This window comes from Macaca thibetana, chromosome 5 (genome assembly GCF_024542745.1).
Source record: "Macaca thibetana thibetana isolate TM-01 chromosome 5, ASM2454274v1, whole genome shotgun sequence".
Classification (NCBI taxonomy): Eukaryota; Metazoa; Chordata; class Mammalia; order Primates; family Cercopithecidae; genus Macaca; species Macaca thibetana.
The window spans coordinates 9,852,091-9,996,269 of record NC_065582.1 but is presented as its reverse complement, the minus strand read 5'-3'; the positions used below and the strand labels follow the sequence as shown (position 1 = coordinate 9,996,269).

General features: G+C 34.8%; 1 long non-coding RNA gene across 1 annotated transcript; it reads left to right on the top strand.

The window, feature by feature from the left end:
* The first annotated feature begins 28,311 nt into the window (after window positions 1–28,311).
* On the top strand, window positions 28,312–118,122 carry LOC126954529 (uncharacterized). Its single transcript, XR_007725631.1, has 3 exons — window positions 28,312–28,358; window positions 116,441–116,560; window positions 117,339–118,122. It is a non-coding gene; the product is annotated as an uncharacterized LOC126954529 (long non-coding RNA).
* Window positions 118,123–144,179: the final 26,057 nt, after the last annotated feature.

Genomic DNA, 144,179 nt, shown 5'->3' with positions numbered 1-144,179 from the left:
CACAAATCATCTGTGCAAGTACATCAAATGTAAAGGCAAGGAGAGCCAAAAATGTTCTTGAAATATCCTCAAAGGAAGACACAGGAGGGACTGCTCAGTTATTACCTTCCCATACTAAGATATTATAATGATCACATACGCAGGTCTTCATACAAATTGACACCCCGCATGACAACAATGTATTGCATCTGTATAAGGGAAATAGATCTTGAGGGAACAATTTCCAATTCCTTAAAATCTGTGGCATAATGGTGATGTGAGAACCCTCCTGTAAATTGAAGGGTATGGCATCGATATGCACAAATAAATATTTTTTGACATGTATTTCTTTCCTCTCCCAACAGACTGGGATGCAGTTTCCTCAGTAAACACAGTGGTCATTGGAAACAGTGATTAGAGAATGCTATTTGCTATTGTAAGCAGGAGGTTCCTGATACCAGAATGTCAGAAAAAAAGTAGCTGGCAAAGATACAGATACTACAGAGAAACATCAGAGTAAGTCACATTACACAGGTGGTCCAAAGCTAATGGGTCAATTACTTATGTTTGTTTTCTTTTAGTTGAGACAGATTCTTACTCTGCCACCCATACTGGAGTGCAGTGGTGTGATCATTTCTCACTACATCTCTACCTCCCAGGCTCAAATGATCCACCCATCTCAGCCTCCCTAGTAGCTGGGACCACAGGTACGTGTCCAACACAACTGGCTAATATTTTTTTTCTTTATAGAGATGAGGTCTCCTCTGTGTTTCTGGGACTAGTCTCAAACTCCTAGACTCAACAGATCCACCTGCCTCAGCCTCCCAAAGTGCTGGGATTACAGTTGTGAGCCATGACACCTGACCGTGGGTCAATTATTGAACATTCTACAGCAAAAGTCAACAAGTAGAAAATAGAAGAATGAAATGCAGACTAAGAAGAAAGTAAAGGGCAAGGGTCCAGGAGAAAGATTGTAAAGACTGAGTTCAGAATTTGTAATTAGGCAAAGATGGTATCAAAGCAGAAAGAGTATGGAAATAAAGGATGTCCAAAATTATCAAGGAATCTAGTATTTTGTTAGTTCACATTAGAGGAGTGTAAGTGCATGTTACCTGAGTACGTCAAGTATATATATTATATATTATATTATTATATATATATTGCATATATTATGTATTATATAAAAATATATATTACATATATTATGTATTATATAAAAATATATATATTACATATATTATATATTATATATAAAAATGTATTGCATATATTACTTATATATAAAAATATATATTACATATATTACATATATTATATAAATATATATAATATTACATATATTATATATAATATAAATATATAATACATAGATGTATTTGAAGTGTTCAGGTAACATGCCTGTTATTAATATGTGTGTGCATTTATATATGTGTATATATGTATATATGTGTATATGTAAATTCCATATGTGTATACATATACATGTACACACATATGAATATTAATATCACTTCATCATATTTATACTTTCAATGTATTATAAAGTATGCATTTCAGTGGCTTTTATTATATTCCCAGGATTGTGCAATCATCAGCATGATCTATTTTTAAAATATTTTTGTTATACCAAAAGGAAGTTCTAATAGGTAAATGATTACCTATTAGTAATCATTTCACATTCCCACCTTTCCATAGCCCCCAGTAACTACTAATTGAGTTTTCATCACCATGAATTTGACTATTGTGGACATTTTATACAAATGTAGTCATATAATACGGGGTCTTCCTTGACTGGCTTCTTTTGCTAAGAATAATACTTTAAAAGTTAATCCATGACACATAGCATGTATAAATATTTAATTCCTTTTTATTGCCAGGTAACATCCAATTGCATAAAAATTGGTTTTATATTATGCATACTTTTATTGTTTGAGAATTATTCATATATAAATACAAGTTCCTTATCAAAAATATGATTTTAAAGTATTTTACACAAACTTTTGGATTATCTTTTGTCTTATTCTGTTTTGTGCTGCTATCACAGACTATTGAGACTGGGTAATTTACAATGAACAGAAATGAATTGGTTTATGGTTCTAGGGGCTGGAATGTTCAAGATTGAAAAGATGGCATCTGGTGAGAGCCTTCTTGCTGTGTCATCCCATGGAGGAAGGGCAATGATGGGTCAGGGTAGGGGTATGTGTGTGTGAGAGACAGAGAGTGAATTCACATTTCTGCTGCCTTTTTTGTTTTATCTGAGTCTCGAGCTGATTGGATGGTTCCTGCTGACATTCAGGGTAGATCTTTCCTCCTCAGTCCAGTGACATGCCAATCAACTCCAAAAACCCTCACAGACCCACCCAGCAATAACTCTTTGCAAGTCTCCAGGTATTTCTTAATGCAGTCAAGTTGACACCTAAATTAATGACTAAATATTTTCACTTTTTTGATGATGTCCTTTGAATTACAAAATCTTTTAACTTAATGATGTCCAATTTGTCCGCTGTTTTCTTTTGTAACTTATACATGTGTCAAATATGTGAAACAATTGCCTAACCTAAGGTCATGGTAACATATTCCTATGATTTCCTTTAAATTTTTTTAGTTTTATTTGTTATATTTAAACCTATGATTAATTCTTATACAAGGTGATGCATATAATTCTTTATGCCCCACATAAAAAAGAGAACGAAAAGAGGCCATACTTCATATATATAAACAGAGACTTGAACTGGCAGTGTCCAAAGTTGAAAAGTCAAAACCGAGCACATACACTACAATGAATCTTTTGTCATGTGACCACTTGTATTGTATTGTGTCTGGCCAACAGTAAAAAAGCTGGGAAGCAAAGAGTTCTCTCCATTTGACTCTAACTTCATCATGAGTCTCATTTATTTTTCTACCAATTAACATTCAAATATAAACTATTCCGGGACAGATATGGTAGGTTCACTCTTAGCCCCGATTCTCACCTTATCTAATGTATTATGAGGGCTGGAAAGCTGAAAGAGCTCTGGGAAGCTAGGATTCTGCATGTGACATAGGTTTCTCAGCACAGATATATCTGCGTTGTTCTCAGACGTAGAAGTGGTCAACATGACACGGGAGCTTCTTCCACAGAGCAACCAGCATCACAGAGGCATCCAGGGATTCAAGGTAACTGATTTTTTTTTTTTTTCTTTTTAGCTTCCAGTCACTAGCATCAGAAGTTCTGAGCATGGACACTGATACTAGAGATGTCATTATCTGTATGTTTTTCCTGAGTTGTTCCTGCCTGTATGTTTCTTAGTTATACAGGATCTAACTATAGTTCTCTGGTTCTTCACTAAATCCTTTTCTGTTCAAGTTAACCCAAGTAAGTTCTATTATTTGCATCTGAGAACCATTTTTTTTTTTTTTTTTTTTTTGAGAGGGAGTCTCGCTCTGTAGCCCAGGCTGGAGTGCAGTGGCCGGATCTCAGCTCACTACAAGCTCCGCCTCCCGGGTTCCCGCCATTCTCCTGCCTCAGCCTCCCGAGTAGCTGGGACTACAGGCGCCGCCACCACGCCCGGCTAGTTTTTTGTATTTTTTTTTTTTGTAGAGACGGGGTTTCACCGTGTTAGCCAGGATGGTCTCGATCTCCTGACCTCGTGATCCGCCCGTCTCGGCCTCCCAAAGTGCTGGGATTACAGGCTTGAGCCACCGCGCCCGGCCTGAGAACCATTATTAACACACTTCCACACTGTCTCCACCCACCCACGCTCACAGCCTAGGCTGGCAGCCTGTTCTTTAATACACTGTCATTGTACAATGCTCCTTAGCCTCCTGGGTTCTGACCTTCATATCTATTTCTACCTCCCTCTACACCAGTTTCTTCTGCTGGACTATGAGTGAATTCCTCTATGCCCTTAATTCCAGGGCCTAACATTGTTTTATTTCCCAAGTCACTAATTTATGTATCATGTTCTCTGTCCTTCTACCTCACTTGACCAAACTAATTCCACTTAATGTTTTAACCATCTTGATACTTTTTCCTTCTTATTTTTCTATTTTGTCTTCACTTTTATCCCGGAGTTCAATTATATGGTCCATTATTTAATAATTTTCTCTTGTTCTTCTGACTTTTTTTGCCTTCTGGGCAGCTGAACATAGCTAGAAAAAGTCATCTAAATTAACAAATTAGCACTACTATGAATCAAATATCCCACACCGTAACTAGACCTCCCATATGACTTGCACATTGTTCAATATTTATTTGATACAATTGCACTACAAAGATTCCATACATTCCTACTTAACCAACATCAAACACCCTTGCTACCCTTATCACTGTTAGCAGGTGATCTCCAACTTGTTTTTCACAGGTCATGAAGAAACCCTTCAATAGGAAATATCACAGCATGTTGATTTATATCGGCAAGTCAACTGGAATTTGATTCCATGCAGTTCTCCTCTCTGTATTCTTATAAAATTTTGTATTTCTGCCTCTATGTACCTTGCGCAAACAATATTTCAGGGAGGAAAAGAGGGAGGGAGGGAGGGAGGAAAGAAGGACAGAAGGGAGGGAGGGAAGGAAGAAAAGCTTCCACACATCTCTCCTGGCATATATTATAAGATATTCCTAAAAGAGCTCTCCAGGATTTTTGGTGTCCATCTCAAGCAGAGAGCACAAATTAAGTAATTCACTCTACTCTGGCAAGATCGGGGAACTGTTAGTTGCTGTTATTTATTCTTTCCAAGGATTTAATTAGGTAAATGATTTAAGCTTGAACAAGTGTGATCCTGTTTGCTAAAATTCTCAAGGAATTGTGGGATAATCTAGCACTTTGGCTAGCAGAGTGGCAAAATACAATGAATCATGTTCCCTCAACTGCCCTCCCATATTGCAGGTGCAGACAGCACACACAGCTGAAGAGGAGAGTTTGTAATAAAAAGAAATCCTCTGTTCATTCTTAGCTATGACAGCAGAAATTCCTACTGTGAGTACTTTGTCCCAGTAAGCTTCATAGACAAGCTTCTGTGAAGAACATTGTCACTTCATAGACAATCTCCTCTCCCAAATATGAGATACCACGAAAATCCCAATTCCCTGATAGAGGTAGAACCTTCCTGGCATGTATTTGCTTTATGAGTATTCATCTATCCTTCATAATCTTTGTGTTTCCAAGACTTTTTTAAGTACTCAGACTTTCAAGATTCTAGGGTGTTTTACTCACAGGACATCATTTCAGCAAACACCTTTCCAAGATATTAGAAAACAATTCTATTACCAACAGGCATATCTTGTATTAGGCTATCATAAAGGAATTACTACCTTAGAAACCCAGATTATGTTTTACATCAAACTTTTCGATTTCTTCTATTCAGTTCTCAGGAAGTAGATTTTCAAAAACTCAGTCAGGCTTATAGGAATGTCTAAATATTAGAAATCCAGATACAATATGTATTACAGGTTCTTAGAGGAAGCTGTCTGGCAAACTGGAAGAGCAAGATTCTATTTCTTGGATGGCTCTGGAAGATCCCCTCATTTGACCCGACTTCAGGTCATTTATTATTGTAGGTCCATGAAACCATCTTAGTTACGGCAGTCATTCTGATAATAGTCTAGTGTTAGATGCTTGACTAAAGTGAACAACTTGTCCTAGTTTGCCCAGGGTTTTTCCGGTTTTAAAACAGGGAAGTCCCATTTCCTGGAGACAATCCTGGTTTATGCTGGATGCTCTTCATCCCTGAACACCTTGGTTCTATTTTTTTCCAGCTGTTTCACTGTGTAGATTATTCAGTATCATTATTTCATTTCAGGTATCCCAGGTATCACAATTCATGTCAATTCCTTTAGGTTCTTAATTAAGATACTTCTATCCTAATGAGCCTGTATATTACAAGACACTTAAGATGTGTTGCCAGAGAAGTGTGTGAACAATTTGGTGGAAGGGTAGGTAAGTCTGGTAATGATAAGTAAGTAATAATAAGTAAGGTGCTAACCTCCCAACCTGTTGAATTGCTATACTACTCACCAAAAGAAGAATGTTCCTATAGCATCTTTACTCAAAGTCTTCACTCCAAACCAAAAATACCACACTGGCCTTGTCTATTCTCATCATCCACCCAAGAGAAATTTGAGAGACAGACAGCTTTATAATGAATCATCCAAGTCTCTGTTTCAGAAAGTCTGAGTTCCAGCCCCTCTCCTTACCCTAACCTCTTTAGCAGCAGATCTACAGCTGGGTGTTTATCTCATAAGTATAAACTCCTCTCAGTCTTATTTCCTGCTATGGGACACCTGCACACCAAATAAACCAAGATTTGGTCCAGATGTAAGTTGAGAGATAAGGGAGTACAGATAAGTCAAACTTGATAACACCTTTAAGGTCTCTGGAAATAAGCGTCCTGGTACAGAAAAGGAACAATTCATGGGTCATAAAATTGCTTTGGAATTACTCATAATAGGCTTCTTCTTTGCTTTCCCATGTCTTCTCTTCTGGCAATCCTCATTCATTTTCTTATTTTACTTCTCTATTGACCCTATAGCTTGTTGGATCAGTTGAGTAAACATCTGCCTTTCAGACATTAAGTCCAAAATCAGGTCTTGCCTCCCTCTCTGCTTCATAGGCAGCCCTTACCAGAAAATTCTTAGCAACAATCAGGTAATGAGATTTTCAAAGACTATTAAGGCATCAATTATTCATTAGCAACACTATTACATGTACCTGTTAGCCATATTTTACATCACAATTTATAAGGACAATCACGAGAGTCAAGAGAGAAATTTCCATGGCAAAAGAATTTTAAAATAATTCTATGTGAACATAAAAAGGACCACAAATTATGGTTTCCACACCCCATCCCTGAATTTATTTGATTCTACAAAACAATTTCTGTGCTATACTAATACTTTAAGATCATTCATTTATCAGTATAGCATTTGTGAAAACTGTGATGCTAAGTTCATCACGAAAAACTGAAAAATTACTCCGAATTAAAGCATATTTTTAGCATTAATATTCTCCATCTCAAAAGGCAGACATAATAGAAATATCACAACTTATTTACAAAAGTTACACCCCAGTGATATACCTTGATAAGATGCGATGTGAGTATTCAGAGGTGTTTTGCCAGCCAAAGATGAAAGATGTAAGTATGCCTGTAATATAGCATACTTTCATTGCACTTTACAGATACTGCGTTTTTCAAAAATGGAAGGTTTGTGGCAACTTTCCCTTGAACAAATGTATCAGCACCATTTTCCCAATAACATGTGCTCACTTTTGGTTTCTTTGTTACATTTTGGTAATTCTTACAATATTTAAAATGTTTTTATTATTATTATATCTGTTGTGATGACCTGTGATCAATGATCTTTGATGTTACTATTGTAATTCTTTTAGGGTACCAAGAAATGTCACCATATAAGACAGTGAACTCAACAGATAAATTTTGTGTGTGTTCCTACTGCTCCAACGACTGGCTGTTCCCTGGCTCTCCCTCTCCTCAGGTCTGCTTATTCCTTGAAATACAACAGTTTTGAAATTAGGCCAATAAATAACCCTAAAATGGACTGTAAGTGTTGAAGTGAAAGGAAGAGTCACACATCTCTCACTTTAAATGAAAAGCTAGAAATGATTAAGCTTAGTGAGTAAGGCATGTTGAAAGCTGAGACAGGGCAAAAGCTAGGCTTCTTGCGCCACTTAGCCAAGATGTGAACGCAAAGAAAAACTTCTTGAAGGAAATTAAAAGTGCTATTTTGATGAACACGTGAGTGACAGGAAAGTGAAACAGCCTTATTGCTGATATGGAGAAAGTTTTAAAAATCTGAATTGAAGATCTAACCAGCCACAACATTCCCTTAAGCCAAAGCCTGATCCAGAGCAAGGTCTTAACACTCTTCAATTTTATGAAGGCTGAGAGAGGTGAGGAGGCTGCAGAACAAAATTGGAAGTCAGCAGAGGTTGGTTCATGGGGTTTAAAGATAGAAGCTATCTCTATAACATAAAAGGGCAAGGTAAAGCAGTAAGTGCTGAGGTAGAAACTGCAGCAAATTATCCAGAAAATCATAGGTAAGATCATTGTGAATGTGACTACACTAAACAACAGATTTTCAGTGTAGATCAAACAGCCTTCTATTGGAAGAAGAGAGCACCTAGAAATCTCATAGCTAGAGATCAAGGCCTGGCTTAAAACTTTCAAAAGACAGGCTGACTCTCTTGTTAGAGGCTAAGATAGCTGGTGACTTTAAGTTGAAGCCAATGCTCACTTACAATTCTAAAAATCCTAGGGCACTAAAGAATCATGGTAAATCTATTCTGCCTATGCTCAGTAAATGGAAGAACAAGGCCTGGATGACAGCACGTCTGTTAATAGCACGGTTTACTGGATATTTTAAGACCACTTTCAGGACCTACTGCTCAGAATTATAAGCTCTTTTCAAAATATTACTGCTTATTGACAATGAACCTAGTCACCCAAGAGCTCTGATGGAGAGGTAAAAAGGTCAGCGTTGTTTTCATGCCTGCTAGCACAACAACCATTCTGCAGCTCATGGATAAAAGAGTAATTTCAAGTTGCAATTCTTACTATTTAAGAAATACATTTCAGAAGACTATAGATAGTGATTCATCTGATGGATCTGGGAGAAGTCAGTTGAAAACCAGGAAAGGATTCACCAGTCTAGATGCCCTTAAGAGCATAAGTGATTTATGAGAGGAGATCAAAATATTACCATTAACTGGAGAATGAAAGAAGTTTATTCTAGTGCTCATAGATGACTTTCTGGGGTTCATGACGTCAGTGCAGGCATTAATTTCAGATTTGGCCAAAATAGCAAGATAACTAGAATTACAAGTGAAGCCTGAAGGTGTGACTGAATTGCTGCAATTTCATGATAAAACTTGAAGAGAATGAGGTGTTTTTCCTTATGGAAGAGCAAAGAAAGTGGCTTCTTTGAGATAGAATCCACCAGTGGTGAAGACGCTGTGAACACTGTTGAAATGACAGCAGAGGATTTAGAATAATACATACACTCAGTTGATAAAGCAGTGTCAGGGTTTGAGATAATTGACTTCAATTTTGAAAGTTCTACTTTGGGTAAAATGCTATCAAATGGCATCAGATGCTACAGAGAAATCTTTCATGAAAGGAAGTCAATCAATGTGGCAAATCTCATTGTTGTCTTGTTTTAAGAAATTGCCAGACACCCCAACCGTGAGGAACCATAGCTACCCTAATCAATCAGCAGCCATCCACATTGAGGTAAGACCCTCCACCAGCATAAGGATTATAATTTGCTACAGGCTCAGAAGATACTTCACATTTTTCAGCAATAAAACATATTTTAATTAAGGTATGTAAATTTTTAGGCATAATGCTATTGAATTAATAGACTACAGTACAGTGTAAAAATAACTTTCATGTGCACTGAGAAAGAAACAAGATATATTTGTGTAACTCACTTTATTGCCTTATTGGCTTTATTTCAGTGGCCTGGAACCCAATCTGCAATATATCCCAGCATATGCCTGTATGTGTAACTTGCCCATAGAAGGAAAATTCCTTGTTAATATGGCTTCCTTCTTGAAGGTTAAAAGGGCAGCCAACTTTAGCAAGTGGAGAGGAAATGATGAGACACTGTATGTAGTAGTGCCAGTAGTATTACCAGGCACTGTTACAAATGCTTTATGTGGTTGGCCTTTCGTATACGTTTGTTCCACACCTGTAGATTCAACCAACGTCAGATTTTAAATATTAGAAAACAAACAATAAAAAGTAACTATACTATAATAATTAATACAAATAAAAAATACATATGACAACAAGTTACACAGCATTTACATTGAATTCGGTATTATAAGTAATCAAGATATTTTTTAAAGTACACGGGAGAATGTATGTAGGTTATAAGTAAAAACTGTGCCATTTTGCGTAGGGGATTTGAGCATCCATGGATTTTATATCTGCAGGAGGATCCTGGAACAAATCCCCCATACGTATCAAAGGATGACTAGGTATTAGTTTATTTCACCCTTTCAACAATCCTATGGAGTCCACATACTATTGTTATTCCCCATTTAAAGATGAGAGCAGGGAGACAGGTGTTCAACATTTGCTCAAGTACACAGAACTAGGATGTGGAGAAACCCGGCCTCATTAGCAGGCAGTCTGGCTCCAGCGTTCTTACACTGAACCTCTGTGCTATATGCAGCACCTCTGTGTTGCTCAGAAAGGGGTGGACAACTTGTGCTTCCAGAATCTAAAAGAAGTAGCCATCATGTGTCCTGAAGTAGAGCAAGGGAAATTGAATGACACTCTGAATTTGCGATGCTGTAAATGCATGAGCAAATTCTGACCCTGCATGTGGGATCTGTTCTCCTCCTGGGAGGTGACAGAATAGGGACAGAGAAAATGAATTTTAGACAAGGGCTGCAGTGCCTATGCTGGTGCTCGCCTTTGTGCTGAGGGCAGAAAAAAAAACATTTTAATTCCCCTGATCCAAAGGTAAGTGTGGGGCTCCTTAATTGTGGGGTGGTTGTGCGTGTATAATTTTGCCTGGCTCAGAGACTAAGCTCTAATGGGCTTGGGGGAAGAATCAGACAACATCAGTTTCTAGAGTGCTTTTGGCAGATGAACTTCTTTCAGAAAATAGGATATTGTTGTTATAATTGACAAGATATTTATTACCATTAAAAATGTTCTCAAGTATATCCCTTAAGTTGTTGGGGTTCAGAATCGCTATGAAAAAGAATTCATATTCAATCCATATGATAATTTGGAAATTAACAAACCGCTCTATATGGTAGAGGTTCCACAGTGGACTCTGGATTGGAGGAGATAATGTGGACCCCCAAAAACAAATAACCACTAGTGAGGAAGAATTGGGAGTAATCCAGAGCAGTAGTCACTAACTTTTTTGGCACCAGGGACCAGTTTCATGGAAGACAATTTTTCCATGGACGGATAGGGGTGGGATGGTGGTGGGATGGGAGTGGGATGGTGGTGGGATGGGGGTGGGGTGGGGGGTGGGCACAGTTTCAGGACGAAACTTTTCCACCTCATATCACCAGGCACTACATTCTCATAAGGAGCACGCAGCCTAGATCCCTCACATGTGCAGTTCACAGTAAGGTTTGTGCTCATCTAATGCCGCTGCTGATCCGACAGAAGGCGGAGCGCAGGCAGTAATGCTCGCTTGCCCACTGCTCACCTCCTGCTATGCGGCCCAGTTCCTAACAGGCCACGGACCAGGACCAGTCCATGGCCTGGGACTTGGGAGCCCCTGATCCGAGCTGGCTGTGACCTCTCAGCACAGTCACACCTGCAAGGCTTGTGTGTCTGGGAGAGCCAAAGATGAGACATAGGTGAAAAGTGCTATTACTAACCCAATAGCACTGAAAATTTTATTTTAAAGTGGCACTGCTCAATAATAATAGCCACAGGCCACATTTTTGCTACTTAAATTTAAATAAAGAAAGCTTGAATAGAATTTTAAAAGTCAGTTTCTCAGTGTCACTAGCCACATTTCAACTGCTCAAGAGCTCCATGTGGCTAGTCACCACCACACTGCCAGCTCAGGTAAACATTCCCATTATTGCAGAATATCCTATTGTACAATATTACTTAAATAATAATAACTTGTTCACTACATAAAAGAGAACAGGCCTGGGGTTACTGGGGAGGTCAGTACTAGTAGAGCAACTGCATTCAATGAAACCAAAGAAAGCATCACAAACCTAGAAGCAGAAGATTGCACAGCAGCACCATTTATCCTATGTGGCCCAGTATCTGGTAATCAAGTGGGTAATGGCTTCAAGGTCTGTCCTGGAAAATTGCTGTGATATGACCTGTTTACCCTCATCAACAAGCAAAGCCTGGAATGTATCAGAGATAGACAGAAAGACAGCTAGATAGTTGTAGATATGGAATTACCAATGCATGAAGCTCTCCAATGTGACAAATAATAGAAGTAGGCTATTACAATGATTAACTTATTCTGAGTCATACAAATTTACACATTACACATGGATTACACGTTTTCTTTTTTAAATAAAAATGTTTCCTTGTTTCTTTCTGATTATATAAATAATTCATGCTTTTTATAAATACTTCAAACAATATAGCAAAATGTAAGAGGAAAGTCAAAATCACTTGAAATTTTCAATTACTAGAGATAACCAGCAATAACCTTTTCACAAGAGAGAAATAAATATATGCATATATACACATATATTGTTCTTTATTTTATCTTTAACAAGTTTGCTTTTTGTCTTGACATTTTTAATATAGTTTTTTTTTTTAATCATCTCCTTTTTTTGTGGTGTCTCCTTGCTCTTTCCATTAAACCAAATTCTCTGTTCATACACTCAAGTGAAAATTTTTACATGGGAATTTCCCTTATCTGTATATTAAATTGAGCTAATATTATATACACATTACTGCAATTTGATTTTCTCACTTAGAATTATATTATAAAATCTTCTGAAGACAATTCATACACATTTAACTCATCCTTGCAAAGACTTCACATTTCCGTGCAATGAGTGTTCCATAATTTTGTCAACACCTTCCCTGCTTACTAGTGTTTTAGCTCATTTCTAGATTTATCCTCATAAAATTGTATTTTAGCATTAGGGTTAATGACCCCTGTCCTAGATTTTTACCTTACCATCAAATAAATGCAAGTAAACCTGTAGATTTCTTGGAATCTTCTTATTGTGTTACATAAGTGTTTGTTTTTTATATAAACAGGCATTGCCATATTATATTCCAGAAAAGCTCTACAAAATCACCTTTCACCAGTTAAGCACATGTGTGTGTTCACCCTTTGTCCCTACTGGTGCCAGTGCTGATTATTATTTTATTTTTTATAACCTGTACACAGTTACCCTGTTATTCTTTTAATACAATGTAAAGAATGTCTACTAATGAGTCTCACAATATTTTTGTGTTTAGTGTGTATTTGGCTGTCTCTTCCATATGTGATCTGTTAAAGACCCTCTGCAAACTTTTCTATAAGGCCTTCTTTCTCATATGAACATGTAGGAACTCTTTGCAATAGGGTTGTGGTAGTGAACAACTCTTGTGAGCCTAACCCTTCTTCTATTCACATTACAGTCTCTAGGGGTTACATAAACCACAATGTAATTTATATACACTGAGATTATGAAATAAGGTAGCACTAATGAATATTAGAGATAATATAAATATTGTAAATATATCAAGTACGTGCATTGTAAATACTTTCCCAAACTACAGTTTTCCTTTGACTATACTTACAATGTTTCTTGCCTATAACTTTATGTTTAATAGAACAAATATTTTGATAGTTTCATGATAGTCAATAATTTTCCTAAGTTTTCTTTTTTATGGGGGGGGGTGGACAGAGCCTTGCTCTGGCACCAGACTGGAGTGCAGTGACATGATCTCAGCTCACCGCAAGCTCCGCCTCCTGAGTTCACACCGTTTTTCTGCCTCAGCCTCCCGAGTAGCTGGGATTACAGGCATCCGCCGCCCTGCCCAGCTAATTTTTTGTATTTTTAGTAGAGACGGGGTTTCACCATGTTAGCCAGGATGGTCTCGATATCCTGACCTCGTAATCTGCCTGCCTCGGCCTCCCAAAGTGCTAGGATTACAGGAGTGAGCCACTGCACCAGGCCTTCCTAACATGTTTTAAGAGATTTCCTAATCTCTAGTTTATTTGTTTAGTCTCCTAAAATTTCCCAAAATTTCTATGGTTTTACTTCATATTGAAATGCTTAATTTATCCACAATATGTTTTTATATGGTATAGAGTAGGCTTCTATATAAATTTCTTTCAAACAAATAGTCATTTGTGCCAGCCACAAGTATTAAATTAGCCAATATTTTCCTGCCTAATTGCAATACCTTCTTTTTCACATAATGAAATTTATTTATTCTGAAATCTATTTCTGAACTGTGTTCTTTCCACTCACCTTTGGCTAAGTCTATGCCAACAGCATACTGACTTGATTACTAGGGTTTGTTATTTTTTTCATATGTGGTAAGGCATATCTCTGCTCAACAGTCTTCTATTTGCATAAATTGCATTGTTAATACTAGATATTTACTCTTCAATACAAACTCAACAGCTTACTTTGTCAATTTGATACAGACTATTTAGAATATAATTAGAATTTAAAGTGTGTATTAATTTTTCTTGGGTTTTTATTTTATTTATATTGAGACCTTGATATTTCTTAGGCTTTTTTCCCTTTTACATTTATTCAATTTTAATTCAGTTATACCTTATTTACGCAATTTACTTATTTTATACATCTTAAGTTTAAGGTGAAAAAATGTAATATGATAAACAGAGCTTTCTTAATATTAAGAATCACTATATATTGAAAAAAATTTAAAAGAGTTACAAGAATAAGTTGAAGACTGTATTTCAATACATGATTTTTTTTTTTTTTTTTTTTTTGAGACAGAGTCTCTCACTGTCACCCAGGCTGAAGTGCAGTGGTGTGATCTCAGCTCACTGCAACCTCCGCCTCCTGGGTTCAAGAGATTCTCCTGCCTCAGCCTCCCGAGTACCTGGGACTACAAGTGCATGCCACCACGCCCAGCTAATTTTTGTATTTTTAATAGAGACAGGGTTTCACAATGTTGGCCAGGATGGTCTCGATCTCTTGACCTTGTGATCCGCCTGCCTCGGCCTCCCAAAGTGCTGGGATTACAGGCGTGAGTCACTGGCACCCAGCCTTCAACACATAATTGTTTAAAAGATTAATGTACAAAAAATATAAAACTAAAAAAAGAAAAAGTCATCCAAATTTACAAAAGAAAAAAAAAAAAAAAAACAAAGTGGACAAATTCAAATACAAAATAAAGACATAAAAATGCTTCCAGTACCCCTGAATGTTCCCTGTGCTTGCTATCAATCAATACCCTGAAAGACATCACACTTCTACTTCTATAAACATAGATTAGTTCTACCTATTTTTGAACATTACATAGGCAGAATCATCAATTTGTTCTCTTTTTGTCTCCGTATTCTTTCTTTCAGCAGTAGGTTTCTGATGGGTGCATAGTCACTTATAACCACTAAAGGGACTATTGAGAATGCTTAGTTCTCTTTGTTCTCCTGTAGTCCTCTTTGTCTCTTTTCTTTGAGTGCTTTCGAAATTTACTGTTTACTTTTGGTGTATGTAGCTGTTAATATATATGTGTGTCGGAAGGTGGGGTATTTATCTTGAGTATTATGAATCTGTGATTTGACACCTTTCATTGCTTTCCAAAATTTTTCATCTATTTTCTCTTTGAATATTTCTTCTGTCTCATTCTCTCTTTCTACATCTTCTGGAACTATTCTCAAGGTATATTAGACCATTGATATTGTCCTCCAGCTCTTGGCTGTTCAGGTCATTTTTTCACCTTCTTTTATCATCTTTCTTTGTTAGTTTGAATGATTGCTATTAACTATTTTTAACATCACTGATATTTCATTGAAGGAATTCTTTATTTCTGATATTATTATTTTTATTTCTTGCCTTTTCCATTTGACAATTGCTTATAGTTTCCATTTTCTGTTTATAATCATTGTTTCAATATATGTGATTTTCTTTCCTTCCAAATATTCGACTTAGTTGTTTAATGAAAAAAAGTCTACATGTGTGTTAGTGTGTGTGTGTGTACACATTTTACTGCTCCTGTGTTTCCTCAGTTACTCCTATTTTTATTGAAGTTTTCGCCTTATTCCTCTATGAGCTGTATTTCAGTGGGATATGTTTTGCATCTTGTGACTGAACTTCCTTTGTTGTCCTATCTATGGTAGGTTGAATAATGTCCCCCAAAGATGTCTACACCCTAATCCCAGGAATCTGTGAATATGTTGCCTTACATGGCAAAAGAGACTTTGCATATATGATTAAGTTCAAGATCCTGGATCATCTGAGTATGCCTGACGATTATTGAAGTTCCTTATACGAAGGATGCAGGAGGAGTTAGTCAGGGATGGTGATGTGACAATAGAAGCAGAGGGAGAGAAGGTGGTGTGAGGACAGAAGCAAAGGGATTGGGGTGGAGGGGAGAGAGGGAGAGACAGAAAAACAAAGAGAGACTAGTGGGTGCTCCATGGCTGGTTTTGAAAATGGAGGAGGGTGCCATGAGTCAAAAAACGCAGGTGGCATCAAGAAGTTGGAAAGAGCAAGGAAACAGATTCTACCCTAGAGGCTCTGGAAGTGTAGCTCTGCTCTCCTCTTGGTTTTAGCCCTCTAAGAGCTATTTCAGACTTCTAAGTTTTAGAACTGTATAAGGATAACACTGGGTTGTTTTATCATATAGTTCGTGGTCATTTTTCCAGAAGCCAGAGGAAACTGATACACAGCCTTTTAAATGTGCAGCAATTTTCTTTTTTTCTCAAGGCATTGGGGCTTAGGTGTGGATTTGTGTTTACAGTGAGGTTGAGCAGTCACAAAGGTAATAAAGAGTGATGTGAAGTAGGTAAGACATCAATCCATGTTTGGGACAACTGAAGAAAGCGGCTCTGCATGTGCCCTCTGTACATCTTCAGTCTCATCTGATACAGTAATCTGCCCATGGTTCCACTATTTTTTTATTCTCTTGATAATAGGAGAAGCTCAACATGCTAACCTGGGGCCAATTCTGATCTTCCCTGTGGGTTTTTGAAAGTCTTTGCTGTATAAACCCTGCCAAGAATCTGCAGATCACTAGGTGTTGACCTTGATCTTTGATTCAATTCTTTACATGTTCGCCCAACTGTCAGGAGAAGCTGCCTCCAGCCGGTTTTCTTTTGGGATCCCCATAATATTCCGGACCTCATTTCAGAGGGTTATGCATTACTTGTAGCAGCTCAGAAAAAGCAAATGTCTTGGAATTGGGATGAGAAGAGAAGCAATATTTGTTTTTGTAGTATAGCAAATTTTAATGTTGATATAATGATAAAATAATAATTAAATTAGGAAATAATAGGATGTGAATAGAAAGTCAAATCAATTTAACCAACTAGAAATCCAGAAGCAGGCAAATTCATAAGAGAATTTAAGGGACACTTCAAACCAATGGGAAAATACTAGGGGGAAAAAATAAGTTTGATCCACAACGCCACCTTGTACCATAAAAACTAAATATTTGAATATAAAAGAAATGAATCTTACAAAAGGTGACAAGAATTTTGGGGAAATTATATAAAATGTTAGAGCAAAGAAAGGTTCTCTTTGTGTAATTCAATACTCGAAGGCCAGAAAAGGAAACAACTATAAGTTTAACTAGTTTTTTAATAACAAATATGTAAGGCAAAGAAGTCGCCATAATCCAAGTCTAATACATAAAGAGCTTCCACATATTACTAGGAAGAAACTAACAGTATAACGAAAAAATGAGCAATGGATATGAAATGACAGCTCACAATATGAGCACCACAAGTGAACTTTAATTGATGAAAAATGAACAAGCTAATGCTAATAAAATACATTAATATTAAATTATAATAAATATCCTTTTTACCTATTAGATTGTCAATGATGTTTTAAAAGTCGGTAATGCCTGTTTTGCTATTGTATGTAGCACAGCCATTCTCAACATCTCTGATGGGTTCTAAATGTGTGATGCCAATAGTTAGGAAGTTAAGATTTATTCATCTTCGTATTTACAATGTTCAAAGCATTTCATAACACAGTACAAGCACAATTTATGCTTAAATAATGCACAAAGTCGACTAGAAATCACCTTGCTAAGAATGTTTTCTATCCTTTATTTACTAAGGGTGAAACTATTATACACTTACAGAAATTTAATGAACAATTGAAACAACAGCTATGCCAATTAACTCTTAATCAAAAATTTAATTAATTATACACAGCTACTCTGGAGAATTCTAGCTAATCCAGACACTACTGTAACTACCCTTTTGTTTTGGAGAAATATCACATGAAATTACTTCAATGCAAAATGTAATTTTTGTAATTATTCATTATTCTGGCAAAGTGATTTTGTTTTCTTCAATGTACACATTTTTTCTGCTAGCCATGCATCTTCAGAATTGCATAGTCACACTCACCATCAGCAAGGCATAGCAACTAACATAGATTGCAAACAATACAGTGTAGACAGCATACCTCAAATCTATTGGAAACAGTAATTATTTATTTACTTGAAGAAAGTCTTCTCTTTTCATGATCACTGTTGAAATTCCAGTAAATTATACCAGTAAATAATATCTGAAATTCCCAAGTATTTAAAAAGTCAATATATTGACATGTCTGTAGAACAGAATTTCAATCAATATTACAGTACATTAATACATATAATTAAGTGTTATCAAAAGCTAATTTTTCACGAGATGAGCATATAAAAATAAGTAAAAACTTCAATTCTTGCACTAACAAGTAGATGAATTTAATAAAAAACTTTTAGGAATATTTTACTTTTCAAATGTTTTTTCTTCACTGTGAACATTAGTTTCAATTAAAATTCTGAAAATATATTATAAAAACACAATAAGTGAAGATTGTGAATTTCTACAATTTTAATATACTTGTTAAAATATCATTCCAATGTAAAGTCCAATGTTCAATGTTTTATATATATATATATACACACACACACACACACACACATATATATATATATATCCATATTAATGGAAAAATCCTGGACATTCAGATGTAATTAAAATTAGTTGAAGGAATTATGGACTATTTTGTTTCTAATTCACTGAAAGTAAAAATAACAATAGTGATATGAAGGCATTTATTTATTGTGTATGGTAGATATGCTGTTATGAAAAACAGTGAGAGAATATATATTAAGATTTCTTTCTAAATATTATAATAGTAATAACAGAAAATGAATAAATGAGTCTTTTGTCTTAATGAATCCATTTGATAGGCAAACACCTGCATTAAATGCAAAGCACTTCTGTTATTGATATGCTTATCATTTTCTCCTGAATGACCTTGAAGCTTAATGAAATTCACATGAAAGATTTTACTATGCGTGTTTAAAGAAAGCAGTTAAAAAGGTTCAGATAGCTTTAAAAAACTGAATTTCATTTTATTTAAAAAAAAATCCTCTGTTCTCATTTATCAAAAAAGTAAACTGCTTCAATTCAAAAGCAGTTTACAAGCAACTTTCATGGTGCATCTTTGTTGTCACATGGCAATGTCCCCTAGATTGACAAGTGGTGCAATGGTCTTTGAGGACTGATTTCTTTTTTTTTTTTTTTTTTTTTGAGACGGAGTCTTGCTCTGTCACCCAGGCTGGAGTGCAGTGGCCAGATATCGGCTCACTGCAAGCTCCGCCTCCCGGGTTCCCGCCATTCTCCTGCCTCAGCCTCCCAAGTAGCTGGGACTACAGGCACCCGCCACCTCGCCCGGCTAGTTTTTTTTTTTGTAATTTTTAGTAGAGACGGGGTTTCACCGTGTTAGCCAGGATGGTCTCGATCTCCTGACCTCGTGATCCGCCCGACTCGGCCTCCCAAAGTGCTGGGATTACAGGCTTGAGCCACCGCGCCCGGCCTGAGGACTGATTTCTAAGGATGTTAAGAGCATGAACTTCATTATTTTTAAATACTTTCTTAAATACATGCTTCAAAACAAAGTCAACCATTGAACCAACTATTTAATAAAGAAGGTCTCAGTGCTGACAATAGGAAACACTACAAAGAACATTAATCTAGCTTCCTGTTTTCTTTTGACAAAAGTAGAGGTACACAGTTGTAGAATCATGTGAAATGCCTGGGCTCTGTTCAGCAAGGTAAATCTACATAAAGTCACTGGTGATTAAGATGAAAGGAATCTTTAGAGTACCATATGCTGACATTTGGAAAATTTAAATGACATGTGTTAAATCTATTAATATTAGAAACTTTCTATGAGCTTTTAGAACATTTACAGACTTCTTGATTTGTGATTTCCCTATATAACATAAAAACATGATTTCTCTGGGTTAGTAAAAGCTTTAGGCACCACAATACACAGAAGATAGGTTTTCACTGACTTTGCAGTTTATCTGCCCCCACCCTCAGCAACTCTCCTGGGGCACCATTTCCAGTTATCATTCTCATCAAGAGATGAGACCATTTTCTTTCTAACAAGAATAATCACATTTATTCAGAAAAGCAAGCTGCAAGTGTAGACCTGAATTTTGCTCTTTATCCTCTCCTGAAAATACAGAAAATGCAAACAAAGAGAATTGTGAACTTACATTAATCAAGTGCTATTTATTGCACAATACAGAACATCTCTAGAATCTTTTTATGTGATTTATCTACTTGTGATACTAGAAGTGTTAGAATCCACAGGACTTCTTATGTTTCATGATGCATAGTGTAGAAAATCCACACAGCATTGCTGTGCTTAGCCAGATTGGAGCCTGAGGCAAAAGACAAAATCAGTAATACTGGTCTATCTATATTTAAAATGTGGATGTTTTGTTCATCACGGTTTTTGAATTAATTCTTGCTTTCAAAAATGTATTGCATTAAAAATAGATAAATTGCATGACATCAAAATAAAAACTTTTGTCCATCAAAGAACACTAATAATAAAGTGAAACAGCAACCATGAAATGGGAGACAATCTTTGAAAATCATATAGCTGATAAAGGGTTAATATCCAGAATATATTTTAAAACTCCTCCATCTCAAAAACAAACAAACAAAAAAACCAAACAACCCAATTAAAATATGGGGTAATAAATTGAATAGACATTTCTCCAAAGAGGATATCCAAATGGCCAATAAGGGCATGAAAGGATGCTCAACAGTACTATTATTAGGGAAATACAAATTAAAATCACAATGAGATGCCACTTCATACCCATTAGAATGGTTAAAATCAAACAGAAAATAACAAACGACACTGAGAATGTAGAGAAACTGGAACTCTTGTGCCCTGCTAATGGCAAAGTAAAGTGGTGAAGCCGCTATAGAACACAGTAGGGTGCTTCCTCAAAAATTAAACAGAATTACCATATGATTCAGCAACTCCACTTTGAGTTTATACCCAAAAAAACTGAAAGCAGGGACCTGAAAAAATACTTGTACACTCAAGTTCATAGCAGCATTATTCACAATAGCCAATATGTACAATCCATCCAAGTGTCCATCAATGGGTAAATGGATAAACAAAATGTGGTATATACATCCAAGGAAACATTATTCAGCCTTAGGCAAAAAAAAAAAAAAAGGAAATTCTAATGTATGCTACAGTATGGACGAACCTTGAAGACATTTTGCTACGTGAAAACAAGCTAGTCACAAAATGACAAATACCATATGATTATAGTTATGAGTTTTCTAGGGTAGTTAAATTTATAAATACAGTGGAATAGTGGGTGTTGGGGTCTAGAAGAAGGAATGAATGGGGGCAAATTGTTTAAACTATGCAGAGTTTGTTTCAGTTTGGGAAGATGAAAATGTCTAGAGATGGATGGTGGATGTAATAGTTGCACAATAATATGAATTACTTAATGCTACTGAACTGCAGACTTAAAAATGGATAAAATAGTAACATGTATGTGAAGAATATTTTGACACAATTTAGAAAATATTGCACGTAAATATTACCAAACTCAATTATTGGTGCTACCTCTCCTTCAACTCACTTAAAGTTTCTGCCTGAGAGTGCTTTACTAACTTCACCCTTGCCCTGGCCCTGGAAAATTTCCGTGTTTATTTGGCTCATAGATGCTATGATCTGAATGTTTGTGTTCCCCGACCCCCAAATTCATTATGTTGAAACCTAATCCCCAATGCAGAGCCTTGAGATGATTAGGTCATGAGGGCAGAGTCCTCCTAAAAGGGATTAGTGCCATTATAAAAGGGGGCTGAGGGAGCTTGTTTTCTCACTCCACCCTGTCAGGACGAAGTAAAAAGGCACTGTCTAGGAGGAATGGGTCCTCACTGGATACGGAATCTGCTGGTGTCTTGATCTTGGACTTTTCAGCCTCTAGAATAGCAAGAAATAATGTTCTTACACAATCTAGAGCATGTTGTTATAACATCTGTCTGAGTGGACTAAGACAATAGAATACAGCATAAAATAACATGCTATTTTCTTTCTTTCCCCTTCTCCCCACCCTCAAACTCCTGTTGTTTGTTCTTTTGTAAGACAGATTAAGACGTACTTCAATTACAAGTTGAGAACCCTGTGTTGGGTTCTGGGTAACAGGGATCCACTTGTAAGATTTCAATTCTTTATCGAGTTTGATTTCTCTATTCACCTCTCCTTCATTGCTTTCAAAATCTTAGTCTTAAAATTATTTTAATAGAAATAAATATTTAAAGTAATTTTCTGAAAGGTTATCTCAAAAGCTCTGAGAAATTTCACCTTTTACAAAGACATTGGTTAGCTCTTGGCATGATTAATGTTAGCATGTTTGATCCCTCTATCAACGAAGGAGAACATTTTGAAATTGGCTTTATTTTTTGCTAAATAAAATAAAATATCAGCACATATAAGGGAGAAATAATGTTTAAAAAAATTTTGATAAATATATTACTTAAAATGCATGTGAAGAACTCCATATCAAAAAGAGAAAATAAAAATTAATGTTTCAAAGTATATAGATCCTTCATTTTATGTTTGAATATTCATGGATTTATCAGTGTGTAAACTGCATTTGAGAGTATAGGACTTTTGCAGTGTCCTCGGTGAAAATGATACCCCTAACTCCCTGAATTGTAAAATCAAGGCTATCTCAAATGATTTAAACTTAAGGTTTTCATCCCTGTTTAATGCCAAATTATTCTCAACTATAACATTCACACTAATCCAATTTTTACATGCAGCTATCAAAAAACAAGTTGCAATTTACAGAGCACAAAGTCTCTCTTCTTACTTTGACAGTATCTGCATAGACCATAGATCTTTGAAAAACACCAAGGGTTTTCATAATAATGGTGAAGAAAGAATGAACTTGGGTAAAATTAAGTAGTTTGTCTTTTTTTTACCCTACCATATCCCAATTGTCTAGCATTCCACTGCCCAGAATACGGCCTGCCTGAAATGTATTGATTTTTCTTTCCTATATTCATTTTTACAAGTATGTACTTTTGACAACTACTGTGTGTCAGGCACTGCCCTGAATGCTGAAGATACAGTTAAAAAAAAAAAAAAAAAAAACTTCATGGAAATATTCCAGTGCCAGAGAAAATACACCGTTAAACACAATATCTCAGACCTATGGAACTGCAAGTAGTCTGGTATAATCTATTGGAAAACTGTAAGTGTCATGAAAACGAATATGGGGCCCCAGAACCAATCACTGAAGTGTTTGTTATCTTAGCTTATGCCTTTACCTGGAGCTTAGAGATGAATAAGAGTTACCTTAGGTGAATGGTGGAGGAAGTTGGTGCGGTCTAAGCACAGGGAACAGGATTTGCAAGGATCCTGCATTGGAAGGAAGAAAATAAGAAAAAATCAAATGAGGCCTCTTTGTGGGATAGGAAGGAAGAGATTGGTGACAGTGAAGCTAGAGCACCCAGACACATTGATCTGTAAGAATGACTGTGTTCAAGAGCTCATATCCACGGGCTTAAGGACAGTCACACTTGGCACACAGATTCTATTTGTCTTCACACAGATAAAGGGAAATGGTGCTGTCCCTCTGGCAAATTAACTTTTACATTGCCCAGAATTTCTATAACCTTAAATTCCCTAATAGCTAATCTACTGCCCTTCTTTCTCCCTGACTTGAGATATAACTGAAGAGCCTGTCCAAAGGCTTCCTGTCTTTGTTCCAATGTCCTGAATGTACATATTGAATATGTCAGATATAGGGGAAAAAAAGAAAAGCTGAGAAGGGGGTGGTGATGAAGGGTATATGGGGAAGAGGAACCTTTATCTTCAACTCTAACAAGCAAATTAAACGTAGGAGAGTTAGAAAATCTATGTTCTATCAAGTGCAAATATGTATCAAAAATGAGTATATTATGTAAGTAAGTTTTTTTAGATTAGCCATAAATGCTGAAGAATTTGGAGAAGCAAGAGATGAAACATGTTACAGATCAAGAACGCCTTTTTTGTTTTTTTTGTTTGTTTCTGAGATGGAGTCTTGCTCTGTCGCCCAGACTGGAGTGCAGTGGCGTGATTTCGGCTCACTGCAACCTCTGCTTCCTCGGTTCATGCCATTCTCCTGCCTCAGCCTCCTGAGTAACTGGGACTACAAGTGCTGGCCACCAGACCTGGCTAATTTTTTATATTTTTAGTAGACATGGGGTTTCACCGTGTTAGCCAGAATGGTCTCGATCTCCTGACCTTGAGATCCACTCGCCTAGGCTTCCCAAAGTGCTGAGATTACAGGCTTGAGCCATTGTGCCCGGCCAAGAACACCTTTTTAAGTGATTTTTTTTTTGGTAGTCATTTTCTAACATGCAAATGGTTTAGTATCAACCCTAGGTATTCAAAATTGCAACGCTTACATATATTTTTACCAGCAGGGACAAATAATAACGATTTTTTTTTTTTTAATGAGCTTCAGTTTCCATATGTGTAACCTAGATGATTACACACGGCAGTGCCTTTGGTTAGATGTTGATATGTCTGCACACACATACATATGTACACGCACACACAAATAAATAGATCACGGGTTGCAAATTACCAGTAGGGACTCTGGACAAGATGGAGTTATGTGACTTGCCAATGCGCATTCATAAATTTTAAAAAATTGAACTAAAATTGTTGTACCATATAAATTCATGACTCAGTGTACCTCTTATGAAAAAGTGGGAAAAGTGAAGTTCTTGATTGTGGAAGCAAGAATTATTGGTTTGGTTTCACTCTCTTGTATGATGTAGTTCTATCACTGGTAACACAAGCAACTCAAACATTCAGGCAAATTTTCACAAATCAGGATATTAAGCAGGGTTTAAGAGGGATTTTCTGATGACTGTTGATGTTCTCGGCCAGAAATTAAGGGATTCTCATACTTTTCTTTCTCTCCATGTTTCTCGTCTTCTTATCATGCCCCTTCTCTACCACCACTGCAGCTTCCTTCCCTTACAGTCACAACTTTCATCCCTCTGTCCCCTTTAGAACCTTTCTATGTCCTTTTATTTTCTATCCCTTTAGTAAGAGATTAAATAATATTTTTAAATAAACTTAATCAATTCAATGCAGTTATACATTTTTATATTCTACATAAAGATAGTAGATTTTTGGTATTTATAACAATAACCTCTGAAAACATTATCCTTTACTATCTATGTTTAATATCATTTTCCTTCTGATTTAGTGACCTTCAACAAAGTAATAGGCTATCCACCCTCCTTATGTATTCATAATTTTAATTCAACCAACACATATTTTTAAATTTCTATGAATCAGGCCTTAGGCTGTGGGTACAAACATAAACACAATCATTGAAACAGATGATGTTTACATACAATATTCACTTCTTTACTGTGATGATGAAATCTATTCCTGGTTTCATCTTTTCTCCATCTAATATCTGTGACAATGATGTTTGCTGCATCTAGAGTCAATATCATTCCCAGCATCAAATGTGTGTTTCTCTAGTAAGAGTGAATACAGCTATCATAATATGGATTGCAAAATTCAGTGAACACTGCTACCTCTGGGCACTGGAGAAGAGAAGCATATTGGGTGCAACTGTGTGGGGAAATGGGGAGGAGGGACAAGGAGAACAGTTGCATTCTCTCAGAGAAAATTAGAAGAAGTATACCATTTTAAGAGTTGTTCAAACTACGGTGATGGGGTGAGGAATACGTGTGTGTGTGTGTGTATATATACGTATGTATATATGTGTTAGATACATACATATATGTGTGCGTGTATATTTACGTGTATATGTGTTAGATACATATGTATATGTGTATATGTATGTATATATGTGTGTTAGATACATATGTGTATATGTGTGCATGTATATATGTGTGTTAGATACATATGTATATATGTGTGTGTGAGTGTGTGTGTGTATATACAGAAAAAGTTGTATGTAAAACACAATCGAAGCTATCAATATCAGATAGGCATTTCCCTATGTTAGAGGCTGGCTACTTCTGGAGCAGTGGACAATAATTCTGGAGAAATACATGTGCTTCCAAAGCTCTGGCTTTAAAAGTGCACATGGTTCTTTCAGATTTTGAGTGAAACTCTTACTACCTCACTGGCATAGATGTCATCAGAGACGGGCACATCTTCATGTCCGCCACTCAGCTGACTAGTAAGGCACTTTACTGCCTTTTGGAGATTATCTCTAGATTCCTCCATTCAAGAAGGGTCTTAAATTGAATTATGAGTGGCCGTTTTTCTCAGTGATAAGCCGGTGTTTCATGAGTACGGGAGTACTAAAGGTCCAGAAACGGGCATTTCCTGTTTCCCTTCTTTGAAAATGGCAAATGCACATGATTATGCTGGGGCAAGAGAACTAGAACATGCTGAAAAGATAAACATTTTTTTTCCACCTTCTCCCATTTTCTGACCTCACCTGTTCCCCGTCTGACCTCTGGGGGGCTTACTCGGGATGTCAAGGAAAATGTAAAGTATGTAAAACCGGCTCTTTAAGTAGTATGTGTACCCTTAACAGTGAATTTCTGAGAAAAGATGGAGAAGACTGAGGAATGCATATCTAATGAATACATTTCAGGGAAATTGGAAGGTTTGGATAGAAAGGAAAGCACAGTTTACATACATATGCATACTGTGACGGATCAGGGCAAGCACTCCAGTGTCACCATGTTCTTGTATCTGAACACCTTGTACAATGCAGTCCAAGGCTGTGAGGACTTCGGAGGGCAAAATGCTGAGGAAACCAACCTGCCTCCAAATCCAATGCGTGAGATTTACATTGCAGCCTTTGCGATGCTACTTAGTTAACTGGCTGTGTGTATTTAGGGAGATCTATTGTAGAATTACTTCCTTTTAATTTTCCCCCTTTTGTGACTGAAATCATGAATTCCTAAAAATAAATAAACAGCAAACCAAAGGAAAAAAAAAAAAAAAAAAAAAAACAGCCAAAACAGGTTTACCTAACGGGAAGCCTGGAAGGGCTGGCGTTGGAGAAGCCGCTCGGAAGCGGGGCAGGCAGCAGCGCGCTGCCGACCGGTCTTCGGGTCTCTGCCCCGGGCTCTTTTCGGCATGGCCTTTGGGTGACTGGGGTGGGGGAGGGCGGCCGGCTTTCAGGTCGCGTCTCCCGCAGGTTTGGGAGCCCGGTAGGCCGTTACTGAAAGGCGGTGGCAGCAGCGGTCAATTGCCCTTTCAGAGCTCATTTTGGGGGCGAATGGTAGCAGCAGAGCCACTGCCGCCCTGGCTCTTGTAGGTGGGTCTGGAGTGTCACGTAGGCACCCCAACTCGCGCCGGGGGCCGTGGTCCGCAGACTCCCACTTCATTGCCCGGGAGGGCTGAGCCCGCCTCGCCCGCCGGTGGCTGCACCTTTCCAGAGAGTCGGGGCAGCGGCGGCTGGAGAGCGGAGGCAGCCTAACCGCGTAGCGCTGAAACCACCATTCACAAATGCAAACCCCTGGCTTCCGTGGATAAACCGTGGCGGCGCGCGTCCGAGCGTCCCCGAGGGGCTGTGGGGAGCCCCGGGGCCAGCAGGAAAGGAAGCGGGGTGGCGGTGGCAAGGAGGCACTGAGCGTTCTCGCCCGACCGGCGGAAGAGGCAGCCGGGTCCGGGCGCGCCGAGCCAGCCGCCCCTCGCGCAGTTCCTCGGCCGCGGCGCGGGGTTCGCCCAGCTTCTCTGGGTGCCCCCGGCACAGCACAGTGCGGCAGGCGGCAGCGTCCTCCCCTCGCCTCCCCACATTCCCTCACCTCAGCCAAGGCGGCAGCCCCGGCGTCCCCGCCCGCCCGGCCCCTCGTCCCCGCCCGGAGCGCCCCCGCCCGGAGCGCCCCCACCCGGTGCGCCCCCGCCGGGTCCCGCCGCGCAGCCCCGCTACGCTGCAGCTGGAGCGACCGCCACGGCCAGTCCCGCAGACCGGGGAGGAGGAGGAGGAGGGGAAGCCGGGGAGGGAGGCGCAGAGAGGAGGGTTGGAGCCGGGAGGAGGAAATAAATAAATAAAACAATAACCTCCGCGCCAATAAGAGCGAGGGAGAGAGCAAGACGCGACCAGAAAGCCACCGGGGCCCGCTCGCGCGCCTCTGAGAGGCTGTCCGCGCGCGCGCGTGTGTGCGTGAGTGTGGATTTGCCGGGACTGGAGCTGGAAAGTTCAAACTAAACGTGTTGCTCTCGCCGGGTGCCGAGGCCGCGGCGGAGGCTGCCCAACTTCCCCGGGCCAAGTGAGTGGCGTTGCCCAGCGCCTTTGGCGAGGCGGCGGCCGCTCGGCCCTGCGCCCGGGCGAGGCGGCGGCGACGGCGGCTCCGCTCGCCCCGGGAGGGAGCCCGCGGCCAGGGCTGGACGCTCGCCCCTCCACCTCCACCGACTCTCTCTCTCCTCAGCCTCTGCGCCTGGCACCGCAGCAAGGTACGTGGCGCTTCCCGGCGCGGCTTTTCCCCTAGCACACCCCGCGCGGATTTTTGGCTGCCTAGATTTTTCCCCTTCCCAGAGTGGTCATCATTTGTCAAACTTTACCTCCACCTCGCACATGCCGGCGGCCGCTGCAGCCGCTCTCCGTGGCAGCGTGGGCTCCGCTCGCTGGTGGGAACCGAGTCGGGGGTGGGGTGGGGGGGGGGGCAGGATCTGCTGGCAGCGGTGGTTCCCATCTGGATTAAGATCGTATTTCGGAATAACTCGCAGGTCTTACCTTCCGGGGGTGTCCTTCTTTATGACGTTCCCTGTGATGCTGGTAATGGTTTTCCTTGCTCCTTCTGCACGGAAGGACGTACAAGTTTACAAGAGACGGTACATGAAAAGCAGGTGAAGTTTGCGGCCACTTGACTCCAAGAGAGGAGTAACCCTTTCTTTGCAGTAGCAGCTATGGTTTTGAAGCAGCGGTGGCGCCGGCAGCGGCAGCGGTGACAGCGATGACAGCGGTGACAGCGGCCTGGCCGGTGGCGGCAGCTGCACGTTGTCCCGTCTGTGACTGGGAGAAGGAGGAAAAGTGGGGCTGCCTCGTCGGAGAGCGCAACTCGGGAGCTGCCCGCAAAGACGCTGCGGGGGAAAATGCTAAGGGCTCCCTGATCCTTGGTAAATCGTGTTTGGAGAGGCATGATTTCCTTTTGTGATATTTATGTGCTTAATAACAGGCATGCTTAAAAATCTCTTTAAAACTTTTATGCATACGATTTCCATTTCTAGATTAGGTGAACGACTCTAAAACCTCTCAGATCAATGCCAAAATCAGTTAAGATCGGAGCCGTGTGCAAACCTGCAATGAATTGCCCAGTGCCTTGTTGTTTGTAATGTATCACCTACTGGGAAACGTATCCTCCGTGCCATACTATTTTAGTAATGGTTATAGGTTCATTATTATTATTTTTTCTTACAGTGAAGTAGGAAGTTTTTAGTGAAACAAAAATTTACAAGTCATAGTAAGTTTTCAAGCAACGGGCTTGAGCCTTTTGAAGCCACCTGCTGAATTAGTTCATGTTACTTTTCAGAGGTTAGCACTTTGGTGCAGGAGATGTAGACATATCCAGCAGATGGAGCAGTGGAAAACTATATGAGAACCTGCATAACACTCATTTATCTCCATGTAATCACAATGAGGCCAAATAAATGTGTATGGAGCTCACTTTAGGGGAGACACTGGTTTTACTGTCATATTTGGAAAAAATTTTGTGTCATCTGAAATATGATTGGATTATATCTGTGGAAACTTCAATTCTTTAAGCTTTTTTTATTCATTAAGCATTTGAAAATAGTTTTTGTGCATATTAGAGTATGATTCATTCATGTCAGAAATGTCAACTGGTCCTTTGGTTAAATATTGTGGTGACTCACAAAGCCATGAAAAACAATGCATTCTGCCATAAGAAAAGTCTAATTATTGTGTTATAGTTTAAAAAACTATAAAAACTTGCATTTGAAAGTAAGCAAACATCATTTTGAATACTTGTTAGTATCCTGAATGCACCTGAATTTATGTTTTGCAAAGTTAAGACAGCTAAATATACTTATTTCTTCAAATAATTTACTGCAGCTTAAATTTAAGGAAAAAAAGCTAATACAACTTTTTGGTCATTCTTGTGAATTGATATTTCTTCTTCAAAATTTCATGAAATTTACATCTGGTGTGATCTGGTCACATTCACTTTGCCTTTAGAAACAGAGGCAAAATTCTTCAAAAGTCACTTTTAAAAATTCTTACATTGATATATTATGGTAACAATAATAACATGATGAGAGAATCTGCCTTCCTCTAAAATTTTTAAAACTTTGCAATCAGTCATTCATCTGAAAAAATAGCTTTAAAGTGGACAGAGACAAATGGGCTGCCCATTTCACAGACAGAAGGGCAAAGACATAGGCTTGTGTATTGTTGCACTGTTTCAGGAAAGAACTGCTTCTTGAATCTAATCTGTTCATCTCCCATCTCTTGCTTCTTTCATTGTGTTTTATCATAGATTTTACCATGGCAGAGAACTGAGCTTAACTAGTCTGAAAAAAATCCTATTAGGTCTTACTTTAATGTCATTATTTAGCAATTTAAAAGTTACAGCCATACAGCAAACATTTTAAGGAATTTAGAGAGAGACATGATGCATTGAAAAATGTAGCACTAGCAATCATTTGAATTCAACATGCTTTACACTGAGGGCACATGTTTATAAAATATATGTGACTGTTTTCTAAATCTTCAGATAACGTCTGTAGCAAAGTACTTACTTTTGCATTGTGAAACTATATTTCTTTCATATTCGCATAATATCCAAGAAGGCATGGAACTGCCAGTGTTATAAAATAGTATAACTACCTTTCTGAAGGAACTAATTTTATCCCGCCTGTTGCCACACAGATTAAGTGATTATAGATTTTTCTAAATTCATTCCATTCTAAATGTATGCCCCTTTACACAGGCAAGAACAAAAGGGTTTCAGTGTAAGATGCTGAAAGTTTTATGCCATTTTTAAATGTTTAAAAATATGAAAACCAGACATTTACTATTTTATCATCCCTATTAAATGTGTTAAATTCCTCCACTGTAACTCTTATTGACAGTTTAAAAATCAGCTAAAGCAATGTTAATGTGGTAAAATAGGTTAGAAGTAGTCATTGCTCGTGTGATATATATCTTCAGAGAAAACTGGGTGCCTTGTAACTTTTTCTGTAAACTCAATATAAATGAAATGTTGATAAGATTGACATAATTTTGACATAACTTTGACGTATATATTTCTACATGTTTTGAGACTTGAAAAATATAATCACTAAATACTCTTTGTACAATACTGAGCTTCTTCAGTTAAGTTTATTGGACTGATACAATCATGTAATACGCTACTGAAGTTGAGTTCAAGTTTATGGAGGGAAATATTGTATACATAGATATATACGTATATACATACACACAAGGGTAATCAGTTTTCGCTGGGAATCTTGGTAATGGGAGTGGCAATGTGCATACTGAAGAATTTTGGAAAATAGTCTAATCATCAACTTTGAATTCTCATTTTAAAAATGTAATCAAAAATAGATACCTGTTAAATAGAGGATCTGTATTTAACCTAAGCCTCATGATAATAGTTGAAGCTTGGCATTCACCAAGGGTTTGCACTTGTTATTACAGTAATTTTAATGCACTTTCTGCATTATTTGTATTTTCATTCCATCTCCTTAGGACGTTGTTCTAATAGAGCTATGATATAGCTCTATTAGGTAGTTTTCTTCCAGCACCATGAGATATAGCCACTGGGTTTAGACTTAAATATAAAACCGCAATTACATTTGCACCAACCTAATATTTCAACTGAATTAAGCTTTTGAAACTCATATAGAGGGATTGAGAGATTATGCAGAAGCAGAGATTTTGTTTTTTTCTCCATTAAGTTATCTTCTAGGAGTTAACATGGGTTTATCAGTCAGTGAAGATCAAGCAAAAGATGAAACCTTTTATTCTTTAGTTTCTGTCTTGTCACCTGCCTGTTTGGTTTCTCTTATAGTGTAAAGTATGACTGAGCATGACTTTCACTTATAATTTATAAAAAAGGGATATATATTTGAAACTTGGGTGTTTTATTGGGAGGCACCATTTGTTTTTAATAAGAAGAAAAAGTTTTTAGCACTATATATAAGGAAAAAATCATACTATACTATAAAAAATTTATTCTAGATGAGTAAAAGAGTGAAAAATGTATCTTGGGATATAAATTTTAGCAGAAATTATGAGGATGCAAGATTTATCCCAAATAATATTTCCAACTTTGAGTATTACTGTAATTTAATTTTTATATGTTAATGCTGTATTGGATACAAACACCTTTACCTTTAACTCTCTTTAATTACCACTTCTTTGTATAAAAGTCTACAAAGAATATAGCTTAATTATATATGTATAATATGATTGTTTTATGGCATATGGTATCTGATACATATCTCATGAAACATATTTTTAACATGAGTACAGTTTTGCTCATACAATATTCAGGGATAGATTTTATTTCACTGAACATCCCGAATTTCTTCTGAAGCCCCAGAGTCCTCAAATAATTTTCTGTATGTTACTGTATAGGACAGTTCTGCTATGTAGCTTTAGAGATATTTAGTCATAGAAATATAATTGCATAAGCTGCCCTACTATTCACCTAATTACCATGAAACTTGTGATAACCTCTAAATATAATATGTTATATAAACTGTTTATGTTGTTACCAAGGGATTAAAACCATGGGACAAGACCAATATAGTCATTCTTTATAGTGGTCAAAAACTATCTTTCATGTTTTAAAGGGCCTATGTTTAGAACTTACTATGGGAAAATGTGGATGGATCAAAAGTGGATATCAAGTGAATGAAAAATTATTTACGAGAATCACACTTACTAATTATTATAATAAGCATACCTTTCTAATTATTGTTTTCCAAAGGTAGGAGATCGGAGAGGCATAATTAAAGGTACCTAATATTATTAGAATAAGACAGTTGTCTAACTAGTATTTTCATTCTGATAGGAATATGTTTCATGATTTTGATTATTTCACAGCACCCCTAACACATAGATTTATTCTGTGTTTTCCAATATGAGTATCTTAAAGTTTTTGAAATGTATGATTAATTACAATTATCAGAACTCTGTGCCTAACCTAAGGGTGACTAGCGATAGAATACTGTTGGCAAATTGAGAGGTTGAATAATGGTGTTGCAAAAGTTTAAATTGATGTTATTTCCTATATACCCCCAAATCAGTGTTATTAATACTTTGCTAGTACTTTTATTATGAATATAAATTATATTAGATTCTTACTCAACTTTCCATGCTTAAATTACAGTATGTTCAAGAACTTGCTTTAGTAATAAATATCGATAATTATTGTATGACAGGGATCTTTGCTGGTAACATTAGATTTAGAACATTATTATGCAAAACAGACAATAAAACAATCTCTGCTGTGGATCTATAGAATTTACTAAATGAGTGCCCATGGGCATGTGAGAACAAAAAGTGTCCATACGTCAGCCTCAATTATGTGACAGAGGGAGGAAAGTGAGGAGATACCTTTCCATGAATGTCTTCCCTCCAGTTTATACCACCAGTTTTCTAAATCAACTTTATTTTAACATTTTTTTAAACCTGGACACTTTTAATGAGAACTAGTCATAGTCACAAATATCAGTGTATTAATGGATTGCATCAGTACTTAATATTTTTTCATCTTATAGCTCAATCCATCATTCATTAAGCAGAAAGATTTATTCACATTACCTTTTTTAAAATACTTAAGCAGCTATATGGTAGGCTGATTTTTAATAGTTGTCTATTAAAAATAAAATTAAACAAAATAAGAAAGAAACCAAGAATAAGCTGTTGATGTAGGTTTTAGAATTTAATTTTGTTATTTAGAAGATAAGTATTTATAGGTTTGTTTTGATTGTATATAAAATTAACAGCAGCAAAAATAAATAATCCCGTATTTCAACCAACATGTCAACTGGAAATGATAAATTGGCTTTCTTGTGTATATGTGTGTGTGTTTGAATTTTCTGTGTTAATTAATATGTACTATCAGTAGAATAGAATATTCTGAGAAGATAATGGTGTCTTGTTGAACATAGATTTAAAGGTTAAGCAGTTATTATTGAAAAATAAACATGCCAATTTACTTTCCACCTCTAAGCTTTTTTCCTGAAGTATATTTACCTAAATTTGAACAGCATCTATAATATTGATAAAATTTTTTTAAACATAAATGTCAAATTAAGTGCTCAATAAATATTAAGATCTATCTTTGATCTCTTCTTATGGAATAAAAATCAGTACACTGATCTCTTTCTTTTAATAACAAATAGGTGCAAGATAGTCTAAGAGGTTAACAACCAAAAATATTTGTTTTGTGATGGGATGTTCATAATTTCTTTTCCTCATTGTCTTACATATTTATTTAATTTCATGTAGCATATAACAATTCCTTATGAAAAATAATTTTTTGATAAAATTAAATACATTAAAGTGTCTTCAGTTCTTAAGTGTGTTGCCTATAGATTTGAGTTTCAAAAGTATTAAATTTATATTTTGCATGTGTCATTATTTATATTGTAGGTTTTTTCCGAAATACAGGTCCCCTTGTATTATCATTGTGAAGTTTTTTATTCATACTTTTCACATTAATACTTTTCCATACACCTTAATTATTTTGATTTTTATATTCAGAGCAGAGTTGACAATATTGCAGTTATTGCCAACTTTATTTTATTTTGATTTAAAATATGTTAAACTCACATAAAGTATTAACACTCATAATATATATTTTTCTAAAATTATCCATATGAGTCAAATTTGTTAGTGATTTCTTCAAAATTTTATTTGTAACTCCAGGATCAAAACCAAAAAGGTTAATTTTCATATAATTAAAGGTCAGTGATTTTTTTTAATGTTTACAATTTGTTTACTTCTTTAAGAAATGTAATATTTTCAACAAAGCAGTGTTTCTTATTACTTGTGAATCTTGTTTTTTAAATTTTTGCTTTTAAAACAGTTCACAGTGATTAATTTGAACAAAGAAAGCAAAAATTTAATGGTTATCATACACATATTAAATTAAATTTCAAGAAATGAAAACTTTGTGATGCTACAAATTATAAAATAGAAATCTCAGTATTTTCAGAAATTTTGAGGGAAAACTAACCTTGAAATAGTAAAGTATAAGAAATAATGTTAACAATAGTCTTAAATATTCTGGTCTCTATTACTGACTTTGGCAAAGTTTATGTTCAAATTATTATGCTAGTAATATTTACATAGAATGATTTATAAATTTATGTTTAAAGAAAGTCTTATTTCAGCCTCTATTGTCTTATACAATATTGGTAGTTCCAGTTTAGTCTATTTTAAAATGTAAATTTATAGCACTTGAAAATTTTGTTGTTGATATATTTAAATAAAAGGGTGCGTGTACCAACAACACAAATGAAACAAATTATCATAGTGATTCTGTTTTTGAGATAACAAAAACAGACAGAAATTTGAAATTACAAGTACCTTTGAAACAGAATTCACACTCAAATCTGCTTTAGCATGAATTGCACATGAATAAGATTATCTGCTTTATGTTCTATTTAATTTTTAAATATCAGATAATGTGATTTGGGAAAAATCTCGAATGAAAATGTCATTGTATGGTAAGATGATTTGCATTATCCTGTTTCTGGAGCTTGGTCATTTCATTTTAATGAGTTTTGATTTGGAATCAGTGTGTGATTAGCAACTTTAGAATAAAATTGAAAAGGATTTGCAACGCTTCCTATTTGCATGGATCGGCTTTTCACAACCCTAAAGAAATTATAGAAAATTAATTTTTAAATTGTTTGAGAAGACCAACATCTATAACAATAAGGGACAGTGGTTTCGCTCTGTATGTAATATCATTTATAGAATTACAACTGACATATCAATTCAGGCACTATTTCCGATGTTCTCAATAACTATGTATTGACAGATTTTTTTTGTAAAATGTTTTCCATTTTGTAATGCAGAAGAGTTTAAAATGTGAATAATATGCAAAACATTTCATAAATAATGTCTATATACAATTAAGAAAAAACATGCTTCTAGGCAAAAGAATAAGCAAGTCACCTCAGAAATCTCATCGAATTTCAAAAACTTTTCAAGAAATAATGGATCAGAAGATACCTCATACATAATATGAGAAAAAAATCTATAGATTTGTGTGAAAAAAAATCTCTATCAAAAAGGATAGAATATATTCCCAAGGCAGCAGCTCAAATCATATTGACAGTCTTAACAATGTCTATGAGATAAATGTTTCTAATTGTGTATGGAAAACATGGAAACTGAACCAGAATCTGAAGGGCATCGTTTGGTAATACTCACAAGGGTGCCCTCCGGGAAAGAAAGTAGATGCTAGCTTTCTGAATACTCGATGCTGCAGACCTGCATGTTCTGATGGCATTAGGAGTATATCATATAAATAGAATAATGTATTCTAATTCATGCTCACCATGCCACCTTCAGATAATCTGTTTACTCTTGCCCATTTTCTTTAGTGAAGTAAGGTGTTCAGGGTGCTTCTGCAGGCAGCAGGCAAGAGCTTCAGGCTCCTATTTGATTTTGATTACAAATTAATAAATCGACATAATAGGTTATACATTTCCATGTGAATGTCGAGTCATCATCCTCAAATCTGATTAGATCTGTAACACTGACACATACTGTAAACCAAACCTGTAAAACCAAGGTCACCAAAATAGTGCCAAACCTGAGACCTGTTCATCAGCGACCTCTGAGAGAAGCCCCATGTCACTAATGAGAACATTTATTTTGAAGACTATAATGACAAGACATGGAGTACAGGAATACTTACTCTTTTGGTTTAATACTCTTTTTATTAAAATAGCATGAAAATTAAAAAAAAATAGTTGAGGGAACAAAAAAGGAATAAAAATTTGGGATAAGTAGCATGGTCAGAAGAAAGATGCTTCAAAAATATTTGTATTGTAGTATTTATTAGGGATTTTAATTATTTGCCCCCACAGACCAATATTCAGTATTAAAACTATAGTCTTTATAATATTTATTAAGTGAAATTTTAAAGATCAATTTAGAAGAGAAGTCACATTTTAACATTCATCATGCATTCACTCTGTGTATCGTTTTACAGTTTGCTTTTCTGCTCTTCGTGGTTTTAAAATTTTTTCTTTGTTCATCCATTTAGAACTAGTTCATTCATTATAACCATTGTTCAGTATTCCATCATATGATTATGATGAAATCACAATTTCAGCATTTCTTTTCTGACTTCTGAAATAGTTCTTAAGTGTGATAGTGCATTAAAATACAAACTACAAATGCAAAATACAATACGAAACACAATTCTATAAGATAAATGTGGTATTGTGGTATATTTTATATATATATTTTATGTATGTCGATGATGCTATATTTATCATAACATTTTGCATAAAATTTTTTAAAATTAAAATTCTGAAGCCGTTAAATCTTTTGCTGCAGCATAATTTTCATAGTCACATGTTATTTCCTTCTATGAATCTAGCAGAAGTTATTTGACAGTTTGTTATGGTTGGAGATTTCAGTTATTTAAAATGTTCATATTAGAAAGAAAGCTAGGTGAACAATTTTACTATTGTTTCTATCTTTGTTGACATCAAAAAATATTTATTTAGGAAAAATTTTAAAAAGTTAAATTACATTAGCATATGCTTGGATATTTTTTATTTTTAGTATAATTGAGATAACAGCTTTCATAAGCATTTTCTTGAATAATTGAACCCTCCATACTGTTGTGGTTGAGTCTTGGGGAATCATTGCCTGAAAACATTATTTCTGATATTCTGGTATCATAGATATAACACTGAATGCTGCCTAATCTGAGATCTGGCTTTCATTCAAAGCTGTGTAATCTTGGGTGGGTTATTGAGTATCTCTTAGCTCCAGTTTCCTCACTTCAAACCAAGGAATTTGTAACAATGCTTAGAGAATATTACCAACACTGATGTTTTATCATTATAACTCTACTTCTGATTTTGGAAGAAAATAAAGTAGTGTATAGGAATAAAAACATGTTTGTATATTTTCATGATTTATCAACATTAACTCACTTGCTGCCAATTAATTGTAAGGTTGCAAGATTTTCTTGGATCAGTTGTCTTGCAGATAGATTTAACAAAACACCAGTTATTTGGACTGATTTCTAACAAATTTTTAGTTTTCTTCAGGTAAAGAATTTCATTGCTATCTGCATAATATTTTAAAATATAGGCAAATAGATAGCGTCACATATGTCTGCAGTTATTTCTCTGTTATTTTATTTCCACTGCAGAAATAATGGATATTTGCATGTGTAAGTACATCTGTGTATATTCATTCTTGCACAAACTTACATAAATTCTACTAATGTATACTATAGGCCAATATTTCAATACATATCTTAGGTATATTGAAATATATTCAAATGTGTGTCACTGTTTGCTCAGTTTTAAAAACTTTTATTTCCAATCACTTTCGTTTCCAGGAAACAAACAAAAGCAAATTTTCTTTTTGTTTGTTTGCTTTTTGTTTTGTTTTGTTTTGTTTTTTGAGATAAGTCTCGCTCTGTCACCCAGGCTGGAGTGCAGTGGTGCGGTTTCAGCTCACTGCAACCTCCGCCTCCTGGGTTAATTTATTCTTCAGCCTCAGCCTCCTGAGTAGCTGGAATTACAGGTGTTTGCCACCATACCCAGCTAATATTTGTAATTTTAGTAGAGATGGAATTTCACCATGTTAGCCAGGCTGGCCTCAAAGTCCTGACCTCAGGTGATCCACCCGTCTCGGCCTCCCAAAGTGCTGGGATTACAGGCGTGAGCCACCGTGCCCGGCCAGTTTGGTTGTTTCTCTAAATAAAGTTTACAGGCACTTAACACATCACTATTGAATTAGCTTAGGAATTCAATTTGTCCTTGTTTGTTGTTTTAAATCCAGTTATTTTGGCCCCTACCTGAACCTGGTTATCCCGGCCTAGATTATCAAAGATAATCTTTCCTCTTTCAGTGCCACTCTCTCCCCAGGTCTGTAAAAAATGCTCTTTCTAGAAGTTTGCGCTTTTAAAATAATTTTTTTAAATTGTAGGCTTAAATTAGTAGAATAAAAACCTTTAATGTAGACTAGAAAATTAGCTGCAAACCTTCGGCAGCAAATTTCCTATCAGTCAAGGTGTGATAATTCTGATCATCTGTATTCTCTTGTCAGCAAACAGTGAAAAGTCTCTAATGTATATAATGGAAGTCTCAGGTAAGAATGGATTGGTATACTATGGAGAGTCTTAGGCACATACATCATTTGATGTTAAACTTTAGTCCTTTTTTCTGTTCTCCTTTCTCTTCCCCCTCCTGCCCCCAGTATGTTTTTTTTTCCCCCTGAATACAAGACCTTTCTTAACTGGAGAAACCTAGAGACTGGGGGATAGCATAAATTTTAATTAGGCTAAGTGGTTTTAAGTGGTTCCCTTTGCATCTTCTACCTGTTATTGATGACCACATCTAAAGAAAAATAAACGAAAAATGATAACAGGTTAGTTTGTAATGCCTTCTGATCATTTTCCTCTCAACAGGTGAAGATGCTGTTTTCTTGCTAGCAAAAGCTGAAGGTTGTTCTTTCAAATTACAATTATATTTTTTATCCCCCCTGCTTCATTTTCTGGGACTGAATACATGTTGATTCCTTATCCCCACCCCACAAGTAAATGATGCGGTACTACTTATTACAATTATTTGTAGGCAAGTTTTGGGCAGTATGTTATTTTCTTTATTTAAGTCTTTAAGTCTTTCACTAAGGAGATATCTTATGTCTGGGTCAGGAGCTCCCTTGGCTCTGAAGCCAACACCTGGCTGGCCCATACCTTCTGTACTCTACCAGAAGACAGGTCAAGTCCTCCCTTTCTCTTCCTTTGATCACCCTTACTATTAATTACTGAGGTTGCTCCTCTTCCTTCCCCTGGTTGAGATTTCACTTCCATCATGGCCTTTCACCTACAGCATTCCGTCCTTAAGGTGATCAATCCACATTTTTATTTTTAGTGAGCACCTAGGTGAATATGACCTGTGAAAATAACTCTACCTACCAGCACTAGACCTTAGGAGGAAAACAGCTACCTTTTATAGAATTAGGGAATTTGGGGCAATTTAAAACACAATGTTTGACTTTGTGAGAGTCTTTCTAAATAGTTTCTGTATTCAAGAACCATTAAAAAGATTCAGGATATGGAAAATTAGTAAACTTTGGTTTTGCAGATGCCAGAGAAATATAAGCTAAGATCATCTAATTTGATTTGTCTATATAAAATAATAAAATGTAAATTGTTATATTCTGTGTCTTTTTTCTTATCACCATGCATGGTAATAATTAATTCACATATCATTACCTGTATGTCACATTAAATGAAACACTCCTTTATTTGTCAGTCAGATTAAGCTATTTTCCTCCTGTACCATTGTTTGATCAACAGTACACTTTTACACATCTTATGTCATTCGGTCTCCTTAGGCTTCTAGTGCCTCAGAGCCTGTTCAGAACTTTAAAAAAGGAAGTAGTGTGGGTCTAGACCCAGCCAGTCAGCCGAATTTTAACAGGCAAAATCATTTTCCCATAACCTAACATTTACGTATTTTTGACATTTTTCTTCAGGTGTTCACCCAGATCACATTTAGTTGTTTGCGTTAATTGGGAATTTAGTCACAAGAAATTCTTGATTATATCTTTGGGAGATGTGGAAGGAACAGTTACTGCTTTGAAGAGATCAAAGCACTGAAAAGAAGTTGTACTGACAGGGATGGTGGCTTTGTGAGTTCCCTGGAGCTGCTGTAACAAATTACACCAACTGGGTGACTTACAAAAATGGAAATGTATCCTCTCACGGTTTGGGAAAACGGAAGTCCAAAATCAAGGTACCGGCAGTTTGATTCTTCCCGGAAGCTCTGAGAGACATTCGGTTCCATCCCTCCCTCCTAGCTTCTGGTAATGGCACTGAATCCTTCCTGTTCCTGGGCGTACTCACATCGCTCCAATCTCTGCCCCCATCTCTATTTGACCTTCATTTCTGTATTTTCTGATCATTGCCTGTGTGCTTCAAACCTCCCTCTCCTTACACTTCCCAGGACATAGGTCATTGGATTTACTGCTCACCTTGAATCCAAGATGATCTCATCCCATGATCCTTAATTGCATCTGCAAAAATTGTTTTTTAACAGTAAATTCACATTCATAAGTACTGGGGGTTAGGATTTAGGCGTATCTTCTTGGGAGATGTTATTCAATCCACAAATGTGGAAAAGGACAATGTTGGTAGAACTTAAAGGGTTAAGTTTGGACATGACATTTAGACTGTGTCTCCTGCAGAAGCTGTCTCAGTAGGTGGTATAAAATATAAATATACTATTTGGCACAGTTGCTAAATCTTTGCTAGAGGTAAGAAGTAATGGGGAAACCTGAGTTGCAATGTGAATTTAATTCAAAAATGTACACACTAGTTAGAACTCAGCACAATTCAGAGAATCTTGCATAAGATAAGGAATATAGAAAGGACAAGGATTAAATATTCCAGGGACAAGTTGTGCCAGTGCTACCTCTGGTGAGATTTTTGAGGCTGTGTTTAGCTTAGGGAGGGACCTTCCATGAGCTATTCCTAATGTTAAGGATTTCTTTCCGTCAGTTAATTCTTCATAATAAGTGGAAAAAGCAGAGCTCAGAAACCAAACTGAACTGACATAAACTCATTGGTTCACCAGTTATTACTATTCTAAACTTGAATATGCTGTTTATTTTTTCTTCTGAGCTTCAGTTGTCCCATCAGAAATGAGATGAATAAAAAGAAATTAGTTTTCATTATTCTTGGGAAGAAAAATAACTGCCCTCAGTGCTGTCCAAAAGAACTTTCTGTGATTCTGGGATTGTTCTCTACCTATGCTATTCAAAACAGTAGCCACTAGCCACATAGTTTCCACTCAGAATGTATTTAACTTTAATTAACTTGAATTTAAATAACCTCTTATTGGCTCTTATATAGAACAGTGCAATTCTGGCACAGTTTCTGGCATATGAAAATGGTGCTGTCTTTATTTTCATTCTTGTCCCATTCTTTCTCAATAGATGCAGTTATTTAAATTGGGTGGGTGGGTGGGGACCAGAAACTGATATGTATATCTTGAGTTTAGTGAATTTTAAATATTCTCTAGTTAGCACAAAGCTTTTATTCTTTGCAGAACAATGTTGGAAACTAACATTAGTCATGTAACCTTTGAAATCATAGCACTGTAAAAAAGAAAATTGAATATAAATTATTTCTTAGGCTTCCCTTTGTATAGTTTAAATACTAAAGTATGAGAAACTCAATTTGATATATTCTGACTTGATTATCACTCCATGATGCAGATTTCAAGGATACTGTTATGATAAAAAATGCACATTAATTCAAGACACATCTCACACTTCTCAATATGTGATTTATGGTTTAAAATATTTGCTGCTCTTTTGCTGAATTTTTAATGACTTTATTTTAACAATTTTCATAGCTGTAGATTTTATTTAGATGCAAACACAAAATTTTATATATTTTCTTGGAAAGTAAGTGGAAATGAGGGAGAAGAGTTTTTGATTATACTCTGAAATTCTCCCTACAAAACCACAACAAAAAATATCGGTCTCTAATATCATCTTATTACATACAATTAAAATATGTAACAAAATTGATAAATATAGACAAAAAAGAGAAACACGAAGAGTAGATGAGTTTAGCTTACTTTATTTAATTTGTGAAAAACTAATAATGCAATAATTAAATTGTGGCAAGAATGATTGTAATGATATAACTAATAAATATCATTCAAGAGATGAGCAAGCTCTGTACTATACAAGCAAAGAAGCGAAATATATTGACAAGCAAACTATATATACCATTTATGTTACCATATGCTTAGCCAAATACACACTCACACACAGAAACTCAGTAAATTATGACAAATTTCTAATGATAGACTAGTCTCTGGTATAAAACTAATGTAACAAATTGAGAAATAACATATGCAAAAAGAAGAAATTAAAACTATAATTCCAGATTCTGTAGAAAATAGCAGTAAAAATATGCCACATATGGAATTTATGATAGTACACAAAAGCATAATAAAAAGGAACTTAATATCTTAAATAACTACTAAATAAAAATAAAATGATGAATTACTTAAACATCTGAAAAATATCAACACAACAAAATTCACGCAATTAGAATTAATGATTTAGTACATATAAAAACATAAATTAATCAAGTAGGAGGGAAAGCAGAATTTGAAAATGAATTCAGAAACCTGTTCCTTGAAACCAATAAATAAAATACAGAACACTTGCTTGATCAAAAATTATGAAAGCAAATAGAATCAGAAATGACAGCAAGAAAATATGCATCAAATTAATAATATTTCAGGGGCTATAAATGAGAAGAATTGTCTCAGTAAGTGATTAAATCTGTAAGTTTTCCAGTAGGAAGATAGCTTTTGAGCTATCCTAAAAATAAAAAGTACTATGGCTAGAAAATTTTGTTATTGAATTTCTTCTATGATCAAGAAGGCTATGCCATTTTAAGTGTTGGAGGTTATAAAGAAAGAAGAAAATTATCCTAATTATATAAATCAATATGATCAATGACCCTAAAATTGGAAAAATATATATAACTATTGAAAAGGCAATTAGTGGCCAGAGTGGTGGCTCATGCCTGTAATTCCAGCACTTTGGGAGGCCCAGGCAGGAGGTTCATGAGGTCAGGAGTTCAAGACCAGCCTGGCCAACATAGTGAAACCGCGTCTCTATTAAAAATACAAAAATTAGCCGGTGGTGGTGGCAAGTGCCTGTAGTCCCAGATACTTGGGAGGCTGCAGCAGGAGAATCGCTTGAACTCGGGAGGCGGAGAGTGCAGCGAGCCGAGATTGTGCCACTGCACTACAACCTGGCAACAGAGTGAGAATCCATCTGAAAAAAAAAAAAAGGCATTTAGTTAGCTTTAATGTCTATTTTTAATAAAAACTTTATTTTTATTGAATTATTAGGCAAAGGAATTAGAAAATAAAAATAATTCAGAGGTATAAAAATTGGAAATAAGAATGCCATATTATTATTTTTGAAAACCTGAAGCAACAAAAATATGTTCAGAAACAATTAGCATTCAATACATTAGACATTTACAAAACAAATTATTGATAGTATTTATGATGCCAAAATTTTTGGAAATATAAGGAAATCTAATAATTAAAAAACTGCACCTTGAAAGATAAAATGTGTAGATACACATTCAATAAGACCTGTACAGACCTTGGGTTAAAAAAATGTTTTAAATGTGAAAAATATTAACACTTTAATGGAAGGATGTATATCAGTTGCAGAGTTATCATTATAGGGGCTCTCTTTTCAAAATGTTTGAGTGGAATTCTAGCTCTAGTCTTTACTGATTATTTGACCATTTATCAAGTTTTGTACATATTCTATACCTCAGTTTTCCTATCTAGAAAATAATGACGATACTAAAAATTATCCCATCTACAAGATTTTCCTGATGGATGGAAGACATGATCTTAAGTGTTTGGAAATCATCTTATACATACTAAGCATTTAGTTCCATTAGCTAATTATTTGACTGTTTCTACTAATACTTCTACTGCTATAGTGAGGAAGTTTAAAACACTAATGATATGAAATCACTAAAACTTAACTTATGCATTCAATGTAAATTCAAGCAAAAACTATTAGAATTTTTAATTTGTCAAGTGATTTTAAAGTACTTCTGAAAAAATATATAAAACAAGTAAAGTGCTATTAGGCAATATTGGAAGAGGGGTTATGCCCTAATAAATATTGAGATTCATCATAAATTTATATTATTTAAGATAATAAGATAATGGAAAGAATAGAGGGTCCAGAAATAAACATGTCTATGTATATATAGAATGTTAATATGTGATAACAAAGGTTCTTAACATCAGTGGGAAAACTATCATAACAACCAAGGTAAATATTCTTATAAGGCAAATAGATACAGGACTTCAGAAAAGAAATACAAAGGAGCAATAAATATATGCTTAAATTTCCTAGTAACTGAAATACAAATAGAATATGAATATTGTGTTTCTATTTTGCTTAAAAAATAGACCATTACAATTTCTATACGTTTGATTGTTAGGGAATGTGTGTTTTCCTCAGCCTCCATGACTCCAGTTTAAGGCACTAAGGTGGGGCATGATCTGGGGAAGGATAGAGGTCAGAGATAGAGAGATGGTGAAGGAGGATGAAAGTTTCAGAAGTTGTTTTGCAGTCATCAGTTGTAATGAAGGTTAATAAAATGCTGATTGTCCAGTACGACACAGCAGTGTCAGAAGGCCGTGATTTGCTTTTTGCTTATTGTAAAATCTCAAAATATTATGAAAATGCAATTGTTTCCTGTGTGTAGGGAAATAGACACATAAACACTGTTGATCAGAGCATAAAGGTATGTGGTCTTTCTGCAGGGCAGTTTTACCGTATTGATCAAAAGATAAAACCTGGATATTCTCTGTTACAGAAAGTTTCTTTGTAAACATTTATTTTAATAAGAAAACTAATTGTGCAAAGATAAATGTGCATAGTCTTTTTAGAATTGTTTATGTTACCCAGAGAAAAAACAAAGTAAAGTAACCTTAATGTCCAGGAGTAAGAGATAGTTTAGATGAATCATGTCATGTTCCACAATGGAATATGCCATGTAGCCATCCATGGATGCTGTAGATTTGTATTCACGGAAATGAAAAACTCTGTACAATGCATTGCAAAGTAAGTATACACACACACACGCCCACACACACATGCACACACATACATACATGTATATGTCCTCAGAGAGAGCTGCCATAAAGAATGTTCAGAAAAATGTGAACAGTAACCGCCCCTTGCCCGCCCCTGGTTCCCCCCACCCCCCTGGTATTTTGGGCGATTTAATGATTTTTACCTGCTTCACTGTGAGGATTCTTCAAGAGTATATGCTATTGTATTTTAATTAAATGACCCATACTTGCCTAATCTTTTAACCAATGCTGCCTATTGATTAATGTGTTCAGAATCACTTAACTGTGATGTAAATAGCTCTCAGGCAATAGAAATTTTCTACTGCCAGAGGAAAGGAGTATTTCTTTTCCAAATTAGCATACCTGCAGAAGAAACCTTTGGGCAATCCGTTGACCCTGCCCCAAGGAAGAGTACACAGGGGCTGCAAGAGGTGCTCGGAAAGGATTAAAGGACAAGAGCAGAAAATGGGTAGTTTTCCCTGAGATGTAGAAGCAGTGGTTGTGTGTCACAGGAAATCTCATGGACAGTTGCTCTCATATTAAACACTGCTAATGCCAAATTTAACAGATCAGTGTGACTTTGGAAAGTATTTAATTTTGACTTCTTGGTTCATCAAGTTCCTTTCGTCCTGTCTGAACTTAACTCCCCACACCCAGTTTAGGTAAAGGGCAGTCTTCTCTATTGCATTTCTTCCTTTTCACATGCAAGTTCTGCCCCTCCTTGACTGTGAAAAGGAGGAAAAAGAGTATGTATTCATTAATCCAGTATTTATTGATTATTCCTCAAGTGCCAGGCACAATGCTAGACCCTGGAAACTGAGTTTCTGTAAGTCTGGTTAGAGAGGCAGACGTGTAAGTAGGTAGTTGCAACACAGCTGCGAGTGCCGTGATGGACGTCTGTACAGCTGGCATTCATATAAATATCCAGCACACGCACAGGGGAGAGGAGATTCCTGGCCACATAGGGCTGGGGAGGGGAAAGTAGGATGTGAAGTGACCTTAACGTGAAGGAGGTTTCTTTCCAGGGTGATAGAAATCTAAACTTGTGAATCACTTTCAATAGTTGCAGTTTATTATATGTAAATTATATGTAAGTGAAGATGTTTGTTAACAAAGAAGTCATGCGAACACGCATGTTACCCGGGGTGGGGGTGTTGGTGGGAGAAGCAGGGGATGAGGGTATGAGGTCAAGGCCTGGCCATTGTCAGGAAAGGAGGTGGTAGAGGGTGTCCTTTGGGCTTGAGGTTAATCAGAATTTAGGCTTGGGGGAGGCTGGCAAGTGTGGTCCAAGCTTGTGTGTCAGAAAATGGGGAGCACGGGCTGGGGAAAGCTGGAGAGATGCAAAGAGACTGCATCCTGCAGGGCCTCGGGCCTCAGGTGAGAAGTTTTATGTGTCATCTACTTTGTTTTCATTAAGTTCCCATCCACTGCTGGACTAATTAGGTCTGTTGTCTCTTTGTCTATAAACGGGCATTTCCAAGCAGCTTGTTTAAAATGCATTCATCTGAGATCCATGCCTACAGATTCTGATCTAGGGGGTTGCACTTGGGGGCAAGAAATCAGCCTTCATGATTCTAATGAAGGTGGTCTATGAACCAAGTTTGGAGAAACATTATTTTGAGAAGCTTCTAAAATATACACATTCATTCATATCCCAGATGCCAAATTCTTACATTATGTAGGATCACTGTCATAAGCATTTAGGTGCTCAAGACGTTAGTGAGCCAGTTCTTTGTCTTTTGCATTCAAATTCAATTGTAATTACCCACTTTAAAAAATAAAAGAATTCCTGGCCAGATGAGGTGGCTCACACCTGTAATCCCAGAAGTTTGGGAGGCCGAGGCAGGAGGGTCACGAGGTCAGGAGTTTGAGACCAGCCTAACCAACATGGTGAAACCCCATCTCTACTAAAAATACAAGATTAGCTGGGCATGGTGGTGGGTGCCTGTAATCCCAGCTATGCATCAGGAGGCTGAGTGCCACTGCACTTCAGCCTGGGCAACAGAGTGAGATATTGTCTCAAAAAAAAAAAAAAAAATATATATATATATATATATATATATATATAATATTCCTGCAGCATATTGCCCATAGAGGTTATGTTCTTTTTAGTCATATATGGTGTGAAAAAGAAAGAAAGGTGAGATGTCATTTGTAAATGTGGAATGGACCAATGAAAACGTTATAAACTAAATGAAACATTTTTACAGTTTGAAACTTTCATAAAATTATTTACAAATATAATTTTAATATATCTGTAAATACCTTATTTTAATATATCTGTATATATAAATAAATATAATATATTTACAGAAACTTTCAAAAAATTATTTACAGATATAAATTTACAGATATAATTTCATATAATTATTTACAGATATAAATATAATTTATAGATATTATTTACAGATATTATTTACAAGTATAATTAATTACAGATATAATTACAGATATAATTTACAGATATAAGGGACTGCAATATAGCACTATCTAAATTTAAGGCTGGAGAGAAGTTAGTATAGGATTCAAATTATGTGCTTTACTTCTGGTGAGGACCTATGGGTACCCTTCTTTTCAACAAACAAAGATACGTTAAGCATAATGCAGTGAACATGCTTCGAAGCAACCTGCTGCATTTCATTTAAGCCATGCTCAAATGCACTGTATTGCTTTTAAGAGGAAGATAAATATTAAGATTGTAATTGTAAAGGTTTTTCTTCCCCTGAGAGTGTTTGCTGTGAACTTCTATTGATTTCTGGAGTGATTCTGCAGAAAAAATATACCACTATCTATAGCAAATAAAGTTATGATATTTGGTTTTAGAGATACATATATATTCTCCTTAAGACTTTTTGCCCCCAAATTAGTTATTCATTTTTCTTCAAGACTCTGCTTTGGGAAAATAATCTCATTATGGCCTCAGCCAATGAATGTAACTCGTTTTCTTTAAATGCTATTTTGCCATTACGGTCATAATTCTCAATTAATTTTAACTTCCCTCCTTGACTGTTCTTTTCAAGAGGTATATATGATCAAGAAGATGCCTAATGACTGAAAAAAATTGTTAGATGTTGAAACTCCAGGCAAAACTGACTTTAATAGTCCTGGAGAGTAGGACTGTTCTGAGCAGGTAAAGTGATGTGGGAGATTTGAAGAAACTTACCTTGTGCCAAAAAACTTTGTACACATTTTGTACACATTTCAGTATTTGTTGCTTAGCATTTCACTATTAGAAACAGATTCATTCTGTAAGCTCTGGTTAGAAGTAAATATCCTTGAATAAAGTGGAGTTCATTCAGTTAGAAAATGTTTATTTTGTATCCCTAGTATGTGTCAACCACAGAAACTCTCACATATCTATTTTGTCATCTTCTAACTATACTCTATTATTATGATAATTTCAGATGGCAAAAATTAAGGCACAGAATATATAGTTATGATCAAAGGGGACAACTAGTACATAACCAAGACACAATTTAAATTACGATCTGTTTATGTTTTAAACCCAAACTTTCTGTACCATAATAGATGAGTCTTCGGAGCAAGAGGGTTAATTAATTCAAAGAAGCAAATAAGCTGATTCTGATTGAAAAGATGGAAATTAGAGCACCAAGGACATTGGTTTAAATAATCCCTGCAGCTGGTGAGAGGTAAATCAAAAGACAGTGCTTAATCAAATTCTCTTGACCCTATTGGTAAAATTTCAGAGACCATTTAGTCCATCATGCCTTCTTTGCTAAATGAGAATCTAAAATATACACCTCAGAAAGTCAGAGGTGTTGTTCTTAGTTTCCTTTGTTAGAGAGATTGAGTAGAGTAGAGAGAAATCCAAAATCCTTTGGCAACAAGAAATAGGGAATAAGAGTTCAATTCACAGATTGTGAATTCTGTTACAAAGAAAGCACTTTTTGGGGTGCTCAGGGTGAAAATGTAACAGAGAAACTGCTAATTTTGTTTGCTCTTAAATTGATAGTATAATTTTATTCAAGCTAAGTTTTTCTGTGAGAAATTGTGAACTCATCAGTTTTATCTTATTTTTAGAAATACTGTACTTTCCATTATTTCTATGATAACTTTAAAGCATATTACAACATTGTCACTAATATTTTTATGGTGTGAAAAAATAGGTTGTTGTTTCCATAGATAATGTAGAATGCATTTAGGCATTTTGGAGGAAACTCTTTTTAACCTGAAATTTTTGATACTTCCGAGTAGTTAATATAAAAAAATGTGATTGTCCTTTCATAATTCTATGTGACAGAATTGCACATAAACACATATGTTTATAGTATCTTTTTCACCTTTAATTAATTTTTAATGATAAGCATTTTAAATTTTCGGAGGGAGAAACGGAGCAGTTTTATTTGTTCACTTATGCTCCCTGTACTACAGTAGGCTCCTAGTGTCCTTTTTTTCTCACCATTAAAGAACCAAAACATAACCTTTCTGTAACTCTGGAGGCTTCTTATCCAAAGTCATTTTCTACAGAATGGAAAGCTTCTCATAGTCAATAATCACTTCATCTATCTTACCTAGTTGTTCAATTATCACATTAAAGTGCTTCATTGTGGGGCATTCTCTTTGATAATTTCCTCTCTCTGGTTAAAATCCAACCAGGCAGTGAATCACTTACTTATTACTCTTCTAAAACTGGATAAGCCTCAAGGCATGTAAGGCAGGTGACCTTAAAGTTGGGAAGTTTTATTGATTCACTTAAAGAACAGGGATGAATATATGTTATTGGGTTTATATTTTTAAACAAATGTATTATATTCATTCAAATTCTATAATTTTCCTTTTAAAAATATGTTACTTGGAAAAAATATGTAATTGACAGCTCAGTATTGACTGTTTCATTCCTTAATTGTTTCGATGGGAGGACTCCACCTCGTTCAAGAACTGGAACACATTTATTTATTGTTTAATTATCTATGGGGTTGCTGGGAGTAGAAGATATGACATATGGCAATGTTTTTAAATACTAAATTAATGCTCTCAGATTGAGATTCCTTTGGACGATTCTATTCCCTTTGTACTTCTACCCTTTCCTCTTTTGCACATATAGGCAGATTATGGCATATAGGCAGACTATGTTAGGGAGACAATCTAACTATAGTTTATTTCTGGTAAGAATTATTTATCAACAGTAACAAAATTTTTATGGCTTTAAATCTCTTCCTCTTGGAAAGTTAAACACCCTGATGGCATGAAATGCAGCTGAGAGACCATGTAATAAAGAGCTTACAGTGTTATTTTAAGCTATTTGGCATATATTAAAGAGTTAATTTAAAAAATACAGCATGCAATTATGGGATGAAACTAAGGATCCAGCTAACATAGAAGCCTACATCAATGTAAAAAGGGATTTAGAAGTCCATAGTAAAACCAAATAGCATTTGAATTAACTGAACTTACGGAATACATTTTTAGATGTACTGCTTTAGAAAACGTGTAAATGTACTTTATGCATGTACAATCACATTTAATACTTCACTCTGTAAATATTTTTCCTGATATATCCTAATATTTTTGCATCTTTCAAAAGCATTTTGTCACAGCAATTGCTTTCTTCCAGTGACGATCCAGTCTAATAAAATCTCAAACCATTCATTGGTGAGAGTTTGATTCACCTCTCCTGAAATGTCTCGTAACATTTACCACATCTCTTTTAAATGTATTAAACAGTAGTTCCAAAGAAGATAAAGGAAAGTCAAATCTTCAGAATAATCCTTCACAGCTATATAGTATTTCATTAACATGATACAATTTGTCTTTCTAAAAGTTCTGTAACTAGATATTTTATATATTTTAACCAAATTAGATATATGTTAAAAATAAGACATTTGAAAATGGACTGTTTTAACTCAAAGTCATAGTATAATACATTTTTCTCCTCATTCCTCAACCAAAGTTATATTTGATATGTGACTTAAGATTTTGGTTATGCTCAAAGGACTTCCAGGATTTAGAAAGAATGAGTAGGAGTTTATTAATTTATAATTGAAATAACGACAGAATGATTATGGTAATGAGGATTCAGGTAATATACAATTTCTGATTTTATACAGTTTCAGCATTGTTTCTCATTACATTTTATTTGTATTTTTAAGAAGATGCAAAAATGTCTCATTTGGATTTAATCTCTATAGCCTTAGCCCACTCTCTGATAAAATTTTTAATCATGAGTGAAGTAGCTCAAAGTCAAACATTTTGGAAGAAATATTAGAAGGTCTGTGATTTTAGAAGTAAAAATCAGGGACCAGGCATGGTGTCTCACACCTGTAATATCAGCACTTTGGGAGTTCCAGGCCAGAGGATCACTTGAACTCAGGAGTTTGAAACTAGCCTGGGAACATAGTGAGAAAAAAAGAAAAAATAGCCAGGTGTGGTAATATGCACCTGGAGTCCCTGCTACTTGGGAGGCTGAGACAGGAGGATCACTTCGTCCTGGAAGAGTGAGGCTGCAGTGAGCTATGATCACGCCACTGCACTCCAGTCTGGGCAACCAAGTGAGACCTGGTCTCAAAAGAAAGAAAAAAAAGTAAAAGTCAGCACCTGAAAATCATTACAGCATCCATAGGATCTCAATAACTTAGAGTTTGACATCAGGAAAACCCTTATAAAGATTTTCCTTTGCTGGGAAGTATAATTCATTTAGTAACAATTCAAATCACAAACTGTATTATTTAAGAGAAGATTAAAAAAAAAACTGTTATCATCCTTCCAAATAAAACATTCAGCTTCAAAGTCAATACTACCTTAAAAAGTACTATTCATTTTTAAGCACACGTTTATTCAGTGTTTCCACTGTGCGGTACTTTTTGAGGTATGTAGCCGTGAACCAGAGACTTACATTTTCTCATGAGTCTTACCTCTGGTTGTGGAGACCCTTTATACAAATTAAGTAGATCAGGAAGGATAATATCTCTAGCATCAAGCTCTGCAATGTCTTGAATTAGGGCTAAGTAGTCAGGTGACTCTGTGACTGCTACACGTTGGCTCATTAGGCAAGCACTTACTAAGGAGATGATTTTAAGCAGCACCTGGAATGATGAAAAGTTGTCACTTATGCCGATTGAGAGGAAAGGAATCCAGGAATGGCTTTTAAGGGGCCTCGGTGGTATCAGGGGTGATGATCAATTATAAATTACTTTCAGTTTAGACCTGGCATTAATGCGGTTAAAAATAGTTAGAAATCACATAAGTGAATATGTGGACCCGGATGATACATTCCTGAAACAGTTAACACCATTTCCCACTCCATTGCCCCATAGAAGATACTGCTGATCCACCACAGAACTAGATTCTTCCAAATTCGAAGGCATCTTCCAAATCCTCAATAACAGCGCTTGGGCAGTCAGAGAATTGGCTCATGAGATGAAGCGCATAGGTACCTCACTCTTGTTCTGATGCCTGGGTGAAACTCTGGCTCGAACCTCTTTTATACACCCAGGGAGATATTTTAAAAAGCTTCAGTGTCCCAGCCTGGACCATTTAAATTAGAATCTGTGGGCACAGGACTCAGATAGATAGATAGATAGATATAGTTGTTTTGTTTGTTTGTTTGTTTTTTGTTTTGTTTTTTAAGACAGAGTTTGGCTCTCCTTGGCCAGGCTGGAGTGCAATGGCCTGATCTCAGCTCACTGCAACCTCCTCCTCCCAGGTTCAAGCGATTCTCCTGCCTCAGCCTCCCGAGTAGCTGGGATTACAGGCATGCACCACCACGCCTGGCTACTTTTGTATTTTTAGAGAAAAGGTTTCTCCATGTTGGCCAGGCTGGTCTCAAACTGCCGATCTCAGGTGATCTGCCCGCCTCAGCCTCCCAAAGTGCTGGGATTACCAGCGTGAGCCACCGCGCCTGGCCTCAGGTAGGGATATTCTGAAAGTTTCCACGGGCTCCTTACCATGCATCCAGAGATGAGACTAGGTCCCTGTTCCTCGGTCTCATGCTGTTTCCTACTTATCCATTCAGTTAGTATATTATTAAAATAACTAAAACAAAATAAAAACCTCCAGATATTTATAGAATGACCTGCAGCCAGTGCCTTCTAAGCCCCAAAGTTGCCGCTTTTCTTTTTGTTTGTTTATTGTTTCTTAGGCATATTCTGAAGTGCTTATTCTGGCTTTTTCCTCTAAGCTGTATCAGTTTTTCAGATGTATAGACATATTTTTCTGATGAGAACATAATGTGAGCCACATATGTAATTTTATATTTTCTGGTAACCACATTAAAAAAGTAACAAGAACAAGTTGAAATCAATTTAATTATCCAATCAATACATCTAAAATATTATAACTTTAATATATTAATAAATGGGATCGTTTACAGACCATTTTTTCATCTTATGTCTTCAAAATTTAGTGTGTTTTCCATTTCCAGAACTGGCCAAATTCCAAGTGCTGAATAGCCACATGTGGCTGGTGACTGCCAGATTGGGGAGTGCAGTGTAGATAATTAATCTTGTATTTTGATCTTGATCTCTGCTAATGTGCCACTAGAATGTATTAAAGCGTGCATGATTTAAAGTTACTCTAAAATTGATTTATTCCAAAATAACTTATTTCTGTAATGGTAGGAGTTTTACCTGCTGCTTTGGAAATATATTTTGTGGAGGCACGGCTTTGAGCCACTATAAAAATCATATCACAGGTGATCACCAGTTCTTACAAGAAGTTCTATTTGTGTGGTAAAGTAACAGACACACATATGTACACACACATAGCCATACATACAATGTTTGTTGCAAATCAATATGTAGATCTACAGACAGAGAAAAGTGACTCAAAGGAAGTCCCAGATATCTCAATCAACTGAAAGTATAATTCTTAAAGTGCTGAAAAATTACCCACCTCCTGATATTTTAAATGCTCTGGCAAAATGGCATTTTCTGAAAATGCAGCATCCTATTATACCTTTGAAGATTTTCATTATACTCTCTATATTTTTGCTAAATTAGCAGATCTTTAATCATTAAGGGCACTTTTAACTTCTAAATCCAAAAACCGTATAGTGACTGGTCATGGTTAAATATAAAATAGGAAAATAATCAATAAAAATCCCTTATCCTTAACTTTATTAAATATTCAAAAGAAAAACAAGTGTTCAATTTCATGAGGCAGTTTGCTTATTAGATTCTTTAATTCTTGCATTTATTCACATAGAAGTAAAGTGGCTATAGTATAAATGTATATAAAATGTACAATTTCAGATAGAACAGAACTGTCACTCTTTTATAAATTAAAAGAAAAATAGTTTGTGTATACATGAGCTTAATTTGTGTTCATCTCCAAATAATCATATAATGTTTTCCTCAATGCTCTAATTCATGTTAATTCTAAATCTTTTACTTTAAATATCATTTTTGCATGTTATCGGAGATTTAATACTAGTAGAAAAGGATCAGGGAGTATCTCTCTTCTATACAAACAAAAGAGTCCTGTGCTGATTGGTGTCTTTCTTCGGATTTGTTTAATTGACTAGTAGAAAACAATCCTATTTCCTTTAACCTTGCAAGTAATATGTAGTCATTAATGAGAAGCCCCTTCATTTGGAGGTCTCGAGTCAATATGGTTTTCTAAGTGACTGAACTAGAAAAGACTAAGTCTGGGGAGAAATATAATAGAAAAGAAAAAAATATGATTCAGGATTCAAGATATATAATATCTGACCATATCTAGAAGAAAAAAAATTGTTCTGCTCCATTCAAAAATATGTTTCCTGTAAGTAGTAGAATGCACTTATAACACCTTCTGTTTGAAAAAAAAAAATGTACATTACTCTCACCCAAGTAACTCTTTCTAAACTTAGGTTATCCTTATCATTGAAATTATGGTAGTAAAGTGATAGAAAAAGGACATTTAAAGTGGAATTTTAAATTCCATTTTTTCATTAATATTTTATCATAAAAAATTTGAAATAAAACACACTTAAGAGGTGATCTTTGGGACTATGCTTTTAAGAATAGAAAGGAGGAAAGGTTTATTCCTTTTACCTGTAGTATCTTTATGAAGGGAATCATCACGATATTGATAATTGTGCAATAAAGCAAAAAGCACATTAAAAATGGAAACATACTTTTGAAAATTCTAAAACAGTATATTTTATTGCAGCAAGCAAAACAGATAGCTAATACTAATTATGGGCTAAACAAATTTGTTTAATATTCAATTTAATCTATAATACACCAAAAAAATTGCAAATAGATTCTATCTTGTCTGTTTAGAATATTATAAGACTTTGTTCTGTATGCTTTTCAAAGCTTTGTTCTTCTGCCTTTGGGACTAAATCATAAAGTTCAACCAAAAAAGCTTTGTTTCCCAAAGGACACAGCAGGCATTGGTAGTGTACTGTAGCTGTAATTCTATAGTGACAACAGATTGGCGACAGACAGAAATCTCTTGGGTGAAAGTGACAAAGCTGTAATATTTTCACAATGGACTGACTGATGTCTTTGGAAGGTCTGTTTGATTTCAAAGGACATTTCTATTTTTCTGTGAAGATGAAAGTATATTAGACCTTTGTGATGAAAACTCTCTGACTGCATAATAAACATGGAGATAAATAAAATTATAGTGCTAGTTTCCTGAGTTATTTATTGCCTGAAGCTGATTAAGAATATTTCAAAGTATAGATCAAGCGCTATTTATTTTTAGGACAAAGTGGTTATAAGGTTATCTTTATTTCTATCTGATTAATAGAGAATAAATTACTTAGAAAATAGAACGTGTTGCCTATTCCTATGAAGAGTGAGAAGCATATGTATTTTTATGAGATGATGTGTTTATTACTTATAGTTAAAATAATAAATATTTAATAGTTTATCACATAAAGTATTTTCTTTATATCAAGGTTTGAAACAAAGCAGGTAACAACATTTTAATTTTTTTCTGCTTAGTTTACTGGAGGGTATCCAGAATTCTTGAAACTTTAGTAAACTAAGAAAACTGCCAAAAACTACATAAATTTAATTAAAAGTTAAATTTTAAAATTTTTGAAAATTTGAAACTCTAAATACATGTCAAAATCTGTCATATTTAACATCAGGAAAATATGAGTAATTTTTAAACTTTCACTTTCATACTGGTTTATAAGATACATATTTTAAGGAGAAAACAAGAAACAATTCATGTGTTCACTCCAGCATTCTTGGCTCATATTTTTTTAACTGAAACATACTTTTGAAAATTCTGAAACAGTATATTTTATTGCAGCAAGCAAAACAGATAGCTAATACTAATTATGGGCTAAACAAATTTGTTTAATATTCAATTTAATCTATAATACACCAAAAAATTGCAAATTTTTGCAATACTCACTGTGTTATTTGAAATTTGATGTTGCTTATTAGAGCTTACTTGAAGTCTTGCTGTTTGAAAAACTATACAACTGTGATTAACATGGGTTATGTTTGTAAGATACAAATGATATATAATTTAATATTTAAAAATATTAGTTATAGCATTTTAAAATAGCAAAGTATTACTGTTTGATCAACTACTTGGGAGAATAAAATGAATCTTTTATTTATTTATTTTGTATATGGAATTAAGAATCAACACAATTCAAAATTGTCTGGGCTTTTAATGTTAATCATGCTACATTTGTTTTTAAATAGTTTTAAAATAGTGTTCATATTTCTTTAGGGTCAAAATACACCTCTCCTTCCTTTGGGCCTCCATTGGATTCCCTTCTAGCAATGGTTTCTTAATGGCTGCCTTGATAAATGGGTTTGTATTGTCCTGGAAGTTGAAAATAAAATTGCTTGCCACAGATTTCACTGAAAGATATAAACAATATAGTATGAAATGGTTTTGACGCAGAAGTTTTATTGATGATAGGAAATAGAGCCTAGAAATGAATTAAAGGTTTATAAGGTTTATCAAAATATTTTAATTTTTATCTTTGAATTTAATCATATCATTATCAATTTTTATTGCAAGTCACTGTCCATTCATGCAGTGGTTTCCAGCCAGGCCTAGTACTCTACTACCTGAAGGCACTTGGAAACCTGGAGGGACTTGTCAGTTGTGGCAGTAACCAAGGAGTATATTTCTGGGATAGATGTAAAGGGGCAAAGATGCCAATTATCTGACTGCTCAGGACGGTTTTACACTATATTAGTTTACTGTTGCTGCTGTAACAAATTACTGTAAATTTAAGTAGATTGAAACAACACAATTTTATTGCCTTACAGTCACCTGGAATTCCAGCAGAGGTCTCAATGGTCTAAAATCAAGATGTGGTCAGGGCTATATTCCTTACTAGAGACTCTAGGAGATAATCCATTCACTTGTATGTTTCAGCTTCTAGAGGACATTCCTTGGCCAGAGGCCCCCTTCCTCCATTTTTTGAAGTCAAACATTGTATCTCTCTAACTGTTCTGAAGTTTCTTCTCTCAAGAACTCTTCTGAAGTTTCTTGTCTTATAATCACATTTGCAAAGTCTGTTTTGCCACGTGAAGTAACAAACTAACTGGCTCCAGGGATTTGGACATTTCTGGGGGGTAGTGGGGTTCTGCCTGTTTCATGCACCATGAAGAAATTTCTCACTTTTTCAATAGCTGGAACACAGAGGAGCCCTGTGTTGGAGGGTAGTACATGAAATAAGCTAACAAGCTTCACTTCTTTGAAATTTGCATTTGATGCCACTTAAATAATGCTCAGGGTTTGTCCGGAGACCGTATCTACTTATTTTGTAGTTTCTGCCTAAAAAAAGCTAAAGTGGCAATATTGAATAATGAATCAGGATGACATCAGAGATGGCTCTAAAAGCCATTGCTAAGATATATCGATGTAGATATCTAAGCTTAATATCTGGATTTCTTCACAGGCAGCCTTTTGTGATGCACACCTCAGGTTCTTGTTCTATGGATTCCTGCCATCTGTCTTTTAAATATATGTAGAGACGGAGTAGGTATGAGACTAGAAAAAAAGATGGGGAAGAAGTTTAAGACAGCTGTCTTTCATTACTTAATTCCTGGATGAGAAATTTTAGTTTAATCCATGATAGTTATTTCTTAGAATAATCATCTAGATTTCCTATATCTCTGCAAGGTTATATTATGATTTTAAAGATTTCTTTTCCAATACAATCAGTTATATATCATCAAATAAGTTGTTACCATCTATCAGGAATTTTTAAAGACTTGAGGTTCCAAGTAATATTCCCTAATATTCAAATACATTTTCAAAAGATAAAAAAAAAAACTATTAAAACAAACAGCCAATAATTTTTTACTATACATAGATTATTTAATTTGGAGTAATGATACAATTGTAATTTTATTATCTGTATATAAAATTGTGATGAAATTTGACATTTATTTAACAGTTCACTATTTTCAAAAATACTGTGATTTCTAATACTTGCAATGGCACCATAATATAGCTATTAGTATTTTTATTTCACAGGTAAGGAAATTGAAGACATAATAATCTTGTCCAACAGCAACACATGTAGTTAATAATGAAGCCAAAATTGGGAGTCTGAATTTTTGCTCTGTTTTTTTGGCAGCTGTATTAAAGTAGAATCATTGTGGAAATATATTTATGCTGTTGATTCTTCCTTGGATGATATTAGAGTTCCCTGATTAGTAATGAGTGACTAGTTTGAATTACTATAGTTTGAATTATATACTAGCTTATAATTGTATATTGGTTAAGAAGCCAATATACAATCAGCCTTAGACAATCTAGGATTGTCTAGACTTCTTAGCCGTACACAATCTAGGATTTCATTGAATGCTGAGTACTTTAGTGGGCCAGATCTTCAGGTTAAATATTTCTGGCATGTAAAATTATAATTTGCTCCATGAAGCTGATTCTGGGTTTAGATTGCTAAGGAAAGTCAGAACTAGCTAAATTAAGCCTACTGGAATTATATTGCCTTCATCAGCTTTTAGCTGATGACCATAAAGAGGGGAGGAAAGAAGATTCTCCTTGGAGGTTTCCTTTATCTCTCATGAATTTTTAAATTAAAATCATTTTCTATGTTTCAGACACTTTATAAATTATTTTAATTAGCATTTTAATACTGGCTTCATATTAATAAATTGAGATAAAACTTTAAATTTTACAAATGCAGTAATTGATTATTCAGTACAGCTACAATATCTTTGTAATTGGAGCTTTGAAACAATCAAGAAGTTTAAAATGCAAACATTATGAGATGGTTTCTCCTACCTGCATATTTGGTGACCATTAACTCTTCTGTCCACTATGATTTTTAACTTGTCATTATTGATTGAAAGAAGAATCAATTTTAAATAGGAAAAAGTACTCGAATTAATGTAATTAAATCAAAATAATTGAGTATAGAATTGCTTACCATGGTATAGCTTTTTTATTTTTTATTTTTTTACTTCTCACTTTTATGTTCTTTGGTATCATCAACTTTCCCTTGTACTCTATGTGACCATAAGCCTACTGGAAAAAACTGGGAACATGTCTATGTTTTGAGGTTCATTATTTAAAAGAGAATAAACACATATTTTCATATGTACATCATATATTAAAAGATAAGGTATCAACTATACTCTGATTTTTTTATTCTGCTTTGTTTCAGATGTCTATATGTATGTTGTTGGTTGCTTTTGTTTAAGATATTTGATAGCATGTCCCCAAGTATTTCTCTTCTTACTTGTAGAAAAGAAACATTACATAATGTCATGGAAGAACCAATAACAATATATTCTCATTATATTTGACTTTTATTGGGTCATTCTTTATAAAAAAAATTTCTTTATTTATACCATCGGATGCTATACGAAATATTTTCATTTATTTCATACAGATCATTAAATTTAGAGAGATAACACTGATAGCCACGAAGTGATAAAAAGATATATGATCCAAGCTAGAGCATACACAGTGTCTCCTTTGAAGCAATCCTAAGATTATGGTGCATTTCAAAACATAGTTGTTTTATACAATTCTCCTTTTAATTTAGTCTACATAATAATATTGTCCTGCCAACATTTTCCAAAATGCTGGTGATTAGGCCTATGTTTGGCAAAAGCCTATATATCTCTATTCCATAGCACTGACCAGTAAAAGGAGGAAAAATACATTTGAAATCAGTATGATTTTATTTCATTTATTCGAAGACTAATCATTACCAAAGCAAATACTTTGACTGTTTGGTTGTTCAGAAAAAATTATAAATGGTGGCCATTTCATTAAGCTTTTAAAAATAAAGGCAACTGCAATAAATAGTTACAGCCTGTTTATGTCCACTTTCCTAAGTTTTAATACACTACAAAATTCAGCTGACTTACTGTTCATATAACCAGCTTAAGAGTGTAAGTGGCAACTTGGAAGATGACATTTGGAGAAATAGACTGCTCTCTCAGCCCCATGAGGCTCACTGAGCATGAAACGACCACTGGCACCATGGTGGCCTTGTATTATCAAGTAACTGGAGTGAAGTTGATATACCAGCAGTGGCCGGAGTCGGGTTCTGACTCATAAAATAGACCTTTTCATGCTCTGCTACGTTCTGGTTCAGGAAAGCTACCATATGTAGAGAATTGTGTACATAAATTTTGGAATATGATTTCTTGTAGCTTTTGGATAACTGTTTTGAAACTCACATGGCAAAAAAGAAATATTCTTAGTATTTCAACAAAATTATTTTTATTGTATTTTGAAAAATGCAATTATTTTTTAAAATCTCAGTTGTTTATAAATATCCTTTCAATCTGTCTTTTACATCAAAAGTGATATGTTTAATATACACTTACTATGTACCCAGAAAAATTAAAAATAACAAAATTTTAAAATGCTGTTTCAAACAAACATTGATACTTATATATAGCATCTAAGATGGCTTTAGCAATATATATTAATACACAATACATTTATATGGTTATGATAACTTAGAATAAATACTGTTTTTTCTAAGTATCATTTAATCATTCATCCAGTAAATATTTATGAAGAGTCAAACATGTAAAGGATACCATGCTATTAATTATTTTTGAATCTAACTTCCAACTGGAGTGAGTAGATAAAAGTAACTTTTGTTACAAATGAAGATTTACATAGATCATTCGTTTAGTCACAAAAGAGGAAGGGAGAATTTGTGAGAAGAAATATATATATATGTACTTATCTTTATCATTCTGAATTTCAGCCTGTCAAGACTTTCTATGTGTGGGACAGAATTGCAAGGAAGACACAAATAATCCTGCTTCTGTTTCAGGATTCCACTGTGCACCGACTTTTATTTTCCCTCCCCTATAGATCATAATCTGAGTTGCTAAGTGAGTGAAAAATAGTGGAATAAGCTTTAATCACAGGACTGGTGCCTACATTTCCTTTAAAAACTGTCTGAGCATTTCATCCTTCATCTTGTGCCTTTCTTGGGATAAGAATGGTGAGTTGGAAGAATATTGACTCTCTGGAAGTCTCTGAGTAGCTGGGGAATTGTGAAGTTCAGCCACTCTAGGGAACCTTATCCTTAGAATACTAATATATACTATTGGTTTGGGAAGGTGAGATATGAAGATTAATTCATCTTCATTGATATTTAATTATACTTTGAATGTAAGTTTTTCTAATCCATTGACACACATCCCTTTCGATCACACTGACACTTATTTGACCATAATCTGATGGAGAAACTCAGTGTTAAACATGACAATGAATTTTATTTTCATTGTCTATAAAGGACAGAAAAATTTATCAACAAGTTTCCTTAACCTACACAATTCTATGTACTTCCTTTCACTGAAATAATTTATTTTGCCCTTGGGCCTGACAACTTTAACATTATCCTACTGTTTTCATTATCCATTATTTGTAACCACCTGGATTATGCATATTTGTAATAATTTTATTTGGTTCATGGAATTAATAAGGTTTATCTTTAAAATGATAGAAATATATGGATTATTTTTGAGTGTTTATGAGCATTTAAAAATTTTCCTCTTCAATTATTAAAATATTTAACTTATTTTACTCTCTTGCCATTTTTTTTTTTACTTTCTTGTTTTGTTTTTAGTGCTGTGTTATTTTGTCATTAACTTTTATACATTCCCATAGTATTCTGTACACATTTTCCAGAAATGCTGTATAAAATGTCCTTTACTGATTATACAAGTACTACATATCTATTGTAAATACTTTGGATAATTCAGAAAAATTACACAAAAAAGAAAGAAATCCCTAGTATAATGTTGTCATGGAAATACAACAATTAGTTTTTATCAATGGAAAACTTTTGTTTATTTAGCTTATTAGCATAGATGTATAACCAATAAGGAAGTTAGTTTCAATAATTATTATTATCGACATACTATGTACCTGGCACAGTGTTATGCACTGTGAAAATAAAAGCAAGGTGTCAGACTCAGACTAGGTAGTTCACAGAGATAAGACAAAGAGATATAGGACGATAGAGTCATTAAGCACCAGTGTAATTGGATCATATAAATAAAGGAGAAATGCTTTTATAATAACTTCCAATTAAATGTATGTAATTTATGATTATCTTAATGAGCTTTACCAAAAGCACTATTTAATTATGGTTGCTTTTAAGAACAGTGCAATGTAGACAGTCTCTGAAAGTTCAACAGCTATTTCTTGTCAACAAAAACAGCTGTACTCAGTGAAATTTCAAGAGACATTTTCTAAGTTAATCAACTTGGGGGCTATGAAGAAGAAAAAGTAAGTGTTTTCTTTCACTTCTTCTAGTCCTCTTAATCATCGTAGTTACAGTAGTTACAGGACCATAGAGTTAGAAGAAATGTCCATAATTATTCCAAATCCTCTACTTTAGAAATGAGGCAGTGGAGGCCCAGAAGTGCTACCTTATCCCATCTTATCCTTTCTGAAAAAATGGTCTAGTAATGCAACTGTTACCTTTGAGATTGTGAATTCCATGAGGACAGGTACTCTTCTGGCTTTTTCTTTATATATTATTGGTCAAAATTGGACCTCGTTTAAGTTCTTACTAAATTGAATGAATGTAATCACATCTCTGTAAGACTATATTCATTAATTTAATTTTATAGTATTTTTTAATGTATTTACCTATGCGTTAACTTGTCATGCACTTTTAGATAACCTATTCATTGTTATGTACCCTATTCTTCCTAGAAATGCAAGAATAAAATATATGTTCTTGGCTTTTGTATAATACAGGGTTTAAGGTGGGTATCAGATTTGCAAATAAGGTTTTGGTGTAATGAAGTTTGTAAATTCCATGCCTCCATCCAGGATCTAAGTATTATTATTAATGTGTCTCTTTGATATACATTAATCTTGGGAGCATCTGTTGCCGTCTCATATTATTCTTCCCAAATTAAAAATATCTTATACAAACTATTGTAGTTAACTCAATATCTCTTGTTGGCAATGCAGATACTCTACAAAAGTGGAAAGCCTTCCCCACCTCCACCTTTTCCAAGTATATTCCCTAATATTTAGGCTTTGTGTCACCTTCCTCATGATAGTTGAAGATGTGATACTCTTATGTCCAACTGTCTTCTTTGACATTAAGGATGAGGAGTGCAAAGAGAGCAATTGTCTTTTTTCAGGCCTGTGGACTTCCCAGGAGGGTTCAGCATTACAAATGGACCTCCATAGCGTGCCTGTCTCCCTGAATGACTCAGCAATCAACAGATCACCCTCAAAATATGTGGGACAGTTTCCATTCAAGAGTACAGAGATTTTGGCCAGGCACAGTGGCTTGCACCTATAACTCCAGCACTTTGGGAGGCTGAGGAGGGCAGATTGCCTGAGGCCAGGATTTTGAGACCAGCCTGAGCAACATGGCAAAACCTTGTTTCTACAAAAAGCAAACAAGCAAGCAAACAAACAAACAAAAAACAATTAGCCAAGCTTGGTGGCACTTGACTGTAGTCCTAGCTACTCAGGAGGCTGAGGTCAGAGAATTGCTTGAGTCCAGGAGGCAGAAGTTGTAGTGAGCTGAGATGGCAACACTGCACTCCAGCCTGGGTGACAGAACGAGATCCTGTCTCAGGAAAAAAGAAAGAGGACAGAGATTTTAGTTGTTCTTTCTCAAAGCTCCAACTTTTTTTTTCCCCACACATTTGTCTCTATATTTTATTTCTTCATTTTTCACTGAAACAAATTACTTCTGAGATTTCTGACAGACTAAAGACAGTACATATGACACCTCCCCCATTCGTTTGACTGTGTTTCTGTTGTTTGCTGACTTAAGTATGTTGAAAGTCTTTCATTTTTATGTGACCAAAATGCTGGATGAAACACAGAGTGAAAATCCCATTTTGTCCCATGGTCCTGGATAGGCGGCCATCCTTGGTCACCCTGGGCAATAGTCAGGCCTGGAGTTATCTTGAGAGAAGGATCCTAATGATCTGCAACAGCTGTGGGACCTGCTTACTCACAAGTCTTTCCTCCTATGGATAAAAGAAAAGGATCAAGAGTACCAAAATACGCCGGGCGCGGTGGCTCACGCCTGTAATCCCAGCACTTTGGGAGGCCAAGACGGGCGGATCACGAGGTCAGGAGATCGAGACCATCCTGGCTAACATGGTGAAACCCCGTCTCTACTAAAAATACAAAAAACTAGCTGGGCGAGGTGGCGGGCGCCTGTAGTCCCAGCTACTCGGGAGGCTGAGGCAGGAGAATGGCGTGAACCCAGGAGGCGGAGCTTGCAGTGAGCCGAGATCTGGCCACTGCACTCCAGCCTGGGCCACAGAGCGAGACTCCGTCTCAAAAAAAAAAAAAAAAAGAGTGCCAAAATATTTCAACAATCTAGCGACCTCTCTTCCCGCTTACAGGACCCTTAGAGAATAGAGTATGAGACCTCCAGAAGCAAGTTTAGAAGAGAAACTAATACTTTCAGAACTTTGTTCTGGGATCCAATTCTCAGAATCCACTAACGCTGTGCCTTGCCTAAAACTATTTCTGACTTATTGCTTTGTACTCTTTTCCTTTTTTCTGAAAGCAGTATTTTTATATAGCAGCCATACTAGAAAAGATATTCACCAAAATGAGATATGGATGTCTGATTATGGTATACTTCTATTAGTATTTTAGTTTTTAGAACTAAATCATCTATTAAAATAATGCTCATTTTAGAGAATTCTTAGGAAATATTATTTACTCTCATCATCCAGATGCAGACATTCATGGTCTGGAATATTTTTATAAGAGTTACACAAAAATGACTGTCATATTTAAATACTCATCTGGCTGTCCCTCCTGAGTTTATACTGTGTATCTTTAGAAATTAACAATTTGCAGATGTATTTAACTAAATACAGAAGCAGAATAGATTCTCCATATTTGTTGACTGACAGAATGGTAGAACAATAGGGGCATTACCCCAACAGTTATGATTAAGAGAGCCCTTTACTTTCTGATTCCGTAAAAGCACACAGAACATGTTAATGTAGATATAATGCAGTCTTCAAAGGATTAACATTCCGTTTTGCAAAATATATCTTACAGAATCTTGGCAGTAGGTGATTCTGAAATCTTTTTAACTTTTTAAAAACTTTTATTCTAGTTTCAGGGGTACATGTTTCTAGTTTCAGTTTCTAGTTTCTTTTATTCTAGTTTCAGGGGTAGATAAGTTTCATGTCACAGGGGTTTGGTGTACATGTTATTTCATTACCCAGGTAATAAGCAAAGTACTCAAAAAGTAGTTTTTCGATCCTCACCTTCTGCCCACCATCCACCCTCAAGTAGGCCCCAGTGTCTGTTGTTCCCTTCTTTGTGTCCATGCGTATTCAGTGTTTAGTCCCCACTTAAAAGTTTTAGTTCTCTGTTCCTGCATTAGTTCACTTCACTTTGGATAACGGCCTCCACCTTCATCCAAGTTGTTGCAAAGGACACGATCTTGTTCTTTTTATGGCGGTGTAGTATTCCATTGTGTATATGTACCACATTTTCTTGGGCTACTGTCGATGTGCACTTAGATTGATTCCATGTCTTTGCTATTGTGAATAGTGCTGTAGTGAACATACCCATGCATGTGTCTTTATGGTAGAATGATTTATATTCCTTTTAGTATGTACCCAATAATGCAACTGCTGGATCAATTCGTAATTCTGTTTCAGGTTCTTTGAGAAGTCACCAAACTGCTTTCCATAGTGGCTGAAATAATTTGCATTCTCAACAACAATATATACGAGTTCCCTTTTTTCTGTAGCCTTGCCAGCATTTGTGATTTTTGGACTTTAATAATTGCCATTCTGACTGGTGTGAGATGGTATTTCATTATGATTTTGATTTGTGTTTCTCTAATGATTAGTGATTATAATAATTTTTGCATATGCTTGGACATATATATGTCTTATTTTGAAAAGTGGTCATCTACTTTGGCCACCTTTTAATGGAGTTGTTAGTTTTTGGTATGTTACTTTGTTTAAGTCCTTACAGATTCTACAGATTCTAGATACTAAATCTTTGTTGGATGCATAGTTTGCAAATATTTTCTCCCATTCTATAGGCTGTCTGTTTACTCTGTTGATAGTTTCTTTCGCTGTGCAGAAGCTATCAGTTTAATTAGATAACATTTGTCAATTTTTATTTCTGTTGCAATTGCTTTGGTGTCTTTGTCATAAAATATTTCGCATAGCCCATGTCTAGAGTGATATTTCCTAGGTTTTCCTCAAGGGTTTTTATAGTTTTAGGTTTTACATTTAAGTTTTAATCCATCTTGAGTTGAGTTTTTTACATGGTGCAAGGAAGGGATCCATTTTCAATCATTTGCATATGGCTAGTCAGTTTCCCCACTACCATTTTCTGAATAGAGTCCTGTTTCCATTGCTTGTTTTTGTTAACTCTGTCAAAGACCAGATGATTGTAGACATGCAGCCGTATTTCTTAGCTCTCTATTCTGTTCCATTGGTCTATGTATCTGGGTTTGTACCAGTACCATGCTGTTTTGGTTACTGGAGCCATGTAGTATAATTTGAAGTCAGGTAATGTGATACTCTCAGATTTGTTCTTTTTGCTTAGGATTGCTTTGTCTATTTGGTCTCTTTTTTGGTTCTATATGAATTTTAGAATGTTTCTTTTCTAATTCTGTGAAAACAATGTCATTGGTAATTTGATAGGAATAGCAGTAAATCTGTAATTTGCTTTGGGCAGTATGGCCATTTTAACCGTATTGATTTTTGCTATTCATGAGCATGGAATGTTTTTCCATTTGTCTGTGTCATCTCTGATTTCTTTCAGAACTGTTTTGTAATTGTTGTATAGAGATATTTCACTTCCCTGATTATCTGCATTCCTGGATATTTTATCTTGTTTTGTGGCTATTGTGAACAGGATTGTGTTCTCGATTTAGCACTCAGCTGGGACATTAATGATTTATAGAAATGCTGCTGATTTTGTAGATTGATTTTGTTTCCAGAACCTTTTCTGAAGTTGTTTATCAGATATAGGAAATTTAGGGCAGACACTGTGGGATTTTCTAGGTGTAAAATCATATCATCTGCAAACTGGGAGTGCTTGACTTCCTTTCTTCCTATTTGGATGCCTTTATTTATTTATCTTACCTGAATGCACTCGCTAAGACTTACAGTCCTGTGTTGAATAAGACTGGCGAGAGAGGGCATCCTTGCCCTGTTCTGGTTCTCAAGGGGAATGCCTCCAGCTTTTGATTATTCAGTATGATGTTGGCTATGAATTTGTCACAGATGGATCTTATTATTTTGAGGTATGTTCCTTCAATGCCAAGTCTGTTGAGGTTTTTTAAAATGAAGGGATGCTAAATGCTATCAAAAGGCTTTTCTGTATTTACTGCAATGATTATGTGGGTTTTGTTTTTTGTTATGTTTATGTGATAAATTACAATTGTTGATTTGTGTATGTTCACTCAAACTTGCATCCTAGTGATAAGGCCTATTTGATCATGGTTGATTCACTTTTTGATGTGCTGCTGGATTCAGCTTTCTTGTGTTTTGTCGAGAACTTTTGCATGGATGTTAATCAAGGTTATTGGCCTGAAGTTTTCTTTTTTTGTTATCTTGCCAGGTTTTGGTATGAGGATCATGCTGGTCTCATAGAATGAGTAGGGAGGAATCCCTCCTCCTGAGTCGTTTGGAATAGTTTCAATACTCATGGTCCCAGCTATTCTTTATATATCTCGTAGACTTTGACTTTCAATTTGTCTGGACCTGGGCTGTTTCTGGTTGGTAGACTTTTTATTACTGAATCAATTTTGAAATTTTGTATTGGTTATTACAGGGTTTGAATTTATTCCTGGTTCAGTGTAGGGAGCTTGCATATTTCCAGGAATTTATGCATTTATTCTTGGTTTTCTAGTTTGGGTGCACAGACATTTTTGTAGTTGTCTCTGATTCTTTTTTGTATTTATGCAGGGTCGGTGGTGATGTCCCCTTTGTTATTGCTGGTTGGGTTTATTTGGATTTTCTTTCCATTTTTTATTATTCTAGTGGTTGATCTATCTTATTTATTCTTTCAAAAAAAAATTTGTGATTTTGTTAGTCTTTTGTATGTTTTTTCATGACTCAGTTTCATTCAGTTCAGCTCTGATTTTGGTTGTTTCCTGCCTTTTGCTAGCTTGGGGTTGATTTACTGTTGTTTTCCTTGTTCCTATAGGAGTTAAATTTGTTTTGCTGTTAATTTGAGATCTCTCTAACTTAGTAATTTGGGCATTTTTTAGTGCTATAAACATTCCTATTAGCACTGCTTTAGCTGTGTCCCAGAGATTATAGTATGTTGTATGTTTGTTTTCAGTAATTTCAATGAAGTTCTTGATTTTGGTCTTAATTTTATTGTTTACTCAGAAGTCATTCAGGAGTAGATTGTTTAATTTCCATGTAATTGTGTGGCTTTGATCTATCTTCTTAGTATTGATTTATATTTTCATTGCTCTATGGTCCAAGAGTGTGGTTAATATGATTTCAGTCTGTTTTTTTTTTTTTTTTGGGGGGGGGGTTGATTTGCTGTTAATTGTATTATAGCCAATTTCTTGGTTGATTTCAAGATTATTGCCACGTGTAGATGAGAATGTTTATTCTGGTTTTTCATTTATTTGTTTTTTTGTGTGGTGAGTTCTGTAGATGGTTGTTAGGTCCATTTGGTCAGATATTGAGTTCACCTCCTGAATATCTTTGTTAGATTTCCGCCTGGGTGATCTGTCTAATACTGACAGTGGAATGTTGAAGTCTCCCACTATTATTGTAGAGTTATCTAAGTCTCTTTGTAGGTCTCGAAGAACTTGTTTTATGAATCTGAGTGTTCCTGTTTTGGGTATATATATATATTTATGATAATTAAATCTTCTGGTTGAATCAAATCCTTTACCATTATGTAATGTCTTTCTTTGTCTGTCTTAATAATTGTTGGTTTAAAGTCTGTTTTAATAGCAACCTCTGCCTTTTCTGTCTGTTTTGTCTTCTGTTTACTTTGTAGACTTTTCTTCATCCATTTCTTTGAGCCTGTGGTTGTCATTGCATGTGGGATGTGTCTCTTGAAGAAGGCATACAGTTAGGTCTTGTCTTTTTTATCCAATCTGTAAATGTATGAATTTTAATTGTGGCATTTCACCCATTTACTTTCAAGGTTAATATTGATATGTTCAGATCTATTCCTGTTATTGTGTTGTTGCTGGTTATTATGCAGACTTGATTGTGTAATTACCTTATAGTGTCAATAATCTATGTATCTAAGTGTGTTTTTGTGGTGGCCAGTAATGGTGTTTCATTTCAATGTTTAACACTCTCTTAAGTACCTCCTGTAAGGTAGGTCTGGTGGTAACAAATTCCCTTCGCATTTGTTGTCTGAAAAGGATCTTATTTCCCCTTCATTTATGAAGCTTAGTTTGGCTGGATATGAAATTCTTGGTTGTAGTTCCTTTCCTTTAATAATGCTGGATATAGGCCTCTAGTCTCTTCTGGCTTGTGGGGTTTCTACTGAAAGGGCCACTGCTAGCCTGATGGGGTTCCCTTTGTTGGGGATCTGCCCCTTCACTGTAGCTGCCTTTAATATTTCTTTCTTTCATGTTAATCTTGGAGAATCTGATGCCTATGTATCTTGGAGATGGTCATCTTCTATAGTATCTCACAGGGGTTCTCTGAATTTCCTGAATTTCCCTCAAGGTTGGGGAAATTTTTTCTGAATTATATCCTCAATATGTTTTCAAGTTGCTTTTTCTCTCTCCCTCTCTTTCAAGGATGCCAGTGAGACATAAATTGGTCTCTACACATAATCCCATATTTCTTGGACATTTTGTTCATTCTTTTTTCTTTATTTTTGCCTGTCTGAATTAATTTCCAGAACCAGTCTTCGAGCCCTGAGACTCTTTTCTCAACTTGATCTAGTCTGTTGTTAATACCTTCAGTTGTATTATGAAATTGTTGGAGTATGTTTTTCAGCTCAATTAAGATCAGTTTTGTTCTTTCTTAAGATGGTCATTTTGTCTTTCAGCTTCGGTATCATTTTATTGTAATCCTTGCCTTGGAGTGGGTTTCAACTTTCTCTTGAATCTTGATGATCTTCATTCCTATTCATATTCTGAATCCTGTGTCTGTCATTTCAGCCGTTTCAACCCGGTTAAGAACCATTGATGGGGAACTAGTCATTTGGAAGAGAGAAGACACTCTGGGTTTTTGAGTTGCCAGAGTTTTTGTGCTGGTTCTTCCTCATCTCTGTCGTCTAGTGTTCCTTTAACTGTGGTGTAATTTGAGTAAAGTCAGTCAGTTGACTTTATTTTTGGTTGTTTTCAGAGGGCTGAGGCTTTGTGCTGCATCGTGATTTGTGGTTGGAGTCTCGTCCTTGGTTGCTTGGGAGCCGTGTATCTGCAGAGTATTTTTGGTGTTGCAGTTTGGGCTGCTATCCAGTAGATGGCGATAAGCATAATGAATGGTAGATAGGCACTCCTTCGGCCACGTGGCTTCTCTGTTTCCTCCTGTTTGCAGTCAAGCTGCCTCTCAGGTTTCTGAGTGTGGACTCCTCTCCCACTCGAATGCTGGCTGCAGATCTTAGATTGGCACTCCCTGGCTGCACACCACAGCGCAGCCCTGGGGTGAGCTCAGGCTTTATATTCCCTCCCCAGCTTGGGGGCTGCAGGGACAGAGATTTCAGCAGTGGCAGTGGCAGAGGACCTTCCACTAATCCCTTGAGATTCCACCCCAGAGAAACACGGAGCACAGAGCCGCTACGAGTCGGAGCCATGAGCCCAGACTGGGGCGGCTGTGTTGTGGGCCCAAGCCAGGGCGCCCTGCTGAGTGATGAGTAGGACTGTGGAGTGCTTATGGGGAAGACAGACTGGCTTCTTCTCCTTAGGGCGGCTGAGCCTTACTGGAGGTGTGAATAAAGCACTCAGGGTCTTTGTACCTTCCCCAGTCCGAGGGCAAGAGGGGCAGAACCACTGCAGAAGCGGTGGCGGAGTGGCTTCCATTTGCCTCTGAGAGCTCCACCCCAGAGAAAGTGCAGAGCCGCTGTCAGTGGGATGTTCAGCCAGGGCGGCTACACCATTGGCCCAAGCTGAAGGTCCTGCTTGGGGGTTGGGGGCTCACAAAGAGGACAGACTGAGTTCTCTGGCCTGCTGGTGGTTCAAGTGAAGCCCTCCTGCTCTTTGTTCCGTCCCCAGTCCCAGGGCATCACTTGTTCCTCTTTCTTTTCTCCATGAAGGCAGTGCATACTGGCTGCTTCTACTCAGCCATCTGGGGCCCCAATCTCAGTATTTCCATTTCATTAGACTACCTAGGAAAAAACGAGTAAAGTAGTTTTAGCCATTGGACACTCACTATGGTAGATTTTGCAGCAGAACCACCTTCTTGATGAGTCTGCCACATATGGAGTGCACAGCATTAGAAGCCGTTATCACATATATTCCGGTAACTTTTGTTTTACATAAATATTCTGTCACTTTTATCAAAATGGTTTGTTATCCTTGATTTGTTTTTCCCAACATTGTATAAATAGGATATCCACTCATTTTGTAAGCTATTTAGGTCAGCCTTCTAGGGGCAGTAAAATAGATGATGAATTTCAAAGTTACGTACAAAATAGTTTAGCAGCCCAATATTTTTGAAAGGCATATTGTTTTACCTAGAAGATAACATGAAACAAATGTTTTCTCACTATTGATAGACTCACACCTTTACTAACACCGTATTCTTTTATTAGTTGACGTTGATCAGTTATTCCGGAAAATATATTCAAGGTTGTATTAACTGACCTTTGCTGACTCTATGTGTCTGTGGAAGTTTATCTATATTTCATAATATCTGACTTTAGGATTTAACGTGTTAACCAACTATTGAATCTGGTTTATATGTCATTTTATGTAACATATCCTTTGAAATATACACAATCAGGGCCAAGACTCTCGTGTTCCTTGTCTCCTCTCTGCCTTCGTCTTTATACCTATGGACCAAAAGTGCATGGGCCTGGCATCCTGGATCATATTGATTATGCAGATTACATTGATTAGTCTTTTAATCATTTCTACTTCTTAATTGCTTCTGCATCTGGCAGAAAACATTAGATGCAGGCATTAATATTTTGTTATACAAGTCACAGGAGAAATTTAGTAGAAATTCTTTGTGTTTGTGACAGAAGTGAGTAAAGGTAATACATTTTTTTTTTAATGTGTCTCCAAATGCCAATGTCTGCCCAGGAAGAAGAAAAGGACATTTGTCCCAACGTTTGCATTATTTCCTAAATATAGAACTCTTTGGATGATTTTTAATTTAACAACTATTTTTTGAAAAAACTTAATGCATATAACATTTAAATAAAGAAAAACATAATTTATATAACTAAACAAAGTTAGTGCTATATGAGTAAATACTAACAGATCATTCACCTGTAAGTGCCTACAGCTTTCCTAATTTAAGCTTGGGGCTACATTCTGGATTCACACATTCTTTGCCCAAAGGTAAATTATTGTTAAAAGGTAAAGAGAATATCCATTCAGCTGTTTTTGGGTGAGGATATAATGTATTTTAGCCATACAAGTAGTGTAAATTTTAGTGTGTACCTTTTTATTTTAGATGAATTTAGAAACTGAAGCCTGACCTATACAGATTACTTAAGTTAAAAATGATTTGCCAAATGTAAATATGGTCATCTGAAGAATGATAGATTAAATGTAAAATTCAATATTTGAAATAGATTTCTTTTGCTTTTAAAGAAAAAGGTATCACCTAGGGGAAAAATATGTCTTCTCAAATCAAAGTTTAGATTATACACTGTAATACAAAATGTTACCTTAAAAGAAATATAAATCTTAAGTTCGAAAACGAAAAAGTAAGCAATGAAATAACACTCAACATGTGTTAGTATCACTGTTATTTCAGGAAGCAAAGTAAAAGAGGGTGTGAACATTTCTATACCTCAACATTCACAAAAGTATCTTTGTAATGTAGTGGGTATAAGAGTGACTTGATAGGACTTCAGAAAGATGTAAATCTCTGTGATTTCTACCAGAGATTCTGACTCATTAGTATGCAGTAGGGACCAACAATCTGTGTTTTAAATAAACAAATCATATAATACAGAGACCACTTCAAGACTCACTGATAGGGGAATGATTTTCTGTTTTTCCATGTATGTGGGCTTTCTTTAATTTTAAAATCAAATATGTGTCTAAGTATTGATATTATTTATTTTAGAAATTGACTTAATTACACCAAAGGAAGTTTTGTTGTTGTTTTGTTTTGCTTTTTGATGAGTCATCACAGATATTTGGAAATAATTCCCAACGTTAGAATTAACGTATAACACATATTTTTCAAGTGACTGCTATTTGTTTGTTACTTTGCTAAGCTATGGCAACCAAAATGTTAAAAATCCTTGCTTTCTGAGGGTGTTTAATCTGGCTAGGTAATTAAAGCACCTAGATCAAAATGTTAAAGAGTCTAAAAGATTATAAGATGGTATATTCTAAGACTCTCAAGACCCCATTGGTAAATAGAGACCATTAGATTAGGAATCAGAAAACATGACTTCGGTTACTCTCTGTGCCTCCTAACAGTTCTCCGCTGTGTGTAAGTCTTTTAACATTTGCACTGAATCTACCTTGTATCCATTACAATTAGTATGAAAATATTCCACTTTTACAAATCACTAGCTTACAGTAGGATATGTGTGCAATAATCTGTATAAAATATCATGTTATAAATAATTTAATAAATATATGATAATATGATTTTTAAGGGTTTTAGGAGCTAAAAGCTAAAATATATTAAAATGCTGAGGTAATAGAAGAATATATGGGAAAATTAATGCAAAGAAAAGATTTGAACAACTAGAAAAATGGTGAGCACAGCTGGTTATGAAAAAGTGTAATTCTGAGATACTTTTGGGAAAATTCTCAAAAATATTTGTAATGTTAAAGCAATATTAGAGAGGTCTCCCACACGCTATAATTTAAGGCATTATTTTAGTCTATATGTTCTTTTTATTGTCAGGGTTATTCATTACCTATATATATAAAACCTAATTGTAAATTAATAGTAATGAAATATTATACATGCATAAGGGAATGAATTATGGTTACTAAGGGAAACTTTAGTTTAAATTTCCTTCTTTCATTATATGAAAATCTCAACTCTAACAATTTATTCACATAAAATTTTATTTTAAATTCACACACATTAATTATATCAAATTAAATTGTAGAGATCATAACCTAGTCTTATTTCTGCTAATGTTTCTACTCACTGCTTGTGAAGAATTCTGCATCTAAAATTCAGTATATTAATTATCCAATGCTTATCAAATAGATCTACAAGTAAAGCACCACATTAAAAGCTTTATGCAAGGAAGCAAAAATAAGGTAAAGCCCTAATGTTTAAGGAGAATAAAATTTAGTTGTAGGGATAAGATATGCACTGGCAAGATTTGTATGGAAGTAGAATCACTGTGTAACTAACATTGGCAAAGTTGACCACATAAAAGTTACAGCAGTTCAAAAGTGAAACGTGTTTTATAAACTGGCCTTCCCTGAGAAAGTGGAAGGCTTGACTCACACATTCAAGAGAGGCTTTAGATTGGCAGGGAGGGCATTTCAACATGGCCCATGGGTATGTGCAAAATACAGTGATAGCAATATTGGAGTAAATAGCACACGGATTATTCTCTCAACTGGGCATCAGAGCCTATGGCTTAATGAAGAAATGAGCTCCTTTTCTGTGTTAGTCGTTCTTCAAATATGGGGCAGTCTCTGTGCTTCTGGTCTTGGTACTGGTTCTCTAGTCCCCCTGCCTGTGTCCCTGCAATTACTTGCTGACTCACTTTGGGTTTTTTTGATATTGTTGTTGTCTTTGTTGCAAATGACAAGATTTCATTCTTTATTATGTATAAATAATATTTTACAGTGTATATATACCACATTTTAAAAATTTATGTATCCATTGATGGGCACTTAGGTGAATCTCTCTCTATTGTCTTCTGTGCCATCCCTTTAGCATCTACCTGTCTGTCTTCATTTTTACGTATTTGATGGCAGATGACACGAATTGATGCCCCAGATCAAATTTCAGAAATCTCCCAACAAGAAAATATCATTGTTAATGGTTTGATGTAGTACCTTACACACACGCACACACACACACACACACATCTATATGCACACACCACAAATATCATTGTTAACAGTTTGATGTAGTACCCCCCCATACACACACATCTATATGCACACACCACTTCTTTAAATAATAAAATTTGGTTGTTACTCTTAACAATTTTTTTCCACATAATAAACTTCCTCCTGGCATGTTTATTCTTTGCTTGTCAATAAGGCTTCTCAAACTTTGGTTTCCTAATCTGCAAAATGGGGCCAGTAATAGCTCACAAGTTTGTTTTAAGAATTGAATTGAATGAGATGACATTTGGAAAAAGCTTCAAGCACAGTCTCTGGGCCTCAGTACCTTCACATGAGTTATGTTTCTAAATTTCCAATTGCTGAGCTCTGACCTATATGGAAATGTTCCATGTCTTCCTCTTAGATTCTTTTTGCAAGACATTTGCCTGAGGAATGACTAGAAGTTGCCAAACCCATTTGTTCACTGATTCATACTATCACGTAACCTCAAGCTGTCATTTTCAGATCACACACACCCACATACCACATCTCTATTCATTTATTTATTAAAGTAACAGGGTTTTGCTATGTTGCCCAGGCTGATCTCAAACTCCTGGTCTCAAGCCATCCTCCCTCCTCGGCCTCTCAAATTTCTGGTGTTACAGGTGTAAGCCACTATGTCTGGCCCACATCTCTCTTTCTGAATAAAAAATTCCAATTTTTTGAATATGATTTCTAAGATACATTAACATCATGGGTATTGTGAGCATGGACATTGAAGTGAATTGAAAGATGATGTCATAATTTAACATTCAGAACTGGGCAATGACACATATGGAAAAAAAGATATTGCAAGGAGGACTTGTTTGTTGGGAAGTAGGAAATATGGGTAATGGAAATATAAGATTGGTTCTAGATATATTTTACTTGATATTCCAGCAGGCCATCACAGCAGAAACATTAAGAAGATATGTGAAAATAAACCCAGAGCTCAGAGAAGAGGACTGCAGAAGGCATGGCTGTAATTTAGGAATTACTTACACACCTGTCTGTCGTGGGACAAATCATGATAATGCATGAATTCTCAAAATCTGATATGAAAAATATGATACATCCTTGAATATTTTCATAGTCAATTGTAAGTAATCTTGAATGTGAGTCTCAGTTTTTCCACTTGCTGCACAGTTTGGATATAGTACTCACGTTCCTCATCGAGGACCTGGGAAAAATCTAAGACTGTCCTCCTCTTTCAAGGAAAAATAGTAGAGAACATGACTGAACCAGGAACTGAGGCATGAGTCACAGAAGGCCTATGGAATATAAAGGATTAATATTCAGTGAGTACTTACCATGTGTTATACACCCCTCTATGATTTCCAATGTGTTTACTCATTTAATCCTAAAGAAAATTCTGTGAGTCATGCTGTCATTAGCGTCATTTTACAGATGAGGACGTTGGAGCACAGGGAACTTCATACACATGCCAGGGTCCCTGTGGTGAGTGGCATGAGATCCTGGACAGCCTGACTCCAAGTCTGAGCTCTGAACCCTTACTGACTCTAAAGCAGTAAAACTACATGTGAAATGTCTGTGTTAGGAAAATGGAAAAGGAAATCAACAATCAAAGTAAAATCAGTATCCTGGGCAGTACATTGCCTTAGAAGAATAAAAGAACATTTCCACTGATATGGTCCTTAGGGGAATGATTTTGAATCCCAGGGAGAACATTAGGCAAAAGAGAAAAATTAGGAACGTTAAGAGCAGTTTGCATTCTAGATATCAATGAAGCTGCCTAAGGAAAGACGATTCATTTTTCACAGAGTATCTTTGTACTTTGAGTCAAATGAAATAATGGACCACAGAGTTTTTTAAAAAAACCTATAGCAGTAGTTTAATTATATTTTAATGATAATAACAAATATACTAAGATATATTAAACATTGAATAATGTAGGCAGTTTATCAGCTGGTTATACATACTGCATTTTTTTAAGTATACATTGTATACCTTAAGGGTAAGAAACCTGTCTTCGGCTTTTCTTTCATGCTTATAATGTCGGACATATTTTGCTCATTCTATAGTGGATGCTCGCTGACTTTATTAGTTGATTGAATATTTGGATAACATAGTTCCTTCACTATTTTTAAAGACTCTGTGAATGTAGTATAATTTTATTTTGCTTACAAATATTTTACTCTAATATAATACTGCAAATATTTAAAAAGTCTTCCTATGATTCTTTGATTGAGCTATTCATTCATTTATTCTTCCATTCATTGAACATATATTACAAGCACCAAATCCCATCTTCTTTTTTTTTTTTTTTTTTTTTTTTTTTTTTTTTTTTTTGAGACAGAGTCTCGCTCTGTCGCCGAGGCTGGAGTGCAGTGGCGCGATCTCGGCTCACTGCAATTTCCGCCTGCCGGGTTGACGCCATTCTCCTGCCTCAGCCTCCCGAGTAGCTGGGACTACAGGCGTCCGCCACCACGCCCGGCTAATTTTTTGTATTTTGTATTTTTAGTAGAGAGGGGGTTTCACTGTGTTAGCCAGGATGGTCTCGATCTCCTGACCTCGTGATCCCCTCGCCTCGGCCTCCCAAAGTGTTGGGATTACAGGCGTGAGCCACCGCTTCCGGCCCAGATCCCATCTTCTGTCATCTATGCAAGGCAATCAGTGTGCAACTCTCTGATCTCATTGTTTCATTTTCTTCTCTGTTCTTACATGTCATTTTTACCAGATGTTATTTCTTACATACAAAACAAGTATTTTCTTAGCCCCACTTTCCCCTCCAGTTACTGCCCCATATCTTCATTCCTCTTTTCGGCACAATGCCTTGTCTGAGTTCTCTTAGCAATGATCATTAATTACCTTGCTGTCAGCTTCTATTTGGTGCACATCAATCAGATTTGCCACACCGGTCTCTACAAATTCCGAATGTAAAGAATCACCAACAACTGCAACACTGCCAAGTCTAAATGTCACTTCTTGGTCCACATCTTAATTGCCCCATCTGGAGCATTTGACCTGGTTGTTTCATCCTATCTCACTGGTCACTCCTGCTAGGTCTCCTTAAAGGATTTTCCTCTGCTGACATGTGGATGTTGGAGTGCACCAGGGCTACATCCTCGGAACTCATGACACTGGAAATCTAACAAGTCTCTTGAAAGAACTATCTCACCAATTCAAAAGAAGCAACTGTTTTGTGTCCAACTAAGACTGAAAGTAGAAGCTTTCTTATAGCAGAAAAGATTTCTTGCTTGATCTCAAAGAGAACTTTTGAAAAGAAGGAGGGTATAGAGAGGAGGCTGTCTGGGAGATGAGCAATTTGATAAAAGAGTGATCTGGGGAATCATCCCCATACTTCAGTCTCAGTATAGAAATGACCCTGAACTGGTAGGAAAGGACAAGTGCAGCTTAGAAGGGAGTCTGCTCAAATAACTGTGTCTCTTCAGACTTACATTTGTCAAATAAATCTTAGTATAGTTTCTAGACTCATAAACTTGGCAAAACCTAAGGTTCTATAAGTTTATATTTGTGTGTGTGTGTGTGTGTGTGTGTGTGTGTGCAGAGATGTAATCTGTAGACATAGGCATGGTGAGGTAAATAAATTGACTATAGCACATAGAATAGTTATTACATGATGGGTATTTCATGAATTGACTGATCTGTTCTATAAAACAGGGGTCCTCAACTCCCGGGCTGTGGACCTGTACCAGTCCTTGGCCTATTAGGAACCAGGCTCCACAGCAGGAGGTGAGCAAGCATTACTTCCTGAGCTCCGCCTCCTGTCAGATCAGCATTAGCATTAGGTTCTCATAGGAGCATGAACGCTATTGTGAACTGTGCATGTGAGGGATCTAGGTTACGTATTCCTATGAGACTAACACCTGAAGATATGAGGTGGAACAGTTTCATCTCAAAATCATTGCCCCTGCCCCTCTACCCATTCTTTTCTGTCTTCTTAAGACCTCTCATTTTTTTTGCCCTTAAAATATTATTGCTCCATATTTTTGTGATTCTATTACTGTCATATTGATCTTCTCAACCATCGTACTGTGTCTGAAATCAGATTGATACTGTAATATCTTGAGTGTTTCCACATGGATGCCTTCCTCAGTAGTCAATGGAATTTCCAAAATTGAACCTATCATCTTTTTTTTTTAAGCTGATAACATCTTCTATTTTTCTCTTTTTAAGTTATGGTACTAATATCTACATGCAATTCCTGATAGTATTAATTATAGTACTTAGTTGACATTTATTGAGTTTATAGTAGTATGTGCCGGGCACTATGCTATGTACTTTACATGAAACATCTCAACTAATCTTAACAGTCCTGTAAAGCACATAGCACTCTACTACCATTATGTAGTTTTGGAACTAAGATTTAAGTGTGTTTAATAATTTGTCAAAAGTCACTTAGGAAGTGTGGAGGTGGGGTGCTCATTGTGGAGACATGCTGAACAACTATGGCAGACAATCTGAGTGTCATCTTTGACTTCTCTCTCTCTCTCTCCATTGCAAATAGCACCACAACTTGCCATTTCACTCACCGTATATTATAGTGGCAGCTATATCCTTACCCTCCTCTGAACTGTACTTCTCAAATACATCTTTCCAGCAGTTTCCAGTAATTAGATAATAAAATTTCCAAACACACAAATCTGAGGGCATTTCCACATACTCAAAATAACTTGATGTTTCCATGGCTTATCAGATAAATCTCACCTTCCTAAATATAGTTTTCGTGGTCCTGTTGATTAAGCCTCAGTGCACATACATGTCCAGCCTCATTCTCCATGGCTTCTTTCATCTGGATTTCCATTTTTCTTTAGTAGTGCAGACTGCTTGTGGCTCCCCTTGTAGGCCATTCTATTACTCACTTCTGTGCCTTTGTTCTTGCTGTCATGTCCGCTTGGAAGACTCCATTCCGGCTTCCTTCCACTGAATGCATATACCTGTCTCTGTCCCCTGCCAGTCAATTACTTGTTGAATACTTTCTCGTTCTGATCCCTCCCTGCCTTTTTTTGACTTCAAGAACAAAATAAAAGACTGTTTTCTCTATTTCAGTACTAAAATTTTCATATTTCCATTTTTAAAAACTCGCAGCTTTGTTTTATAATTATCTATTTCTATCTAGACAGGACTGCTTGAGGTCAGGCTCTACATTCTCTTTATGTTCTTATTGCCAGGCACCAGGGCACCCTGTTTGCTAAGGGAATTTTTAAATTTATCTTCAAGTAAGAAGTGAACTTTGAGTCAGATCTTGATTAATGGGTTTAGAAATTGGTGGATAAAATAAGATGAAACATACTAGAGCTTATGCTTAACTATTGTTCGTATAATATTATTTGAATATTAGATTTAACTTTTGTATTGATACTGTATGGTTTTGCACTGTGCATTTTATCGTATCTTTTATGAACCATTCATATATTTAGAAGATGAAGCAATGGATTAGGTATGGAAACAAACTTGTGTCATAAAATTAGTTAATTTTGTAATTAATTATAAAGTATTTTAAAAACAGCAATGGGTGAGATGGCATCTGTGGTTGGCAATAGACATGCTGTGGATAATTTATTATAAAAGGCCTATAAAATTTTAAAAACCCAATTAAAAAAACTTATAATTGAAGAGTAGGAAAATGTTTCTTTAGAAAGCAGCAATAAGATTAAGCCACATTACATAACCTCCGGGCAAACGCTGATCTCAAATAATAATAAATTATTTGCCTATTCTTTGTGTGAGTTAAACATCATTGAAACCACTGAACTTGATAACACCTCAGGCTATCATCATGTTAGATTTCTATATATAATAAAGAATGGGAGACATATACAGGGGGAAACTGCAGAAATGAGAAAACAAGATAGATTTTTTTTTAAATTGTTTTTGTTTTTTTCCTGAGACCATTAATCTGTCAGTGGCACTATCATATGAATTAGTTTATTCCTAACTAGATTACGTTCTTAGGACCAATTGTCACTCATTTCTAAGCCTACCCAATTACACACCCACATTGGCTAGTACAATCAAAGGCGCTTAGATCATATGAAATACAATTCCCAAAGAAATATATCCCCTGGCTTTTGCGTATGGGTTTTCTTGTGAATTCCTGAATTGAATGATGATAGCTTCCAAATATCATCTGGTTCATAACTCCTTTCTAAAATAACAACTAAGGGTTGCTCTTCTATGTTAAAACTAACTGCTAAATAGTTTTCTGCTGTGCAGTGATACAGAGATTGGGTAAAAAAAATTGGCATTTAAAAAAAGATGGGAAAGCAGAAGTATAGAGCAGTACAGGAAAATCATCACCCTTTTAATGACCATGTGTGTTTTTATTTGAAGATAAAATATGTTTTTGATATAGAGATTTTATGTCCAAACTAATTAAATTCTGATATGTTACTCTGCATTTGAGTTTTTGTTATAATTTGTCTATTGTTATTATGACATTTAATAGATACTTTTAAATAACTTTTGTCTGTTGGCTTTCTTGTTTGTTGATTACCTGGAGGAATATTTTATCATTTATATAATTTTTAAAATTGCAAAATCCTTAAAATTGGTAAAGTTGAATTGATTGGATGATTTTTAAGTGTCCCTGTGCATGTCTAATTGTTCTTTTGGCATTGGTAATAGTATTATTTTGTCTGATGAATCTTACCAGTGCAGGAAAACGTTAAGGAAGATATTTCAAACTGCTTTGATTGGTGGGATAAAATATCCTGCTGCAGTGGGAAGAAGAACTCTTTGAGGGAACAAACAGCCTAGAGGAGAATGTGCTGTTACTTCCAGAAAAATGTATTTTCCCTGGAAAAAATAAAATCCATAGAAAGTGCCCTTGGAGGCATGGCAAATGAATGAAGACTTGGTTATGTTGAAGTAGCTTCATTCCGAGATGGAAAAAGTGACCCTTTCAACCTTAATTCTCTGGTTAGAGTCTGATAGAATTTTCGGTCTTGTCTCTGTGCCTATTCTGAGGCCCTTAGAGTCCTTAAAAGGTGAATGAATTAAAAAATATAAAGGATGTTTGTCCCATTAAATGCCGTAGCATCTATATTATTTCCCTATTTCTTTGTAACAATAGGAAACTTGTTGATGGTAGAAGTTGCTCAACACTCATATACACATAGTTCTCTGCATTACTGTAATTGTTTACTTTGCAGTTTAAATATTAGCAGGGAACACCAAATATTCTACTAAATTCCCCATTGCTGAAATGAAGTTTAATAGCCAAAAAATTGCTATTGTATGTATTGCTGTTGTGTGTGTGTGTGTATATGTGTGTGTGTCTGTGTATACACGTATATATACCTGTATTTCCAAATTTGTTGTGTAAGTATACTTCTTCAACTAGCAAATTTCAGATGACAGGTACTATTGAGAGTCAGAGCAAACAAATTTAAAATGTATTGGCAAAATTCATTTAAGCTTTTATAATAAAACTTAATTAAATCATGTTTTATTAATTTACTATGTGTAGTAATTTATTAGTGCTAAAATGAGGTTCACTTTGTATAAGAAAAATAAATAATTTTACTAACATGATAGAATAGAAATACAATACACATATTCGAATAAAAAATGACAGAGCTAGATTCCATCTCAAAAAAAAAAAAAAAAACACATTTGAAGGCAAAAATCACATTGCAGGAATTAATTCAAAATTTATAGACAAAAGTACTATGCTAATTAAAATGTATATATTAGAAAATCTATATCTTAGCTAGGCAACATATTATGATTTATATTATTCCAAATGTTATTTTTAATGCTTTAATGTTATTTTCAATAATACTCATATTTATTTAAAATATTATATAATTTCAACTGTTTATCTGAGATTAATCTCTCCCAGTTAGTAGAGAATTGACTAATTTTGTCTTTATTTCTCATCAAATTTTTATGAGATCTGAAAGAAATGATGCATGCATTATTATTATTTTCACATTTTTGCTACCCTTTTTAATTTTGGAAATATTAATGAGCAGAAAGAAATTATCAAATAGGCCACAAGATAAAGGGAAAATAATGATTTGAGGTATTACTGTAAAATCAATTCCAGAATAATTAGGTTCTATTGCAGCTGATGCAAAATTTTACTGAAATCATGTTCATATCTATCATCTAGGAAGTGCTAAATATCTGTAACCACTTGATTACTTCGAGGGAAATTAAATTTTCCATCAACATATCCCCTAATACTCTTACTCATGTCCAGATGATTAAAGGATCAACAGGAATCCTCAGTATGTAGATCTTCATTTTATCTTCCTTGGAACTCTTGTGGTTTAAAGGACCCCAACTTTTGCTACCCATTCTCTTTCTTATCCTTCCTCAGACTCCGAGATTTTTGTATTTGGCTACATACTGACCAAGTTATCTGCATGTCTCAAAGACATCTCAACAACACCTGCGTTTATTTATGCATTTATTTATTGTTAAAGTTCATCATCTTTCTGGAGACAAACTAACTTCCCCTCCAAACTTTCCTCTTGCTGTGTTGAGTGAAGAGTTTGCTGCTGGGGGGAATGTCACAGGAATGTGAACAACACAAGAGTTTACAGTCCTGCCTCACTCACAGGAGGCCCGCTGTCCAGCCTCAGAGCTTTTCCAGATCTGTCTTCTAAGCCTAGGAGAATTCCTTGGAATTTCTAGTCTTAATTCATGAAATCATCTCTGAACTGATTTCCCAGGTTAAAAGTATGATCCCTTCTATCCCGTATTTCATGATTCAAAAGCCATCAAAGTTTTAAATCAAAGATAATTATACTCCCTCATTGTCTGTCTTCTGTGATTTAGCCCAATCTGTTTATCTTATCATCCTTTCTTTCTTAAAACTGTTGCTGTCAGGCCGGGCGCGGTGGCTCAAGCCTGTAATCCCAGCACTTTGGGAGGCCGAGACGGGCGGATCACGAGGTCAGGAGATCGAGACCATCCTGGTTAACACGGTGAAACCCCGTCTCTACTAAAAAATACAAAAAACTAGCCGGCCGAGGTGGCGGACGCCTGTAGTCCCAGCTACTCGGGAGGCTGAGGCAGGAGAATGGCGGGAACCCGGGAGGCAGAGCTTGCAGTGAGCTGAGATCCGGCCACTGCACTCCAGCCTGGGTGACAGCGCGAGACTCCGTCTCAAAAAAAAAAAAAAAAAAAAAAAAACTGTTGCTGTCAAATCAACTCTATTACCATTCCACAAACAGTCCTGGCTTTTAGCCACCATGTTGTCTGATTATGTTGCAATGGTCTTATTCCTCTTCACTACCCGGACAATTCACCTAGCTTTTAACACCCCTGAAGCTACTCACTCTTAGGAGACTTTGTGCCTTTGGTGATCATTTACCTTTACTTTTCCTGTGGCTTTACAACCCATTAGGAGCCTCTTCCCCTCTCCCCCGCACCATAGCCAGTCTTAGTGATTTGTCTACATTCTGTTGCTTGCTAGGTTCAGGTGGATAAAATCTTACCAATTTTCATTGCTCTGATGACAAACTGAAGACTTCCTATTAGGCCTCACAAGGGTCTTTTCTGTGTGATCTCCTTTTGCTGTGGTATTAGCATCTCCCAGCCGTACTCTGTACAGCCATATTCTAGTCAGGCTAAAATCTTAACAACCCCACAATGATTCTCGGTTTCTTCAAGCTCCATGGAATTTGCATATGCTGATTCTTCCACCTGGAGCACTGTTTTCTCACAACTCCCCATCCTGACCACCGTCTAGTGTATACTTTAAATAGCCGAGACTTAGATTATCACTTCACTCATACAGTCCTTGCTTATCAGGCACACAGGGGAAGGGCCATCTCCTGTACTCTCACAGTACCTGTAATTGTCCTCTCTGAGGGCTCACCATTGTGATGTAACTGTTTTTATCCCTCCTCTTAAATGTGTAGAAGTAAGGGTATTATGTCAATTCTAACAACATTTTATTCCCAGCATGTTTTTTGAAAACATGAAAATTAAAGTGTAGGATTTTTTTTCCATATGTAGATTTCAAGCTTTCTGTGGACCTAAATCATGTATTTTAATGATATTGTATTTCGTAAACTTTCTAAAAATGTGCAGTAGATGTGCTGTTTACTTTCAAAGAAGAATATGGTAATAATTTAAATATTTATTCTGAAATACTTTTTTTTACATTCATGGTATTTGAACAAAATGTATTATTATAATTCTAATGGATACATTTATTTGCAGTTAAAAACATCATATAAGAATACAAAAAAAATAAAACTTAAGAGAACAAATGTTCGTGGTTTTCAACTTTAACATATGAAAAAGTTTGAGAAAAAACACACTATCAACTATATGTTTGTACATCTATATGACATTTTTCATACTTTCCACAAAATTTTCATGAAGTATTTATATAGGCTTCTCTTTAATCTTACATTGTTTAGAAGCATGCCTGCATTTAGTTTAAAATTCATATCTTAAATATCTTAGGACCTAAATAATGACTTAACTTTTCAGTAACATCTTAGATGGTATAGTGATAATTCAGCCTTTGTTAACCTGATTTTTAATTTAGGTTCTACTCCAAGTTAACCTTATGCCCTTGGAAAAGTTCATATGGCTTTTCTCACTTTCACACTTGTCATTTGTAATATATGGGTAATAGGCTGTATTATTTTAAAAATCTTTTTCAACTTCTGAAGCCCATGATTATTTTATTCAAAATCTAGATATGAACTCACACATCAGATTTAAGTCTGCACTCTAAATTTTTTCCCCTTTTCTGTTTTCAATGTTGAAATTAGAGCAGTCATAAAGCTCATCACTAAACTGAATGAAAATTTATTTCTTAAGACAATTCAAAATACAAGGAAGTTCTGACTGGTATTTCACTATAATTCAAATTATTTAACTATTATAGATAATGGAAAGGTTGACATAGACTAGGCAAAGAGAAAAAATATGATTGAAAATCACATATTCCATGTCCTCTTTTGTAAGATACGGGGATTTTGATTCAAGAAACAGAAATAATGTACTTAACGTACACTTCGTGTTAAAGGAGTTTATTATGAAATATGTTGGATTTTAATAGGGGAATGCATTGTAGTAATACATCAGTTTAGCAAATATGTATGGACTTTAAATAGACTCAAACATCCATTTCTTTTCCATCTTGAAAATGTTTTGTTTGTCATGCACACATGACAAACACACATTAATTCAGCACACATTAATTGATAAGTGCCATGCAAATATTATGTTGTCATGATTTAGATTTATATTTAGCAGACATTAATTGGGTGCATCATACATGTGATGCACCTGCCACTGCCATGCAGTGTGGGAAACATGCATGATTCAACAGTGCATAAACTGACATGGCTGTTGACAGAATGGTTGGAGGCCACAGGGTCACCAAAACAGGCTCCGTGTGCATGTCCAGGATGTGCTCCAGGAGATAGTTTGTGGCCGAAGTGGCTCTCACACATTTGAAGTGGGTAAGACTTATGGAAGAATACTTTACCTCCTGATATGGTTTGGCTGTGTCCCCACCCAACTCTCAACTTGAACTGGATCTCCTAGAATTCCCATGTGTTGTGAGAGGAACCCGGAGGGAGGTAACTGAATCATGGGGACTGGTCTTTCCGGTGCTATTCTGGTGATAGTGGACAAGTCTCACGAGATCTGATGGGTTTATCAGGGGTTTCTGCTTTTGCTTTGTCTTCATTTTTCTCTTGCCGCTGCCATGTAAGAAGTGGCTTTCACCTCTCCTCATGATTCTGAGGCCTCCCCAGCCATGTGGAACTATAAGTCCAATTAAACCTCTTTTTATTCCCAGTTTCAGGTACGTCTTTATCAGCAGCATGAAAATGAACTAATCCACCTCCCTTCAGAAATATTTCAGCCCAGAATACTTGGAGGAAAGGCTAGACACAGTGGCTCACACTAGGCCAGGAATTCAAGACTAGCCTGGGCAACATAGTGAGACCCTGTCTCTAGAAAATTAAATGAAAGAATTAGCCAGGTGTAGTGGTGGTGCATGTCTGTAGTCCCAGCTACACAGGAGACTGAAGGACTGAAGTGGGAGGATTGTTTTAGCCCAGGAGGGTGAAGATACAGTAAGCTATGATTACACCACTACACTCCAGTCTAGGCAGCAGAGTGAGACCTTGTCTCTAAAATAAAAATAAATAAATAAATAAATAAATAAAATAAAACCATGAGATTTCCCCCATGCTACCCATCTGCCTTAGGAGATTTGGGTGAAATAATTTCATTTTTTAAACTCGTAGTTGCCACCTACACCTAGAATCCAAATTGGTGTAGTGATTGGTCATCACCAGTGGATCTAATCACTTGTGTATGCTAATTCTTTGTTTTATTACATTCTTCTTGCTTGTTCTGTCAAGAGCACCCTGCTTAAACAATTCCCTCTAAGTTTGAATCTTAAGAGGGAGAAGTGTGGGAATTTGAAGCTTTCCTTCTGGATAGGCCCATAGACATGTTAAGCGCATTCCTTCATCTCCTTCCTAGCAGCATTTAACCTCTAGATAGCAGTAGTTTTAGTAAAAAACAAAAAAAAAAAAAAAAAGGAAAAGGGATTTCATTATAAGTCAGTCAGTTACATGAGCTTCTACTTGCTATTATACAAATATTTCCTTTGCTTTTGACTCTCTTTATTCAAGCTTTGTCCTGGTTGAATGACAGATATTTTGATGGAGAAAATGGAATATGTTACTTACATGAATTATGACATTTTTTCTTATGGTAAGAAGTGAAGGAGCTAGGAGGCAGAAGAATGGAAGAAAGGAAAGAAATGGCAGGGCAAGGAAAAATAAAAGAGATAAAATGCCCAAATGCATACATAAATAAAAAGGCCGGGAAGGTTGCTGCACTTAATGTTTGTATTAACTTAAGGGTAAAGCAGGGAAGAGTCTTCTCCACTGTTCCTCCACCCCACGTACTAACAAGAGGGAGTTTCCAGCAAATGGCTGGCAGCATGTTCAGTACTTTGACTCACGTCTGGAGACAGTTCAATAAAGCAGTTTTCCTTTTTCAGAAGCACCAACACACTGAGATTAAATGAGAGATGTTACAGCCTTCACTCTGCTCTGCCAACCACAGGCTTGACCTTGATGCCATTGCAATCATCTCTACAGCCACAGAGTGGGAAACGATGCCTGGGGCACGCTCTCTCATTGACTCCAGGAGCTTCCAAACACACATTTTACACAGGTAGTTTAAATGTAACGATGGACGCTTCCGTCAATAGATCATAACTTCATAGTACTTGATCTGTTTCACTTTATATTTAAAGAAAATAAATAACTTTGGGGCCAACCCCTAGCTTGTATTCAGGGAAGGATACAGCGCAAAGGAAGAAAAGAATTTAGTGTTGTGAAAGATTTTCTGTCAAACAAAAAGATATTTCTAAAATTAGTAACTGTTAGACAAGAGTGTTTTAATAAAAATATAAACACAAATCAAAATTTAATTTTTTCTTTATACTCTCTCCAAAATATAAGTAATATTTCATGCTCTGAGGGTAAATATTTCATTTTAACTATAGCCGACTTGCCAAATATTCAGAAACCTTATTCATGTTGTATGAAAGATCTCAAAGTTAAATTAGTTCACGTCACTTTTACAAACCATAACTTAAACCTTTAAAACACATTTTTTTTCTCAGCCTGATTTTAGCATGTTTTCTTCTCATCTTAATTTTAAATGAGATTATCCATTGTAAACTAGTGACAATTAAGGACAAAAATATTTTAAGTAACTAACTGATATATATGTTTTTGTTTTAATAAGCCCAAAGCAAACAAGGTGTTTAACTCATTTATATTTTTACTAAGGTATCACTAGGATATATGGGTACACTGAAGTTATGGTAGTGCATAAAACTTTTTAAAATCAAAAGGCAAAAATCTAGTGAAAAATATTTATCTCCTATTTGTATAAAAAGGGTTTTTCCAGTATTTTTAAAATCCAAATGCTCAAATTGAGATAATGTGAACAATGAATACAAGGGACAGAAAAGATTATCTGTTTTTCTTAGGCCCAGTGAAATATTTTTTACTTGAAATTTTAGCATTTTTGAACTAGGTTTATAAACTAATAAGAAACACACACAAAACAAAACAGAGTAGGATTTATGGTCACAGCATCTTTTCTTCTATAAATATTTAATTATTCTTAAAATAAGGGAACCACATTCTTTCAGAGTAATTATAAACTTGTATAAGATATATAATGTAACCAATATCTGATGGTATTTTCCATCAGATAGAAAGTGGAGATTCTCTTAAGAAAGTTACAAAAAATTGTTCTAAGGTTTCAGAGGAGGTAAATTATTGAGTTTTACAGCCTGATACAATTTTAGAGCTAATCAGCTAATCTTATCTTTTATAAAATGTAGGTCAAAAAGTAATTTTTTTTCAAAAAAGTGCTGACTGTATGAAAATTTTACAAATTCGTTTTAATGAGAAGAAAGAATGAGAGAAGTATCCTGCAATAGTAAGAAATCTGAGATGGGAAGATCAGGCTTAGACCTTAACAGAGTGTGTCACAAAAATTACCTCAGTTGACCTCAGTTTCCACATCTATCCAGTAACAGTTTGTATTACATTATTTGGAATATAACTTCAAGTTCATAATTTTCATGATTATATAAAACCATTACAAATAAATAAAATATCTGCTATGATTAAATGAAAATTCTAATTTGAAAAGAAAGGCTTTTTTTTTTTTGGTTGCTATTGTTAAGCAGAATGTGTTTCAAAGTAGATGTACTCAACCCAAATTTATTTATAATTAGTAGCTTCAGCTGGCATATAGCAATTACTGTGTTTTTTCCAAAGGGTTTAACATTCCTCCTGTTATATACTGCAAGCAACTTATTTGTTTATTATATTATTAAAGCAGCCTTTAGGCCGAAGCATGGTAAATGATCACAAATCTCGAATTTAATGAAGTAGACATTGGTGACATTTTATTTCTTTTTCTCAGATCATCATATGATAAAAATCACACTGCATTTTACAATATCTGGAGGACATGACAAACTAGAATAGCTATCCAAATAAAATCCGTACTCTGTGGCTAAAGCTGGAAGGCGGAGAGCTATAAGAAAGAATAGATCACAAATTCATTAATGAGGGCTCTCTTTATAATTGAATTATCTCGTCTGCTATTTGTTTTTTGCAAGACATTATTCAATCAGTGACCATTGATTAAAGGCATGATATTTTCCAAATACCATGCTAGGAAACTGGAAGGGGCTGATATGTGATGTAGATTATAAAAACAGGAACTTGGAATGAAGGTGAAGTTGAAAGCTCAGCTATTAGAATGAGAATGTGCTGGATGGTCAGTGTGAGGTGGAGAGAAGGAATACCTTTAGAATGGTGTGCTTTTATCAAAGTCAAAACAGACTAGTAACATGATTTACTTAGTCCTGAGCCTTTTAGCCTTTATCCTGGAGCAAGAAAGTAAAAATAAAATGGAGAGACCAGTGGATGCTCACTGGGTCATTCCTAATATTTATCAATAAGGACTTGCACATATGTTATTTTATTTGGTGCATGAAATAAAAATATACCTATATTTTGTTTCTCCTCCATGTATTTGCAACAGAGATTTCAGTTTGAGTCTGTATTAGACTGTGCTACATCTGGAAATGTCTAATAAACAAGTAGGACGGGCCAGGAAGAAAACTGTGTTGCATGAATACTGATTTATTTATCACTGGATAAATCATCCTGCAGGAATAAGGTCCCAGGCATAAGCATCTTGGCTCAGAGAGGAAGTCTTAGTTTTCAGAGGGAGGCAGAACTCTGAATACAGTATAGTCACTGAAAATTGTATTTATTTCCACCAAACTGCCACTGAACCTGAAGTTCACAGAGAACAAGAGAACGGTAAGTAACCACTGAAATGATTCTCTTATAAACTTGATAAAATATTAGGATGTTTGAGATGACTCGAAATAATAGAAAGAGGACAGAGCAGGTCTTCCTCAAGCACTTATCTAAAAGCTGCTGTGTAAATAACTTATCTAAAGGCATGCATGACTGAAATCATGAATGGTAGCAGCAAGACACCAAGAGCAGAAGAGATCGGGGACTAACTATAGCCAGAGACGTAGTGATGACCACTGGCAGGTGGTTGCCATGCTCTCTAACTTAGTAATGCAGAGTGCAGTGTGGAGTGGGATATCTGCAGGGCAGTGGCAGCATCAAGCACCTTATGGAGACAGCAGTGTCTGTAGGGATCTGACTTGTGCAGGAACTGTGTAAGAACAAGGCTGGAGATTATGGCAACTGGTTTAATGGTCCTGGTGCTTTGCTGAAACCATAATTTTGTCAAACACAACAAGCATCTGGTAGAGCAATAGCCACAACTTGCAGGGGAGACAGGGACAGCAGACAAATGACCAGTGATAATGGACTTGTTTATTGGGTATATTTCAGGGGGTTATTTTCTCTTGGTTTTGTCTGCCTTCAAATATGTGATCATGTTGTCCTCTGAAACTGATTTCTTTCCTAACGTCTCTAAGGATTCACATACTGGGTCCTGCCTCTCTGTAAGCTGAGTACAGAAGTTCACATCATGGTATGTCAAGGGAAGTCAAAACTACGTTGTACTACTGACACTGTAGTCCTTGCAGCTTCTTCTTGAAGTCAGTGTGATAGAAACACAGGGTGGAGTGGTGGAAAGCACCTGAGGGTTGGTGCATGCGACAAAGCATTCGTTCAGCGTGTCTTGAAGGATAAGCCTGGGCTTCCCAGTTTCACTTCTCTGTTTGCAGCCATGGGAGCATGGCGAATTTGGGCAACAAGTTTGGGAGTCATCAAGAAACTCAAATGATTACTCTCCAAAACCACCTATAGAAACCCGGATTAGAATATTTTGTAGTATTTCTTTGTATTTGCAGATCTGACATGTTCTTCCTGACTTGGTGTCTACTTCTAACTCTGTTGGGTCCATTGAAATTCCAGTATTTCACCCATCATGGCATTTTCTGGTCTTTTTCTTAGAATGTGTCACTGTCAAATACATTATTTCATTCATTTATTTAGTTTTTGTTTGTTTACCTATTTTCCCAGCCCCTACTAGAATGAAAGTTCTGTAAGGTCCATTTTTTTGGCCTATTTTTGCTCCTTGTGTCTCTAGCACCCCAAATAATGCCTAACACACAGGGTGCAGACGTTGATTAAATATTGGTTAACAAATAATGTAATGAAAAGAAATTCTGAGGCTCTGAAAAAATTTGTCCCAGCTGAGTCCAATACAGTGATGAGAAACTGTCACTCTTGTCAATTCTGTTTTATCCCTACAATACTTCTTCCCCCAATCACTGCAATAGCATCTTGGCTTGTCTTTCTGCTTTTGGCCCCCTCCATTACAGTACATTCTCCATGGAGGAATTAAACAGTGGATGTCTACCCCTGGTCCTCCAAGAGATCCCATTGCTCCTTAATTAAACCTGGGGCCCTCTCCCAGCCTATTACCTTTGGCCTTTGCTGAACTGTGCACACTCTCTCCCTATGATTCCGTCTTCTCCTGCATTGTTGATCTTCTTCACGTTCTTTGAGCCTGCTGAGTTGTCCTACCCCATAGTATTGGTACTTGCTCTTCTTTCTGTTGCCAGGAAACCTTGGTATGGCTGGCTTCTGTGTATCAATTATTTCTAAAAATCATTTTATTTTGGATTTTAACATTTTAAGAATAAAGACATATAATACAACATGTTAATGTTTTGGATAATAATAGAGAGATTTATGCAAGTTTATGAATAATCGTAACAAAATCATTTATATTAAAATATCATTTGTGTATCAAAAATGATCAAATATTTACTATATGATGGGCTGGAGAATTCAACCGAGTAATAAAAAGCTACAAGCATTGTAGTGGGGGAGATAAAAAGTAACTGTCTAGCTTCTAATAAACTAGAGAGTTAATTTTATACTAGCTAGCATTTTTTGGCATACTTATATTATGTAAAAGTATTATTTATATTACCAGTATTTTCACATCAGCACTTTGATGTAGACGTAAAGTGCAATCATTTTATAGATGTGAAAGCTGTAATACAAATAGTTTAAGTAAATTCTTCAAGATCTCACAAATAGAAAATGGGTATCTGAAGCAGGTGTGTTGGACTTCAAAGCTCATGCTGCTTCTGTAAGATAAAAGAAATCTCAAATGGAAAAGGAGCACAGTGCGGGGCTAAGGTCAATCACAGCTTCTGTGGTCAGAAAAGGCTTTCCAGAGGAGATGATGATAAACTGAATCTAGAAGGACCACTGAGTGCAAAAATACAAATGAGGCTGAGAAAAATGATTCTTGCTAAAAAGTTAAATGACATCAAAATATATAGAATGTAGAGTCTGAAGGAGAGTGGAGGGAAGGGGAGGGATAAGACAGAGATATGTGTAATGCAAAGAAATTTGATTTGATCCTGCGAATAACCACATCATTAGGTAAGTATTTCAGGAAAGTTCTACACTGACCACAAGATAAAAAAGATTGGAGCAAGGTCTATCTCTTTCGGAAGCCTTGTAATATTCCAGAGAGGGATTATTATAAGGATCCTGAAACAAGAGAAGGTATTACAGAAGGAGAGCCATAGAGAGGCTGCATACACATTCAGCAGTCGGAATTCAGTTGGAATTACTGATCGCTTCGATGTGGCAGTGAGCCAGAGGAAGGAATTTAAAATAAAACCTGGGGTTCTGCTTAAGATGACTGAGAGAGATGTGCACCATTAAGGAATTGAATAGAAAAAAACAAATTTCAAGGGAAATACATTTCCTGTGTGATTTTTAATTGTAAGTATCTGAGGAATATTTATATACTCACTAAACCATTTGAAATCCATGTTTGGAACCTAACATACAGTTTAGTTGTGCTCCTGGAGACAACTGCCTGCTTCAACTCCCAACCTGACCACTTCAAATTTGTGTAACTTTGGGTAATTAGTTAGTAATGTCTTTAAGCCTTAGTGTCTTCATCTATCACATTGACAGAATTACAATAGCGTATACTGTCCCCATGAAAATGGGATGTGATAATCTATGAAAAGCATATGAGACATTGTCTAGAGATTTTTTTTTTGGCAGAAGCTATAGGTTTTCTTATTTTTTCTTTCTTTCGTTGGCACTATAGAAGAAATTTAAACAGATACATAGATTTATGACCTTCTACTAATCTATAGATTTTTAGTAGGTCAGAGTAGATCACCGGGGATGAATGAGATTATCAAGGAACACTGGATAGAAGAAGAGAGAGGAAAACTAAAAATGAAACCCTTGAGAACACCTGCATTTAAGAAATAAAAGAACAGAAAACTGAAAATATGCTTGAGAATAATTAGTTTGAGGACTGTTAAGAAGACCAGGGAGAGAGTGGTGTTTAAAAGGCCAAATGAGTTAAGAAGTGAGTGATTAGCCAGTTAGACAATGCAGAAGTATAAAGAAAAATGAGAGTAATGTGTCAATTTAAAGGTAGTGGAAGGGTTTCAGTAGAATGGAAGGGTCATAGAAGGGTCAGAAACCAGACTTTAGCAGTTTAGAAATTACTGGGAGGTCTGGAAGTGGAGACAATGAGAACACATGGATCATGATTTTAAAAATATAAAGGCAGCACACATAATTGTTGGAAAAGGTCATGGAGGAGATAAGAGGAAAGGGAATCTAAAGGACAGGTAGATGAAACCGTTTTTGGTACTTTCAAAATGTTACGGTGGCCTGGTTGATGTCTTGCTACACTCTTTGCAATAAAGCAGTCAATAAAAAATGAGACTAAACACTCAAATATCAATAGCTGTGCCAGTTTATTCATAATGTGTATTGATTGATAGAGAGGAACACAGTGCATTCAAAAGTCGGAAAACAGAATGAATTTATTTTTATACAATATGTAAGTTACATGTTAGTATCATATGCCCAATATATTTCTCTTTAATCTGAAGATACTTCTTCAATAAAGGAATTTTAAAGTCTTCAATTCAATTGTGAATCAGAAAAAGCATCATAAATACATCATAAATACAGTACGTTATTTACTCTGGGCTTCCAGAATTTGGTGGACTTTCTGTAAGATATCTAAGATATATAGCTGATAATGAGAGATCCATTCCGGCAATAGCGGAACTGTTGAGAGAATTATCTAATATATAAGAACAGCTGTTCAGTGGTTTGCAGAGTTTTGGGCAGCTATGTAAGATGTAAAATTCACTGTCATTGTGATTGTGGTTGTAGTGTCTTTGTCATATTTCTTGTTCGGTTTTTGCTATGATCCTGGTTGTTACCTGGCATTTCTTGTTTCCACCCAATTTGAAAACCTAGTTCTCCTGCCTGCTGATTACGGGAACCACCTTAAAACTTTTCCGTGTATTTGCTTTCAGTTTTCACCATAGAAAATCAGTGTTCCTTGTTGTGACTAAGAAACCATGGTGATAAACTTGTGGTATTACTTCGTCATTGATGAGAAGCTGTATGTTCTTTGCATGGAAATAGTGATATCAGAGGAAATATGAATCCCACAAAACTGAAGGATATCCATGCATTATAAAAATGCATTACCCCAAAAAAATGAAAACTGTTCACACAAAAACCCATACATGAACATTCAGAGAGCTTTATTTGTAATACCCCCAAACTGAAAATGTCCAAGAAAGCCTTCAGCAGATGCAGGGTTAAATAAACTGGTACCTTTATATTCTGGCATCTTTTATATTACAGAATAATAAACTACTGAACCACACAACAGCTTTATTTAATCTCCAGGGCATTGCACCTGGATGGGAGAAAAAAAAAAAAAAAAAAAAAAAAAAAAAAAAAAAAGCCTTCCCCAAAAGTTACATACTCTGTGATTCCATTGTATAATATTCTTGAAATGACAAAATTCTGGAAATAGAGAACACATTAATGGTCATCAGGAATCAGGAATGGGAAGTGAGGCAGAGAAGGAGTTTAATAATAAAAGACAACATGAGGGATCCAAGTGATGATGAAAATGTTCTTTATCTTTACTGTTTCAATGTCAATATCCTGGTTGTGACATGCATCATAGTTTTGCAAAATGTTACTGTTGGGAAAATCTAGGTAAAGTTACATAAAGTCTCCGGTATTACTTCTTATGGCTTCATGGAAATCTTTAATTACCTCAAAACAAAATAGTTTAATGAAAAAGTGCATTGAAGGGTATGATTTTTTGTTTTCTGGAATCTTGCTATGTTGCCCAGGCTGGAGTGCAGTGGTGCAGTCTCGGCTCACTGCAATTTCTACCTCCCGGGTTCAAGTGATTCTCCTGCCTCAGCCTCCCAATTAGCTGGGATTACTAGGCACGCACCACCACATCCAAGTAATTTTTGTATTTTTAGTAGAGATGGGGTTTTGCCCTGTTGGCCAGGCTGGTCATAAACTCCTGACCTCAAGTGATCCACCTGCCTCAGCCTCCCAGAATGCTGGGATTACAGGTGTGAGCCACTGTGCCCAGTCTGAAAGGTATGAATTTCTTATAGAAAAGACCTGGTCTAAAATGTCTAGAACCTTACTGTTTTGATGTGTGGATTTTCCAAAACAAAATGTGTATCATTAAGTACTATGCAGGGTTGCTTATTGTAGTAAACTTTTGAAAAAAAATCACAAACAATTTGAGGTACCTTGGTTTCTTTGTGTCCTGGAAATAATTCAGTTCCTCAATCCCTGGGGGTGAGACAAAGAAAATTTGAAAAATAAATGTCTCCTTCACACTATTACATTCATCCCAGATCAATGACATTTCATCTACTATTTTGAATATCAAAGAGAAATAAAAGCGACGCAATTTCCATTCAACAAGTAAATGAAAGAACTATTAAAATCTATCAGTTATTCATGCCGACACAATCAATGAAGAATAATATTTTGGGAGCCCATTTTGAAAACTTCATGGATCATTGATTTGATTTTTAAATAGAAATGTTACTTTACTAATGGAAACATCATTTGAAAGAAAAATCTCAAATTGTTGTGTGTGTTGGAAACCATTACAGGCTTGACATAAAATCTGGTTTTGGTTATTTGATAAAGTAGGAAGCTTCAACTCTGAATCATGATTTTTACATGAGCTACATTTACATTAGAGTTCCTGATAAAAAAAATTCTTAAAGACATTTTTTTTGCTGTCCTAAAATTTGTCAATGTGCTTAATATTAGGATCATTTTAAGGGTTTGCTAAGAATTAAAGCTGTGATCAATTATATAAGCCTTTCAAGAAAACATCCCGGATCACCTGCTTCACATTTGAAAATAAAATTGCTTTTTCAGAAAAAAGCAAAAACAAAACCACAAAAAAATTGCAGTATAGTTCTCAGGCTATTAAAAAGAGAATAAATTTTACCTACATGGCGCAAGATTTATTTGTTTAAATAAGAAGGTAAATCATCTTTATTTAAAGCCATTTGGGTTATCATTTTATTGAAGACAAATATACACTCCTCTGACCAAACTGCCATTGTGCAAGACGAGATGAGATAAAGATGTCAGTTCAAACTCCCGAGTGTGAGCAACATTAACCATCAGGTAGGCCAGGATTAAAATCCGTAAATGCTTATCCATTTATCTACAGACAGACTCTGAAGACACCTTGAAATTCTGTAAATAATTCTGTACATAAATTCTTAAACGACTTTAAATGCGAAATGTAAATTCACAATTCTTGTGGACACAGATAAGAACAATAAGCGGAACTTGCTGAGTATGATTCCTTGAACTAGTGAGAAAAAAAATAATGATGTTTGGTTTCCAACCTGGATACCTAATGACCTTTTATATGAGACTAAGGTCTTTTAGCAATGTGACCGATGTGAACCCCAGTTTTGTTTTTTGTTTTTCTTTTCTTTTTTTTTAGTAACACGGGTTTTATAGTCAGCGTTTTCTAAATTGTACATATTAAAATGAAAAATCAAAACCGATCAAATAATATTGTTAAAAGAGACTAATGATGGTACAGCACTATTAAAGAGCATGCTTCCAGTTTTATTTAAAAACACCAACTTTAACTGTGTAAATATACATCCTCCATGCTTTTCAGTGTTTAGTGTCAAATTTGTCATGATGTATCAAAACATTAACAATGGTTACCTTTGGGGACTGAGATTGTGTACAAAAATCAGTTATGTAGCTCTCTTACTTTTGTAGTAAAACATGTAACGTGTATGATTACCAGAAAAGGAATACATGTTATCAAGATAAAGTTTTCAGCTTCCTTTCAAGATAACAAAGCAATCTACTTTTGTGCAGAGATAAAATTTGTAGGATTTATTTAGTGCTTTTTTGCAAAATTTAGAATTTTCTTCTTTTTCTGAAAGAAATAAATAACTACATGAAAATGCAAAAAGAAAAAGATATAAAAATACTAATATTATGAATTTTGATCATGTGAAGAAATAGCTCTCTAATTATGTAGGTCTAGATTTATTTCATTTTCATTCTATGTAAATTGAAATAGCAAATGAAAAGGGAAATTTTATGTAAATTATAACTGCAAACGTGTAGAAGCCCCAACATGGAAGTACATATCTTGGAAAGAAAATGTGTGAACGTACACACACACACACACACATGCACAGGCACAAGCCTTTATATAACATTCTCAAAGAGAATCAAGACCCTATTTAATTAGGAAATACTGAGGAAATACAGAATACCAAATGGGGCGTGTATATATATATATATATATATATGCACGCATTTTCAGATTTTTCAACTCTACTATTTCTAATCAGGATATCTGATAGATCCTTTTTCATTTTCTATTCATTGTCACCATTTTCTTTTCTTATTCCAATACGAAAGTATCCTAGCTATCAGGATGCAAAATAGACACTAGTTGAGATTTTTATCATGACGATGTGACTGTTGTGTCATAAGACAAAATAAATATTGGTAGCAAATTAGAGTGAAAACGTTATTGTCTGAAGAGCTATCTCTGAAGTGTTTCCTATGAATTGGCTCACAAGACACCCGCAACAAGATAGAGAGTGGGAGCAGCAATAGCAGTAGTTTATTATTTTCATCAGTATTTTGTATTAAATATGTACATGTCTTGTCTAACAATGGTTTTCTTTGCATGGCTCTAAAGATTCTAACAATACAACATATCATTATATTGACTATTATAATCTGTGATCAGTAATTTAAAAAGTTGAATAAAAACCAATTATGATATTAAAAAAAAAACACTATAGAAGACCAAACAGCATGTAATCAATATGTAATCACTACAGGAAAGGTAAGACAAAACCAGCTCCACTAATTCGACCAGAGTTAGCGGCAGTAGGAAGTCGAATTAGTGTCTGGAGTAGGAAGTATCCTTCGCTTATGCTTTTCCTCAAAGTGAGCCGCAATACAGCGACTCCATTTACTTAACAGTAGTAATCAGATGTTTGAAACAGGCAATAGTCCAGGTTTAAGTTTAACAAATATGTCTTTTGTAGATGAAATATTTAAAACAGAAAAAAAGCACAGGTCAGTAGCCTAGAATTTACATCTCAGTTTGAGCACTAAAATCTGGTGTAGCACTGGGCAATCACTGATACCTGCACCCAGCATTCTCACTGTTTATGGAAGATGAAACAAAAAAGTCTCAAAATATTGTTTGAAATCTAAAATTGTATGACCCTTTTAAGGCGCTAACATATCCCTATGTTACTTTTTTCTTTCTAACGTGGAATACAAACATCTTTAAAAGTGTAATTCTCATTCAATGAAGATGTATTTTAATGTAATTATTATAATAAAAAATATATCACAGTTTAAAATGACTAGAAGAGATGACATTAGCTTTTGTTTTTACTATCACTTGTATTTATAGAGAAGTAAAGATTTTAAAATAACAATAAAACCTGGAATTCATTTACATAAAAGCTTCCTCAATAAAGAAATATGACCACAACTGTTTCTAATTCACTAAAGATACAGCATCCAAAATTTCTGTGTGTTTTGCAGTACAATTAGATTCATTCAGATAAAAAGAAAAATTTAGAGTTTTTTTAAATAGTTAAATTTTACGAAATGATTTTAGATATTACATCAGTCTTTTAGCTTATATGTTAATACTTCGTAATTAAGGGATTCAGCTGGATATTTCTTTTGAACAAGTTTGCATCTCTCCAAATAAGCTATTGAGTAAGAATTCATTTGCAAAATTGTGTAGTCCAGACTTTGATCAGCCCTTTCACACTATACTGGAAGATCACCTTAGAATTACAATCCTGAATGGGAATGCCTAGCTTGACATTAGCTTTTTTTCAGTGAAACAGATTCCAGCACAAAAGAAAACAGCAGGTTAAAAAGACATAAGCAACACAGCTATGAGGGAAGTTTTATGCTTAAAGGTAAAGAGGAGTGGTTTGAATTTCTAAAAGATAAAAGAATAAGCCACTTAGATCTTTCAAAGTACTGAAATAGTCATTTTTTACGTAAAAGCAAGACTCACAACTTCAGAGAGTTCAGAGAACTTCTTCCCGGAGCTACTGATCCAGCCACACCAGGGATTGTCAGCTATTGCAGGGCACTCTGTCAGCTGTCAGGAAATAAATCTCTCTATCAGACGGAAGCAGTCTGAGTTGGAGCAAGTCCTCCACAGCATGTCACCCCGGGAGCACTCAACATGCTTGGCGAACAAGGACTCCCTGTTGTACTCTGATTTATGTATATCTGTAAAGTTACTCGTGATAGGGTAAAAGGAGGAGACTGATCAAGAGTCTATCACACTCGAAATGCTTTCATACTGTTGCCACCCCACTCAACCTGTCGTCCATGGAAGCAAGGAAACAAAAGCACTGCAGACCATTGTCAGCAGCCCTTTCCTTTCCTCGGTGACCCTTTCACAGATGGTTGCCAGAACCACCAGTCACTTCTTGTGCTAGTAGAGAACAGCAAGTAGTTATATTTGTGTTTTTAAGGTTGTCCTGTTAATGGATTGTCCTTTCACACATGCTGTGTACCTTATTTTCTGAGAATTTACTAAATGCTGACCATGGTACATACTTGCTGACAAATTTCACACATGCCTAAGCATGCAACTAAATTTCCCCCCACATGATCATTTCCATGGTTCATTTCCTCATATCTCAGGAGTGATCATATTTTATCTTCATTTTATTATGCTTTCAATCCAGTGAAGTCCAAATTATACTGTATTTGTGCTGGTATTAATGGGCAAAAATGTGGATATTATTGTTTAGTTGGTGTTGAAATTTTGACTGTCATGTGATTTACTGAATGATAAGGATTTGAAGAAAATGAAAAGCAGGGAATACTGAGTTTTATAACATGATACTTGCAAGTACATTTAAGATACACATCAGGGCTTTATTTTGCAAGAAGATGTATAAAAAACATCACAGAAAGGCAATAACTTTAGACTTTAAATTGCAGAATTCAAAGGTATATATGTATACATTTTGAAGAGTTTTGTTGTTGCTGTTAATAGACAATGTATTGAAGTGTGTGGCCCAGTTACAGAAGAACATTATTTGATCATGGCTTTAAACAAAGCAAGAGTGTTTGTAGGATTTCAGAAGTACTGAAAAAGATAACGACAGCTGACAATGTTGAAGAAGACTTGTTTTACCTAAGAGAATTATGTAGACCTGGTGTAATTGTGAAGAATTTTATGGCTGATTTTTTTGTTTGCACCCAGAGTTAACAAATATAATATTTTTAAGCTTATTTTCTAAACAAGTGCTTCATATTGCAGTTATGTGTATAGATAGATTAGATGGATAGATAGATAGATAGATAGATAGATAGATAGACAGACAGACAGACAGACAGACAGATAGATAGATAGATAGATAGATAGATAGATAGATAGATAGATAGATAGATAGATAGATAGATGGATGGATACATAGGTACATAGATAGATACAAAGATAGATACATAGATAGATGATATATAGATAGATTTTCCTTAACCTTCTCATGTGAGTATATGCTTAGAGAACAGAACTGTGCATTGTATACTATTGTAAGTAACTAATCACTTACAATATTACTTGAATTGGGTATCTCTTCAATAAACATTGATTGTAAAAATAATCCTAGTAATCCATAGGATTTACCCCATTATTTGTTTTAAATTTTATGCACATATAATTTATTTTGATCTTTGTATTAATATGCCTAGTTTCTCCCTGCCACCACTGCCTTGCTTAGGTTTTATTTATCTTTTATGTTATAGTACTTTTTCTAGTAGCAATCCCAATATTCTTTACTGAAGGGAGAATTTCTTTCTAACTTCACTATGACTTCCATTTTACCCTGCTCAAGTAGAGAGATTCAAATTATATCATTTATTTCCACTGTACAGCCTTTGGATAGATTGTGTGAGCTCCACTGAAAATTATGACACACGGATACTTAAAAATTTTTTAAACATAGTTTTAAATAGTTCCTTGTTTAAAAACTATTTCCCCTTAAATCTTCCAGAAAATGCTAAACTTATGGAAAGAGGAAAACATAATTTAGTCTATTGGATGCAGAGACTGGAAATCTTGTTTTTATTTCCATTTCTGACATAATTCGACTTCTACCGTAAAAATGTATGATAAAATATATTCACAAATAAAGTCACCATTGAATCCCATCCATGGAAGAAAGGGAAGTAGAAATGTTTCCTGAATTCGAAAGAGGTTGTGATTGTGACCTTAAACAACAATTATTTGGAATGCAACAGTGATAAGAGGACCAAAGAGGTGCTAGTGAAGAGCAGAGTTTTGCAATATGCATGTCCACAGGAATTACAGGAAGCCAGAGCCGACCTTCGTTACACAGTAGCACCATGTCACTGTGGACCTGATGGTAGGAATTGCTTTGCAACAAAAATTAAAAAGTAATAGATATGCTTGTTGGGTGGACATCTTCCAAATGCTATACTAAAACTCTGTTATTAATTTTATGCATATTTTAAATTAGTGCTGATTTTTCTTTATTTTTTTATTTTTTACTTTTAGTGTTCATTTTTAAAATTTATAAATGCCTGATATCATGCCAAAAAACTGGCTCATTGAGCAGACTTCCTGTCCACATGCTTCCCATGCTCATTCAGAGGTAAAGAAACAAGCAGCATAGGATAAAAACAAAAACTACTTTGGATATAGTAAGTTTAAAAATAAATTGTGATCCAACACACCTGGTCCATTAAAATTATCAGTTAGGCATGTTAATGTATTTTAAATAAGCTATGAGGATAAATAGCAAAAACATTCTCTAAATGAGCAACGATTTTGGTAATGAATATTTTATTAATAAAATTATAGCTATTTCAGTGAAGTTCTGGATAGTTTACTTTTTAAAAAGTGGTAGGTTGTATCATGTATTAACTCAGCTATGTATATTTTCTTGCATATTTTTCAATCACTCTTAAGACTTTCATTCCTTTGGTTATTCTTTTAAATTAATTCTACCACCTAACTGATACAGCGCTAATATAATATTTTTCTTTGTGTAACTGGTTTGATGAGTGTGATGTATTTGCTAGTATAATTCAGATTTGAGATGTAAATAAGCTAATATGTGTGCTTTAACACCAGATCCAATTTGAAAGTAAAGCTGGAAATGTTACTAGCTTTTAGTGTAAGCAATTAAAAACAAGTAATATATATAATCCTGGAATCCGTTTAAGTTTCCGATATCTAAAGCAGTTTTGTTATGCAAAGTTTGTTGATTCATTATGTGGATACTTTGCGTTAAGATAACATTTGCTTTGGGAGGTAATTGTTTTGATAATCTTCCACTAACTACAGTTGATAAGAGATATGTCTTAAAAAAATAACAATTCCTGGTGAAATAACCCATATTATAAATGTTTGAATGATCCTTAATATAGACACATTCAAGAAAATAAAATGATCAGTGGTAGTAGAGTTAATATACTGTTATGCTATTGCTAGCATAAGTCATTTGGAGATCCTTAGCTTTTACTCTATTTTCTCAGTTCTAAGGCGTCAATATGTGTAAAAGATACCATTGATTTAATATCAGCTTTCCTGGGAGAAAGACAGAAATGGCCAGCAAGTTTCTTTGGAATCCATTGTAGTATGCATACTAATTTAAGGCATGTTAAAATGAAAAGAAATATTGGTCTTAGATTTAAAAAATTGTAGTTATGTGTGTATTCAGAACCCATGATGTTCCAAATGAAACCCACCATACTGAAGCTGGAAACTTTTCATCCAGAATGAATGCTGCTTACCTAAAGCTATTATAGTTTTGCTGAGGTTGTTATAAATAGATAGGTAATAATGAAGGTACAGTTTGATAGCAAGTAATTGTATGATCACTTTACCCTCTGTAGTCAAGACTGGAAACAACATGAAATATATTCTAAAATATTTCACTATATAGTAACATCCTGTTTATAAGTATGAAGAATGTGGGATGTAGGAAGTTTGCATATTACTTTGAAGAAATAAAAATCATGAAAATAAAGAAATCATTATAAAATGAATTATTACTACCAGATTTTTTTCTCCCTAGGGAAAGGTTGTCATGAACAGAGTTTTAGGTAGAGAATGGACTCTGATTTTGTGAAACAGATTCCGTTTAGAATTATATTATTGAAACTTGAATTAGCATAGAGTGAACCAGTAAGAGAAAAATGGCATTATTAATAAAATAAATCAATCATAGATTTATTAGGATATGAAGACTTTTAGGAATAATAGAAAAAAAGAGCTATGTTTTAAGGAAAAGGCCTAGATTGCCCATATTACTTTTGTCTTGTTTTTATTATTTATGATATATAAAATATTTAAATATTTGTTAGAAATTCCAAGGTTTACACATGCTATGCACATAATAATTTCCAGAAACACAGAACCGTGTTTACTTTAAGTGAACACTTAAATTGAAATATATACATTAATTCAGTACTTGTATTGTAAAATATATATGTACACACACACACACACACGTATATTCTGTCAGTAGAAAGAAAATTGCCACTCTTGCTTTGATCTTACCGACAGATGCAACACTAGCAGAATGGAATGAATTTAAATAGTCTTAATTAAGCCTTTCTTGTAGGTTTGATTAGGTATGTACCAGCTTAAAATACATCTGGCCTGTAAAAAAGACATAATGAGTATTTGATGTAACAATTTGATCTTGTTGTTGTGGTTTTCAAATTCTTTTGTGTGCATCTGTACACATCTGTAGTTTGTGTAAAGATAATAGCTATTACTTTCAATTGTTTCTTCGGGTTATACTTCATGGTGATACTTTGGGCCTCTCTGTCACTGTGTGTGTGTCCAGGGATGGGGTGTTACAAACAATAGCTTTGTTTTGTCAACAAGTTCACAGAAATACAAACCCAATGCCAACATGTTTTGGGAATCCAGTTCTAAATATAATTTTCAAAATTTTTGTCGTTATACAAATAGCAATCAAATATTATAGGAAATAATAAAAATGACAAAAAAAATTCCCACATTCTCATCTCTTAGTGACTTAACTTTCTTATTTTCATTTTCCTTTTATTCCTTGTTTTATTTGTATGTATTTTAATGTGTTTTTAATTATAATGTGAATATAATTTTTATTCAACTTAATATTTAATAAATTAGAGTTTGTACATGATTATTTTTATAACAGTTACATATTGTTGAGATGATTTTAAATAATTTTCTACCACTACACCAAACCTCATAGTTTAACTGTTTACATTTATGTGTAACTACAACATTTTGCATTCATGAATGAAAAATAAAATGATGAAATATATAGCAGTTATCAAAAGAAACAAACAAAAATACATAAGATATCCACATTTTAAAAAATGGAGCATTATATTATATAATATTCAGACATAGAGAGGTGCCATTATAAGACATAGCAGAATTAAGAAGGGTAAAATAAGAATTACCTTGATAGAACTTTACATTAGTTTAATTGTACTATACCCAATATATTCACATGTATTCTGTATATGTGTTAATGCTTCATAGCTTCGTAGAAACGGAAAATGTAAGTTGAGAAACATACTAAATGGTTCCACTGTATGTACTATGTTCTCTGTATATAGCATTTATTCTCACTTTTAATTCTTGCTGCCTGTTTTGAACCTGTTCATGACAGTAATGGTGTAATATTTGTGTTACTTGAGTTTATATGGACAAAGCAAGGCTTTTTATTTTTTATGTTATAGGATTTGTGTTAATTATATTAAATGAAACTTCTCTGTCTTATAGTTAACAACACTTACTATGAAAATCTTATATTGATATAATCAAATGTATTTATTTGAAATTCTTTAATGATTTATAATTTGCCTCTGCCATGCATTTTCTATAACAAAATACCATAGCCTGAGTAGATTCTAAACAATAGAAATTCATTTCTCCTAGTTCTGGAGGCTGAGAAGTCCAAGATAAAAGTACCAGTTGATTCAGTTCCTGGTGAGGGCATGTTTCCTGATTCTTAAATGGCGTCTTCTGGCTGTGTGTTCACATGATGGAAGGAACAAAGCCTCTGGGGCCTGTTTTATAAGGGCACTAATCCCAGTCATGAGGCCTGCACCTTCACATTGTAATCACCCCCCAAAGGCCCCACCTCCTCATCCTATCACACTGGTGATTAGGCTTCAACATAAGAAGTTTTGGGGATAAACCTTTATTTAACATAAACTTTTATTTAACATAAACTTTTATTCCTGCAATTTCTGGAATGCTTCATATGTATGTATAAATTTATGTTTACACACAGATACATGGTTATGGAAAAGATCTAAATATCCAGAGAAGAAATGCTTTGCTTTAAATGAGTGCTTCTCCAGACATAAGGTCTATGTTACACTTTGATAAACATAAGCAATTATGCATGCCACACTGTATGGAATGTTGCTCTGTGGTGAAAAAGCCTGGTTGAAAAATCAAGGTATCTTTGCTTGTCCCTCCCAACAGCTAAATATTTTGTTGAGCTTCATTTTCTATATTTATATAATGAAATAATTTTTACCCATCCCAAATATAAGATGCATATTTGTTATTTTTACCTCCCTGAGTATTCTAGTACCCCTAGTTATTTAGGTGACTATATTTGTAAAGTTGGCACATTACATACTTAACCCTGGTATCATCATCAACAAGAATAAATGAGTTTGGTAAAAGTAAGGCAATAAATTAGTTCAATGGAATGAAAAGACAAAATCAATAAAGGTAAGATTAAAAATCAATGAGGCGACAAAGTCTGGGCACCGTGGCTCACATCTGTGGTACTAGTGCTTTTGGAGGCTGAGTGAGAGAATCACTTGAGCCCAGGAGGTCAAGGCTGCACTGAACCATGATTGCACCACAACACTCCAGCCTGTGTGACAGAGCGAGACCCTGTCTCAAAAGAAAAAAAAAAAAAAAGGAGAGATAAAAACTTGATTAATCACCAAGTAACATGACTTTTTTAAGCAAGGGAGAAAACTTCATCTATGAGCAATATATATGGAATACCCTTCTGAATGGAGATTACATTTTCAAAACTATGGAAAAACATTGAACACTTCCTTATTACTGGATCTTAAATCTGCATCATGTTGTTAAACTTTGCAATTTACTCAAAAAAGAAGTAATAGGCCTCTGGAGATCAGTAACTTCAAACTTACTTCCAAAAGTTATTCTAAAAATGATATTAGAAACTCTAAGGAGCATGTGTAATTTCCAGAAGCTTCTCTCAACTCAGAAAGTGATTATATTACTCTCAGTATCCACATACCACTAAGAACTACTGGTCTGGAAATGTAAACATTTAGGAATAGAAAGGAAAAATCTTATGGGAAAAGAGAGGCAAATTAGTAACAAGAAAGAAAAATAGCCCAGAAAGCTAAGAAACTGGCTCTAGTTAATATTCAATATATCTTTAAAATCAGTTGTCTATTCACTGGGGGGAATGGTATGGGAAATGAAGTGCACAATGTGGAATCTCCAAATAGCAACCTAATTCCAGAGAACTTGAGTGTTAAGTTCATGCTATGTTTATATTATTCATAAACCAGAGTGCAAACATATGCAAAGAAAAAAATGTAGGTAAATATCCAGTAAAAAACAGTGCTTATAGCAAAATTCAGAAATTATGAGCTTAAAATTAAAACAATGGACTTGACTAATTAAAACGGAAACTTCTGAATGGCAAAGTAGTACATTTCCCAAATATATTTGAAAGACAATGAAATTACATGTGTAGACATGATATTTACGTAAATGTGTATATATAGATATATGTATATATCTCTGCATATGTGTAATAGCAAGAAAACATGTTAATAGACCTAAATATACAAACAGCTTATGCAATGCAATGAAAAATACTCAACAGCTCATTAGAAAAATGAGTAGAGGAATAGGGTATTGAGTAATAAATTTTAAAAAAAGGACCGTATCAGCTAAAATATTCAATCTTAAGAACGTTAAATTTAAAAAATCATCATTAGTAATGATTGAAAAGATAAAGTTGTGTTTACTATCTAAAATGGTTTAATTGTATAATACTTGATCCAAATCAAAAATATCCATATCATTTGTCAAATCAATTCTAGTATTTGGATTTGAAATTAGTGCAATATTGGATCAGTGTTCAAAGACCCATACACCAGGATGTTCATTGCAGTTCTGTTTTTAATATTCATAAATCAGATAAAAACTTACCTACTATTACTATTTGATGGAATATACATGCAAAAACAATCATAATATTATTCAAATGAATTATATTCAAAATTTATTAACTTGGAATTATGGCCTTGCTATATTTAGTAGTATAAAAAGGCACATTATGAAATAGAGTGGCTGGATTTTTAAACGAAGAATAGTAGTATGATTATCTATGATAGAGAATATATCTGGAAATTAATCAACGTATAAATTAGGAAAAGACAGGAGGGAATTCCTTTATTCCAATTATAAATCAAGGTGGTACATGTGAGGGAGAAAGATCACATTTCTATAGTGTGATGAAGTCCCGGAGCTAGAAGAATATTTGACCAAAGACTAAAAGAAAGTGAGAGACAAAGGCATGATGATGGGTGTAGGAAAGACTGTAGAAAGCAGGAAGCAGGTGTGAAGGCCCTGAGGCAGAAACATGGCTGCTGTGGTTCAAGTACACTAAGAAACAGAGTTCATGAGAGGGAGAGGCTAGAGCAGATAAAATGACATCTGCAAAGCTATAGGAAGGGGATTGGAAGCCATTAGATGAATTTTGCAGGAGCTTATCTTGCTCCAACCTAATCTTAAGGGTCACTGTGTCTTAAGAATGGACTTAGAGGCAAGAATGGAAGCAGACCCTACTGTCTTTAAAAAACTATTTCAGTGATCCAGGCCCAAGAAAATGGTGGCTTATGCCTGGGTGATAGTTTGGGGAGTGATTAGAAGTGAGAAGGTTCTGGAAATATATCTATATCTATGTCTAAATTTCATATGTATTTTATATACTATAAATAATATGATACAAAAACATATAGATTTCATTTCATACACATTTAGTTTTCATACACTTACACATATAGTCTTCATTTCATACACATTTTTCTTTACTGTGCTTTTTTTCATTTACAAAACATCCCAGAGATTGCTCCATCGTAATATATGGAGATATACCTCATTCCATTTTGTAGCCTCAAAATTCTTCATTCTGTGGAGGTACTAGATTATTAACCAGTCCCCTGTTGATGGACGTTTAGGTTCTTTCCACTCTACCATTACCAATAGTGCTGCAATGAATAGCCTTGTGCTTGTATTTTTTCCTATTTTTGCTATCATGTCTTTGGAATAGATTTCCTAGAAGTGGAATTACTTCCAGATTTTGATTTCTGTCTATAGTCTCACTTTTTCTATTCCTTCCCAACTTACTTTTTTATCGTCTTCTTTTGAGAAACACTGGACATTATTTTGTTGTTGTTTGTTTGTTTGTTTGTTTGTTTGAGACAGGGCTGGAGTACAGTGGTGTGATCTCGGCTCTCTGCAACCTCTGCCTCCCAGGCTCAAGCAATTCTCCCACCTCAGCCTCTGGAGTAGCCGAGACCACAGACACTCACTGCCATGCCCAGCTAATTTTTGCATTTTTGTAGGGACAGGGTTTTGCCATGTTGCCCAGGCTACTCTTGAACTACTGAGCTCAGGCGATCTGCCCTCATGAGCCTCCCAAAGTTCTGGGATTAGAGGTGTGAGCCACTGCACCCAGACTAAAAAATCACTGTATATTCTTGATAGAAATATTTTGAATGTGGAGTCCATATGGATTGCTGACTATTTAGATATAGAAGATAAAAGACAAGAGTAAACAAGATTTTGGCCTGAATGGCCATATATTTTAATGTAATTCAACTCTAATTCTTTTAAATTTACATTTAGGTAACCACACGTGGTGAGTTTTATCTGCATTGGACAATGCAGATATAAGCATGAGACTAAAAAGGGGACAGAGTAAGTTGAAGACTGAGCAGGCCTTAGATCTGGAAATGAGGAAGAACCAGCCAAGGAGCCTGACAAGCCAGGTGGGAAAGTGGTGGCAAGTAAATAAACCATTTCCGGATAGATTCAGAAGCCACTAATTCAATGGGTCCGATGCTACCAGTATTTGCATCCAATGAGGACTCAGAATGGACAACTGGTTGAACAGTACAGAAAAGACTTTGACCTTGCCAAGTGTTTTACGACTCTTGTGTAGGGGTGCAAGGACCAGTTTGACTTGGTTTAAGAAAAAACAGCCTTTTGTTTTGTGTGTGTGTTTTCTTTTGTGTGTGTTCTTTTGTGTGTTTTGTGTGTGTGTTTCTCTTCCTCAATGAGATGGCAAAATCTCTAAATGTATATCTTCTGCCTTTTATATCTTTGTATAAAAAGTTGCCTGACAAAGTTCTTTTTTTGTATTTTAAAGGGTTAGAAATATAAATGTTCTAATCATAAATGTCATTTTATTTTTTGTTACTTTCCTATCATTTCAGAAACACGAATCAGTCAAAACAAATTGTTCACAACATAAAATAGTTACATTATAAAATGGAAGAAAATTAATATTTCTAGTAATTGATTAGGAAGATTTGCAACAGTGATCCATACCTTTAAAAAAGAACTAGTGAAATTCAGAATATAATAATGATGTTATCTGTGCAATTTAAAATAATGATTAGCCAGTAATGTTTAGGTAACTTTTAAAAACAATTACTATTCTAACTAAAGGAATTGTTTTCTTTGAGGATAATTCACCTCCCACAAGTTCCACATTTTGACAGCTTTATCATTATGGACCAATGTGCATTTGGCCTTTCCCCCGCCATTCTTCATCCTGTAAGTGCTGTGCCCTTCCAAGCTGATACTTAGAAGACAAATTCTTTGTCCTTGTTTGGATTATTGAACAGTAAATGTCAAGTTTTTTTTTTTTTTTTTTTTCATTTACAAAGGTTTTATCAATTGCTGACCTAAAAAAGATTAGATGTAATCTTACATATTAAAACTACCATTCAGCATGGAAGATCTTTAAAAAAGAAAAATTTACATGAATTACAATTAACTTTAAAGACTTTTAATGAGGAAATGACATACTTCTTGAGGTTATAATTTGTGCATTCTTTCAATTTCGTAGCCTATTAGCTTGATTTGACCCTGCAAATCACGGAGATATGTATTTTTTATGTTTCTCCTGAAGTTCATCAGCAAATCTCTACATCAACTCGCATACTGGGTTTTGTGAAAGCCAAGAGTTTCTTTAGTCATTGAAGGAGCTAGCATGGAATTATAAAGCAAATGTACAAACAAGAAACTATAGCAAAAAGCTAAAAAAAGAACTCTTCCTAATTAAAATTGTCATTGTCATTTAAGGTATATACTATATATATTTTTTATTGTGAACTACTGATGAGAAAGTAATGCATATAGGATGAAGTTGTAATTTAATTTATTTAAAATTCTTTCTACAACAGCCTCCCTACTTTCTTTTCATATCTGGTTTATTTTGAAAGAATAAATCTGTTAGCCTTCAAACATTTTCTGTCAAAAATATGAACTTATTTGATATGGGTTAGCAGGGTTGTGATTGGAGACTCAAGATTTCACTCATTTTAATGTAAATGACACAGGATTGGATTGAATCTTATTACTTAAATATTGTATTAACTTAAATGGCTCAATGTATAGACATGTTTACATCTTTTACATTTTGTTTTAAATCTTCCTCAATGTTGGAAAATCAGGTATATATGATTATTTATATTTGTGGAAACTTAAAAAATGCAGGATACATTTGAACTATATATTTCTGAAAGACACCTAAATATTTTCTTTTTATTTCCCATATATATTCTACAGTGACTTAGCTCTGAAATTCAGCATTTTAGCATGTTGACATTCGTATCCTTATTATTTAATTTAATGTGACTATGATACTTCAGAAGATTCAGTTCTTACCATGTTCAGCATTTTTTCTTGTCATTTAAAAAATCACATGTTTACATTATATAGTTTTAAAATTGAAGTTTTGCCAGTAATGTATTATATATTATGACATTAATTACTTGGTTAATGTAAAAGCTTTATTTTCTATCACAAATATTTTAGTCACAAAATGACATGATTTAATAAAAGGAACATGGGATCAACCTTGTCATGAAACAGGTTTGACTCCTTGCTAGCTAGGTGCATGACCCTGAGAAAATTAGTTAGCTTTTCCTGGCATCACTTTACTGATATGCAGTGTGAAGATCATAATCACAGTACTTATTTCATATACAAATGAAAAAAAGCCACATAAAATGTCAACCTGACACAGAGTCACCATTCAAAGATCCTATTTACTGTTATTTTGTTGTTATTGTTATCATAATCATGCAAATTCTTTTCTGTTTTAGCCAAGTATTTAAGCACTTCTGTTGTGGATTTAAGTGTGTGAGAGGGAGGTAAACACTTTTCAAGGGAGCAGTGACTTCTGATGAGGAGTGAATAGGATGCTAAGGGGAAATGGACAGGAGCCTCTGCATGTTGAATCTCAAACTGGAAGTCAGAATGCGGTGTTCCTTTCTGACCATTACTGTGTTTTGAATGGTGGCTTGGTTCCCAGACATACTTACCAAAATATTATGAAGCCAACACGTAGCTGTTTTAGTTGACTATTCTGAGATTTTTAAATACCATTGAAAACGTTACAGAGCTAATATACTATGCCTAAATATCAACAGCTTGCAAATATGTGCTGACCTCCTTCCTAGTTGTGGATTTCCTGGATTATGGTATGCAGATTTTGAATTTTGAAAATCTATGAAAAAATGTATTTCCCCTCAAATTACAGATTTCTTAATATAGTATGGATATTAACTTTAGAAAATTTAACACAGAAAAAATATCACTGGGTTCCACTAAGCTATAGCCATCTATATTACTTCATAAATAAAAAACACTAAAATTAAATAGCAAGCCAGGCTAAATATTGGCCAATCAAGTCAAGTCATTTAGAAATAATTTTTTGAATAAATCAAATAGGAAGAAAAGATTGGCAGTGTATGCCTACTGGCAAACAACAAACATTCCCTTCCATTAACCCTCTTAACAATTAGTTATGCAAAAGTGTCAGTAGAATAACAGCTGTGGAAAATATCAAAGGATCAAATATAGAAGTCATTAGAAAGGATATGATATATTTAAAAGGAAGGCAAAAGAGAACTTACATATAATATTGGACTTCGAAGAGAAAGAAAGTGAACAAAAAAGGAAAATTGAAGTTATAACTGAAGAAAATATGAAATTGAAACTGTGATCAATTTTTTACTTTGAAATTTTTATGTACAATTATTATCAATATATAATTATCTTTTGAAATTTTGAACAGCAAGAACTAACAATTATATGATCAAGAAGGAAATAAAAAGTCATGGGCCAGAGGCAAGGGTGATATTAAAAATCAGAATGGGCATACCAACCAATCAGAAAGGAAGTGGGTTATACGCCTTCAATGCTACTGCTGACTGACATTTAGTAATTGCACTGAGAGGTAGAGACTTTGTTTTGTAGAGGTTGGTTTTTATCAAGTTATTTATTCTTTCTGCATCCTCCTCTCACAGTGAGTGAGATTACAAAGGTTACATTGGGTAACTTCAGCTACTGTTATTCTCTGTGACAATCTTCAAGGCTCACATGAAACGAATCCACTAAATTCTGACTTTGGGAGGTGGGAGTAAGGGTGTGATAGCATTTTCACTCAAAAGTTTTGCTTTTGTTTTTTAATAAAGCAACCATATCTTAAAACTTTGTAGATATTACTAGAAGATATTAAACAGATTCTTATTGAAACAGTGTAATACGGATCAGCAACCATAAAGACCAACTCCACTGGAAGTATTTTCCATTAGCGCCATTGGTCTGAGTTCAAATAATAACTAAACTAGAGGCAAAAAGAAGGCACATTCCTTTCCCTTTGCAGATGGGAGGTCACCAAATTTAAAGATACCTTCAGATGTTTGTCTTCTCCATGGCCAGCTTATTGAAAAATTCATACTTTCTTTTAATAATTTTATTTAATGAATCTCTCACTATATTTAGATAAATGCTCTCTTTTTAAAACATAATATGGATATACATAGCTTCCTGGATATAGAAGGATAAATGGACTTTTCCATGGCTGCACGTAAACTAGAAATTAATTTATTCACTCATTCAAATATTCAGTGTTGGTTTATAAGAGTCACTTAACTAATGGAAATTATATATATATAAAAATATATATAAATATATATAATACATGTAAATATATATTATATAATATATATTTATGTTAAATATATATTATGTAAAATATATATAAATAGATATATATTTCCTATCATTCTTATTATCCTAAATATACTTACAAGAATAAATGTGATTAAGATCACCCTGAGTGTGTGGAGATTCATTTCCCAACTTATTTGGGGAGTAAAAGGGGTGATATTTCAACTACTTAATGCATATTTTAATATAATTTTTGTTGGCCTGATGGTTTTTTGCTACATATATACATTTAGTTTTTAAAATTCTAAATCATTTATTCACTCAGTATTTAAAAACTTATCGTGCTCTCTGAAATGCCAAGCATTTTCTTGTTTTACAAATTACATAGAACTGGACATAATTATTTGATAGTAAGATGCCTACAATTTTTATTTTTCAGACTTGAATGCAGTGATCATGTAAATTAGAGAAAGGAGATTAAAAATCACCTCTGGATATTCCTCTCACGTGATCTTTATTCTGGATGAAGCATTAGGACAGCTAATAGACGTGTGTCACTGTAAGTATTTTCTAATGAACTTAGAATGTTTATTTTTTTGTTGCTGGATAACATCAAATGTTGTACACTTTCACAGAATTTAAGAATAATAGATGTAGTATTGTAGCAGTAATGGGCAGAACACCAAAAACTAAAATACTACGTAGCAGGGATAGCAACACGGAAGGGGAAAATTATTCTGGTTATAGAATCCCTTATAACGAGTAAATATTTGATATAAACAAAAGTGAAGGACAAAATGATAATTATTTATGATGTCAAAGTGATCTTTGCTAGAATATTCTTGAGAATGTGACAGCTTTCTGATGAGGAAGTAAAATAATTGTAAAGCTTTGCTGAGAAGAATCATAATCTTGCTATGAGTAAGAAATGCGTTATGAGTTACGGGATTCAAAAAATAACAGAATGAGAAGCTTCTACAAGCCAGGCTATTTAAATTTTGGTGACGTTTTAGAATCTGTAGAAATTCCAAAAATTATAGCACCAACTTCAATTAATAGAATGTTCAATCTGTATCTAATGAAGTTATCAAGTACTCTTTACTCATGCATCTATAATTTTATCATACAAAACTATTGCATTCATAAACAGAAAAAAAAATCTTATAAACTGGCCTGAGGGCTTCATCCGATCATATACATGAAGAAATAGGCTTCCAATTTAACATCCCGCAGCACTCTAATGTAATTCTGGGCTAAGTGCTATTATCCTTGGTGAAGAGGTTGAATTTGATAGCCATTTCACTGTTAGACTAACGATGGCCTATTATATCTCTTAGGTTACAATATCTTTGATGCTGTGAATGACAAGGAAACATACAACCTCAGGGGGAAATTCAGACAGAGAAGGTATTTGATAGAAAAGCCTCCAGACAACTGGAGTTTCTTTAGATTTTGAAATCATATGTAGACATCTTAGCTGACAGTCAACTAGAACATACCAGTAAGGCATTCGTGTTGGTCATACCTGTGCTGTACAGATGGCTACATATGTTGTCTGTCACCACAATACACGTTCAAATATGAATATGTGTACAAAGGTTCAAATGTCAAATATGTCTTATATTTTGACTTCTTAACTTATTTATTATCTTACTAACTTGGACTTATTACCCAAAGAAATTACTTACATAATGAAAGCTCTTTTTTAAATATCATATTACCTTTTTCCCCCAAAACTGAACATATAATTTGGAAAAGTCTCTGAGAAGGAAACAATTAAAATTTTGTTTTGTATTTGTAAAACTAGAGTTATTTTATTTTCTAGAATGTAACAATAACTTCCACTTTACACTTCAGATTTTGAAATTTTTATTTGTAGTAACATTGTACCTACATCCAAAACAGGTGGTGGATCTAATTCATATTTTGACTGGACAAATAACATTTTCTGAAAAAGTTGTAAGATGTGCTTGCTTTACCTGAGTCATAATTTTTACTCTTTCATAGTCCCATAAAAATATGTATTCGCAATATGGCTGAATAACGAAATTGACTTAAAGTCAAGTTAGCAATCAAGACAAAAATCAAACCTACTGTGTTACTTGCCCTACATAAAAAGAAATTGAGAGATGATAATATTTAATATGTGTTTTTAAATATAATTTATCTAGGTTAGATTCATAGAGAAATTTCCTTGAAGGTAAACATTCCTATATCATAGAGATGATTTTAAATGAAGTGAAATTATTTTTAATTAATATCATTGGTAATTTACAACAGAAGGGAATTTTCATGTTACTTAAAACATAATTTTCTTCTAACATGGGTTAGGCCATTTATCAGAACCATGTTGTTAAATGCAGATTTGCAGAAATACTTTTCAATGAAATGTAAGACTACGTGATATTTGAAACCATCCAGTTTATTTAAGTTGCTTAAAACAGGGTTCACTTTATACAAGTTCCCTTTGATACAATCACTTAAGCGAACATTTTTTATCTGTGTACACATGTAAGTGTGTGTGTTTTTAAAAAATAACCATGATTAGAATGATAAGCATATAGAACTTTATTTATACCAAAAAAAAAAAAGCCCTGGTGTAAGAAATGCTTTTATGAAGCAAAATGTATCAAGCCCTCTAGTGGTGTTAATATATAAGATATTTCATTGTGGTGTTTGCTCCATCAAAACAAGCTTTTTTTTTTTTTCCCCCCTCCATTTGAGTGCAAGTATTTAACATTTTTTTTGACGTTACCTTTTTTAAATTCCGATTTGCTCTGCTTGGCAGATAATTTGTAGAATAATTTAGGTGGTTTTTCTAAAGAGAAAAATCTTAACCTTAGGATTAACCATTTTAAATGCCTAAACTTAGTGAATAAATGAATGGCTTATTAGAAGATAAATTATAATATTTAGATCAGTAACTGTTATTTTTGGGTTTAATGTTAAAAGACATTATAGTGTTCCATATGCATGATGATAACAATAGATTTTTAAAAAGAAAATTTACATAATTTACAAACTCAGAAAAAAATTTTCATTTAAATAAACAACACAATGAAGGATAAAAAATAGATAAGACTTCCTTTGTAATTCTTACTGAGATCTTTCATGCTATCTAAAGTCTAAAGGAGGTTAATGGTCTTATTCAGAACTAGGGTTATTTACAATGAGATTTTTTTTTTTTTTAATTTGGCTCTTATTATAGAAGGCACGCAATTAGTGAGGAGATTTAGTTGGCAGATCTGCAAAATGTGTTTCAGTTATTAAGGCATGAGTTTTAGCTTCATGCCAGCAGTATTTGTCTTTCTTAAAAAAAAAAATTAAAAGTACGAGCATTTGATGTATATAGCTAGGGGAAACTGACAAATATCAAGCAGTAGAAATGAAAAGGTAACAATGAAAAGTTTAACACACAAAGATGAGTCTCAGAGGCTATCTGTTCTCAAAGATGAATTTCTTGATTTCCTGTCCTTTATTTCAACGTCATTTGAGACTCTGAAATTAGGCTTATAGAGTAACCACTGAATACACTGTGGTAGAAAGTGCTATAGTAGGTTTTGGAAGACCCGAATCACTTCTCAGCTTCATCCAGTTTTCTTTGTTGTAAAATCGGAATAATCATGCACTACCTTACCTCATGTGCTCACGAGCACTTTTGACACTGATCACCATTCCTTTGTAAAAGTGTGCATTATCACTGCTTCTCATTGAGGAATACCTGCAGTTGGAGAACATGCAGTCTTCTCCCTAAAATGTACACCCTCATTCTTAGAAGTCTTCAGTTAAAACCGATTTAAGCCGGGTGCAGTGGCTCACACTTGTAATCCCAGCACTTTGGGAGGCAGAGGTGGGCAGATCACTTGAAGTCAGGAGTTCGAGACCAGCCTGGCCAATGTGGCAAAACCCCCTCTCTACTAAAAAATACAAAAATTCCTGGGGGTGATGGTGCACACCTGTAATCCCAACTACTCAGAAGGCTGTGGCAAAAGAATCGCTCGAACCCAGGAGGCAGAGGTTGCAGTAAGCCGGGATCATGCCACTGCACTCCAACCTGGGTGACAGAGCAAGACTTCATGTCAAAAATAAAATGACAAAAAAAAATGAGTTAAATAGTCTATATTAGGTAGAGTACTGTGTACAAGTGGTCCAAACTAAGATAGGAACCTAAAATAAAATGCTAAATCTTAAAAGAGACTGGGTTTATGCGCGAAACGTTTTGTGCCTTGGTCTAATATTAACATGATGTCTGTGCAAAATGACAAAAAGAACCAATGTTGAATTATGCTATATTTTCCATCATCCCAGATTGCTAAATGTGTTCCTTCCAAGAAATCTAAATGAATTATTATATACATTTGCTGTCATGTATACATAACAGTTGTGTCACTGTTAGAGATTTCAGTAATTAAAATGGGGAACAGAAGCTTAAGTTACTTTCCTTATCAAAACTATGTTCCTTAGAACCACATTATTATAATGGTTTTTGTGCTCTTGTACATTGGATGTCTCAAGTTGAGTACAGTTTAGGGGATCCTTTCTAATTACTGCTTTCCTCAACCCTGTGATCTAACCTGTGCCAAATCTGTACTATACACTATGTAAATGGCTAACAAGTCAACTGCAAACAAACTGAATATACAAATCTTAGTGTTGGTGCTGAAACCTCTTCAGAATAGTCATCACGATTTAAAAGTTTGTTTAAAAACTTTTTGCAAGCATCAAGTGTCAATCAAAACTGAATAGTCATCACGATTTAAAAGTTCGTTTAAAAATTTGATGCAAGCATCAAGTGTCAATCAAAACTGAAGATGAAACACTAGTGAATGTTGAATTCTCATGCTTTTAGGTGTACTTCCTTTTTAGAATTTTCAGTTTTCTGCTATTTTTACCGTAACTATTTTCTTTAAAATTGTTTCACTTAAATTTCCTACACACTAACTTTGTATGATTGAAATAAAATTGCAGTGTGTGTGTGTGTGTATATATATATCTGATTTAAAACAAAATACTAAATCCTATTAGCCAATATGTGTACTTTTTGCCATCTAAATCTACCTAATTTCAAATAGAAGATATACATTTGAAAATCTTTAGCCTTCACTCTGAAACAAGTTCATGTAGCAACTTGAAGACATTGATACTTGACTTTTGTGTGACCCAGATACATAGAATTTTCACATGTGCTCTCAGATTGTCCTAATTTAATTCATCATGATATATGATTAAGTGACATCATAGACACTAACGCCAAAAAGGGAACTAAGAAACAGAATACTCTGGAACTTGGTAGTATGTTAGACTCAACCCTACATACCATATAACACTATGAAAGTTACGTTTTTGGACTAGGAGTCAAATGACCTTGTTTCAGCACCCAACTGTGCCCTCAGGTCACATAGTCTTCCAGGCTTACAATATATTCACTTCTAAATGAATAAACTGGATTAGAGGATTTTTAAGATATCTTCTAGAAGTATGTTGATTCTAGATCATTGAGCCACTCAAAAGGTTATAGCATCCTTTAATGTGGGGGCAGCAAAATACTGTTTTCCCAAATACTTTTCCTTTGCAATCTCCTTCCATCTTTCATGTCTTGCTCAGTTGTTAGGAGCTTAGTAGAGCTGGAGAGAGCTGAGCTGCCAGCTGTCTGAGTAGTCAGTTAACACAATAACCCCCAATAAAGTAATAGTCAATTAATCACTCATTGCAATGATGTAGGCAGGAAACTAAACCGGAAAAAGAGACCTCATGGAGGAGTTTGGACCATGGCACCGGTTGAACGTCAGTTGAATCAACACAGATGTGATGGTCATCCTATGCCTTGGGAGTCCTTAAAAAAAAAAAATCGTGCTGTTTTATGGACCAGCAGCTAGGGGTAAGGGGTAAGATAGGACTAGACTGGAAAAGTACTGAGCACCGAGTCAGCATGGAGAAAATTGTGGTCATGTTTCCCTGCTCCCCTAATAAGGGGGTCTTAGCAGAGGCACCTGAGAAGGCCTCTGCTGAAAATTCCAGATAAAGAAGATCTGAATGAAGACATATGATCTGGGAGTATAGATATCCATACGAGTATGGCTGGCCAGGGGATTCGAGTCCTTGACTGCAACTCCCTGCAGCGACTGCAGTGCACTGGCTGTGCACCCAGTCTATTGTGGGGAGGGCAGCTCTTTCCTCTGAGGCTTGCCAGGTGGTCTGTAATTGCCTGTGGTGACGTCTGAAAAATCATACATAGGGTTTTGGTCTCAAGCCAGATTCCCCGTTGATCATCATCTTACTTGCCTACTTCCTCTTGAGTTTAAATTAGGGAGCAAAATCCAATAAAATTGGTCATTTATTTAGAACATTGGGTCACATAGCCTTCCAAGGCAATTTAAATTTAGAGAGACCCTTACCCTGTGCTTTGTGTGCAGTGTTATTGATACTAAGATGAACCCTGCCCTCAAGCAACTTAGTGTCTACTGGAAGTCCAGAGGGAAAATATTCAAAACAATAACATTAATATTGTAAAGTGGTTTATATAATGCAGGCTTGCTCAAAACAGTTTACTTCTACTCGTAACTACTCTATTCCTTCTGCACTATGGTGGAGGTGAGAACAGAGGTTAAGTAAGGTTAAAAAGGAGTTAAGTAACCTGTCTGCTGGTAAATGGTAAAGCTGCTTACAGAGGCAATGCATTTAACCACTGCGCTTTACTTCTATTTAAAAAAACCTGAAAGCTATAGATATGCATAGAATGTCAGGAGAGAACTGAAAAGAGGCCCTAGATTCATGCAGTAAGTTGCAGAGGGAGTGGTACCTACACAGAGTAGACCCGGGGCGTGTTGTGCAGGTGAACGGCTGGAATTGAAGGTCATTTAAGGCACAAGGGGCATGAGTAGGGGCATAAGTACTGTGGACTAAATCAGGTTGGTGTTTCCAAAAAGAAATATCAAGTGAGCAATAAAAAAGAGGCTGAGGATAGAGGGAAGGATTAGATAGAGACAAAGAGATAAGTATATTGAGACTACAATCAGAAGAACTTTACACATTATTTTACATAGGGTGTTAGTGAAATAGAGCTAGGGAGAGAATAAACAAAAAAATTTGCTGTATAATTTTCTATTTTGATTTAATGAATGATGCCTCAAATGGGGGTACATAAATATAGGAAGAGGAGCAGTTTCATGAAAAAAGATATGTTTTGCTCTGGGGGACTTGAGCCTATTGAACTACTGAGTAAAGGTGATTTGCAAACAGTTATATATGTGCATCAATAATTGCAAGAGAAGTGGAACCCTAGGGAGCATAGATTTCTAATGAGAAGGGTGCCCCAAAGTGTGTTGTCTAAGAAAAGACTGGAGCAGAACAAGAGCCAGTAAAGTACAATTTCAGAATATTAACAAGAAAGAACTGATGATGATGATGATGAGCCCATTGCAAAAGATGGATTAGTTAAGATCACAACTGAATTCATACCTGAAATGAAGCCCTAATAAAGTCACAGGTTTACCCTATTTAGCAAGGGCAGGATTTGTAGAGTGGTGAAGTTGAAGCCAGATGGTGCTGGGTTGAAGAGTGATAGAGCAGAAACAGTTTAAATAAGGAAAGGCATGAAATTTGACAGTAGCTAGAACAGACAACAGAACTAAGGAAGGCTTTCTATTTCTTTGTTGACTGTTGTTTTAGCTGTATTTAAAAACTGGTTTAATTATTTAATAAATTTATTTTTAATTGACACATGATGTACATATCTATTGGGTACGGTGAGATATTTCAATACATATGTTCATTGCATAATGATCAAATCAGGGTATTTGGTATTTCTATCATCTCAAAAATTCATTGTTGCTTTGTGGTGAGAGCAATCAAAATCCTCTATTCTAGCCCTTTTGAAATATGCCATAGAATATCGTTAGCGATAACACCCTTGTGTGTAATAGCATCCTAGAAATTATTCCTCCCACAATACTGTGACTCTGTGCATTAAGCAGTCTCTCCTTATACCTCCCTTCCTTCTCTTCCGCAGCTTCTAATTACCACTTTTCTACTCTCCACGTCTATGAGATCAGCTTTTGTAGATTCCACATATAAGCAGTGGCACGTGCTATTTGTCTTTCTGTGCCTGGCTCATTTCACTTAACATAATATCCTCCAGGTTCATCTATGTTTCTGCTAATGACAGGATTTAATTTGATTTTTGGTGATTAAATAGTATTCTATTATAAAAATTTACCACATTTTCTTTATTCATTCATCTGTTGATGGACCCTTGGGCTGATTTCATCTCTTAGTCTCTTAGTTCCTGTGAACAGTGCTGCCATAAACATGGGGCTGCAGATAAACATCTCTTCTAAATACTGATTTCATTTAGTTTGGGTATATACCCAGTTGTGTGACTGCTGGATCATATGGTAGTTCTATTTTTAATTTTTTGAGAAACCTCTGTAATTTTTTTGTCTGTGCTAATTTGCATTCTCACCGACTGTGTATGTAAGCTCCCCTTTCCCCACATCCTTGCCAGCACTTGTTACCTTTTGTCTTTTTGAGAGTAGCCATTCTACTGTGGTGAGATGATACTTCCTTGTAGTTTTGATTTTCATCTCCATAATGATTAGTGATGTTTAGCATTTCCTTATTTACCTGTAGATCATTGTATGTCTTCTTTTGAGAGATGTCTAGTCACACCTTTTGACCATTTAAAACATTTTCGATCATTTTTAATTAGATTATTTTCTATTGAGTTGTTAAGGTTTCTTATATAGTCCAGACATTAAACTCTTGTCAGATTTATAGTTTGCACGTATTTTCTCCCATTCTATAGATTCTTCTCTTCATGTTGTTGATGGTTTCTTTTGTTGGGCAGAAGTTTTTGAGATTGAAGAAGCCCCATTTGTCTGTTTTTGATTTTGTTGCTGGACTTTTGAGGGCTTGTTTGAGAAATCTTTCCCAGACCAACGCCATAGCGCATTTCCTTTATGTTTTCTTCCAGTACTTTTATAGTTTCAGGTTTTACATTGAAGTCTTTAATTCATTTTGAGTCGATTTTTTATGTTAGTGATAGGAGTCTAGAATCATTCTTCTGCATGTGAATATCCAGTTTGTCCAACATCTTCCAAATTTGCAAGGAGAATGTAAAATTGTCTCTGTCCTCAGATGACATGCTCATACATACGACCCCACCAAAATAAGTTAGAATTAATAAACAAATTCCATAAAGTGGCAAGATAAAAAATCAACATGCAACATTTAGTAGTGTTTTTATATGCCAATAGTGAAACATCTAAAAAAGAAATCAAGGAAACAATCCCACTTATAAAAACTTCGAAAAATAAAATACCTAAGAATAAATTTAACCAAGGAGATGAAAGATCTCTACAGTGAAACTATAAAACACTGATGAAAGAAATTGAAGAAGACACAAATAAATGGAAAGTCATCCCATTGTCATAGATTGGAAAAATTAATGTTGTTACAATGTCCATACTACCCAAAGTTATGTACACATTCAATGCAATCCCTATCAAAATACCAATGACATACTTTACTAAAATAGAAAAAAAAATTCTAAAATTCATATGAAATCATAAGGGACTCTGAATAGACAAAGCAATCTTAGGAAAAAAAAAAAGAAAGAAACAGACAAACAAACAAAAAAAACAAAGCTGGAGGTGTCACCACATCAAAATATACTACAAAGCTATACCAACCAAAGCAGCATGGTGCATGGTACTGGCATAAAAATAGACACATGCACCAGTGGAACAGATAGAGAACCCAGAAATAAACATAAGTACTTCCCGCCAAGTGATTTTTGACAAAAATGCCAAGAACACACACCGGGGAAAGGACACTCCAGCAAATGAAGCTGGGATTTTTGTTTTTGTTTTTGTTTTTAATGGGAGAGGTATGAAGCTTAAAAAGTACCAGGAACGAGAGTGAGGTTAAAGATATACGGAAGAGAGAATAAAACTGGAGGCACAATTCTCACAGCGATCAAAAGATGAGATTCAGGCAGACATTGACTTCAGAGCCAGCTGCACCACTTAATGACTGTGTGACTTGCAATGTCACTTAATTTCTCAAAACTTCAGTTTCTCCATCTCTAAAATGTGAGCAACAATAGTATCAGTCTTAGAGGGTTATTATGAGTATTAGGTGTTATTATAAAATGTGCATAAAAATAATTTACAGTGAGAACTCAAAATAATGTTTGCTATTATTCTTATTTAGTGTAAATCAGTTGGTCTCGTCAATAAAGAGGCCTAGAGATAAACACGTAATTGAAGACTGGAATAAAGAGGAAATGGTTGGTGTTTCTCTAGGCAATTTTGTAAATACGATACTCAGGGAGATGATGCTGTATTGTCTCAATGACTTTAGCAGTTATCCATTTTCTTAAAATAAAATTCAGTTAAAAGTGAAAAATCAAGACCCTTTCTGGCCTAAAATTACAAATAAACAGCTGGTCAGTTCCAAGGTGTTTGGCAGTAAGACTTGTTTTATCTTAAAACTGTGAACATCTCATAGGTACAAAGATGTTTGGAATATTATTAGTTATCTATTCTATGGAACATCTTACTTTCTTAGGTGAAGTGGCATTCTTATTTTACCTCAATATAAAACATGGGTGGATTCTTTGCTTAGTATTAGACGTGACAACCTAATATAGACCTTTAAATAATAATAGGAAACCTTCCTAAAACAGATCTAACTTACACAGAGAAATAAAACCATCACATCTTCTTCCTAAGCACCTTAAACAAAAGAAATATGATTTTAATAAATATGTATATTAAAATAGAAATTATAAAGCACACTAGATATGATAGTTGATAACGTGGCATGCATATTATGAATCTTACTGTGTGAAATGTGTATGTATAGGAATATTTTTGTTAAATACACAACTAGTCACTGAAGGAAGTTTTTTGTTTGATGCTAAGTTGATTTAAATAGTTTTTAGTGTTCTTTTATTTAAGCATACCTGAAGAATTGGAATCAAATTACTTTATATTTCTCAATTTTGGTTATTATCCTTTCTCTCTGTGGGTTAGTCACAAATTTAGATATAACCAAAAGTAATTTATGATGAGCCTGAAAGGTACTAATCAAGCTAGGAAATGAAAAAGTAGTGTTTAGTAATAGGGCTAATTTTCCTGTGTATATTTTATAAATGGACTTTTTTTTACATACTGGGAGTGTATATAACTTATATGTTTTATTAAAAGTTCTATATGCAATTCTATCACTTGTTTCTAAATGAAAACAGTCCTTTGCTTTCTTTCATTTAACCTGAACCACTCTTTTTTTTTGTTTTTTTTTGATGATTCCAGGCTAATTTAGCCTGGTTTACTGTTCTTTTAAAAATGTAAAGTTACAAATAATCTCAGCTGTGTTGAATGGAAGCTAAACTTAAGAGAGGGTAATAGCAAATCTAAGGATGCCAGTTCCTAAATTTTGTTCTATTTCCGTGTGCCTTACTCACGCTCATTCATAGGCTCTTCTGTGAATCAACATCAGTCCTTATCCTTAATTGTATATCGTGTTCATTCTAATGTGATTTTCCCAGACATTCAAAAGCTTCCTACTTTTGCAAAAGCTGGCAGCACATGAACAATTTATACCTCTTTGGAACTCTTACCTGTTTGGAGGAAGAACCAGCTTCTTTGGGAAATGACTTTTAATTAATAAATAGAACATTTTTCATCACCTTCAATGGCATAGCTTTTAAGAGAATAGAAAACAAGGCTGGTGACACCTTCTTGGGTCTGGCACGCCAAGAGGGGCCTAGAGTTAAGCAAGTAGTGACAGTCACAGCAACTGCTACCTCTTTTTAAGCATCTGTCTTTATTCAGATTGACTGCAATATTTTTCTCTTTCGTGACTACTTCTTTGTTGCAGGATAGAGTTCTCTTTGGTGTCAAGATCCTTAATGTTTACTTTCAAAACAGGGAAACGTGAATGTGGGGTGATGACCTTCACTACAGGCAAAGAAGCCTTATCAAACTTAAAGTATTATTGAAAGTGATTGTCCAACACACAGTCTTTCATGGGGAAAACAGTGATCGATTTTAATTGGTTACTTTTTAGTGTCAGCACCGTTTTACTATGCAGCTTTAAATATGCATATAAACCGCAGTGGTACTAAAACCTAAGAAGTCATATTCTGATCATTTCTTTTGTCAAAGAAGCATGATCTTAACTCATGAGTCTCTGTTAAATATAAGTGTAATGTGAAGGAAAAATGAAAATACATTATGAGTAGTTTTTTGCCAATTTGTATAATTTTTCAGTTAAGCAGTCATAAATCAAGGAATATTGTATTTTTTGAGGCTCATTAAAGAGACATTATACATCAGAATAGTGAAGTCGTCAGCATAATGAAATGATGAATGCCTGTAACTATCTGTATGTAAATGATGTGAGACAGATTCAGGGTGTTACAAAGGAGAATAACAATCTCTCTGACAGTTCCCTGTAGGTGCAGTTGCTGGATGCTGGTGACAGATGTTAAATGCAAACCTCTTCAATGGCAAGCACTTATTAGCACTCAGTGGAAACTCGCAATATAAAATAAGACAAATAGCAGATTATATCATTTTAAATAAATTTGTTCAGTAAGGTGTGTTATTGCATTTTAAGATTCTTCTTTATTAATAAAGGCCATATTCTAAATTAAAGAAAACAGAATAGAAAAGAAAATGGTTATTTGAAAACCAGTATATAGAATATGAGTGTGTGTGTGTGTGTTTATGGATGTGTATTGTTATGCTTGACCATTTCCTTAACTAAAATAAGAAATTTTCCATATAGTAGGTAGTGTGTCGAACTTAACTAATTTAGGTTTATTTTAAAACTTACCCATTATCTTATCAAGGAAACACATCTATCTCACTTGTGTATCTAACAGATGGATTCCTTCCCATACACACTTTAATGTCAAGAATCTTAGTATGCATACCACTGTGTCAACCTTCATATGTGGTGTGGTTTATTATTTCCATTTTAATCTTCATACTTATTAAAACCATGTTTCTTTTGTTTGACACTGCTCAATTTGTTGATTAACCAGGGCTTTAAATCCTACATTTCAGATGCTTTATTCCATTCACCAAAAAGGAGAAGGCAACAGATCTAGTAATTTTCTAGAGCTTCTCATTTATCTATGCATTTCTCAGCACCTGGTACAGGCACCAAATATATAAATGATTATTAAATGAAGAAGGAAGGGAGGGAGAGAGGGAGTAAAAGAGGCTAGGAGGAATGGAGAGAGAGAGAGAAGATGGTTTTCAGTCCAACATGGATCACTGATGGGTCTGTGGCATTGGCTAAGTCACTTAAGTTCTCTCTCTACATGACATATTATCTGTTCTCTATTATCTATTATTATTAATTTTAAAAACAGTGTTGACTTAAGCACTTTGGGAACAGAGAATGCACTTTGGATAATATAACCAAATGTATGTGGATAAAGTCATATTAATACAATTATTCATATGCTTTGTGCTTTGAGGACTGTAGTTAATTATTTTTAATAACATTTTCCCATAACTGGGCCATAGTATTTTGGCATTTTATAATGTATATGTGAATTGCTAGCAAGAGAAATGATAAAATTTCTCTCCATATTTATTTCAATATGATGATTTTTTTCTCTATCTTGATGTATATATTGGGGGATGGGGTTAGCATAGTATTTGACTAAAGAGTTTTTCTTAAATAATATCTATTTTACTTTTTTGCAATAGGAATGCAGCAATTTATAAGCATGTGAAAGTTTTATGAACAAATAAATGTATCTACTTTGTTATAATATGAAAAGTCTATGAGAACATAATGGTTCAAGTTTTCAATAGTCTGAATATAAATATTAATAACTTAAATTGTTAGTGGCTCTTTGGATGTGCACTGTGATAATAAAGTGATTCACCAATTCGTTGAATATATTTTAAAATATATGTATTAAAAACAGATTTGAAAATATCAAGTTGCAGCTTAAAAATTCCTGATAATGGATAGCTATTATATAACTAAACTGAAATTAAAATATTTTAGAGGTAATACACCATATTTTATTTTTCCCCTACACGTTCATCACCTACATCTCTTCTGATCGTTTTGCAGTTTTACTTACTTTCCAAATAAAAGAATACTTATGATTTTATGTTCTAATTATTTAACTTACTACACATGCACACACAAAACATACAACCTGAGAGCATCTATTACAGATAATAATAATTTTATAATATGATTCACTTTTTTCTATGACTGAATACTATGTAAGAACCATATTTTTGATATCTTTAATATAAAATACCAAGTGCTATTATAATTACATGTGTATATTTTTAATAACAATCATTTATATAATTTTTATGTTTAAAAAAGTACTTCTAAATCTATTATCGCATTTGGTCAATGACATGATTTGAATTTTTGTCTTTTAATTCTAAGTTCATTGGTCTGTCTGACGTATCATATTGCTTCTTGACAAAACTCTTGTATTGAAATCCAACAAAATATACACTGCCAGTTGTAATGCACTTTGCCAAACCTACATTATACTATGTAGGAGAAAACTTATTTAATGGAACGTTTTGTCACTTATGTCACATTTACTTACTTTATGCTTTAAAGGTAGTTAGGCGATTAATAAACATTCAAGAAGATTGACTGGGTTAGAATAACATGTCCACCATTTTGCGGTGCAGAGTAATTACTCCAAAAAGCATTTCTCAAAGCCAAAAGACATTCTACATAATTCTTCTTCCATAATTTATATATTATTTGTAAATATCACCAAGCTATCATTTACTGTCAATTGAAATAAACGACTACTGCATTTTTAATATTATAATTAAAATTACAGATATTCAACTTTATTTCAAACTCTAGATATACACACACACATATGCATACACACACATATCTACATTTATGTATACATACGTAGAGTATATGCTACATATACCTGTGTCATGCATGGCTTAGCTACTGGAATATATTCTGAGAAACGTTGTCATTAGGTGATTTCATCATTGTACCAACATCATGGTGTCATGGTGTGTACTTACACAAACCAAGGTGATACTGCCTACTACGCACCTTGGTTCTATGGCATAACCTAGTGCTCCTAGGTTACAAATGTGTAAAACATATTATTGCACTGAAACCTGTAGGCAATTGTAACACAATGCTAAGTATCTGTATATGTAACATATCTAAACAAAGAAAGGGTTCGGTAAAAATATGGTATAAACAATCAAAAATTGCACACTTTTATAGGTCACTCACCATGAATAGATCTCACAGGACTGGAAGTTGCTCTGGGTGAATTGGTGAGTGAGTGTGAGGGAATGTAGAGGCCTAGGAAGTTACAGTACACTAATGTGGATTTTATAGAATATAGTACACTTAGGCTACACTAAATTTATAAATAAAACTGCATTTCTGTTTAATAATAAATCACCCTTAGCTTACTGTAACTTTTTTACTATATCACTTTTTTAATAGTTTGAACTTTGTGACTCTTTGGTGAAACACTCTAAAACACAAACACAAACATTTTGTACAACTGTAAAAAAAATGTTCCTTTTTATATCTTTGTTGTATAGGCTTTATTCCATGTAATTTTTTTTTTATTTTAAACTTTTTTGATAAAACTAAGACACAAATACACACATTAGCCTTTGCCAACACATGTTCAGGAGTGTCCATATCACTTTACCTCCACATCTTGCCCCACTTGAAGGTCTTCAGGGGTCACACCAAGCATCGAGCTGTCATCTCTGATGATAACAATGCTGGAATACCTCCTGAAGGACCTGCCTGAGGCTGTTTTACAGATAACTGTTTTTTAAGTAAGTAGAAGTACACTCTACAATAATGATAAAAATTATAATATATAAAATACATAAACCAGCAACATAGCTGTTGAAAATCATGAAGTATTCTGAACTGAACATTATTGTATTTGCTATTCTTTTCCATGACTGGCAATGTAGTAGGTTTGTTTAAACCAGAATCACCACAAACACTTGAGTAATGCATTGAGTTATGATGTTGTCATGGCTAACAGGTCACTAGGTGATAGAATTTTGCAGCTTCATTGTAATTTGGGGGGACCACCATCATGTTTGTGGTCCATCATTGACTGAAACATCATTATGTGGCACAAGACTGTATGTCTGCATATATATGTGTATACACCTTTAATAAACTTCAGTTTTCTTAATCAGAATCTTAGAGAACTCAGCCAGATTAAGGAACATTGTGCTAAGAAGCACCAAAACCCATGCATAAATAGCATGGGGATTATCTAGAGAGATGAGAGCCTTGGAGTCAATATGGTGTTAATACCAGGAATCAGTTAATCACATTGGGGCATTTAGAGTTATGGAATGCTAGAAAGAGTAACAACCTTAGAAATTATCCAGTCTTAGGATGGCAACCTTTGAAAAATTTAAGCTGAAAAATGTAATGCTGTCTAAAGCTGATTGGAACTTGCTGCCTGAACCACTGTGCAAGCAAAGGAATATGTGAAGCATGTCATAATCAGTTCGTTCTATCTGCCACAGGTGAGGCATGAGAACTCGTAGCATACTTGCTGAGGCTCAAACACTATAAATCACTTGCCCAAAGTTGCACAGGTAGTTAACTCTGAATCCATGACTATAAACAAGGCATCTGACTCATAATTCAGTGCTATTTGCTCTGCTCTACTGGCAAAGGGGAAACACTCCCCGTCTCCCAGTAGGCTTTCTCAGAGAAAGTCCACAGGGGCATTCAGGAGACTCATGGAGAGCATGAAGGAGAACTGTACAGGGAATGGTTGCTGCTCTGGATTGACGTCCTTGTGGGTTAAATTTATTGAGACTTGCTTATTCATCTCATGGCATAATTTACTTAATTATGTTCTGAAGCACTGTAACTTAGGTGTGTTTTCTTTTATTAGTTATATTTTCTATTATTTTGTTTTGTTTTTTCCTTAGAATTCCTAAGCAGATGATGCCTGTGCTTCTATAGGCTAAATAAATAGGTTCTGTATTTTAAATACATTAAAATATTAGTATTCTCTAATATATGTTTTGAACATCTGTAAATATATGTTGAAAATAAAACGTAAAAACTAGATGAAAGCATTTGAATTTCAGTAATACTTACATAATCAAAACTTTGAGATATGTGTTTACATTGATTAACTTATAATAGAGGACTAAAACAGTTTAGCAAAATACAGACGGTTCCCAAGCTGCCTTCACTCCACCCTTCTCCACCTTTTTATAGAATCTTGTCTGGCTGATTAATACAACAGAGCACTTCAGCTTTGGTGAAATACACTTATTCAATTTCACCGAAGATTATAGGTTTCAAATAATAAAATTGGATTTTATTGAGGATTGAAGTGTGTAAATAGAACATTTGATTGAATTTAATAAAATGGTATCCTGCTGATGAAGGCAAGTCATTTCCCCTAGTTTTAACTTGATTACAAAGACAAGAAGTTTTATGAGCTGCTTTGAATGGAAAATTTCTTTCTCTCTACTGAAGAAGACTATATCAAAACTAAGAAAAAAATGACTAGCGCAATTTGTTATTTTTAAATAAAATAGTTACTAATTTTGAATTTTTTTTAATTTCGTGAAACTGCTTTCTAATCTGTATTTGTGGCTACTCAATCAGTAGAATTAAACATGCATATTATATAAAAAAGGAAGTCCAGCAAATAAGATTTTTTCTGTAACTTTGAATAGCCTAATATTGTACCATTCTTCATCTGATCTATGATCATTAGTCCTTTTTTCTCAAAAGGAATCAGTATATGGTAACTCATGATATTTAAATGTTTGACTATCTTTAGCCAATTCTGAAGTTTCATAAAAAGAAACAAAAGGTGCATGTTTTTGCTACTTTCCAACGAATAGAATGTGAAATCTGAAAATGACTTGCAATAATTTTGAGAAAATCAAAACTGCATACCAAATGTTAAAGCAACATCCTAGGTGTATTGAAAACATCATATTTAATTATTAATTTTTTTTCTTATAGTAATAGCAATGATTAATTTTGGTATTAAAGTTTTATTTCTCAAATGTTTTACATTTCAACATAATAAAGTAAAAATATTTACCAAAATACAGCATTTTCCTAATTAATGTAAATATTTTAATTGTTGTGTTAGGCTAGCGAGCCAACTGAAAATACTTTTTTTAACCACTTAGTCATGGCAGAACTTTTTAAAATTTATTAGGGTATTTTTAAAAAAGAGTATTTGGCAGCTAAAAGATGGATAGAACTTGCAGTGAGCCATCATTATAAATGTAGAGTGAATGTTAGGATATGCCAGAATTGAAGACAATATGTTGACTGAAAATTGATAATAAATAATTTCAGAGCAAGATGAATTTTAATGTGGCCTAAAATAGCACTTTGAGTTGATTTAGAATATTATCTTTAGGCGGTTCATTCAAAGTATCGGCAGGGGAAATATAGAATCTAAATATAGTAGTTCTTTTTCAATTATTTGAGGGGTTTTACAAAGAAGTAAATGGTAAACAGTTAATGAAAGGACAGTACATTAAAGGAAAATGAATATGTGAGTTGCTAGTGTTTGTTTGTTTTTAATGTTCTGGAGAAAAGTCCATTTTATAGAGGAAAGGAAAGGTTACTAGAGAGGTCAAACTGGATGAGAAAGCAAAGATAAGAATAATCAGACAGATACAACCCCTAGATGTACAGGGAAGAAAACGCAGTTTAGAAATAGAAAAAAAAAAAAAAAAAAAAAAAAGAAGAAGAAGGAGACAGCAGAAATTAAATAAGTGCTGTATAGGAGAGTGTATGTTGTTCAGACCCTTTGCTATTATTTAGGGGAGCTGTTGCCTGTAGAGATTAGAAACACCATTCGAAAACAGAAAAATGTATAACAACTGAGGAATGATGGTTAGAGACTATCACTGAGATGAGAAGAAAGACCTCTAATTAGAATAAAAGTAGTTATATCGTGAAAATTCCAAAGTACAGGAGAATACTTCATCAAACAAATTAAATTAGTAGGAAAATGTGTTCTGACGAATTTCCAGAAGCATTTTTAACAGGCATAAATTTTGTGGTTTAAGAGGAACTGCAAAGAAAGAAGGATGAGACATCTCTTTATAGAAAAGATGCACAGAAATAGATGGGCTAAGTGTAGAAATATGATTATAATCTATGTGGATGCCTAGAAAAGGCAATATAAGGGGATCAACATTCAAATAGAAACATATATGACAATAGTTGATGAGCATATTACACCATATGTAGCAGGACTTTTCACTTTGAGAGGTAGTTCTAGTAGCACCTTGGGTAATGTGTATGAATTTTAGAAAGACATACGGAAGAAAACAGACCATAAATAGTGTCTGTTATTCATTGAATGCTTAATATATGCCTAAAGAATTTTTCAGTAGTTTATGTATCATTTTCAACTCATATAGGTGGTTACATAAACTCACCCTATTATAGGAGTCTCATTTAATTATTAGAAAAAACTATAATAACAAAAATATTAGTTATATTAGGAGATGTCAATATTCATTCATAAGCTCAAAATTCTATTCTACAGTGTCTTTTCAGTTCTGAAAATTATTTGAAGAGAAAAAAATTTGCTTACATGAATAATTTTGACACAAACTATCCCCAACCCATTCATAGCATGAGCACCATTTTTATTCATTGTGAAAATAAAATGGCCAAACATCTATCATAACATCATATTACCTGGTAACATATTGAGATTATACTCAGAATTGACCTGTGAATCTTATTACCTGTGGGAAGATTAAAATCTTCACTGAATGATCAAGGCAGACATCAGAAGCTGAGAATGGAAATACAATAAATCTATTTTGAAAATAAATGAAACCCAGTCTAACATTATAACAATCTTATTTTCCCCAACACTGTCAGATTTTTATAAATAATCTCAAAAAAAGTCTGCATCCTCCCCTGATGCAAGAGTGGTTGGGTTTTATCTGTCCCACACAAATTCTACATAGGTGACAAAGAGCCTGTCTTTTCCCCTGGCATGTGTTCCAAAGTCGAACAAAAAGAAAGCAAATGCCTTCATGTGAGGTACCAAATGAAAAGTCATTCTTATATTCTATTCTACAGCATAAGTACTGAATGAAAACAATTTTGAAAAATATGAAGCATTAAATAGGTGTGTAGAGCAAGAATACTGGTAGTAGTCACAGCAGCAGCAGTAGTAATAGTAAATATAAATTTTAGACTGTAAGATATTTGTGAAAAAAGGTAAAAATTAATGTCAAATCAAATCATTTGTAAAGAGAGGTTCAAGACTCAAATTTTTACATGTTTACAAACTTTTTAAAGCCAAAAATAGCATTAGACTATGGTTATTTATACTACACTGAAATAGAGCATTAAAACATAGGTCTGTTTTTCTCCTGAATTATATCTACTTCTGTGTGAAGTTCATATGAAGTCAAGAATGCGTATGTTTAACTAGTTTTGGAATAACAATCAATGAAACAATAAAACCAGTAGACAATTCAAATTACAGAACTCTAATCTAGAATTCTCATTGCAGGTCCTATAGTACATTTACAGACATTACCTATAGGAAAATTGAGCGGTGCCGCAATGCTAACTGACTTATACAAGGTCTGTTGTCAGGCAGAATAGAATTATTCTCATTCTCCATTCAGACACGTAACATTGTATAATCATCTCTTTTAATGACTTAATCTCAAGGTATTTATGAACAACATACTCTTATTTCAATCTAGGCATTATTTTTGTATAGTCAGTTATATATTATTGCCATAACTGTCATTACAATCAGCTCTTCATTTAAGTGAAATAAAATTGCATCTTATGATTTTAGTTACTCAAAATGATACAATAGAACATACAATAAAGGTTGCAATAATTGTCGCTTAACAAGGCTTACCAGCATTATCTGTGATTTGTATGAATTATGCTAATAGAATGGCACAAGGTTAAAGAAGCTTACGATGGACATTAGAAAATAATAGTTACGTCCCACCTTATTTGACAGGACTGAGGGAAGAATGTGAATTGTCAAAATTTTGAGAAACATTAGTGGGACACTATAATTCAAAAAGAAAGAATAAGGAATAAGAACAAGCGTCAAAGAAAAACTCTGAGCAACATTAGCCCTGTATATTTCTGCAACAGAGATTTGCCCAGGGTAAAAGCAGGAAGCATCAGCAAAAACACTGTCATTCAGTCCAAGTGGCAGTTTGATGGAGGAAGTCACCATGGGCTAAACAGTCCTTAGTGTAGACAGCAATGCAAACAGCGTGTGCTCTGTCAGAGCAAATAGAAGGTCTGGGCAAAGATGCCCAAGTTAGCAGGTAAGACTGGCCAGAGCCAAAAACCAAATTAACAGGGTAGGGAAAATCTTGAGCTAATTACAGAGAAGGTTAATGAAAGAAATCTAATAGTTCATCCATTAAGAGAAAAAATGATCAATAAAAAAGACAGATAAAAGAAGGTCAATAAATGAAATATAAAAATTAGATAAAATAGAGGGAAAAATCCTGAAATAAACAAAGAACTGTATCTGCAGCTCAGATAAGCATATGCAATACTAGAAACTGGCCGGGCGCGGTGGCTCACGCCTGTAATCCCAGCACTTTGGGAGGCCAAGGCGGGCAGATCACGAGGTCAGAAGATCAAGACCATGGTGAAACCTTCTCTACTAAAAAAAAAAAAAAATACAAAAATTTAGCCGGGCGTGGTGGTGAGTGCGTGTACTCCCAGCTACTTGGGAGGCTGAGGCAGGAGAAGGGCGTGAACCCGGGAGGCGGAGCTTGCAGTGAGCCCAGATCATGCCACTGCACTCCAGCCTGGGCGACAGAGCGAGACTCCGTCTCAAACAAAAAAAAGAAATACTAGAAACTGGAATGAGGTCATGCGACTGAGGAGTAGAGGTTGAATGTGGAACTAACAAACCAAGTGAACATAGTATAGGCTGACATGTGTGGGAAGAGTGTGGGCAAGACAAGCATGAAGATTTCTGACCAGTTGCTTTCAGGACTCTGGTGAGACAGGTTAGTTTAAAGGATTTTTAGGATATTTTACTGTGTGTCATAAATTGCAGCCGTGTTTTGACATCTTTCAGAAACAGCAAAAACACATGTAACTCTTTTTTGATGTTTTATTTGGGTGGAGTGAGAAAATACCTATTAAACGGAAAACCTGAGGAATAAGGGCAAAACCTGTGTCATTTGAACTTTGGTAGCACACTGGCGTTCTGCTTGAATTTTGGACTTAAAATGAAATCTAGATGAAATTGTTATTTAGAAATGATCCTTGAGAACACCTTTACAGTGTCCTCTATCAGAGTATTGCCATGAAAGGGAGTAGGGAGCTACTCAGAACAAATCATGATGAATTTGGGGATCGCCACTCTCATTAGGAGGGAAATAGTGGAAATTTAAAAATTACCAAAATTACAATTGTTGTACGAATGCATGGTTTATAACTGGGTTTCAAATGGAGAATAAATACAGTAAGGATTTCATTACTTAAAAAATTGAAAAAGCTTTAGAAAATCACTCATAATGGTACAGGCTACAAATTATTATTTTAAATCTGACATTGACAAACGCCTAAGTTTTTTAATATATTGAAGCAGTTCGTGGCATTTACTTTCCTTAACCAACTGATACCAGAAGCCCTGAGGACTGGGTGCCAATCATGGTACAAGACATGAATCTGAATAAAGAACTTCTGATAGAGATTAACTGCTAGGACTAAATATTAGTATTGAACAATATTGCCAGAGTCAGAAGTCGGAGCTATAATTTACACAGGCCACAGGTATGTGGCAAAGGGCTAAAAAATGCTGAAGATGAAGTGATAGGCTGATGAACCCAGAATTATACAATTTTTTATCAGTCATAAAGACTTCTATTTTCCTGACAGAGTACCTGATTATCTAGAGTTGCTTAGAATTTGCTTTCCAGTTTATTTATTTCTTTATCCCTAATCAAACTGATGATGGCAAAAGGCTGTAACCATGAGTCATGGGGGCCATCGTCCATCCATGGAAGAGGGAAGCCCATTTTTCATAGAATAGGGGTCACTGAGTTAGGCAGGGAGACCAAACAGAATATACTATATTCTCATATTTTACTAAGATATTTTTCATTCTTGTCATTAACTTTGAAAGAGCTAGAATCCCATAGAACCCCGGGAATCTCAATTTCCGTTACCTGGAAGTGTTCTAATTATCACCTAGACAGGCAATCTTTGGTCAGATTTTACATCTGATTGAAATGTCCTTATGGCATTTCAAAATGTAACTTTGAGCGTATTTTATTATAATGGTATTTTATATATATTAAATATTGAAAATAGCTATGTATTATTTTATTAATGTGCCAATAATACCTTAGCAAATGGCATACAAGGGATCATGCCAATCTCACACATGGTTGTATCTTCAGCACTAACACAAGACCTGAGAAATATAGTGAATATAAAATTTTTGCATAAATAAATGAATTCAGTGGCATTTGCTGCATGATCACAATAAAAATATATGATAAAATAGATTTAAAATTCCATATACAATCTTTTTTTTTTTTTTTGAGACAGAGTCTCGCTGTGTTACCCAGGCTAGAGTGCAGTGGCACGATCTTGGCTCACTGCAAACTCCACCTCCCGGGTTCACACCATTCTCCCGCCTCAGCCTCCCGAGTGGCTGGGACTACAGCTGCCCCCCACCACGCTGGGCTATCTATTTGTATTTTTAGTAGAGACGAGTTTCACTGTGTTAGCCAGAATGGCCTCAATCTCCTGACCTAGTGATCCACCCACTCGGCTCCCAAAGTGCTGGGATTACAGGCGTGAGCCACCGCGTCTGGCCAAAATCTTAAACTAAATTTTAGAATTCAACACACTCATAAATTTGGACAATATCTAAATGTAATATGTTAAACTATTACATATAATAGATCTTGGCCATTTTCTTTCCTGAATAGTTATCATACATACTCTATTAATATAACTAAGATATTTTTCCTTTTTTATAACCAAATAGCCAGGCTTAAAGGAGACCAAGAAATTTTAAAAGTTAAAAAATATGAATTAAGCAGGTAGAGCTATCATCAAGATGTCAAATTCATTTTGATGTAATAGAATTATTTCCATTTGTATTCCACTTGCTAGTGAATTTACATTTGATAAGCAAAAGAGTTAATAAAACTAACTGGTATTTATTATTTTTTTGATAGTTCTAGGATAATATGTTTTTATTTGCACTCAGAAGCACATATTGCATTCATTTTTTATAAGTTTTAATATATGGATAGACTGCAGTAAATATTGATTATTACTAGAAATCTGTGGCTTGCTTGCCTTCTCCAAAGGAGCTGGAAGCTAATAGATTTCTCACATGCATTTAAAAAAATTGCTGAGCAAGAATTAACCTTAACTTTTGTGTCTGCTTGTGGGATAAACAACAATTATTGCACATTTTTATTTCTGGAATTCATCATTTCTCATCTTCTAATTGTTGTTATGCTTAAAATCTGACCCCTGTTTTATTACAGAAACTATCTCTTGGGTGTCATCAACGATTTCATGTAATCTACCTTTACCCCATCTTCTGTGGTAATCTTTCTACTTGGCCAGAATTTCTGTTAGAAATCTGATAGTTAACAGGCATTGGCATTCTAAGGAATGAAGAAAGACGATTCTCCTTCTTGAAGAGTATATTTGTTATTAGTGGTAGTGATAATGTTCCTTAATTTTACTTCTGTTGGGATACTAACAATGTCCACATAAATTAGAGATCTCAAAGTCAAGATATCCAAAGTCAAAGACCTTGTCACCAATTATTTTCCTTCGTTCTTTCCTCATCGTGTTGATTAATAGCACGGTGCCTTGCATTCCTGGAGAAAAGCACAACGAGAATAGAGACATCCTGTTCTGCAGACGGAGCACTGGTGTCAGAACAAGACGAAGTTCCTAAAATACAGACACCATACTAGAATATTGTAAAGGTCACAAAGTCCTAAGTAGAAAAGCAGAACAAAAAACGTAGACAGAAGGAGAAAGAAAGTACTAATTGAAGGGTTTGGTGATACATATATATTTCTAAAGAATAACTTTTAAATTCCAAATATAATAAAAATCAAACACATGCATAAAACCATCCAGTGGGAAGAATACTTGTGGAATGTTGCCATTCTATCCTTTATGCAGATCCTATTGCAGACGAAGGAATTATTGTTGCAAGGTGTTTTGTTTTCCTAAACGGTTATCCTGTCATTTGTAAAGAGACTTTTAGCTGTAATGCTGAGTTTTATACACTATGCTGCAGAACATTTATTTAGCAAGAACCAGAATTAGAGTGAGAGGAGGAAAGAAGTAAAATAAAAACATTAAATAAAAGTAATATGCAGAGGCACAGAAGCTTTGGGATTCACGGAAAATAATACAAAGAAATTTATGAAATAACATTTACAAATGATGAGATAGAAGGAGAGGAAAAGTTAGGGTATTGTTTTTGTATGTCTTAATTTAAAAGACAGTCTTAACCTGAAGCAAACACTTCAGTGCTGAAAAGCACAACCAATTATCATTTTTTGAAAGCAATTTCCACCTGAAAAGGATGGAAATTAGAAAATGAAAAGATGAAAAAGAGACTGCCTTGGGAATATTGTCTCAGAATGCATGTATTTAACTCTCTAGTTTAGTAAATCTGACAGGGAACCACCATCTGGTGACCACAGTGATGAAAAATAGTCCTATTGGTTAAGAACAATGTGTGAACTTTAGAAAAGAGCATTCATGTTTTATAGAGAGATCTATGTATATCCGTTATATAATCATTTTCTAGTCAAAAAGACAATGTCTAGCTTTAAGAGGACCCAGCAAATATTTCAAATATATATGATATTTTATGATAATATGCAAGAACATTCATTATAAAACATTTTAATAATATGAAGGGAGAATCCTAAAGGATGTAATGTTATTCTACAACTGATAATACATCTTCATAACATAAACTAAATATTGGTCAAAGCTATATAAGCAGATACAGATATGTGGTTTTTGAAATAAGTGTCTACATATTTATAGTCTTGAGCTTCCTCAATCTCTTTTGAAGAGATACCTAGATTTTTAAAAATGAAATAAAATTATGCCCATAAATTCTCCAAGGCAGACTCAGAGCACACAAGGACACTCCAGCTATGAAAGTTTGATAGGTTTTATACTGAAGAAGTGTAAAATGTAATTGAGTACACTTTCTTTTTTCTTTTAGCAGAAAGCATATTTATACCATTTAAACTACTCTTATCTAGCCTTAAGCATCTTATAAATAAGAAATTATTCAGAGGGAAAATTTATATTTGCCCTTAGAATATGCAAGAGCTACGGGTTAGTAAATGTAAAATTAATGAGAACCTCAGCAAGTATCACAGACGTGTAATATGTCTATAGTGCCTATATGGCAGTGGTTATGAATCCTGGCTACAAGGTACAATAGAATCTGCAAGATTTTAATTTTTTAATTTTATTTTTGCTACATTATATTTGTCCATATTTATGGGGTATATGTGAAATATTTCATGCATAGAATGTGTGATGATCAAGTCTGTGTATTTAGGGTATCCTTCACCCCAGTATTATCCTGTCTAAGTGTTGGGTACATTTCAAGTCCTAGTTTAAAAAATCAAGAACTATTCCAGACTTACTACCTTGTCATCTCCAGGAAAGTGACCTGGAAGTCTTTATTTTGAAAGTATTTTATTATTGATTGTCATGTTTGGTATACTGACCAAATATATTGAGAAACCATGGATATATGCAGGTTTTCTTCATTGTCATAGAAATTTGGGGCTGATAGGAACCTGAGATTCATCTAGTCCAATCTGCACATCAGTATCTAAATCAAATACATTTTGCTGTGGTTTTGATTAGTGTACATAATGAAATGAATATATATGTATTTATATGAATATGAGCTAACTTTTACCTAGGTATCTCTTCCTGTGCATATATTTGTGCTCTCACATACACAGGCACACATATACACTACTCCTTCACTGGAAAACTTCACTATGGTAGGTAACAGGGAACAAATGTGAATGCGAGATTTATTGTGCTTAAATAATTTGCAGTCTGAAAAACATTTACACCCCTAATCACAGTTCAAGGCAATACTACAGATAAAGTGCTGTTGTAGTGCAAAAGAAAAAAATATTAATTCCCACTAATATAGAAAGGATTATATGTATCTGATGTTATCTTTCCAGAAGGAAAAGGCATTGGAATATGGAAAAGATGAGACAGGAAACAAAAAATATTGAGGGAGCAGAATGTGCCAAGTCACAGGAACAAAATATTAGTACTTTATTCAGCAAATATATGCAATGAACATCATTTGTAGAAATGAACATTTATCAATTTATTATGATTATCTCTTATTAGCTTATTAATAAACTTATTTCCCATTCAGTTTTTCCTTCATTCAACAAATGTGGAATGCCGAAGGTGAATTTTTCCTTGTCATAAAGGATATCCATATATAAAAAAGAAAGAACACTTTGGGAGGCCGAGGTGGGAGGATCGCTTGAAGCCAGACATTCCAGTTCAGCCTGGGCAACAGAGGGAAATCTCATAATCTTCAAAAACAGGAAAATTAGCTGGGAATGGGGTGTGCCACTGCACATCAACCTGAGTGACAGAGCGAGATTCTGTCCCTAAAACAATAAAATTAAAATTAAAAAAATTAAAAATAAATAACTAAAATTTTAAAAAAGCAAGAAAGAGTTGGCCATGTGCAAATGGAATTTGATTTACTGTTAAATATTTTGTTACCTACTTTAAAAAAAACTACATTGTATTCCTAAGATAATTCCCATTATTTGAGATATTTTACATTCAAAATTATGGAAATATTTTTAAAGCCATTTTCTAGACAGTCAATGATAATGACATGAATTTGAGTTAACAGCATGAGTTTTTAAAAGATTATAGTATCTTTGACTTTATTCATAGAAATTTGTAGCACTTTCTGTAAGCTTGATAATTGTCCTCTTCAGTGCTTATTTTTAAACTTAGTACTTGTTGATATGAAGGAAATAATTGTGCTAATATCACTGGATATTAAACTACTCAAATAGAATCATGGAGCTAGAAATGGGTCA